Raw genomic sequence first — 144,179 nt, forward strand, 5'->3', positions numbered from 1 at the left:
TGTGGGACGCTGACTAGATTGATGGCCTCCATGCCCTTGACGTCCACCTGCTTGCCGACCACGCTCTACAGCCGGTTCACTTGTGTTGCCCACAGCACGTGCATCGTCCAAGGTTAACCGACTGAGCTCTTCAACAGATTGCAAGGCATTAATACAGTCAGTGTAGATCCTCAGACCCTGGTTCGCACTTCACCATAATCCTCAACTGTGATTCAACCTATCACAAGTATATAAGAGTATTGTTAGTAGGTTGAGCTAAACTATGCGAAGTGAGGTACATTTATAATAGAACAGTCTTTGTAAACTTACCAAAGTGTCCCAGTATGAGGTCTCTTTTGTAATATGGCAAAGAGTGCGGGGACGAAACCACACCATATACTCGTCATTGTAGCTCATCTCCCCATGAAAGGGCGGTGCATCGACAATTGTGGCGTGCATAGCCCATTTAGTAATATGTGTGGCATGTTCTTGAGCCCAGTTTTTATCCTGCTTGCCCTGGAGTGTTATCTTGTGAAGTTCAGTTGAAGTATCGACATCGACTGGTGTGCCTTGTTTCATCCCAAACTGTCGGAGAACACGTTCGGGGTGGTGGTCTTCAACCACCCAAAAATGTATGAATGACATGATAGACCTCCATATGTGTTGGCCTGCCGTACAATATGCAGGCAGGGAACCCAAATAATTTATGTATGGCTCCCAGATAATTTGCAATGATCCAACATATGCAAACAACCATATTAACAATATAATTAGAAAAAATGTGCAACGATTGTGAACAATACATGGCAACAATGTTTAACTCTAAAATAAAAAAATGTTTATTCATTCCAAAGCGAATTGTAAGTACAACAACTACATGCCAAAGTGGTTCCCACTTGTAAGGCACGATACCTGATTTGGCCGTAGCGAAGCAAGCGACACAAGATAGGCGCGTAGGACGTGCATTGGATGTTCAGTTGTTATCTTAGCCCCTTTCCATCTAGCAAACAACACAGACATAACCTTCATATTAGTTACTTACATAATTCCCATGCGAAAAAGTCAATGCGAAAATGTAAAACGGTAACTATCTAAGATCCTACATACCTGATAGCAAGTGGACCTGGGGGCAGTGCCTAGTGTGGATGCCTCATCATAGGACATATGTGTGGAAACCTCGCTTATGCCCACAATTGCACCAATAGCATGGCACTGCCAGTTTGCTTGGCTCTGATGCCTTACAGAGGTGTCTATATAGCCAACTTAGTGCTACACTACCCCAACTATAATTGTAACACCCCATAAATTTTGTTACCAATTAAATTATTATACGTAAATTTTTAAAGGAGGCCTATAATTAAATGAAATAAATTAGTATTGGGCCCAAGGTATTAAAAATATGATAAATACTAAGGGATCTGAAGCCCAAAGTGAGGTGGCATAAGTAAATATATGGGCCTTGAAAACCCTAGCCCTTTTTCCTCTTAGGTCTCACGTGTTTTTGCTGATGGGATTTCTTTTGCTTCAGCCGACTATTGAATGTTGATTCTCTTCACTGTGGCTGTGGGTGGAGACTTCAGGTACGATTCTTTGCTCCTCTAAACTTAGGATAGTTTATACTCATGGCTAGCTTTTGTTCCCACTTTTAGCATCTGTTATTGGCGTACCAAATAGAGAAAAAATAGGGGCTGCCGTTATGGATCTAAAGCTAGGATTATTTTATTAGAACAAGGGTGCTTTGTGGGTTATATAATAGTTTATATTCTCATTGTACTCACCGTTAATTTGACCTGCATCCACGCCCTTTTGTTTGGCTAAATCCTAGTCCAACGCATCAAGGGAATACTAGGCAATTGGATGGATAGATTAATGTATATTATAGGTTATCACATGTCCATCTTTCTGCCGCATTAAAGTCATGCATGGATTATATTAATGGAAAAGGGCTGCCTTAGGCTATTTGATACCTACCTTTGCATCTAGTGATACTAATTTATCATCTCTAAGCCACTGAGTATGCAGTAACTTTTTAAGCCCAAAAATCTGATTATGCAGCAATGATTTTAAGCCAAAATCTGATTAGGTAGAGCCAAAAGATACGATTATGCAGCGGTAATTGTAAGTCCAAAAATCTGATCAAAGCTGGAAGTGAATTGGATAGTTAAGTGATTAAATGGTGAATTTTGGATATATTAATATTGTTTAGGATAAAACCGTTTAAGTGAGAAAATAAATTTTGACGTGGGAAGTTGTGTATTGATGAACCTATTTTTGGTATTGCTAGGTTCTAATTCTACTGAATTGTTGTGATTCAAGGGAGGTTGATTTCCTTTATTTTTGCAACTAAGAGGTAAATGGTGTTTACTAATTTTGGGGGTTTTCCCAAAACAGTGTTAATTATTAAACTATTTTATATGAAAGAATATGTTGATATTCTATATATAAATGAATATTTTACAAATGTTTGATGTGCACATTGGCTATTCGTTTTATGAAAAACTTGTGGGACAACCTAATTTTATTTAAACTTGTATGTGTGAATATGTCTTTATATTTTGAGAAGTATGAATGGATTATTTTGTGAGCATATTGAATATGTTTTGAAAAACTATGGCAAGTCGTGATTAGAAGCTCAATATGATATTTAGTCCTTAGCAAGGGACAATCATGCTGCAGCTAGTCCTTAGCAAGGGACGGTCCCAAAAGGGGACAGTGCACATTTGATAGCTCCTTAGTAAGGGAGCATACTATTGAGGATCCAAAAGGAAGCTCCTTAGCAAGGGAGTGTACCTTTAGGTTCCAAAGGAGCCATCCTTGAGAAATAGGATGAAAGGAGGTTCCAGTCCCAAAAAGGGGACAGCACAACCCTGTCAACGGGGCGTAAACGTTGACCACGAGAAAAGCCTAGGGAATTATTTATGTGATGGTATCAATATATCTATATATTATGATGGCTCACAATATAAAGATATTATTTTCTTTTACATGAAATAGTTGATGACAAAATATTGGTGAGTTATAAGATGTGAATCTGTTGAAAGAACTATTTATTTGAAAGGTTTGTTCCCCACACCCCAATGTTAGTGAATTCCACTTATTGAGTTATCTCACCCCCCTTTATTTCCCATTACAGATACATTAGGTGGATTATTGGAGTAGAGATTCTTGGGAGACAGAAGTTACAAACTGTTTTTGTGGAACTGAGGATTTTATTATTATTTTATGGCATTAAACTTTGTATTGGAGAATTATTTTGTGGATGTTTTGTATTTGGTGAATTAGAGCTCTGACTTTTGTAATCAGATTCAAGGTTGATAGTTTCTTTTATTTAATATTTCTTATGGATTATTCAGATTAAATAGACTTTTATTGCTTATGATTTTGGGGCGTTACAATAATTCTTTCCGTTGCTGATTGGATTGAAAAATTGCAGATACATAATTGAGTGTCGTTCGCTAGACTTGTCCATAAACAACATACCACCCAACATCTCTAGTATGTAAAACTGAGCATACTACTACACAAGCACCTCAGTGGCGTCAGCCGGGAAAGGGTTGCTAGACCGCTCCTCGAGCCATTTGGCTTTTACCCTCGGCCCTTCCATCACTGTAGTGTTCTTACTAGCACCGACTTGTCTGTTCAGCAACTTACGCCCTAGCACTTCGGCGCAAAGGTCGCCCCAATCATCCATACTGGTAAATCCCACCACTGGCAAGCCATCTACAGATACTCCCATTATAACCTCCATGTCTTGTAGCGTGATGGTCATCTCACCGTGGGGCAAGTGGAATGAGTGCATCTTTGGCCGCCATCTCTCCACCAACATTGTGATCAATGCATGGTCAAGGTCTATATTTGGGACCCGAAGTAGCCCATCTAATCCCGCATCTGTGATATAAGCGGCAATCCGTGGATCTAACCCACCTTCAAGCAGACCTTTCTCTCGATGACGACAAGCCAGTACATTTTGCACTTCTTGCAAACAGAGTAACTTAGTATTAATAATAGCGTTCACTAAGCACGTAAAAATTACGCTTCAAACTTAAATGCCAAAAATCATTCTACTACATATATTGACTACAATTTTGGACAAGTGCATACCTTGCCCACCAAAGGAGCATCCCAAAGCGAACTTGAACGATTCACAGCCTGCCTCGTCAAGACATCCCCTATAGAGGGTCCCGCTCGATGTGGGTCCATATCTGGCATAAATTAAAGGTGATTAATGGCCCATTAAGTGACTATTGGCCCATTAGGTCAAATGCAAAGCATAAACATTCTAATTCTCTTTTTAAGGAGCATGACACATGAGGAAAACTCACATAATTGAGTTCCTACTTTTTCTTTAATAAATTTCTTTTATAAGCTTGAATTTCATTCAAGAGAGAGTGGCTATGTACCTTACAAGCAGATTCAATGAACTACTAGACAAAGAAAAAAGTGTTATTTGTGTTATAGTTTATTGGCAAATTTAAAAGAAAGAGAATTGCATTAGGGTAAAGTGAAGGCATTTGTTTTGGATGTGTTTATGCCTGGTAGTAAACAGAGTCATGGCATGACCAACATATACCCACAAATAAAACAACAACAACAAACAAAAAGGAAAGAAAAGAAGTCAATTCATGAACCTAAAAGAATATATATCTATGGTGATTGGAGCATATACACTTGAATCGAAATTAACATAATGAGTATTAAATTGTCAAAAAAGCTAACAAATAAAACATTGCATGGAGTAAAAGGACTCATTTCAAGAAAAGCATTAAACTCTCACATGACAAAGAGCTTCAAGCTAAGTTCTAGATTTTGAAATATAACACAAAAAACATTTTAAAATACTATATAAAATTTTGGTAAGTAAAATACCAAATTAATATTCACCAATCACATTCGTTATATAATTATCTATTATGCTATAGCTGATGCCTCAAATAGATAAGTTTCAAGCTTAATCAAGAATAAATCATCAAAAGATGCATTGGTGCACAAAAATCTAAAAATGAATAAAAAATTATTGGATTGGAAGCATGAAACTCCAAATGAAGTGCAAGAAGACAAAAAGATCCTACTATATTTTCTTCTAATGTTTGCAAGCTAGATAATGAAGCACTTGGTAGGAAAAGCAAATAAGGTATCCAAACAAGCACATTAAAAGCAACAAGAACCACATGATATTGGAAAAAAGCTATAACATGAGAAAAAAAAAAAAAGGAAAGATGTAACCAAAGGTAACCCAAATAAACCAGGAAGATTATGAGATAAAGAGTTAATCAACCAACAGTAAAAGGACTAACTACTACAAAACTGATGTAGGGGAAACGTAAGCCTAAAAGAATTTTTTTTTTTTTTTTTAAAGAAACCATTAGTCCCTTATCTTTTATTTCTCTATGTTATATTTTATTTATTATTATGTATATAGTATTACAAAATGTCATGTCACTAGCAAGTGACTCTTAATGAAGTTGGATGGTTAGAATCTAATTGTTATATGTAAGATAAAGGATTAGGATTCTATGGTTACTAAAGTTTATTATAAAAAAGCCTATGTTATCTTTAATTCTGTTATCTTTTTCTTTGATTTAATCTTGAATGTTACTAAAATTTCTTCTTAAACCCTTCTTCTACATTAGACCTAAGTTCTCCTCACCAAATAAACAATCATGAGACTTAACAGTCCACACTGGTAGTGCCACTAATTTGGAATCCAATTCACTAGTTATAGGTTCATTAAAAGAACTTATATAAGAAAACTAATCTTTATAAATATATATATAATGAAATTTATTGAACCAAAAAAATGATCACCCAAGTCTCTAGGGTGTATACAACTTGGCACCGAAAACAATCAAACACTCAAATAACAAACATCTATCCAATCACAAACCAAAAATTAAGAGTGAATTCTTATAGCTAACATCCAATCCAATAAAGTTCTAAAGAAAAATAATTTCAGTTCCGCTAAAGTCCTTTCTAAATCCTTAAAGCTTTGGTAAAGTCATTCCATAGATACCTTTAAACCCATTACATAGATACAACCCTTATTAGATGGTAAAAATACACCCCCTCCTTCCTATCATCTTAAATGTAAATATCCTAAGATTAAAAAAAAATAATAATAATAATTTAAAGACAGTTTCCATAGAAAGCTATAACCCCATTACATAGATATAACCATTATCTAGTTCATTTACTATAAAGAAGAAATTTAACACACTAAGATAGAAGAAATTTGACACACAAATACATGTTCGCAAACACACACAATGCAAGCATGGCAGACAGTTTAGCGCTTAATCATTTTTACAAATAAACTGAAACCAAACTACAAATCATCCAAAATGGCAGACAGTTTAGCGCTTAATCATTTCTTTCCTTTTTGTTTGTTGTTGTTTTTTTACCCCACCTAAACCCACAAATACCCCAAAATAACCCTAACCCCCAAATGCTCAAGCAAATATTCAGATAAGGAGACATACCTTGTGATTCCAAACTGAAGATGCTGACCGAGAGTGAGAGTACAGAGCATGAGCAAGAGGGAGAGTACAGAGCGAGAGCGAGACTGAGAGGGAGAGTGAGAGTGAGAGCGAGAGGGAGAGTGAGAGTGAGATTGAGAGCGTGTGGGAGAGTGAGAGTGAGATGATAGCGAGATTGAGAGAGTGAGAGGGAGAATCAAAAAGTGAGAGTGAAAATCTGTGATGAGAGAGTAAGACTAAGTGGGAGAGACGAAGATTCAGAGAGTTAAGTGTGTGGGTGTAAAAAACAGGGGCCATACCTGAGTTCACTGAACTCAAGTATGAGTCTAGATCACTGACCTAGCTGGCATGTTTTAATCCTAAATGCCATGTCAAATGGTGCCACGGTGGCAAGACTTCTAGGAACTTGAGTTTGTAGAGCTTGAGTACCAAAAAGTGGTAGATCACTAATAAGTTCTGAAACAGTGCTTTTTTGCTACAAATTTTGCAAAATGGTGGTATTAAGCCATTTTCACCCCAATAATATAGTTTCACCTTAAGAAAAATAGCAAGTTTCATAGTTAAATGAGCTTCTAAGTTTACAAATCTTCTAACCCAACAAAACTCCAAACAAAGACATTTTTTTCCCTTTGAAAACTCTTTCTTTTAAAATTCAATTGATGATGATTGTTATACAGATTTCAAAAACAAATAAGAGTTTTCCATGCAAAAAGAAGGTTAAATAAAAGAAATTGTGACAACTATATCATAGATGTCAAATTATGATAGTTGTACTACAAATATTAGATGATGATAGTGTTGTATATATAGGTATATACATGGATAGGTTGTAATAATGATGTTTGAGTTTGGAGAGTATTGCTTCATAAAGTGAAAATTCAAGTTCTGGAATTTTCCAAGTGAAATTCGAATTAAAGGATTTTTGATTGGTCAAAACTTTTGCTCAATCGATTAAAATGATGAAGAAAATAATCCTGGAGTCACCAGATGATTCAATTGCTATTCAATTGATCGAAAAGAACATTCAATTGATTGAAAGGAACTCTCGACCGATCGAAACTCATAAAACTGAGTTTTCTACAGGATCTTCTGGTAACTGTTCTAAATACTTGAAGAGGTTTCAAACCTCGTGAACAGTTTTATGAAACATTTTAACTCTCCATAACCCCTTATTGGTATAAATAGAGGCTTATGTTCATAATTGCTATCTGTAAAACCCAACAAAAAAGTAAGTTAGAGAGAAACACAAGAAATCCTATGGTTATTCTCTATAATTGCTATCTGTAAAACCCAACAACTTGGTTGTATCCTAGAGACAAGTTTGCGATAACCCTTTAGTAACAAAAGTGTGGGGGCAAATATTATCTAAGGATAACAGTTTTGTACTTCCAAGTTATCTATTTCTATTTCTCTTTTGTGTTATCCTTGTTTTTCCTTTATTACTTTGTGTATTATCCACAATAGATAGGTGTGAAACCATGCTTAGGCCTCACATTTGATTGTAGTAGGTAAATTTTAAGACCCGTTCTATGTTTGCAAGACTCCCCACCCCCAAGGAAAAAATTTCCCCTGCATGTCCATTTGAAGTTTGCTATCGCATTTTACATTTTTTTTTTCTTGGGTCAAAATTCGTAATTAATTTCATAAGAAAAGCACAGTAAAAACATCGAGGCCGTGCTTGGAATGTTGGACAGATATAAATTCGGTACCACTTTCTATACTTGCTTTTATTATTTTGGCTTTTACTATTGAAATGAAACTCCACTACACATTGGGCATTAATTTTTTGGTAAAATTTACCTATATTATTTTAGGTGTAGTAGATTATGTTCCTACAAAATATTAAATTTAAGCTCATAGTTGCATTGCATTTAATTATTTTTGAAAATAATCACTATTTGAGTTACATTAGGCCTCATGACGAGGGTAGAGCCATTGCAGATACACATGCTTGGAGTAGGTCAAATTCATTTGAAATTTGAATGGAGAAAAATTGGAACTTCTGAATATGGAGGGTCCCAGTGCTGATCGGCCCCCATCGTTTGCCGATCAATAGATGGGGAGGTGATCCTAGTTTAATTGCACAAAACATAACTACGTATATGATGTTCTTATGAAAACAAGTTAATGAAATGTAAGCTATTTAAATTGTGTAATGACCTTCTAGTTTAAAAACATAATTTGTCTTGCGTCATAGTTGATGAGAGTCTACACTTGAAGGACCTAAAACCTGGGGAAAAATTCTTGTGCCACACCAAAAAGCACAACATTGGCCACAACTCGCCCATGTGGCGAGTTGTGGTTGGTGGAGGAGTGATAGTAGGTCCATGTGGGGACACCCCTCCACCAACCACAACTCACCACATGGGCGAGTTGTGGCCAATGTTGTGCCTTTTGGTGTGACACAAGAATTACTCAAACCTGGGTACTTGTAACACTTAAACCAAATATTTAAGCTTATTACAATTGATGAATGATGTCTACTCAAAGAAAAAAGAAAAAGAAGAAGATATTTTGTCTTTATTCTTCTCATTATTAAGTCTTGATTGACTTCTTTCTCAAAAAAAGAAAAGTCTTGACTTAATATTTTTGGAAATATTTTATCTTATTAAAGACTTTCCATGTTAAACAAGTAGGTTCCAGTTATCTTAACTGGTAAAGTCTGTGATAGTACCACTGTACACTCTTGGTTTGATGGTCACTCTACAAGTATAAGTGCTTGTAGGGTGTGGGGGGTAAGGACTGGGGTTCAAGTCTCCAAGAGAGAGTTTCACACACATATACACTTAGATTAGGCTAAAGTAGAATTCTATCTTGTATAAAAAAAAAAAAAAAAAAAAAAAAAAAAAAAAAAAAAAAGAAGTCTCTGATAGTTGAATTAAAGATTTAGGGTTCAATCCTCGTCTACACTAAAAATCGATTGGTGTCTTGGTTTGATGATAAAGAACTATCAACAGAAATGGATGTCATAGGTTGAAACTCTAAAAAAAAATATGTTAAACAAATTAATTTGAATTTCAAATTCAAATCTTTGTGACTTTTCAGTTTTTAGGAAATTTCTTGTCATTTAATGCCTTGTTTTCTTCCTTAACTAGCCCTAGAATTAATGAAGAAACCTAATCTTAATTGAAAGAAAATTAATGCTTATTAAATAAGAATCTTAAATTTTTTTGGTGTTTTGCATTTGATTAATTTAAATAAAATAAAGCAAACAAAGGCAGATTATAACATGACTAACTTATAATATCGTGATTGCTGATGGTTATTTTGGCTGATTGATTTTTCAATAGGCTAGTTTCAACAATTCTTAATTAAAGTAGAGAAATTGTACAATATTTATTAAAAAATCAAGATGGAAATAATCAACATATAGGGTTCTACCCAAGGTGGCATATGCCATTAGGCTCGAACATATTTCCAGGAACTACAAGAATATATGAACATGTGAGAGGAAATGTGGGAATCTTGGCGCACTAGACTAGCGTATGGCTCCACATTATGGCATATGTTGGATTCAAAGTGGCATGCATTAGTAGCGTACATCACTTTAGGAAGAATCCTAAATTCATCAAAACGTTCAAGAAATTACTAATGAAATTGATGAAGCCGAAAATTGACCTCGTTAGTATGCTCCTCATCAATGTTGATGGACGAGCTCTGGTACCTGTTGCCAAGGAAAGAAAGGTAAAGGAAGTTTCACCGGCATGGCACCAATACTAAAGGTAGCTAAATAGCTCTCAAAGAATTCTCTTGCAAGTATATATTTTGTTTTTCATATCTCTTTTACCTGAGTTCTATTTCCTTTTTATAGTTTTCCTCGGGTTGGTGTAGTTATGTTTGTTAATGCTCCTCTAAGCGTTTTTCTCTTGAAAGAAACGCAGCATTAATTGACAATGAAGATTCTATTTAGAGTGAAACGAATGACCGTCGGGCCATCATTGCCTTTGTAACTGATCCGGCGCACTTATTCCTTGTCAGCTATCCTGATGGCCTTTATTTATGCCTTCAATGAATGCGGTCCTATCTCGTCAATACGAATGGGGTCTTGCCCCTACACTCGTTCTTGATTTAGATGCAGTTTTGGTCGTCATTAAGCTAGACGACCTCCACTTGATACTCGTTAGTTGCCCTCCCATTCCTTGGTTGTCAGGAACTTGGATGATCTTAGGAATGTGATCAGACGTGACAATTCATATCTTCTCGGTTCTTGAAATTTGGCTCTTCGTCTTAAATGCGAAATGACTACTCTTCAGGAAAATAACACATGTTGGTCTTTTATTCATGGCGTGTGTGAAACTTCCTTGATTTTGGCGCACCTTAATTCCAATTTTTCCTTTTAGAGAAAACCATTCCTCTTCCTCCACCCTATTTGGTCTAAACTTTAGAGTGCTAAGAAATCCTCATACTTCGAAATTTCCTGGTAAGGCCTCTTTTCCCTATGCTTTGATGGTTGGTTTTGAATTCCTCAATTAAGAGTGCCCTTTGGTTTCATTTTTCTTTGCTAGGTTGGGGTTTTTCTTATAATAATTCTTTTGGTCGGCGTCCCCAAGTGGGTTTATTTGTGTCTCGTTTTTTCTGTACTTAGGCCTGTTTTGCTTTCTCTCTACCCTTTAATCCGTCAATCTCTGATAAAGCACCATTCAGAGATGGCCAGCATTGAGTATAGGGTAAATGATGTTAGGTCTAGTAAGTTGGAGACTGGATTGTCTTCCAACGCGGAGTCTTTGAGTAAGGTAGTTGATACTGCTGCTTCAAAGTTGCCTTCGTCTTCAAATTCTCCCTCCTTGCATGCTTTCTCTAAGTCTTGTTCCTTGAAAGAGAAACATTTAAACGGATTTAGGAAAATTTTTCAATTTCCTAGGGGTACCTCTGTAACTTTTCCCATGGAGAGGTGTGCTTTTACGAGGCTAATTTTTTGTGTGGCCTTTGTTTCCCCATCCATCCGTTTATCATGCAACTTCTGAACGAATTTCAAATCACCCCAGGTCAACTCGTCCTTAATGTTTGGAGGACAATCATAAGTTGTATGTCTATCTAGATGTCTGCTTGTGATGGGGAAATGATAACTTTGAATGAATTCCTATTTTTGTACCGTTTGTGCACCCACTATGGGTATTTTGAACTTTTACCTTGGGATAGGAAATCTAGGATTGTTAGAGGTTTTCCTTCATCCTTTTGTGATTGGAAATCAAGATACTTTTTTATCTCTAGAACGGGTTGGGAAACCCTGTCTGACGATTTATGGGGGGAAGTCCCAAGATTACTATGAAAACAGGAAGTCCCAACACTTGGTGCATATTTTCATTCTCTTTTCTCGCTTTTCTTTCAAATCGTAATTGCCCATCTAATGATGTTTTCCTTTTGATTCTTAGCAGCTCTTGATCGTCCTGACTTAGAAGATAAACATTGCCATCGGGTTCATGTTGCTCTTGCCTACACTTGTGAAATTAAGGATTTTAACGACCTTGTCGATCATCGTCATCTGTTTGACTGTTGTTAAGGTCCCGAAAGTACGTATTAGAAAATATTTGTCAAGAGGAAAAGAGTAAGATCGTCTGTCCATAAGTTTCTAAAACTCCTTCATCTTTGTTAGCTTCGTTTGTACTCTGCCTGACTGCCTTTTTTTTTTTTTTTTTTTTTTTTTTTCTTTTTTTTTACCTAGCAAAAATAGCCACTAGATATAGTAAAGAGAAGTATGCCTGCATCAAGAATTTGAAGAATGTACCCTTATCCAACCTGACTGCTGATTCCAAGAAGAGGAAGTTGGGCGACGAGAAAAGTGAGGCTGCTGCTCTTCCTCCCGTTCATATTGCCTTTTCTTCTCCTAATCCATCCTTAGAAGTGACTAGCTTTTCCCCTCCAACTACCTGTGCTAAAGGATATAGTAAAGAGAAGTATGCCTGCATCAAGAATTTAAAGAATGAACCCTTATCCAATCTGACTGCTGATTCCAAGAAGAGGAAGTTGGGCAATGAGAAAAGTGAGGCTGTTGCTCTTCCTCCCGTTCATATTGCCTCTTCTTCTCCTACTCCATCCTTAGAAGTGACTAGCTTTTCCCCTCCAACTACCTGTGCTAAAGGGAAAGGCAAGGTTGGGAGGAGCATTTGGAACGATCCTGCTACTGCTATGGGCTATGCTCACAACATAATTACTGACGATGAACTCAAAGGTTTGTCCTTTCCCACGAGCTGGTCAGCCATCATATCCATAAATTAGTACAGGTATGTGGTTTTTCTCTTTCAACATCCCTTTGGTATTTTTCTGTGTGCATGGTCTCTCCTCTCATGTGCTTGTTTCTATTAGGTCCTTGGGGAGTCATTGCACATCACGACTAACTATTTGAACATGGAAGAGAAGGTTGTAGTGGCCAACTCAAAGGTGGAGTCCGTCGAGGTAGAATGCTCCAAGTTGAGGAAAGATCTAATTGTTGCTATGAATGAGAGGAACGACGCGAATGAGAAGATAAAGGAGCTTACTGAGGCCTTACATGTAGAGAAAGTGCTTGTCATCTAGAAGGATGAAGAGATTCAAGCTGCCCTTCTAAAGACTGATGCGGAGAGAGAGAAAATCATCCAAAAATTCAAGCAGTCAGATGAGTTCTCAGATCTTCAATTTATCCAGTACTTCAAAGGGTTCGAGCTTCTATGTCGGTGGACAATGAAGCATCATAGCTTGGCCTTGGACTTCTCCAATTTAGGCTTTGAGAAGATTGACACCGAGGTGCTTGTAGATGAAGCCAAGGAGCAAGAAGAAACAGAAACTGGTGCAGCGATGGAGAAAGATTTGATTGGGAAGGATCTTGCTGAAGGAAAGGATACCAAAGAGCCTGATGTCCCTCTTCCGTAGTATATTCATTCTCCCTTTTTTTTTTCTTTTTTTCTTTTTTTGGAGGGGAAAACAATGGTTGCCCCTTTGTTTTGGGGTTTCATCTTTGACGAACAATCGTTGCCTCCATGTTTTGGGGCCTTATTTTATTTATTTTATTTGCCTTATTGCCTCTTGGTTTTGAGGCTTTGGTTTTGGACAAACGTTTTGCTACTAACCTGTTGTTTTGCTCATGCTATAACATAAGCTTGACTATTTACAACATTCTAGGCTCTGCGAATTAAACTAGTAGTTTTTTATCGCTTAGATTGTGCTTTTTATCACTTAATTCATAAGTTGAACTCATCATATATATATTGGCTGAGTCTGTTATCTTTGTGATTTGAACTTAAAGTTTTTATCACTTAATTTGGATTTTTAACTTCGTCATTCATATTGACGAAGCTTTTATTCTCGTGATTTAAAACTTAAAGTTTTTATCACTTGATTTGGATTTTTAACTTCGTCATTCATATTGACGAAGCTTTTATTCTCGTGATTTAAACTTAAAGTTTTTATCACTTGATTTGGATTTTTAACTTCGTCATTCATATTGACGGAGCTTTTATCCTCATAATTTAAACTTAAAGTTTTTATCACTTAGTTATGATTTAAACTCATGTTTGATGTTGACGGAGTTTTTATCATAGTTGTCGTGCTTTGAACTTGTCTTTTCGATAAAAGAGATTTTCACCATGGAGTGTTTGACATCTAATCATTTGAAAAGAAATAGCTCTACAGACGTTTTGTCTATTTTATTCATCCTTGTTTATAAAAAGGGGATTACAAGGATAATACTTCACGAAAAAAAAAAGTACTGAAAATAAAACAAATGCATGAAAACAATGAAATCCTACTTATCTATTGATGAATAAATGAGGTGTTCCAAATTCTGGATTAATGTTGAAGGTTCGTTCCCTCACTGATAGTACTTTTTAAGATGCTCTGTATTCCAAGGACGAGGTAAAGGTTTCCCACTTGCATCCTCCAGGTGGTAGCTCCCTCTTCTTGAATAATGGACGACCTTGTATGGACCTTCCCAGTTAGGGCCTAGCTTCCCTTCGTTTGGATATTTGGTAGCTTGTGAAACCTTCTGCAGAACCATATCTCTAGTATTGAAACATTTCAGCTTTACCATTTGATTATAGTACCTCGTCATCCTCTCTTAATATAAAGCCATTCTCTGAGCTGCATCATCTCTGACCTCGGGTAAGCAATCTAGAGCTAACTTGAGGTCCTCGTGATTGCTGCATTCGTCATAACATGTTCTTCTGAGACTTGACACTTTAACTTCCACAGGAATTACTGCTTTAGTTCCAAACGCCAACTTGAAGAGTGTCTTGCCTGTTGGTGTCCTCACCATCGTTCTATAGGCCAATAACACTCCTGGAAGCTCTTTAGGCCATGCTCCTTTTGCCCCCTCAAGTTGGGTTTTGATTAGCTTAAGGAAATTCCGATTTGTAACTTTAGTCTGGTCGTTTGCTTGTGGGTGTCTAGGGGAGGAATAGTGATTCCTTATCCTCAGCTCCTTGCAAAAATCCTTGAACTTGTGGCTGTCAAACTGTCGTCCATTGTCAAAGATGATAACCTGTGGAATCCTGAACCAACAGACAAGTTTTTCCATAGAAAGTGTTGTATTTTGGCCTCTGTTATAACTGCTAAAGGCTTTGCTTCCACCCACTTCGTGAAATAGTCAATAGAGATGACTAGAAATTTTACCTGCTTCTTACTAGGAGGTAGGGGGCCTAGTATATCAATTCCCCATGTGGAGAATGGTTATGGTGATGTGATGTTGGTCAAGTGCTCTGCTGGGACATGCTGCACATTTTTAAACCGTTGGCACTTGTTGCATCTCTAAACGACTTGAGCTGCATCTTTTTGCAATGTTGGCCAGAAATATCCTGCACGGACAACTTGCCCAACGAGTGACCATGGTCCAGAATGATTTCCGTAGACTCCTTCGTGGATCTCTTTTAGTACATACGCAACATCATCTGGGTCGAGGCACTTTAAGTAGGGCTATGAAAATCCCCTCTTGTAGAGCTCGTCGTTCAGGATTGTGAACCTGGATGACCTTACTTTGACTTTTTTGGCTTCTGAGGGATCTACAGGGAGGTTGTCATCCTTGATGTACGTGATTATTGGGTCCATCCAGCTCCCTTTGAATTGGACGTAGCTCACGTCAAACCCTTCAATGCTTGGTAGGTGTTGCACTTCCATGTACAATCCAGGTCGTCCTTCATTGGTAGTTGACAATGCTAGCCTATCAACTTCATCAACTTCCAAGTTTTCCTCCCTTGGTACCTGAGTGATCTTGACATCATCAAAGTTAGAAATTAACTGATTAGTCAGCGTTAAGTACCTTTTCATTCTATCCTCTTTGGCCTTGTACTTGTTGGTTATCTGCCTTACCACAAGTTTTGAATCAGAATTCAGCTTCAAGTTTCTTACACTCAAGGCTTTTGCAATTCTCAAGCTCGTCAAGACAGCTTCATACTCCGCTTCATTATTCGTTGTTGGGAACTGAAGTTGGACTCTGTATCTGAGGATATCTTTCTTAGGGGATAAGAGGATCACTCCTACTCCTCTGATGCTTGCTGCTAATAGCCTATTTGTATAAACCATCCAATAATTTGACTTTGGATCTTGATCAGCAATAGTGAACTCAGTGACGAAGTTAGCCAATGCTTGGGCCTTGATTGCCATCCTAGGCCTATAATCGACGTCAAATTGACTCAATTCTACAGCCCATTGGACCATTCTTCTTGCCGCATCTGGCCTACCCATGGCCTTTTGTAGAGATTGGTTTGTCATGACTAGTATCGTGTGCGCCTGGAAATAGGGACGAAGTTTCCTTGATGCGACAATCAGTGCAAAGGCTAGCTTTTCTATCTTTGGTATTTTGCTTCTGCCCCCTGGAAAGCCTGACTTGTGTAATAGACTGGCTTCTGGATCCTCAGCTCTTCATGAATCAATGTCAAACTCATGGCCATTTGGGAGATAGCCAAATACAGGAATAGATCTTCTCCTTCAACAGACGGACTCAAAAGCGATGGCTTGGATAAGTAATTCTTGAGGGCTTGGAAAGCTTCTTCACACTCCTCTATCCACTGGAAGGCCTGTTTCAACTTTTTAATAAATGGGAGGCATTTATTCGTGACTCTAAAGACGAATCTGTTCAAAGCTGTTACTCGTCCCGTCAGCATTTGTACTTCCTTCACTTCTTGGGGAGGTCATGTCTAATATGGCTTTGACTTTCTTTGGGTTGGCCTTTATACCTCGTTGCGAAACCATGAACCCCAGGAACTTGCTTGACGAGATTCCAAACACGCACTTTGTGGGTTCAATCTCATTTGATACTTCCTTAACATGTCAAAAGTTTCTCTGAGGTCGTCCAGATGTAATTCTGCTTTTCTGCTTTTCATGAGCATGTTGTCCACATGCACTTCCATATTCCGTCCAATATAGTGGGACTCATGAATAGTATCAAAAAGTGCAGTAGGACCCATGAATAGTAGCAAAAATAACTGAATAGTAATATAAGTTGGCAAAAAATAAGCTATGCAAACGCAACCTTCCTAGGCTTTTTTCTATTTGCTTAGGCTGCGTTTGAATCGACTTCAAAGTGATTTCGGAAATGATTTTCCGGAAAATGCATGCGTTTGGCTGTCACGGAAAACATTATTTTCTGGAAAATGATTTCCGGTTGACCACGAATTTTCCCTTTGACCACGGAAATCCATTTCTGCCTTCATTTTCACTTCAATTCACTTCCGAAAAAAGAGAGAGAGAGAGAGAGAGAGAGAGAGAGAGAGAGAAGAGAGAGCCCAGATCAGAGAGAGAGAGGGACGATCGCGCGGACGAGCGGCGCGGTGCACGATCGCGATCATCGATCGAGCGGCGCGATCGACGAGCGCGCTCGTCTCTCGTCGATTGACGATCGCGATCGATGAGCGCGTTCGTCTCTCGTTGATCGACGAGCGCGATCGTCTCTCGTCGATCGACGAGCGCCGCTCGTCTGACGCTCGTCGGACGAGCGTTTCGCCGGATTTAATGCATTTTCTGGTAAAATGATTAAATGAACCAAACACCAAAATTAATTTTCCGTAAAATGAATTTTGTGACAGCCAAACACGTGAAAACGTTTTCCTTTCCGAAAAATAGCATTTCCGGAAAATAGAATATTTTCCGGAAATGATTTTACGCGAACCAAACACAGCCTTAGCTTCCTTTGTACAAATTGGATTGGGCCCCTTTTTTGGACCTACTCAATACTCTTTCACTCATGCAATGGTCTTGGGCCATCCATGGCCCCGCCTATTACCCCATCCACACGTATTCTATGGAAGGTCATTCTTAGCCTTTTTCATTACTTCTTTATCTTCTTTATTCAAATGGGCTGGGAAAACTTCCTACAGAGAAATCACATATTCAAAAAAATAGTAGCTAAACCCTTACTTAGCTTAGGTTTTAGATGTAATTGAGATAAAAAGACCTAAGAGGGAGCCAATGCTTTCCTAGCATGTCTTAGTGAGGTTGAAAGAAAAATGAGAATTGCATCCCCTTTGCCAGGCTGGTTGGCCTAGTGGAATTTGGTAGGTGGAACCCTTGGTCCTTATGTGTCCATGCGCCCCAATTGAATTGGTCATTTGGGAGATGTATGTGCTATGCCCTTCCCTTAATGTAAATTTACTACACTTACATGCTTCTATATACATTAGGCTATGCTTGTGCCCAGGTACAATTTTGCATTCTCTACTCTCAAGGTCCACATTCCCCTTGGGCTTGGGCTTTGTTCATAGTGCTAGAAAAACGTGCCCTCAAAAACAATATTATGCATTTTTTATTTGATAAAAAAATTTTACTTTCACATACATAATTTTTATGGGTATATTTCACTGTTTAAATGTGGCATGTTATGTCGCTTCTGTAGAAAAATCATGTTAATGGTTAAAAAACCAAAGATAGGGAGTAATAATTTTTCATAGATTATTAAATTGTTCTAGACCGTGGATATTAATTGAATATCAACATTGAAGCCTGCACTTGTTGTGCTGCTATATGATAAGGATGATTTACTCCATCATCGAGGTAGTGACTTTAAGTAGACAAGTGGGTGTAATGTAACAAATACATACATTGAATCGGATGCAATTAAGAACACCTTATAGAGTGATCACTGTTAATTAAAAGGTTGTTCTATCACAATTTTTCTATTGTCCTCAAACATGAGAGGTTTGTGTATATTTATTTATTATGCACATAACTTTGACAATATCAATTGGTGATGCTAATTTTAAAGGCTATATATAGACACATTGGGTTATGTGTGTAATGAATAAAATATGTAAATGCTCAACAATGAATCTACTAGTCTCTAAAGAAGATAGTATATTCAGTTGATTTTCATATTGAAGTTGGACTCAAAACAAAACCGGTCAGTGACATTTTTCAAAAATGTTTTTCATATATATAATATTGTACATATATATATTTAAAGAGTTTTTTCAAAGATATTTTGGAGTCCAATAGAAATTATGAAATCAAGAAATTAAGGGTTACATAAGCGAGGGACATGACAGTGATATTAATCCAATCTTAGTGGCTTGTGGGAATATAATGTGGTGGAAGGACATAGATATAAAATTGTAAGTAATGAGATCTCATTTGTAATTCTCTAATCTTCAGGGGTCAATTGCAATGTGTTGATGGACATTATTGCAATATGTAGAAGTTCAAATATTTTCTTGATATGGTTGAGAAAATTAAGGAAATTTTTTTGAAAGAGTTTCAAGATAAGTCAATAACATTCAAAAAGTTATTGATTAATCCTATAGCTGAAGATTAGGATCCCTAAGGATCCCACGTCCAATCTCTCTCTCTTGGGTTTTAGAAGTCTTAAATAAAAATAAGATTTAAAAAAAAATCATATCAATCGTTGGTCATTAGAACTACTGAGTGATACTGCAGTCTTCTAAAAACCCAAAAGAAACAGAGAGAGAGAGAGAGACGTGAATACCTTGGGAGGCAACACACTAGGATTGCTAAGAGAGAAATGTAATTTTGTTTTATTTAAAATCCATGGTTGTGTTGTACAATGATCTTTAAGTGAAAATATAAATTTTGTTTTATACTGCAAAAACTATCACATAGACCCATGTCTTTGCGTAAAAAATAGGTGGCAACATATATCAATATGCTATCTTTTATCATTTTGTATACAAATTCAAGAGACTTGTAACGTGTTGTGAGAGAATTGGTTCATGTTTCATGTTAATTTAACTTTTGTAATCAATCTATTGATGTGTAGTATTATTTTTTTTTTTGAGAAGAGACGTGTAGTCTTCAACTCAAATAGACTTAAAAATTCAACAAATTAGATTTTGAGGTTTCAAACTCTCAGAAAGAGACTTACAATGAATTGAGAGTGTTGCTGATTTAGTTTTAAAGCAAGAAAAAATAGTTTGTTTCTAAAAAAGAAAAAAGAAAAAAAAAAAGAAGAAAAACACAATTTTCTTTAGAAATTTGCTAGAGGCGCTTGCTAATGTGTTCTAAAATAAAAGTATTGAGATAAGATAAAGAAATTTAGAAAGAAGATAATAATATCTGTAAGGGGTCATCCACACAATAGTTTTGATTCATGAATAAATGTGTATTTGCATTTGTAGTTAGATCACATTTATTGGAGTTAAAGCTCGTATGGAGGGAATTCTTAATAATGCAACGCCATACATTTCGGGATGTAACTTCATTAATTTATAAATTTAACACAATCTATTTGTAACTTTATGCATTTACAGCACAAATTGTGCATTTTGATTACTTTAGTTTTCATTAAATATTTTTTAAAAAAAAATTAACATGTGACAGTCCATGTGAAGGCCAAGGTGGCAAAAAAGAAAAGTACATTTTATAGTTTCACTATTAGCCACATAAATTTTTTCCATTCACCACTTAATGAAAAAGATAGGCAAAAGGAACGAGGAATGCCAAAGCGGAAATATTTTGACATAGTATCAAAAGTTTAGGGTCTAAACAATACGGTTGCAACATTATGGACTATTTTGACAAAATGGTAATTATCCTTTTTATTATTATTAAAGTAATGTTAAACTTAAGATATTGGCCTTTTAATGGGTTGGCATATTTTAGACCCTAGATTTATTTAAATTAAATTCTGACCTTTAGATGGACACTTAATTTCAAAATGAAAATAGAGGACCCGAATCCTCAATCAAATGGCTCAAAGCTGATTGCTATTTTTGTGATTGAGTGACACTACGGATGCTTTAAATTTTACTCAATTGGAGCTTACAAACTCATTTGTCACTAAAATAAAAAATAAATCAAACATTTATATATTCAGTAGTTGAAATTCACCAATCACATTCATTGTCACCCAATTTTTCTTGTGAAGACGCTTAAAAAAGAGTACGATATTTTATGGTACAAAACATGTTACTGAACTACCATGCGGATACGGTGTTGAACATTATTCTGCAACTGCATTTGGGCTTTCTGACCTCATCTAGAAATGGTTTTCCTTCTATCATTTCCAGTATAAGAAAAAGGGTCTGCCAAAAATAGACACGGAGGACACAGAATTGGTGTTTATCTTCACAATAGTTTATGAGAAGTACCAAATGTAAAAATTAGAAGCACATTCCTAAGAATCCATGAGACTGGCATGAGAACCTACAAGCTTGGTAAAGTCTATGCCATGAATTAAACGTGAGTTCCATCAGATGATTTGTATGCAGTATCATCAGCCGTCATATTGCATCTGACTATAACAAGGTTACGGACTTACAGCTCTCTAATCTCTATACCACTCTTGATTGGAAATGAACTCTTGCCCAACCTGGTTAGAAATTGTCTCAATGCACTGATTACAGGAAGTGGGTTTTCCAGATGGACAGCATGGCCACAGTTGGGAATCTCAACTATCTCATGGATCTCATTCCATAGATTATCTCCACTCTTCAAACCATGGCAAACTTCACAAAACATTTCCTGAGCAATTGTCTTGTACTTCGTATCATTCTCCCCAACAATGAGCAAAAGGGGCGTTTTGCAATGCTTCAAGTCTTCCCACAATGGCCTACAATGCAAACAAAAGCACAAAGACACTGCTTAATGAAATTGACTTTCAAAAATAGGATATCAAACTCCTAAAACATTGGGAAACTACTTTACAAAAGAGATCAAATTTAAAGCTAGTATTACAGAACATACTGACAAATATTAAGGCAGCAGAAATTATGTGGTTTTGTTATTGTGGATAAGATAAGACTTTGTGAATTGAATTAGTTAGAATTTATAACCCAAAATTAGGATTTAGAAGTTGTAAGGCATGTGGAGCAAGGAGGGAATATGTCGGCAGTGGAAGCCTAGAATGAAATGTCGTTGTAGCATGCAAATATGGTAAAGGTGGTCCAATGGGAATGAAGGAGCACATGGGAAACTTCAGCTTTGCCACGTTCATCCATTTGAGAATTTTAGCTGTATATGATTCTCACTATCTTCAGTCGGGCTAAATGTATCCCAACTTGAAAATGGCAAGGTGCCTAGAGAAAAGGAGAAAGCACAAGTCTACTAAAATGTAGCACACAGATAATTTAATGATGTTGCATTCTTTTAGAAAAAGCCATTTACCAACATCCTCCCAATGACTCCATAAGAACTTATTATATGTTAAGTAATCACTGTAAAGTTTTCTAGCTGAAAACTCTACTTATGGAACCAACTAAAGCACAAAGTTTAACATTACATAACTTTGCATAATGTTAACAGTTGAAGAAAATTGTCATTACTTTAGGCAAAAACATACAAGTACACATCACATTTCTTCTTATAATTCCAGGTTATTTAGCTAAACTGGATGCTGTTTTTTTATTTATTATCTATTTTTTTTAAACAAGTACAAATTTTATTAAAAAAGGAAAGGAGTTGACACAAAGGACGTGAACAGCCCCAGATCAAAAAGTAAAAATCACAAAGAGAGGGAAATTGAAAAATCAACAAATTACGTCGAAGCAATGCCACCTTGAGCATGAATCTAATTGTACAAGGATCGCAAACAGCACTCTTTAATACCAAAGGTAGGATGCTCCACCCCCATTAAAGACCCCCTATTTCTTTCATAGCAGAAATTCCACATGACACAGAGGCATGGCTTTCCACACCATAGCTCTTCTTTGTCACTGAAATCGTCCTTGCCAACACTCCAAAAGGTGAAGCACTGATTTGGGCATCAACGTTACTAGTTCAAACAAAGCAAAAGACAAATGACCATATCACTGTTTTTTTTTTTGATAGGTAAATGACCATATCAATGTTGCCAACAAATGGTGAAGTAGCAGGTGATAAATAGATTCCCTGCTTCTCTTATACATAAAACTCCTATCAACTACCAACAGATACCATTTTCCAAGGTTGCCAATTGTCAAGATTTTTCTTAAAGCTGCAGTCCACATGAAGTATGAAACATTTCATGGGACCCTGGTCATCCAAATGCACTTCCAAGGAAGGGAACACCTGCAGAAGCCCTAAGGTCATTATTGATTGAACCTCAAACATGACTTTTGTACAGTTAGACACGGGCAAATTATCATAGAGAAACTCAAAAAAAGAATCTACCAATTCAAGTCCCAATCATGAACGAACTTGCGAAAAGAGGTTTCCAATGCTGGAACTCACCCTTATGGGTGCAAGCTAAATACAATGCAACTACAGCCTCCTTGTCTACTGCTAAGGCGAATAGGTCTGGGAACATATTGTGAAGAGGACGGTCACCACAGTCCACACCAAATGTGTATCTAAAATCTTACTCAATCATCTCATACCTCAAACCATAAGAATTTGGGAAAAAGCTCCTATCCCCCGCTGATGCTTTTTCAAAAGCTAACCCCCTAGGGGCCTCGATTCGTTATCCATCCTCCCCAACCTTCACCATATTTAGCATAGACTACACTCCTTCAGAGATGGTCCCTTTTCACTCCAAACCTCCAATGCCACTATCGTAAGAGTGCCTGGTTAAGCTAGCTCCCTAATCCCCAATCCTCCCCTATTTTAAGGGTGAGCACACCACTCACCAATCCACCAAGTGGAAGTTCTTGGTATCACTAGTGCTTCCCCATAGCAAATCCCTTTAGAGTTTTTTCAATTTGTTCGCCACATGATTAGGCATCATGAACAAAGACAAAAAGGTAGGAATAGAAGATAGCGTACTCTTATTCAAATTCACCCTTCCACCTTTTGACAAGTACAACTTCCACCCTGTCAACAATCTTTCCACCTTTTCCAAAATGGGATTCAAAATACCTCCAACTCTGAAAGAAGACCCCAAGTGTAATCCTAGATGGGTCATAGGTATGGGACCAACCTTGCACCCTAGGATATCAGCAAGGTCCATAATATTGGGAACATCACCCATTGGAGTCCAATTCATTTTTGCTTTACTTCACTTTGAGACCAGACACTATAGCGAAGTAGTTGGAAAATTGTTCAGGAGAGGCCTCATAGAACATGATAGTATCATCTGCAAATAGGCCAGAGATATTAAGAACCTCTCTACTGGCCAACCCAACTTTAAAGCCCTTAAGTAAACCACCATCCACAATTCTTTGGATCATCCTGCTCAAAATCACAATGATTAAGAGAAATAACAATGGGGACCTTAGACCTCTTGAACTGTTCAAAAAAACCCTTTTGGAGCTCCATTAATCATGATGGAGAAACAAACAGTTGACATACATAACAGAGTCCACTGACACCATTCTGCACCAAAACCATGCTTACCAAGTAAGAACAGCAAGCAGTCCCAATTGACATAGCCATAAGCCCTCTCAATATCAAGCTTACATATGATCCCCAAAGTACTCTCTCAATCTACTGTCAATGCTTTCATCTGTTATGAGCACCAAGTCTAGAATCTGACGCCTCCCAATAAAAACATTATGTGTATCTAAAAATATATCTACACTAACTGTATTCAAATGATTAGCTAAAAACTTAGCTGTGCTTACCGGGTGAAAATCCCTAATGTATGTAGATCCTGGCTTCTTTGGGATCAAAGTAACAAATGTGGCATTTAGGGATTTTTCAAACTTACAATGAGTAAAGAACTCTTGGAATACTTGCAACACACTCCCCTCCATCGTGTTCCAGCTATGTTTGAAGAAAGCTATAGTGAATCCATCTAGACTAGGTGCTTTTACTGCATCCACATCATGAAGGGCCACCAATATCTCCTCTTAGGTAAATTGTTTTTCCAGCCATCTTCTACTTGTCATACTGACAAAAGAGAACGAAAAAGGTTCTCCGTTCATGGTCTCCAACCTTCATATTCAGGGTATAGATTTTTATAAAAGCTAATGATCAATTCATGAACTTCTTGCTCTTTCAAGATTCATATGCTATCCAATTCAAAATTTTGATGCAGGGCAACCAAAACTGATGCCACACCAAAATTGAAGAGCAAAAGAGTAAAATAACCTAGGAATCAACACCAAGCAAGAAAAACAAAACCTAGGAATCAACACCTAGGGTTGGCTGGAATGACTAATGAGCACCATGTTGGAAAACATGGTTTTGCATCTCATACAAAACAAGCAGCGGAAGCAACACAACGATCTACTTCATTTATGAGAGATAACATACAACCTTGAATTTTAGAACAAAGAATAAAAAGTGTACCTTGATGTAGTGAAATTCAAAAACAAGAATTGAGAAGACCTTCAATCTTTATCCCAATTCCACATGGTACCCAAGAGGTGTGGTTTCTCAATCAGTTTTTACGTACATACTTTTTCTTTTGTTAAAAACTGTGTTCAAGAGAGATCAAAGAGAAAACTGTTTTCTCTTCTTTTTATCGAACGTACCCAAAGACAGTATTTTATTTAATAACTCTTACTAAATAAACAATTGATTATCTAATTGAGTTAACCTTTTGGCCAACCCAAATGGGCTTTAGTGTGTGGCTTGGGATGAGACCAAAGAGAAATAAAGCTCTAGCACTAATGGGCTTTGGGCTTCCATCAACTCTTGACAAGCCCAAAGTTACCATTAATTATATAATAAGTACCACAATGGAAATATAATTGCACTCTAGGCCTTATTAATAAACTATATCTCAAGACTCTAATATAATATCATTTGACCCTTCTATGAAACATCTATACTGAAGAAAGTCATAATAAACTGTCACTTTGTAAATCATTACTTTATTCCTTGAGTCCCCAATTTAATCTTTTAGTTATTTATATATTTTATGAAATCTAAAAAAGGCTAGGCCCAGCACCTTGAAGAACAAGTTCCTATTAAACTTGAGATAAATTTATCTTAAGGGGATATTTCATGTCTCTAAAGAAAGATATTATAAATTTCATCTTGAGAATATTTATTCCCTCAACACTACATGTGATTACCCAACATAATGGTGTTTTGACTGTTAAATTAGATCTCACTCTTGATATATCAAAGCAACTTACATTTCATGATCAGGTTCATAATCCTATCAGAATTGAGAGTTTATGAAAATAGAAGTTGTGAGATTTAGGGGCTATTTGGTTGGTGATTTTAAACAAACAATGCATTCCAATGGCAAGTTCGTAAATAATTGCAAATCACTGGGGCCCATGAGGATTAGACAACACACTCTCTCTCCCTCATGCTGACCAACACCTCACCTTTCCTTTTCTTATCTTTTTTTTTTTCTTTTTTCTTTTTCTCCCTTTATTCTTCACTTTCAGATTTCTTCTCATCTCTCTTCACCACATCTCATCTTTCTCTCTCCAAAAAAATCACAAACCCAAACAACAAACCCAGTTTTCTTCATCAAAGAAAATCCAACATCACCGATTAGAAAACAAAAATCCAGATTTCTTAATCTCTCTCTTCCTTTTGTGCACAGGATTCATTATTTTTTTAGAAGTGTAATGAGAATGGGTTCCTGGTTTTTTTTTTTTAACAAACGATTGTGGTTTTTTTTTCCTGGGTTTGGATGACAGCCTCACTAGCAATTTTTCTGAATTTGGGTTTGCACACAACGGCCAAAGGCCAGTTTATTTTATTTTATTTTTTGGATTTGGATGACAGCTTCAATATCAATTTTTCTGGGTTTTTTCTTTTGCTTCTTTCTTTTCTGGACAACTGGCTTGCCAACCCCAATTGTATAGCAATTAGATTTAATTTCTTGCGTTGATTTAAAGTCTTTATTTATTTTCCAATATGCAAGAGAGGGTGGATTTGATTTTGTGGATGATTGGTTTGGGTATTTGCATTCCTATTGCTGGGATTTCTTTGTGGAAGAGAGAAGGAGAGGCTCTGTCACAATAAAATGAGGGAGTTTCTCACTCTTCAAATAAAAAAAGATAAATTGTATTGTGCTAACAACTTTTCTTTAAAAAAAACATACACATACCAAACACACAACTATATTTTTTCACATTTAAATATGTTATATGAAACATGGTACCAAATACATTTTTTGCATTATGATTACTGTAAACACGTGGTTTCACAACACTTTTTAAACCATAGTTTTCATATCATTTTATTCAACAATACTAGAAATCTCCAACCAAACATGCCGTTATTATTCAGGTGATAGTTGTTAATTGACTAATTAATCTCACAGCGATCCAGTTTAATGTGTCTTACACACTTAAGACACATCAACACATCAACTAGAAGTCTTCACTTCCATGATCAAGACAAATCATTGTAGTTGATATGTTATAATCTTCGCAAATGAAATGCCCAATTCCATTATCGACTACGAACTACATTTTTGAATTTACAAGGAACTTGTGATTTATATCTTCTATAACTAAATCACATACAATGCATCTCAAAGACTATATGATAATGTCTAATTAGTTCATATACAAATAGTCTCATATAATTAAACAATTTAATTATTTATAATATGCCAATAAATTGGATTTTAGGACAAAAACTCTAAGGCTGTTGGGAAAATTTCAAAGCAAATTTTATTAATCAAGAAAATTGTAAATTGTCTCCACTATAGCACATTAGTGTGCTTATATAGACTTTTATGACTTAGCACTAATTCTAATTGATTTAGCAAATCCCATTTATTGAATTACAAAAAGATATTTAAAGATCCTTTGTGCTTCCCTAATCATATATAGTGGGAAAAAACGAAACCTAAGACACCAATATTTTAAACAAGGGAAATTTAAAATGCCAAAAAAAGCTTACTGCTGCCTCCCAACACTCAAGTCAGACAGAGATTTTGCAAGGCTCTGCACATCATCATGCTGTAAGCGGCTGGTGAATATTTGATTGAAATGGGGATGGCTTCTTAAGCTGTTCATAAGCAGAAATTTAATAGATGATCAATAACCAGGGAGTTGAGTATAGTAAAGGCAATCACAGAAGTCAGACCCTCTGAAAGAAAAGAACCCAGAAATTACCTTTTCCACAGATCTCCAGCATACCAGTTCTCCATAAAGAGTTGTAAGCCATGAGCAACAAGTGAGCATGCTTTGGAATCATCTTTGGCCCTACGAACCTCTCTTGCTACTTTATCTTTTAAACCAGGGCTTCCAGCTATTACGACAGCTCCTTTGATCTTCATGATCAATATTTATTTCTATTAACCATATAAAATAAATAAGACGCTCAAAACAATGGTCAAAACCGCAAACATTAACAATTTACCTTATTACTAAATCTCAGGGCCATGTGCAATGCGATCCTTGCTCCCATTGAGTATCCAACACAAATAACTTTTACAGGAGTAATTTGATCAATCATTTTATATATTATGTCTGCAACCACCTCAATTGAAAAAGTTGGGTCTTGTGCAGAATCATTGGCACCATGATATTGTATCTTCGATCCCCCATGAGAAGGAAGATCAATAGAAATGCATCTTGCTGAACCTGATATGGCCTTCATGGCAGTAATCCAGTCTTCACCAGTCCCAAGAAATCCATGAAGAAATAAAACTACATTATCCTGCATCAGCTTAATCATGGTGGAGTGAGGATGCAATATAGGAACATTACTCTGGAAAGAATATTTAACAAGTAAAATTATTGTCATGGAAATTGTCCAGCTACCATGCAAAATTATAACAGACAGACAAACAGTGAAGCAGTAATTTGACGTCAATGTCACAAGACTGAAGATAACCATGCAAACTTGTGATCAAGAGATCATCCCTTCATAGTCATGACGAGCATTTCACTTGAGCTTTTGAAATATAACTACAAGAGGCCAAATATCAACAACATATACCATTTACAATTTAAGGTATACCTATTCCTATTGTTGATACAATATTGCTAACAAACCACTATCATTCTTGGGAAGCACAGGTGCGGCTCCAGGGGTGCCGCACCCGCGTCCGACATGCACGGATGTGCCGTGCGGCCGTTGACGTGGCTGCATGCGCGTCCAAGGCGAATCTGTTTTTTTTTTTTTTTTTTTTTTTTTTTTTTTTTTTTTTTTTTGTTTTTTCCCAATTTCCGATTAGGGCCGATACAGTCCGAAATGGGCCAAAACAGCCACAAATCAGTCCGATTCAGGAAAAATAATAATAATAAATAAAAGTAAAAAAAAAAAGGCAAAATGCACCGTTTGACTCTAGTGTTTTCTTTCCCTTTTTGTTCCCTTTCCACGTCTTATTTGTTTATTTTTTTAAAAAGGTTCCCAAATAATTTGGTAATTGTATCAATATAAATAATTACTTATCATTAGAAAATAATATTATTTTGCAAAATTTACCCCCCTAAATATCGGCTATAAATATTAAATTGACCCCAAAGGTTCCTTATCTACTATTGCTCTTAAATTGGCATATGTTTACCATTATATAAAAAAATATGCTTAGAAAAATATAAAAAATATAAATAAAAATATATTTAATAATTTTTTAATAAACGTATCTCGCCGCACCCGCACCTTACTTTCTCAAAAATTGCCGACTCACTACACCGCACCCTTACCTGCACCTGCACCTGCACCCAAACCCGAATCCTCACCCGTGCTTCCTAGAGCAAGAATTAATAAACCAACCACTTTTCTTGACAGAGAAACTGATAGCCAAAACTACATTTCCATGGTACCATGAATAATGTGTCGAGTAATTACAGGGATTATGAGCCCCTAGAAAGTGAGAGTATCAGGGTAAGTTAAATGGGTGGTAAACCAACCACTTTTCACGGCAGAGAAATTGATAGCCAAAACTACATTTCCCTAGTACCATGAATAATGTGTCGAGTAATTACAGGGATTATGAGCCCCTAGAAAGTGAGAGTCTGGGTAAGTTAAATGGGTGGGAAAGATGAGTACATGAATCTTGTGAAAAATTCTACTTACATTGGTTCTTTCTCCAACCTCATAAACTTTGAGGAAACAAGAGAAACCCCTTGTATCTACAATCAACTGGTATCCATTAACTTGCTTCCCAGTAAGCTTGCTACAAATGGTATTGTGGTTAATTTGAAATTTCTGCAGAAACCGGTTAGCTTCAGAAACAGAAGCTTCTATGAAACCACTATACGGATCACGATCAATCCTGAGAGGATCAGTAGTAACATCTTCTTCAAGCCAACGGTATGTTCCCAGACCATGGGCTATAGATGGGACACGTTCACTTTTTATCACCTTGCATATGTCTGCATTCTGCAGCTCAAGATAACAAGAAAACTGAATATATGCTGACAAACCCAGGCCACTTTCATATGCAGCACTGACAACAGCCATCTTTCCCTGGTTTTGTGCCCAGCGTGCAACCAATGAAGCATTTTCAAATCCACCAATGACACTTGGTTTGATAACCTGAAACAATCAAAATAACAAACCTAAATCAGTATTTAAACACCCATTAAATAACAATGATGTTTATGGTGAATGGGAGATTTTTCAGCATTTCCTCTATTTTGTACATTTCTTCCTCCTGTTATGGTTTTTATTTCACACAACAATTTTCTTCCAAAAGATAAAAAAAAACAATGATGAGAATTAGCAAACAATGATGCTTGTATACACCACCAGTGCCATTTCCGGCAACAAGACCTTGGCCAATCTTAAACAGACTTCACTAATTTTTGGCCTACTAGGTGCAATTGTAACTTACCTATAAAATAAATAAATAAACTCCCTCTATCTCTCAATGTCTGCACTTCCAAAATGACATGATATTTTATGAAAAGGTAAAAATATGGTGATCTTTTTAAATTTTCCTTTACGTCATATCAAAAGTTACACGACTTCTTATATGAATCTTATTTTCTTTTAAAAAGCACACGAGATATTGGAAATTGAACTTCCACTTTTACAAAATTTAATATATAAAAAGGCGACTCAAAAAAAGGAAGGGTCATCAATTACTGAGAGACAACGGGAGTAAAAAAATAAATAATTGACCACATTGTTGGGATAAGACCAAGTTGAGTTGTGTTACTATTAATCCTTATAGAGTGGTAAGTATGTTGATGCTGATATTCATGAAGTAAATACAATGTATTTACAGCCTGAACAGCACCACCGGTGAAAAGTATAACACCACCAGCCAAAACAAGCTTATAAAAATGAAAATTCAGTGTCACTTACAACAGCAACGATCCCTGGGTGAGAATACTTCGCAAGCTTTTCAAGAGTATTTTCCTGAATGCTGCCAATAGTTTCATCCAGTGCAACGGGCAGGCCACTGTATTCACAGAACTTAATAATATCATTTTCATCCTGAACAGGTTCCTGAAATAAAGGATAGTTAACAATTACTTGAGAACAAATACCAAAAAGATCATATCCGCATCATCATATAAGACAACCATGAAGTTTCTTGACAATCATAGGAGATCTGAATACAATTAAATATAGCAAAGAACACCATGTGTGATCCATTTAGAACCAGCAAGAGGTAGAACAGTCATATTCACTGATTATCCAGATTATACCTCAATGTACTGCAGGTTACAATCCTTTACGAAAGAACCAAATTCTATAGCTTCTTCAAAAGTCCAGTTACGATTTGCATCTACACGGAGTTCTATCTGACATCCAACCATCTTCCTTACTTCTTGTATTACAGCAGCATCATGAATAGGACCTCCCCTACGTGCTACCTGTGTTAGGAGAATAATTGTGAAGCTAACAAACATCTCCAATAAATGCAAGTCTTTAGAAACGTCATCTGAGGCAAGAGTAGCAGCACATGAAACAAATGTTAAGCAGTGTAATTTTAGCAGAATATAATTGCAGTCAGATCAACTTACTTTAAGCTTTATTGCAGTAAATCCTTCTTCAACAAGACCTGTAGCAGCATAAGCCACTTCCAAAGGAGTTCCATTGGAGTCAAGAAGGGCACAAATCTTAACTTTTGATGACCTTCCAGATTTATCTCCCTCATCAATTTGGGGCTGTAGTGTGTTTAATAAACTGGAACCTTGTCTGGCTGCTATGGCATTAAGGATACCCATTTCTAAGCCACATCTGACACTTGGAAGGATTGAACATGGCTGTATAACCATGAAATCACTTTATCATTCAAATTATTACTCCATTAACTAAATTTTTTTTAAAGAATTTTATTCACGGACTCCAACAATCCATCAAGTGATGATTCATAAAAAAATCCAAGTGCATTATTTAAACAAGTCACATCACTCATTAAATAGGTCATAGGTCATGTGACTAAAAGTACACATGTTTATTTTATTTTTTTTATGAATCACCACATAGTGGGTGGAAAGAATTTCCTCCAAACTGGTTTGGAGGTAAATTCTCTCCTTTATTCACTGGCCGTATCGATATTGTATTTGCAGAATAAAGATACAAAGGACCTACTGGGACTCCCAAGTTGTTCCATATCCAAGAAGAAAATGAACCCTTTAGCAGAGGAAGGAAGCAACTAATTTTAGCTCCTTTTAAAACATGAAGAAGAAATATGAGTTGCTGTTCAATTTCAAGCAGGCTTTCTCTGTGGATTTCAAAAGGTGCAACCTGTTCAAGAAAAAAATGGCAAGATCAAATAACCTTTAAGATCTTGAGGTTTTTTTTTTTTTTTTTTTGGGGGGGGGGCTGTGGGGGGGGAGAGGGGTGCAACAAGGTTATCAAAAAGACATTCAAGAATTAGAGAGAAAGATGATGAGAATGATGAACAGGTAAACCTCAGCCAATGCCATTATGTGTGCTTGTTACATAAAAGGTTCACACTAAATATAAGTGGATGAAGAGGGAAAAAAAAACCTTCCAGAGCTTTACCTCACCAAGCCCGACACTCCCATCTTCAAGATATAAAGACAAAATATAACCTTCTCTATAAAACTTGGTACATTCATGGTCAACCAGATTCAAAGTGGGTGGAGTGCATAGTGGAATTCTGCTACGAACAAAAATTTGAAGAATTATGCCAAACTTCCTCAAAATTGCAAATCACTGATTCATATTTTATTACATAAATGATATACTCAAACCCACCTAAACCGTGAGCACTCCATTCTAGAAATCTTGCAAATAAAGCCTTCATGTGAAATGGAATCTTGAACTGAAAGTCTCGAGAGGATGCTAAAAGCATGATTTGATGCCTGGCTTGCAAATTTTCTTATATTACTGAGATGAGAAGCACAATATATCAGCAGACAGGTGACAAAAAAATGCAAGTAGGAAGACATAATAATTGAAGTAGCATTGGCGCCTAATAACCTGTGGAAGGTGGCATTGGCATCAATGGAGCTCTTTACTTCAATTACACAATCTATCTCATCGTATTGGGATGCCAATAATGCATCTTGAAGCTCCCTCTTTGTCTGCACTAGTGAATGCTTCACACTGCACATTCAATGAATTCCAAAGAATTTAAAGCAAGAATTTATTCACCAATATAGCTTCGACTGAGATAGGAGGGAAAGTTACATATCGTGACTATATATCTAGCATTTTACCCATGTGCCTTACACAGCCCGCAGATTGAAACATTGTGAGAGGTGTAAAAGTATTCGTTCAGAATACTTGGGTCAGTTCTCTCTGCAATTGGAAGAAGACTGAAGATTGCACCACCTTGATTATTTATCACAACTATCGTCATTGGTTTCCGTGATTTCCTTCAGAACATTCAATTTTTTTAAACATTAGAGCAACAAGTGTTAAACAGACAGATTAATGTACATCAACATGGGAAAGTTTAGAGCACAAAAATCATGTGGATGATTCCCTAAGGGTTTGTAATTACCAATACCATGTAACTGATATGAAACAGGATAATAGGAAATTAAAGGGAAAAAAATGCATGAATACAATGTGACACAAGCCTTCAAAACTACAAGATAAATTTCCCACCTTTGATATAAAATTGCCAACCCATTTGTATCATGGAGGAAAGAAACATCTCCAATCACACAAAGTACCTGAACATTAATATAGAAATATGAAAGAGTGTAAGTTTGTCTAAATTGGAAAGAAAAATAAAATAGAGAGAGAGAGAGAGAGAGAGTAAAGGATAAAAAAAAAAAAGCCAACATTCAAATGTCTCCTCCAACTTTGGGTTAGTGGCAAATTAATCCCTTGTGGTTTAAATTTGCAATATAAACTCCCTAAACTTAGCAAAACTGTAAAATTATGCATTCCATCAAACCTCCATTAAGTGAGTGGGTGGAATTCAATCCAAGTGCATACCCCATGACTACTTGGCTGTAAGGAGTTTTTTTTTATTAAAAAAATGTATGTATGTATGTATGTATGTATGTGTGTGTGTGTGTGTGTGTGTGTGTGTGTGTATATATATATATATATGTATATTAGTAAAAATGAATTTTATTAAGAAACAAGATAACCATGAGCACACAGGGAGTGTGCTGCTACAGGCCTAAGAAGTCAATGGAAAGAGCACAGATCCAAAAACTCAACTATTGAGGTAAAGGGAAAACCACTACTCACTGACATCCAATCAGACAAAGAACACCAAGTAAAACATTTCAAGTCCAGAATGGAAGGAGTAATTTTACCACGGTCTTAAGCTGGGGAGTTTATTTCTTAAATTGAAAATACGAGGAATCATTTTTCCACTGACCCAAAGTTGGAGGGAAGGCACTTGCTAACTTTTATCTCCAGCAGGGTGCCTCTTAGGAAATTTCTTTCTATACAATGTGTTTCTACATTGGGCTATTTCCCATGATCTTACCATTTCACATCAACACAAAATCAGAATCAGGATAACCATATGTGACATTAACTAAAACTCCTCGCTCTCTCCCAAAAAGAAAAAGAGCATCATCTAATACTCATGATCACCAGACCTTGACAACACCTTTCATGAGAAGTAATTACACCACCAATAGTCTACCTAACTAGGTGTTAGGAGCTTTACTTGTTGCTAATGATGGCATGAGAAATGAGGGTGTTTGGACAGCATTGGGCCAATCACTTGACTTCATGTTTTCTCAACACACTCATGGCTCCTCATGCCAGACTAGTGATGCTCCTAAGGGCTTTTTGAGGGGGACTTGCCCAGTCCCCCTACTTGAGTTGGATCGATGAGCAGGATGAGGGGGTAGCATGTGGAGGCGCCTTGCTCCACATGATGCCCCAAGGCCATGGCAGAAGAAGGCCATGGTGGGTAGAGATGGATTTTAATGATGGGCAACAGCAGGTGGTGTTGACCCTATGTGGCGCATGGCATTGGTGGCTAAGTTCTGGTTTCTTGTGTGTGGGTTGGGTGGCTTGAGTGCAAGGTAGGGCTGGGCTGTTGTGATAATCAAATGCTGTGTGCAAAGCATTGGACTAGTGGGGGCTGGCTGAATGCATGGACAAGTGCTAGTGGGCTGATGACATTTACTTTGTGTGCTGCATGGGGGCATGCTGTGTGGGCTATATGCTAATGGGGAGGCCTTAAGCAAGGGCCAAACCTCCCAAAACGTGTGAAAACATGTTGTGTGGGTTGCTAGAGGATGGGCAGAGGCCCCATGGTCTACTGAGACATGGGTTGTGCATATGCAACATGTGCAGTGGAAGTTACCAAGCAATTCCTAGCTTTCTTGATGATCAGACCTGCTGTGTAAAGGTTGGAAACGTGGAAAGCTTGGAAACGTGGAAAGCAAACCAAGACAGCATCAGTTAAAGGTGTCCTAAGTCAGAACACAAGTGGCAGATTGTCTAAGACCTAGGCAGTAACTGCCATCTAGGTTGCACCGACACGGCATTTTTGGCGTCGTGTCGGTGACCTCTACCCGCTACTGCTGCCCTTTGTCCCTCGCCAAAGCTAGATTGGGCCGATCAGCGAGCTCCATAGACGTCAGCGTCGTGCCCTGTCCACTCCGATCTCTCTCTCTCTCTTGGCATGGACAACAGGTCAGGTCCGACCTCTTTAAGCTTCTCTCTGTGTTTTTTTTGTTTTTTTTTTTGGCCATTTGGTTTGGGTGAATGGGTTACTTAAATACTCACTTATTATAACGCTTTTTTTTTTCTTTTTTAATCCCACTCTCACTGTCACTGTGTGAGAGTGGGATATAATATAATGTTGTTACTGCCATATAAGTTATACCTTATAACTTATATATATATATTTTTTTCTGTTTCTTTACTCAGCCTTTTGTTTTGCCATATAGCTTTATTTATTTATTTAAGTTAAATATTGTAGGTGATTTTACTAAAATGAATACTGAAAGTGAAAAATCAACTGAGTCAGCTGCTCCTCTATGGAAATATGTTACTAAGTTAGAAAAAGCAGCTGTTGGTGGTGGGAATGTTACTTTCAGATGTAACTATTGTGAAATTTTTTTTAAGGGGTCTTATTCAAGGGTGAAGGCACACTTGTTAAAACTGTCTAATTTTGGAATACAACCATGTGTTAAGGTTGGAGATGAGTATCAGAATGAAATGCAGAAATTAGAAGATGCGTATGAGGAATCTTCGCGTAAATTGAAGAAGCCTAGGTTAGTGTCTTTACCATCTGATTCTCCTACTAGTCCTAATTTGGGTCCTATTGAGAGTAGTACAGCTACAAGTAATCCATTTTCTCAGAAAAAAGGGGTTGGGAATTCTCCTTTGGAGAAGGCTTTTAACAATCAATGTCAAGAGCAATTAGATTCTCTTATTGCTAGGACATTTTATTCTACTGGTTTACCCTTTCACTTTGCTAAGAACCCATATTGGATTGAGATGATCAAATTTGCATCTAATAATAATTTAGTGGGCTATGTTCCTCCGGGTTACAATAAATTAAGAACAACTTTGTTGCATAAAGGGTCTGTTTAGATACAACTTATTTTTGCTAAAACTGAAAATTAAAAACTAAAAACACTGTAGCAAAATAATTTTTAAATGTGTGAATAGTGCTATGGGACCCATTTTTAATATTTTTTTCCTGAATAAAGTGGTTGTGGGTCCCATGAATAGTGTTGCTACAATGCGTGAACAGTGATAATTGTCCCCTAAAGCAAAACGCGTGAAAAAAAAGAAAAAAAGAAAAACAGAAAACGCAAAACGCAAACGTAGGAATAATCCTATCCATACACTCACAAAGAGAGGGTACATATTGAGAAGTTGTTTGAAGTCAATTAAAGACACTTGGAAAGAAAGGGGTTTAAGCATAGTAAGTGATAAGTGGACAGATGCACAAAAAAGGTCATTTATCAATTTTATGGCTACATCAAAGAAAGGGAAACTTTTTATCAAATCCATTGATTGTACCAAAGAGTACAAAAACAAGCACTTCATTTCTGACTTGTTTCTAAAGGTCATTGGTGAGGTTGGGCATACTCATGTTATCCAAATTATTACTGATAATGCATCTGTTATGAAGGCTCCAGGATCTCTTGTTGAAGCTGAATATCCTCATATATTTTGGTCACCTTGTGTTGTGCATACCCTCAATTTGGCCTTGAGGAATATATGTGCACCTAAGAACTCTTTGCAGAATGAGGTTCCATATAATGAATGTAACTGGATTGCAGAAGTTTCAGATGAGGCAACTTTCATTCGTATTTTCATCACAAATCATTCTATGAGATTAGCAATTTTTAATTCATTTTCCCCTTTAAAGTTACTTGCTGTTGCTGAAACACGATTTGTTTCAATAATCATCATGCTTAAAAGATTGTTTCAAGTAAAATAGCATTTTCAAAATATGGTCATTAGTGAGGAATGAATGTCATATAGAGAAGATGTAGGAAAAGCTCAACCTGTGAGGGATTATGTTTTGAATGATTTGTGGTGGGACAAGGTTGCATATATTTTGAGATTCACAGGACCTATTTATGAGATGCTTCGAGTGGCTGACACGGATGCACCTATTCTCCATAAGGTGTATGAAATGTGGGATTCCATGATAGAAAATGTGAAGAAAGAAATATACCGGCATGAAGGCAAGGAAGAATATGAGGAGTCTCCATTCTATGATGTGGTACACACTATACTCATTGAACGGTGGACTAAAAATTGCACACCACTTCATTGCCTAGCCCACTCCTTGACTACGAAGTAATTTTCTATCTCTTTAATCTTTTCTTATATTCTTTAGGCCTAGCCCACTCATTAGTTGTACTTATTTATTTGCTTTTAACTAGGTATTATACTAATCAATGGATTGAGGAAGTCAAAGGCCGTGTTGCGCCACATAAGGATGCTGAACTTTCTGCGGAGAGAAACAAGTGTCTCAAAAGATTCTTTCCTGATCTTGATGATAGGAAGAATGTTACTATGGAGTTTGGTTTGTTTTCAGGAATTGGGGCTTATGATGATGATAACATGGATGATAGGTGGATCTTCGATCCAATGCTTTGGTGGTCAAATTATGGGTCCAGGTTACCAATGCTTCAAACTTTAGCTCTTAAGCTTCTTGGATAGCCTTGCTCATCATCATGTGCTGAGAGGAATTGGAGTACATATGGCTTCATCCATTGTATGAGGAGGAATAGAATTACTCCTAAACGTGCTGAAGATTTAGTGTTTGTTCATTCTAATCTTCGACTTCTCTCAAGGAGGAGGGAAGAGTACACTAAAGGAAACTCTAAGAAGTGGGACATTGGTGGAGACACTTGGAATGAACCATTTGGAGGACCTAGGTTGCTTGAGATTGCTTATCTCACACTAGAGGAGCCAGAGATGGAGATAAGTCTTGTTGAGAATGATGACTATGTTGATGACGATGATGTTGTTGTTCTATGATAATCTTGAAAGTTTAAAACTTGTTATCCTTTTATGTTTTTAGTTTGATGTTGAACTTGTTGTTCTATGGTAATCTTGAAAGCTTAAAGCTTGGTTTCCTTTTATGTTTTTAGTTTGATGTTGAATGTAGCCTATTTAAACTTTTGGTTTGTACTCCAAACATTTTATGTGTATTATTGCACTACTTTGAGTGTGTGTTTACTTATTTGTAGTTCTTACATAATTTAAATTTTAGACATAAATGTATTTTATGTCTAAAAAAATATGCCTAAATATAAAAATTTAATTAATTATTTAATTGCCGTGTCCATGCTGTGTCATGTCCTTGTTTTTTAAAAATTGTTGTATCACCGTGTCCGTGTCGGTGCATCCTAGACTGCCATAGCAGTTAATTATGTGTATTTAACCCTAAGGGTGTTGGAGGTGCCAATAGCAAAGTGTATTTGGCCTTGAAAAAATTCTATGTAATTCTCTAGGCTTGTAAAAGGGTTTCCTTTGTACTTGAGATTAAGTAATAAAGGTTGGGAGTGGGTTCCCTGTAAATATTGTGTGTGCTGTGTGTATATACGTCCCTATATAATCTGTTCTAAGTGTTATTACAGTGTGTGTGTGGTGTTGGCTAAGACTAAGTTAGGGACTTAGAGCCATCGCAGGCAGAAAATTTGAGTGAAAAATTTGACCCCATGACACTAAGTCACCTAAAGAATCTAATCAAACAACACTAAACTAACTTAGAATTTATATTGGAGCTATTTACACAAACTCCAGTAAAACGAAAATACATTCGGAATCATATCCAAAGTCACAAGCCTAAGGAATACCAATTATGGCCAAATTTTAAATCATGTCCTCGAGATATCTTCAACAATCCAATCCAATTCTATGGACGATATAACTAGGAAGCATGGACACTTCATTTAGGGTGCTGTACCCTGTCATATCCATGTCGTAACAGTGTCCTATCTACCATATCATGTTATAATTTTTCAAAAATTGCTTGTGTCGCCCTATCGTACCCGTACCCACACCCATGTTCATGTCAGTGTCCGTGCATCCTATAGCCCCTTTAAGAATATTACATTGCCATGGGTCATATACTTCCCTTTATTTTCTGTTACACTTAGCAGAAAAAAATAACCTAATTAAGAGATGAATTCCACCATGGGAATCTAATCTCTCTCTCTCTCTCTCTCTCTCTCTCTCTCTCTCTCTCTCTCTCTCTATATATATATATATATATATATATATACTCACACACAAGTGGTTTTTGTTCGTCAAAAGTGGTTTTTCTTAAGACAGACAAGTGGCAAAAAGAGGAAAGATAGAAATGGGAATGTGGATGTTAGTTTTAAGGTTGGATTGGTACCAGTTTGAGGATTTGATGAGGGCAAGCTGCCTCAAGTGGTTTTGTCATGGCAACCAATACATAGGAATGCCCAGGTATGAACAAGTGACCTTATCAAAATTGGACGAACAAAAATTGCAAAAAAAAGAGGTCGTAAATGATGTGGATGAAAGTATTAAGGAAAAACATTATAATTAAAATGGGGTAGTTACATAATAAATCCTAGCGTTTGACCCTGTTTCAAATTTAATCCAAGAGTTTTCAATTGCATCAATGTCCAAACTATAGCTTTTAAAAATCGTTACAGTCTGGACCTTGAGTGATTTTCTGTTAACTAAAAATAACAGAAACCCTAATCCTCCACATGAATGCCAAACGATACTTTAGTGCAAACAAAACTCACAACACAATGATGTCATAGTTAGGCCGCCAGTCGTACAGGAAGCGGTGTTTCCAGTGGCGAACTGGTGAGCAACGCGTAAGAACCTGCCCTTGGTCCTTTGGAAATGGTAAGATCTTTGGCACAAGAAGAAGGGGTTGATCCATATCATATTGACTTAGTTATGATTTCTCTATTTTTTTAAGAATACTGATAAATGTTTGGATTTCTGCGATTATTTAACCGGAGTTACTGAATATCAAAAACTTATTACAAGAAATCCTATTTTCTTAGATTGATGGGATCTTCGTAGAAGCTAAGTCTTGAGGGAAATTATGAACATTACGTTCATGCATAACTTCCATACCAAGGTTAGCATGGTTAAAAATATCAGCCAAGGTAAATATGGATTATTGAAAAGAATAAAACATGTATTTGGATCTTTTCCTTCAACCATGCAAAATTGTATGAATAATTACATACTGAATAATATAGAGGTATAAAGAGAGGGCTCTTTTTCAAGCCTTACTCTTTTTGTGTAATATAATCTAGTAATTATCATTTTTCAATTGGGGGAGATGGCTGAGTGGACTAAAGCGTCGGATTGCTAATTCATTGTACAGGTTTTTCGTACCTTAAGTTCTTTTTACACGAGTAAGCCATTTTGCAATATTTTTCTATGTCAAAAAATTAACTACAATTCGAAAGATTTTTAGTGTCTAGATAGGTTCCATGTATGGCTTACTCGGGTTTTTGTTACTTTTGGTCAACTATACCAAGAACATGATCCTCTCTATTTGCTATAAAACAAAGAGTGTCCATTTCATGATGAAGATTTAATTTTCATGCATTTAAAGGTGCACATGATGACACATCAATTAAACTCTCATTCCAGCAAATAAGGAATGATGATTTTTTTTTTAAATGACGTGGCCTAATATTCTGCCTTAGATTTGTGAACTACTAAATCTTCACCATACAATGGATCCTCTCCATTTCAAAAGCAAATGGATAGGATCCTTTTTCAACTAACAAAGGGTCAAATTACAACATTGTTAAAACTATAAGATGGAAATTTATGTAAATTATAATTCAAGGTTAACTTTGAACTAAGGACAAACTTTGCAGTTTATTATGTAGTTACCCTTTAAAGATGTAACTAGATAATCCAACTAAATGATTTTTTTTTTTGGATAGATGGCAAATTTTTTATTAAGAAACAAAATAGCCAACCCAAGTACATTGGGGATGTACTTTGGGAGCAAAAATCAAGAACCAAAATTACAACGATCAAGTAAAAGAGGAAGAGAAAAACAAGAATAATGCGACAGGGCCACACTCCAAACAAGGAGAGCGTGTAAGAAAAAAGACATAATCTCTAGCAAGGACCGTCCACATCCCTCAAAATAGTGAGCATTTCTTTCCCTCCAAATACACCACATCAAGCAGTGCGGCACAGTCTCCAAAAATATATATTGCGATGCAGCCCAAATTTACCTTGCCATGATTCAAACAACTCAATAACCTTAAGTGGCATAACCCAATGCAGCCCAAACAAACAAAACAACAATGACCACATGATGGAGGAAAACATGGTGAAAAAGAAAGATGTTTTAGAAAACTAAGTTGCTTAGAGAAAAGAAAGAATTAACTAGCTCTTCAAGAGTCACACTCTTGGAATAATACCTCATACGTAGATTTCATGGATTCAAATTCAACTAATTACAATGAAGGCAGCCTTGCTTATTTATAATTACATGAGCAAGCTGCTGAGTTAGTTACAAGAACCCACCATGTGGCTGCCATGTGATTTGGCCAAAGCCTAACTAACTTCTCTAACTAACTAATAGGCTATTGCACTTATCACTAACAACCTATCAACTAACTAACTTTTTGTTACAAGTGATAAAGGCTATTAAAAGTAAAACCAGAAATTACTTATTATACAACAGAAGCTAGTAACAAATAAATTTAAAAATGAATTGCATCACCACAACTCCCAAGCTAAGGGACAATAAAGCAGAAGATGATCCACCGACTCTCCACACCTCTTACACATGTAACACCAATCAAGAATAACAATACGTCTTTTGCAGAGGTTATCTGTTGTAAGAATCTTACCTAAAGAGGCTGACCATGAAAAGAAAGCCACTCTTGGGGGAACATTCGAGTGCCACACCAACCTCCAAGGGAAAGAAAGGGAAGGAGGGTAGAAGGAAAGATAAAAACTACTAACCTCAAACCCTCTACTCCTAACTAGCTTCCAACAAACCTTATCAGGGCCAACCCCTCGCACTTTCGAAGAGTAAACAATATCCATGAACCAATCAAAAGATTCTTCCTCCCAATCTTGCGGTGAACAATGAAAAAAAAATTCCAATGCAGCTGCCCACCAGACCAGCTCATAACCTCCACCACTGAAGAATCCCTTGCTCTACTAAGACCATAAAGTTCTTGAAAAGCCTCTTTGAGGGAACAATCCTCACACCACACATGCTTCCAAAACTTCACTCTAGTACAATCACCCACATCATACCGTAACAGTTTAGAGAAGTTCAACTAGCCACTTCTAATAAACCTCTAGAGGCTAACACCATACGGACTAGTCACCTTTTTCGTCAACCAACCACCCCAAACATTCCCATATTTCGCCTCTATGACCCTCCTCCATAGCGCATCTGTCTCTAAACCATTCCTCCACAACCACTTGCCCAACAAAGTAGTGTTAAAACTTCTCAACCGTCTGATACCCAGCCCCCTAACCCGCATTGGCTTGCAAACCTTACCCCATTTCACCAAGTGAAATTTAGAATCACCATTAATACCATTCCAAAGAAAATCTCTTTGTGGTTTCTCCATACGATTAGCAACCTTCCTAGGTATAGGAAGAATAGAAAGGAAATAAGTAGATAAGGAGGATAATGCACTTTTAATAAGAGTGACCCTACCTCCCTTAGATAAATAAAGCCTCTTCCAACTTGCTAGCCTTCGTTCCATCTTCTCTAAAATAGGATTCCATATTGATATCTCCTTGAATTTGGCGCCCAAAGGAAGTCCCAAATATTTCAAAGGAAGGGAAGAATGCCTACAACCCAATAACCCCACCAGCACATCCAAATTATGTACCTCTCCAACTGGAACCAACTCTGATTTCCCCAAATTAATTTTTAACCTAGAAACCTTCTCAAATCTATTCAAAATCTCCCTCAAAGTAACTAACTGATTAGGATCAGTATCACAAAAAATAAGAATGTCATCCGCAAGTAGGAGATGAGACACCATAATCGAAGCACTAGTTGTAGAGCCTACAGAGAAGCCCGAAAACTATCCAAGAGCTACAGCCACATCCAACATACGACTCAAAGCCTCCATAACAACATCAAAAAGCAATAAAGATAGAGGATCCCCTCGCCTAATCCCCTTAGAGCTTCCACAAAAATCCAAAGGGCTCCCATTAATTAGTATAGAAAATTTAACAGTAGAAATGCAACACAAAATCCATTTTCTCCACTTATCTGAAAACCCACAACGCTGCAACATATACATAAGAAAACCCCAATTCACATGATCATACGTCTTCTCCACATCCAACTAAATGATAAAAAACCATCCATGTAGCAAGCCCTATTAAGATTATGGTCTAATTGTTGAGTTGTTGAAATACAGTGATATGGAACTTGGATGTTGTGAACAATCAAGTTGCTGCTATATGAATTTCTCATTCTACTTCAAAACAAAATTTCTGTATACTAATTGAACATCAATATCTTGGGTAAAGAACTGTAACTTGGCAGTCTTCACAAGCATGATGAAGAACAGAAAGGGCATTTATAAGTTATATCTATGGTAATTATGAACATTTGGAAGATAACAACTGATGTACAAACAAAAAGGCACTTCAAGTGTTAATGCAAAAATAAAACACCATTCACATTTTGCATCAACTAGTTAAACTCGTACCTTGCTCCTTCAAGGAATTAATAATAATAATAATAATTATTATTATTATTATTATTATTATTATTAAAAAAAAAAAAAAAAAAAACACCTTATAAGAAATCCACCAACAAGAAGAAATATAAACGACAGAACATCCAATTTCTGTCTACGAGCCATCTATAGCTTACATGCAGCATCAAAAACTCCTCCAACTAAAGACTGATAGTAGTAACCAGAAGTTAATGCTCATAAAATAGTTCACTCCAAAAAGAAAAAATCTTATGAACTTACTTGTTTGTTGCAACCCACAGCAAAGCCAACAGCAGTGCTGAGCAACCCATCAATACCACTAGCTCCCCTATTCCCAGCCACCCGCAACCAGTGGAATGGTAGTTCTGAGTCCAACATTGAGGCTGAAAAACTATGAATACATTCTGACCAATTGTGTCCATACATATCTACATCACGTATTGCCATGCTATTCCCTACGAAAAGAGCAGACTTGGATGATAGTACTTCTGAAATCGTGCGTGCAGCTTGAGGTTCAGTCAATGAGTAGTGGGTGCTAATTTGAAATGATATCTCCCATGCAACCTACAAAATAGGTAAATGAAACTCAACGAGACACAGAGAAAGAGGGAGAAAAGACTGACAAAAACACTACTTTTTTTAATACTGAGTATTAATCAATATATACAACAAAAGAATTTTAAACCCCTGGAAGTGCAGGGAATCAAGGCATGATATATCACACTAAACAAAATCATTTACTTCACTCCAACAATGTGCGTCTCTAAGGTCAACCTAAGGAAAAAAAGGATCTGTTTAGTTCTCTCCAAAGAGGAGAAAACTGCAAAACAAGCGAGCTACTAAGGAGTTTTCCCTTTAGGGAAAATAAAACCTATAATTTAAATCTCAAAATGATGTCTTAAACTGGCACCACTGATTCAAACTCCTATAGGAACCATAAAATTCGTCATTCCAAGGGGAATGCTCCTCATAAACTTGGCCGTAAATAGGAAGGCTGGAGATTTTCTTCAGGTCCCACAAGTTTTTTTTTTTTTTTTGGCCTTCACATGTGGGGTAATATTCAAGATTACTAATGATATCCAAAATTGAATTCAAAAAGTGATTTAGTCCGGTGGCATTTTAATGTTTAGTAGGGCTTAAAGTTGACACTGATCAACCTGGATCAAACCATATCCAGCTTATTGCCAGATGTTGCCATAGAAAAATATCAAAATGGGACAAAAGCACATAATAAATACAGCATCATTGCCTGGGATCAATTACCATCATATTCAATATTTGTAGAAATGAGCTCCACTTGCTATTCTTATTTGGAGATGTAGCTTTAAGTAAACAACTGGCAAATTCAACAACAGTACTCTCAATCCTGTGAGTTACAATATGTGAAGGATCATGACGACATTGATGGCTGTCAACCATAATATATGAGCATGGAGAGCACTTCTCTAGCATCTGAGAAATACGCTTGCTTGTTATCCTACTCCCAACCTGTTTATAGTTCAAAATTAAGGCAATCAACAAACTTCACAATTGGCACTGATAGCATAATCATAAGAATGTATCCATTACAACAAACATATCCCATGTTCAGTCATTCTAAACATGATACCAAATAGAAATTTTTTTTTTTTGGCAAGTGCCTCAAGTGAAAGCAAGACAACATCAAAGGGCCTTTATATCCTCACAACAGATCTCAGTCCCAATAGTGATTAAGTGGCATGGTAGCGATGACAACGAGTGAAACAACTTTACAATAGAGTTATGGCAGCAGCACAGCATGTCTTTGGTGGCATTGAGGAAAGTTTTCTAGAGCAGGGTGACGTCGAATGGAATGAAGGGCAAGTCGACTCTTTTTTTTTTTAATGAGTTTTGAAAGGCAACGGGTCCGGACAGTTATATGGTCAATGAGGAATCGTGTTTAATGGATTTGAGGCTATCAAGGTGGAGAAAGGGCTTGGGTGCTGGCAAGTGGTGGTCAGGGATTTGTAGCGTGGGTGGCCGAATGGGCCATAGGGTGGCCGTTCAAGGTTAGGTTTCCTAGTAGAGAGGTCGAGGCTTTGGATGGTGGCTGGGTGTCCACAATGTGGGAGGTTTGAAACTCTAGTGAGTTTGGTTTGGTGATAAGGAAAAGAATTATGTTTTAATAGGCTAATCTTGGTAAGTAGTCATGTAGGCATACTTATTTAACTCTCACAGTTTAAATGAAGAGTAGCATAAATTAATCAGAATGACCTTGAATTATAAACTGAAGTAGAAGGCATGGATTTTGAGTTAAAGAAGAAAGAAATTGACCTTGTAATCTATTTCCCCTTTTAACATCCTATGACTAATTATATTTCTCCTTTGATTTAACCCAATGCTTAATTCTTCCCTTGATTAAAAAAGAAAGATATTTAAAAAAAAAGAAAAAAAAAGTATTGTATTCATACTATTATGAGTTTGTATTGAGTCAGCAATAAAATAGTAATATCAATGTAACAATTGTTAGTATATAGCTTAGTCTAGCCTAATCCATCAGGCTTAGTCAATATAATGTACTTGTACACTCATATTACTTATACTTCACACATACTTAGCCTATATAAGGCTCTCTATTGAATAGTGTTATTTATACAAAATATACATCAATATACAGATTATTCAGTCTTTCTCTCTCTCACTTTATACTCTTAACATGGTATCAAAGCCATTGCTTTGACTTTCTGGTACCTACGGTCATCTCCGACGTTCTTCCGCTGCCCTTGCCTTCATCTAGTAACAGAAGCAAGTTACCGCCTTCAAGCCACAGCCACAGCCACTGCAACCCTCAAATCTAGTATGTTCTCCCATCAAAACGTTGAACCACGGCCACGAATTGATTGATCAAACTATCCTGAGCAAAACCCAGCCTCTCGAGCCGGCTTCTCATGCACACACACATGCTGCTAAAGGTTCTCTGCGAGTTAAACATGCACCTCACGTGCCTCCATGCTCCACCAAAACCTGCCATGCATCGGAAATGTGCCGCTAGGCGCTCCACACAGTCCACGCACCAAATCCAGTCTGTGTGACACCATGTTAGCCCTAAGGTGATGTCATCAGTGTGCGTTAGCATTCCGCATCAACAATAACGTCATCTTGCCACGTCATCAGTCTGCGTCAGCGTCCTGCATCAGCACACGTCATCCGTTGACCAGCTGCCGTTTGAACGTTGACTTAGACTGTTGACCGTTGACTTTGATTGTTGACCCAGCATTGACTTTTACCAAAAAGTCAAATTTTCAATAGGGCCTATCTTGCTCAGTTTTTTGTGTAGATTTCAATTTTGGATTCCATTTCTTCATTTGAGGTCTCTAAATCCCTCTTTTTTGTCATTTTCTTCATTATGGCTTAACAAAACGAACGAGACATTATACGTCCTATCACCATTATCTTGGATAGTCCTACTAGCTACATGCATAGTCTCAAAATATGACTGTTTTTCTTAAAAGCCGCAAACTATGGAGATATGTAATTGGTTTGATTCCCAAGCCAGTGCCAATACCTAAGTCCAAAGCCACGACTGATGCTGATTCCTCCAAGACTACTATTGTAACAAAGGATGATTATGAAGCATGCCTAGAAGAATGAGAGAGTATTCAGAGTAAGATCTTGTCTTGTTTTATCAATACCTCTGTACCTTCCATTCATAGCCTTCTTCCTCGTCTTGGTACTACTGAGACTGCTTGGATATTTTTGTCAAATCGCTACAATTGCATTAATGATTCAAGCCTAGAGTTCAACATTGAATCAAAGCTTTATCAAATGGGCCAAGAGATAGGTCAGTCTATTTCTGATTATTATTCTCAAACATCTTCTATATATGGGAACAACTCTCTGCTACAGATCCTCAACTATTGTATCCTGAGGACATTGAGCTCTCTGCCAAATATCGGGATCGCAATCAATTTATGCATTTCATGATGGGTTTACGTAAGGATTTTGAGCTTACTAAGGCTTCTTTACTTTAGCCAATCTCCTACTCCTCTTGATGCTGCAGTCAAGAAGCTCATCTCCGAGGAGAACCATTGGCCTACTTATCACATGTCATCATCTGATCATGTGTTGGCTACACCTTCTCCTCCTCCACAGCTTCCCATTACTGCATTCACTACTCCTCCACAAATGAACTCTGGACATCCTACCTCTCAGTTTTCCAAAGGTACTCACTGCGAGTTTTGCCATGCCAAAGGCTATGATATCTCTGTTTGTCGCAAACTACAAAAATTCATGCAAGAGCAAAACAAAGCTCCTCTTCCTCGGGCAGCTGTTGTGTGTCCCTTAGATCTATCGATTCCTATAGGTCTTTGGCTTCCTCACTTACTACAGCTGATATTGAGGTAATAGTTTAATAGGTTTTATCCCAAACTTCCACTGTCCTTTCGACATCTCAGGTAAACATTCTTGCCTTTTTGATATTGCATGTTGTAACTATATGAACCCTGATGAATCACAATTCTCTGATAAGGCACCCTTAGCACATCCCATTTCTATTTACACTGTTGATGGAACTCCTATGCCTGTTAGTCATAAAGGAACACTCTCTTCTCCTAGTTTATCCCTTAGTGACACTTTTCATATTTCAAAATTGTTCTTCAATTTTCTTTCTATTGGTCAACTTCGTGAATTAGAAGTAGATATTCTATTTACTAATCATGGTGTGGATGTGCAGGATCCTCGGACGGGTCTAGTACCTGGAACAGGCCGTAAGGTTAGACATATGTTTAAAGTTCACGACTTGAAAATTCCTTCACAAGTTGTTTCTGCTACTACTGCTACTACTGCCACCCTCTCGCCTGATTTATGGCATGCTCGTCTGGGTCATACTTCATTATCTCGTCTTCAGTTGTTAGCTTCTCAAGGTCATTTAGGTTTAGTTCAATTTCCAAAATTTGATTGTACTTCCTGTCATTTTGGCAAACAAACAAAATTGCCCATTAATAATAGTGACTTTTTTTCTACGCCTTTTGATCTTATACATTCTGATATTTGGAGTCCTGCACCAGTTCCCACTGAGGGGGGATCTCGATATTGTCATATTTGTGGATGATTTTTTTCGATATACCTGGATTTATCTATTTCACCATAGGTCTGAACTTGTATCCATTTACCAAACATTTCATAAAATGATTGAAACACAGTTCAATCGCATTGTTAAGATCTTTTAGGTTGTTAGCTTCTCAAGGTCATTTAGGTTTAGTTCAATTTCCAAAATTTGATTGTACTTCCTGTCATTTTAGCAAACAAACAAAATTGCCCATTAATAATAGTGACTTTTTTTCTACGCCTTTTGATCTTATACATTCTGATATTTGGGGTCCTGCACCAGTTCCCACTGAGGGGGGATCTCGATATTGTCATATTTGTGGATGATTTTTTTCTATATACCTGGATTTATCTACTTCACCATAGGTCTGAACTTGTGTCCATTTACCAAACATTTCATAAAATGATTGAAACACAGTTCAATCACATTGTTAAGATCTTTTAGTCAGATAATGCTCAAGAATATAATGATAAATTTTTCCTATCCTTTTTAGATAGCAATGGTACCCTCCCTCACCGGTTTTGTCCTTACAACTCTCAACAAAATGGTCGTGCAAAACGAAAACATAGTCACATTCTTGATTCTTGATGTTGTCCACACCCTTCTCATTTCTGCCTCTATTCTTGAGCACTTTTGAGGTGAGGCAACACTCACTGCTGTTTACACTATTAATCGTATTCCTTCACCGACCACACACAACAAATCACCCTTTGAGCTCCTCTTTGGTCAAACTCTTGACTATTCCTCTCTTCGGGTTTTTGGTTGTGCTTATTTTGTTTCTCTTCCTCCTCATGGACGGACAAAGCTCCAACCTTGTGCTCGTCTTTGTTGCTTCCTTGGCTTTGGTGTATTCCAAAAGGGATTTCGTTGCTATGATCCCATAACTCATCGCCTTTGTGTCTCCCGTCATATTGAGTTTAGGGAACATCGTCCCTTCACAGGTCTTCAGTTTCCTATGTCCTCCCTCTTTATCACTGCTCTTTTGCTCTTGCCACCCTCTATAAGCCTCACACCTATCGTGAAGCCCATACTAACCATCTTTGGCAACAAGTTATGTTGGAAAAAATAGATGCCTTTCACAAAAATCAAACTTGGGATATGGTTGATTTGCCTCCTGGTAAGTCTGTAGTAGGTTGTAGGTGGGTTTACAAAATCAAGACCAAGGTCAATGGATCTATTGAACGATACAAGGCTTGCCTAGTTGCCTAAGGGCCTTTACTCAAGAATATGGCATTGACTATGAGGAAACATTTGTTCCTGTTACTTGCCTTACATCTGTCAGATGTCTCATTACTGTGGCCGCTGTTCGCCGTTGGCCTCTTTATTAGATAGATGTGAAGAATATTTTCCTCAATAGAGACCTCCAAGAAGTGTACATGCAACCACCCCTAGCTATACTCACTCAGGTCATCAAGTTTGTCGCCATTGTCATGCTTTTCATGGCCTCAAGCAGGCTCCTTGGGCTTGGTTTGAAAAGTTTAGCTTAGTTGTTGCTCAACAGGGTTTCACTTCGAGTCCTCATGACCCTGCTCTCTTCGTCTGAAGATCCTCTGATGGTATCACTTTTATTCTTCTTTACATTGATGACATGATTATTACAAAAGATGATTCTACAGGTATCCGCTCTCTTCAGAACTTCCTTAGTCAGCATTTTGAGATGAAAGTTCTGGGCACTCTCAACTATTTTCTTGGGTTTGAGGTTACCTTATCCTCTTATGGATACTATCTTTCCCAAGTTAAATATGTTTCTGATCTTCACTCCAAAGCCAGTATCACAGACAACAAGACTGTTTCCACTCCCTTGGAATACAATGCCAAACTCACACCCTTGAATGGTGAACTTATATTAGATGCTACTTGTTATCGTCAGTTGCTCGGTAGTCTGATCTATCTCACTATCACTTGCCCTGATATTTCACATGTCATGAGTATGGTTAATAAGTTCATGGACACCCTAAATCCACTATGCTGCCGTTCTTCGGATTCTTCGATATGTTAAAGGCACACTTTATCATGGTTAACACTACTCTCGGTCTTCTCTCAAGCTCCATGCTTATTCAAATACGGTTTGGGCAAGTGATTTGACTAATCGATGCTCCATCACAGATTGTTGTTTCTTGTTGGGTACTTCTTTTGTGTCATGGCGTAGCAAGAAGCAGGATGTGGTTTCCCGTTCCAGTACCGAGGCTGAGTATCATGCCCTTACTAACACCACCTACGAGCTTGTCTAGTTTCGATGGCTCTTTGCTGACATGGATGCTACACAACCCACTACCACTCCTCTTTATTGTGATAATCGTAGTGCTATCTACATTGCTCATAACAATGTCTTCCATGAATGCACCAAGCACATTGAGATCGACTGTTACATCACTCGTCAACATCTCAAGAAAGGCAATCTCCAGTTGTTCTCCATCTCCTCTACCAACCAACCTGTTGATATCTTAACCAAAACTCACCCGCTTGGTCGTCTTTGAGATCTTATATCCAAACTCCAGTTGGCTTCCTCCTTGCCACCTCGAGTTTGAGGGGAGATGTTAGTATATAGCTTAGTCTAGCCTAGCCCATCGAGCTTAGCCACTTGTAGTATACTCATATTACTTGTACTTTACACATACTTAGCCTACATAAGGCTCTCTATTGTACAGTGTTATTTACACAGAATATACATCAATATACAGACTATTTAGTCTCTCTCTCTCACTTTATATTCTTAACAATACCAACATATATATATATATATATAATATTTTGTGTTCTAGGATAATTACTTTGTCTACCCTAAACACACTTTATGAAATAACATATACAATCTTGTACAAACATTAATAGGAACATATTTCTAATCGTAGTTTCTACTATCAATCATACGTGTCACATAATAATTACTTTTCTTATTTTTCTAATACCAACTGAGAGTGTGAATTCAAATGCATATTGAGGAACATCTTACTATTCACTATTTGACCTTGACTATGTAGTTAAATAGTTTTTAGTAAATCTTAAAATTTCCTATTACCATTTTGACAAATTCAATAAGAATTCCTTGTCCAAAGGAAGAAGCAGACCTTGTTAGCATTTTAGTGCTCCACACTATTCCAAGGAAAAGATGGTTGAGCTGTTGAGTGTAACACTTTATAATACGATTTGAATTCAAAAGAATTATCTGCCACAATCTTATCATGGTAATTTTTTGGGGTTCAATGAGACAACATGAGGCAAAGGAACAAATGGACAATTGCATGACCCGAAAACAAGAGGAATGCTCATACAATTTCTCCTCCTCAGCTTACTCCTTAACAATTTACCTTTTGTCAAGACTTAGAAAAAGTAAAGAAAGTCTTTGAAGACCAAGCTGTCTTAATTTATTGAACGCCTTATTGCTGACGGTTCACAATGAGATTACTGCTTACCACGTAGAAGACAATGTTGGTAATGAGATCTTGTTAGTAAAGAATGACGCAGTCAAGTTTTCTAACTGGCTTTTTTGTATTCATTTGATAAAATAGAGGTCAAGTTTTCTCCTTTCATCAACACTTAGAAAAACTAAAGAAAGCTGTTCAGGAGTGAGTTGTCAAGATTAGTAAGGATTGTGATGAAATTAGTAAACGCCTTAATGCATTATTTTTTACAGTTCGAAATAAGATGACTACTTCCCACTTAGAAGACGACATTGATAATGAGATCTTGGTAATAAAGGATGATGTGGACGAGATTTCTAGCTAACTTTTTTTGTATTCATTTGATAAAATAGGGCCCGAGTTTTCTCCACTAGAGGAAGGAGGATGCAAGATGCACAAGGAGGATATCTCCAATGGAAACACCTAGAGGTGCTAACTAGTTGATCTACAAGGCTCTTGGCATAGTGAATTTTAGAGTCAGTTGTAGTTTTTGGTCAAATTCTATTTTAGGTATTACTCTCTCCATCCCAAATTTTTAGTTCTCTGTTCCATTTTGGAAAGTCCCAAAATGAAGCCATCTTTGAAAAGTCAAAAAACAATTTTCTCATGCCTTTCACTCAATAACCTTCTTTCACTAATGCTTCATTTGTTTCGTTGGAAAATGATTTTAGTTGAAAACGTTTTAATAATCAAGTGTTTAGGTGTTCATGAAAATGCTTCGAAAATCATTTTTAGTGTTTGTTTTGTCCTAAAATGAAAAAATATCCTAATAGTTTAAGCTTTTAGAATTGTGTGATTAAATGATTAAATTTACCATATCCTAATACTTTAATCTTTTAGGACAATCGGTAATTTAACAGCTTCAATCAATATTTGTCACATTTCTACAAAGATACTAAGAACTAACACAAAAGGCACTAAATATTAGCCAGGAAAGAAAAGGGTGAAGGTATACCTGAATAATCACATCAGCCTGCAACCAATCTCTGACAGAATCTGAAAGCAGAGCATGATCAAGATGATCAACAAAAATAAATTCCTGTTCAAGTTCAGAAAAAGCCAAAAGCTTTCTCAGTCTTAATCCTGACAAGATGTCAGGAATAGTAGGCCATGAAAGGTGTTTGGACAAGAGAATAGCTGCCCATATGTCATCCTCTGTATGCATCGCACCAATAAGTAGAAGCCCATTCTTAGCCCTTCGAACAACATTTAAAACCTCTGCCATTCGGCCATGAGTATCATTACACACATGAGAATGCCGCACTTGAATATATTTAGTAAATGGTTCAGCACTAGACATCCAAAAGCCTAATCCCTTCAAACAGCTTGGCATCCATATACTTGGACTATTTTCCAGGGGCTCCCTGAAAGGGCAGTTAATATGAACAGGACCACGAGGTGAAGAGGTTGCCCAATGTACAGCAGAGTCAATGGTGGTAAGTAACACCCGTGCAGGAACCTGATCAGTGGCTGCAGGAAGACTGAAGAAAAACCTCACAAAAGAACCAAAATGGTTTACCTAATCCAAATTCAAAAATTTTCATTCATGAGTATGGTAATAATAATTTTGGAGCAAACTAAATATCCATAGTCTCATTCCAATAACTAATCCACTCCCCCATGCAACTATGCCCTAATAGAAATCAGAATTTCGAATTGCTTCATTAAGTTAGACTTATAAAATAAATAAAGCAACGAGAAAAGGATAAGAATTATACACGATGTTACGATAACAAAGAGCTAGCATAATCATAGTGAACCAACCCAAAATCTAGCATCACCAGCCAAATTACAATCATCTTTCAAGTAATGACATACTTATGAATTATCACAGAGAAATAGGTCCATAGATACATATTCCATCACACAAGACTGAAGCATACAGGTACATGCAGTTTTAGCCATTATCAATTGATGATGCAAGAACCGGAATGACTCTCATGAAATACATTTGGGGACACAAAATGGAAGAAAACTTTATTTACTTTGCAGATCTCTTCTGTTTTTAAGCTTGAAATGCAAGAGAACAAGAGGGAGACCAAATAGGCTCATCATTTATATGTTAGTGTAGATATGCAAAACACATTTTTGAGTAATACATTTTATACCAAGACAGCATCAAATCCTACGCCATTTTTTGTAAAAGCAAGCATTGATAGTAATTGACAAAGAAAAGAAAATCACCAACTCCCCATTGTCAAAATCAGATACTAAAAAGAGGTTGTTAAACACCACAAAATACAATTGTTCATTATATTTATAATATTGAAAAATAGTTAGTTTTATGAGGCATATACTATGCTGCAATAAGTTAAAATTTGAGAATACTATAATGGACTGAATTTAATGTCCCATACCTGATTAATTGACTGGTTTGCTCCAGCATCCTGCAACTCAGGAGGGCGATCTGCAGTGAGCAACAGAAGTGGTACAAAATCTTGACTAGCCTCCACAACCTGTACATTGTCTCTTATATTGTATTATAATTAATCTAAACTAAGCTACGTGTGTTATAAGCAATGTTATGTGCAAAATCCAAGTTTCAGGACAAAACATAAATGAGGAATATCTTCTTCTTCTTTTTTTTAATTATAAAATGAGGAATGAAAACTAAAGTAAATACTTATGATAAGAAGAACTGTGATAGCGGACAATGGTCAAAGTATGTCACTAGAAGGGGGAAAAAAAAGATGTTATGGTTGAAGTTCTGTACCATAATCATGAATTGACAAGATCAAGCCCACCTAAATGATGACAGTAAATTGAATGTATTTCATACTTGCTATATTTTCATTTACAGCTAAAAGATGGTATACATAATAGTAATTTAACCCATAAATATTCAATGAAACTCACAGCAGGAAGAAGATTTGAAACTGCAGTGCCAGATGATGTTATGACTACTGCTGGGTTGTGAGATCCTCTTGCATAACCAACAGCATGAAATGCAAGCGAGCGCTCATCAAAACATGCAATGCATGTTATTAGGGGATGAGTGGAAGCAGCAACAGCAAGGGGAGATGATCTTGATCCTGGAGCTACACAAAAATACTACAACAAAGAATAAATCAGACATGTACCTCAATAGAGTTAGACCAGATTTAAAACACTTAATCTCACCGTTAAACCAAGTCGAGAGCATTCTTCAATTATAAGTGATGCCCAAACAGTGTTGATATTGGCACAGTCTCGTGCTGAGTAACACATTTCACTTGTATGATCCAACTGATAGTACAAAGAGACATACAACCTGAACAATCTTCAACAAAAATTTGTTCCTTCTAAAATTATTAAGTTAAAACCTCAATATAATTAACAATAGAAGTATAAAAGGCTTGATACCATCAGCCAGCCAAAACACAGAAACAACTAGACCAAATGTGTAAAATGAAATATAGAATTGAGGTAGAGCAAGCACTTGCTTCACATGCCAATGGCACAGGGTTTGACTCCCCGTGTCTCAACCTTAATTATATAAGATAAAAAAAAATTCAAAAAAAGAAAAGAAAGTGTAGTGTAATATAAAACTGACAAGGTGAAGTAGCAAGCTTCTTAATAGAGAAAATTAGTTATTCTGAACGCAATATTAAATCCCCCCAGGGGAAAAAAAAGTCATTGGTTCCCCACCTAAAGGGATTGGTTATGTAAATGAATGCATTTCAAAACTAATCAAATTGGCATTGAGTCAAAGAAGAAGAAATAAAAGTAAACAAATTGCATGAAAGTTTATCAGCCAAATAGATTTTGAACAAGTAATAGGATCATGTGACTTGTCGATTTAACTTGACTATCCACAGGATCTTAACCAGTTAATTGAACACAACATACCATTCTTGATAAGCAGTTTCAGCACCTAACATACCATCCTTTCATTTTGGGCAGTCCTCCCCCAAATTAGAACTTCAACAAACTAATCTCATACACAATGCTAAATTGTTTTTTTTTTCCTTTTCTTTTTTCTTTTTTTTCCTTTTCTTGATTTGAACAAATTAAATAAGTTACAAAAACATATTGCTTTGCTTTGACAATCTTCAACAATCTCAATCAATGCTCCACTACTTACTACTATTATGACCACTAGCAGGCAGTGTCAATCAATCCTTCATTTCTTACCACTATTGTGTACACGAGTCTTTTATCTAAACATCCACATCTTCACTTGTGAAAATTTCATTACTTGACAGCCAACAATTTTTTACCCTACTTATCCAGAAAAGAAAACAATTTCTTCTCTAATGCATGATAGTTGCAAACACAAACAGGGACAACAAAGCGGGAAGCCGGGAAACCAATCAATTCATGCTTGGATAGATTAAAGATGGTTCAAGGAGGAACTACACCCCATGTTTGTGTTGACTTTGTCAAAGATTCACTAGTGTTGAGTTGTTTATTCAAGAAACTAGGCATTTTGCTTGACCCTATTTTTATTTTTTATAATTCAATAGTTGGGGGTGGGGGAATTTGAACCCTAGATTTCTCCATTGGAAACACCAGGAGGTGCCAATTGAGCTACAAGGCTCTTGGCGGCCCAACTTAACCCTAATAGTAATACTCTCTCCCTCTTAAAAAAGAAAACCTAAAAAACCACTAAAATGTCTCGACCACATCATGCAAACTTGATATAAAATTATGTTGAGGGCCTACAGGCTCTTTTTGTTAATATTTCAATTCATATTACTTTTACAGTTTATAAGCCAGGGATACAATGCAGCCATAACCCAGCTTAGCAACTCAACATGAAATACAACCATTTAAGCCAAATAAATAATCCAAACTAAAGGTCAGCAAGCTTAGTTGACAAAGAAATCATCAATCAATTCAATATATATATATATAAGCTGAAACCTCGTGTAAAAGCATGTAGTGCTATCATGTGGTGCATTCTTAAAGAAGTCTTTAATTTAGCCTTCCATCTCATCACCGTCTAATTAACGTCATGTGTCATTCTTTAGCCTTCCACCTAAACAAAGCTTTAAATGAATGTATTCATTTAACCTTCCATCTAAGTTTAGCCATCCACCTAAGCAAAGATTTTAATGGTTTATTTAATTTTTTATTATTTATTTGCATTCAACAATAAATAAATTTTTTTCTTATAATATATATACACACACATTTGGAGATTAATATAAGTAGGAACCTCATTTGGTGGTTCAAAGGAGTATCAATATGTACTTTTTGTATAATCTCTACGCTTATTGGAAGTAGCGGATAGCCAACAAGAAATATAGTGAACCTGATTCTTACTATTATATGTGTGTGTGCACGTGTGTGACACACTGTAAATCTTAAACCCATAACCTTAGTCTCATACCAAATGACCTGACTAGAACTCAATATTTTACTCTTCCCATGACTCTTCCATCTCCATATGAGGTTCTCTTAAAGGGTTATATGTACTGACAGAAGACTGTTTATTAGAGAATTTTCATACGGGTTATTTGCCTAGTTGATTTTAATAAACCAATCTGAATTATTTCTGATTTACAATTTTTACCACTAATAAATTACTGATTTTCCTAAAATCTTAAATTGTTAAGAAATAGTGAGTTAATGAATTAACTATAATTCTAACACTCCTCTTCACGTGTGGGCCTAGACTCCCCTTAGTAAGTGTGGTGTGGACACAACGTACAAGCCCCCAATTATACGCATGTATGGGAGGAAGAGTAAAAAGAAAACGGCCCAACTTGTGGCCTTATGGATGAAGCCTATTAGTTATTGGGCTTGAGATTAAGCAAGCCCGAGCATTTAATAATTAGGGTTTCTTTATGCATTTTATTGTTAGCTATTTAAACACTTTTCTGATTATTGTAAAACAGCTTTTAAGAATTATTAAAAACATGTGTTTCTTTTACACTAGTGCCGACTTCAGTTTTGCTTGGTGCTGACTCCAAGTAACCCTTAAGTGCTGACTCCTAGAGTTTATCTTTCGTTCTATTGTTGTTTAATTGCTCCATTGAAATAGTGTGGTTGTCCTACATCAGTTTTGGTATCAGAGCAGACTTCCGGTCCATACAATACAATCGTAGACAACCACTTGAAGCAAAACCATCAAAAGAGCAAGCCAGCCAAATATGACAGTACCTTTCAAGTTTTTGCCCTATGAGATATTGAACAAGCCCAAACCAGCCCCTGCAATCCGTATATACCCCCAAACCCCACATGAGTTTTTCACCCCCAAGTCAAAAGAGAAGCCAGCGACGCCTTCCAAGCCAGTGACCACCATCCGTGCCTGCCTCTAATCACAGAACCCACAACCCACAAACCACAAAAAAAAAAAAAAAAAAAAAAAAAAAAAAAAAAGAGGTGACCCATGCAAGCCCATCAGCCACCAACCGCCGAAACCCACAAATCAGCATTCAGCCGCCACAGACCCATCAGCCACCGATGCCATCATCACCCTCGCCCGCCACCGCTGAGGACGTTGAACCACTGCCAATGCCAAGACCCGAGACAGGTAGCCGCTACTCATCCATGCTTCATGATGCCACTATCTTCCCCACCTTCGCGCCGCCACCAGTCGTCGATCCTTAGCGCCTGTCAAAGTCCATCGCAGAGACAACCTTTTTTTTTTCTTTTTAGTTTTGTTAGTTTTGAGTTTCTGTTGTCTCTTAGTTTATTGTGTTTGACTTTTGTATTTTGTTGCTTTCATTAAAAAAATTTAAAAAAAAAAAAGGGAAAGAAATAAAGTGTTGTTGCTGTGACAGCCCATTGCACGTATTGGGCCCTTAAGTTGCTTTTCCACAGATCCATTTTGTCCAAATAGACCCATTCACTTAAGGAGCCAAGCTCGTGATTGTAGTGCAGTAAGTTGGCCACTGACAAGGGTACAATTTCTTACTCTCTTTTTGGTGGGTTCAATTTTGTCTTATTGAAAAATATTATCTATATATTTTTTATGTGCATATCCCACCATACCCCACTGGCCTACCCATTTTGTGCTCAAATTAGCTATTTTATTCTTTATACTTTTTTTCAGTACCCATTCTAAGATTCAAAAAAAAAAAAAAAAAAAAAAAAAAAAAAAAAAAAAAACCCAATTTCTTTGAAATATCTGATTCTATTTATTAATTGTGGAGCTTATTGGAAATTGACTTTTATTTGGGCTATCTCTCAATATTGTGAACACTGTCATTACTTGATTGCAATTTATTCCTTTGATTCATTGATCTAGTCTCTACATGCACTCTTGCTTGACCTTAATTTTACATTGAGAATTGGTTACTTGAATTTTTGGGAATCTCAACTGCATTCATAAATATAGGTTGCATGCATCTACGTAATGGTCGCATCATGTCAAACCCTGAACATCAATCCACCTCCAAGTCTAGGTCCTTCTTAGAGCAAACCATAGAAGACCTAGCAAAAAGTGTCCATAATTTACTAGATAGGGCAAAGCAAATTGAAGCATCTCAAAGAAAGACCATTAACCATGAAGGAGATAACATGCTTAGGCAAAATAACCACGGTTACTTTAATAGGGCTCCAAACTTTGAACATGATCACTATAATCACAATGGTCCTAGGAATTATAATGATAGGATGTCCAAGGAAAAGATAGAAGCACCCACCTTTGATGGCTGCCTAGACCCATGGGTTTTCACTGATTGATCAAGTCAGATGGAGAAATTCTTTATCTATTACCATTGGGCTAAGAATAAAAAAGTGAGGTATGCCAAGATGAAGTTAATTGGAAGAGCTGACCTTTTTTGGGAGGACCTTGAGGATACCCTTAGGCAACGACGTGAGCCCCTCATTACTGATTGGCTTGAGATGAAGGATGCACTCTCGAGGAATTATCTTCCTCCAACTTATAGGAGCTCCCTCCTTGAGGAATGGGATCGCCTAAAGCAAGGCACTGCTCCTATGGCTAAATATATAGAGAAATTCAAGGAGTTCAAGAGGCGAATTCAAATAGTCGAGGAAGAGATTGTCACACTCAATAAGTTCAAGAAAGGTTTAAATGCTAACCTACTAAGGGAAATTATCACCCAAAGAGTCACTACCTTAGGAGAAGCATATAACCTTGCTAGGAATTGTGAATTAGCATCCAAATATATCTTTTGGCGAAGTTCTGAGCTCCGGAGTGTTCCCACCAACCCTCAACCTTTTGGTAGCAAATCTAGATTGGCCTTACCCCCTAAGGTCAACCCCAATAGCACCCCAATGGAAAAAGAGGACAAGGGAAAAGGTGTGGTCAATGAGCCTTCAAGATTAGGCTCTCGCCTCCAATGCTTCAAATGCAATGGGGTTGGACGCATCGCAGCTAGATATCCCTCTAAAACCCTTGTCATTCAAGAGGATAATGAAAAGGTAGAAGAAGTTGAGGAGCTGGTGTATAATCCAAATGTTGAAGAAATCCAAGATGTTAAGGCAGAATGGGAAGGTGATCCTAGCTACCTCACATGCATTAGAGCCATCTCTCCCCAAGTTGATGACTTCAAGGACTTTGGTGTCCCTAAAGTGAATGTGGTAAGGTGTGCTTTGGCAGAGCAGAGAGACACTGATAATTGGCAAAGGAGTGTCATCTTCCAAATTTACACCAAGTGTGGGTGGGGACAAAACTTGCAAGGTTATTATAGATAGTGGGAGTTGCATTAATGCAGTGTCCTTTAACGTTGTTTCCTGCCTAGGTTTGAAATTGATCCCACACCCTTTTTTTTTTATAAATAACGTAAGAATATTATTAATAATAGAAAGATTGCCAAACCGAGTACATTGGAGATGTACCATGGGGGCACAAATCAGGAAACAAAAAAACAACGGTCAAGAAACAAAGAAAATGAAGAACAAGAAAGATGAGAAAAAACCACACTCCATTCAAAGAGAGTGTGTAAGAAGAAAGACTTAATCTCCAGTAAAGAGCGTTCACAACCCTCAAAACTTCTAGCATTCCTTTCATGCCAAATGCACCAAATCAAGCAATGAGGCACTAGTTTCCAAACATCTATATGACGATGTCGCAAAAACTTTCTTTGCCAAGCCTCAAACAACTCAAGAACAGTATGAGGCATATAACCCATTGAATACCAAACAAGCAGAAGACCAAGGACCACAACTTCCAAGTTATGGAGCAATGAAGTAGAAGATGATCCACCGACTCCCCACACCTCTTACACATATAAAACCAGTCAAGCACCATCACTCGTCTTTTACAAAGGTTGTCTGTTGTTAAGATCTTACCTAAGGAAGCAGACCAAGAAAAGAAAGCCACCCCTGGAGGAACCTTCGATTGCCATATCATTCTCCATGGAAAGAAACAAGAGTAGGAGGGTAGAAGGAGCTATAATAACCTCTAACCTCAAAACCTCCATTCCTTGCAGGTTTCCAACAAACCTTATTAGGGCCAAACCCCTGCACTGTCGAAGAATAGACCAACCCCATAAACCGGTCGAAGGCTTCTTCTTCCCAATCTTGTGGTGGACGACGAAATTGCACATTCCAGTGAAACCTTCCAGCAGACCAACCCATAACTTCAACCACTGAGGAATCCTTTGACCTACTAAGACGATAAAGCTCTGGAAAGGCCTCTTAGAGAGTACAATCCCCACACCACACATGCTTCCAAAATTTCACTCTAGTACCATCCCCCACATCATAAACAAGGAGTTTAGAGAAGATCAATCAGCCACTTCTAATGTATCTTCACAAGCTGACCCCATAAGAACTTGTCACCTTTTTCATACACCAACCACCCCAAATGTTCCCATGCCATACCTCCACAACCATTTACCTAGCAAGGCATAATTAAAGTTCCCCAACCTTCTTATACCCAACCCCCCCACTTACAAAGGCCTACAAACCTTGGCCCAATTAACTAAATGTATTTTGGGTTCACCACCAATCCCATTCCACAGAAAGTTCTCTGTAATTTCTCCATACGCTTTGCCACCTTCCCTGGTAAAGGAAGAAGGGAAAGAAAGTATGTAGGTAAAGACGAGAGTGCGCTTTTAATGAGTGTCACCTTACCCCCTTTAGATAAATACATTCTCTTCCAACCTGCTAATCTCCTCTCCATTCTCTCTAGAATAGGATTCCAAACAGATAAATCCTTAAATTTTCACCTAATGGAAGGCCCAAATATTTCAAGGGCAAAGAAGACTGCCCACACCGCAACAAACCCACCAAAGCCTCTAAATTGTGTACCCCACCAACAGGAACCAGCTCAGACTTCCCAAAATTAATATGAAGTCCTGCACCTTCTTAAATCTAGCAAGAATCGCCCTCAAATTAGCAATCTAAGAAGGTTTAGCATCACAAAAAATCAGTGTCATCTGCAAATAAAAGATGAGACACCATCACTAATGAACCAGCCGTACTACCCACAAAAAAACCTGAAAATTGCCCGTCGGAGGCAACCACATCCAACATACGGCTTAATGCCTCCATCACAATATCAAACAACAACGAAGATAAAGGATCCCCTTGCTGAAGCCCCCTAGAACTTCCAAAGAAATTAGAGGGGCTACCATTGATTAGAATGGAAAACTTTACAGTTGAAATGCAATACCTTATCCATTTTCTCCATTTCTCTAACATAAAAAACTCTAGATTTTTGCCTCCAACTTATTTCTTCCAATAGAGTAGTTCTAACTCATCACGAATTCTTCCCATTTCTACCCTTTCCTCCGTTGATAAACCCCGACTCTCCTCCATATTCTCTAAAGCACTTAGGTCATTCCACAATTTTTTAATCCGAACTTCAACATGACCAAACACCTCCACATTCCATCTTTTGAAATCATTTTTTAAGAGCTTCAATTTATTGGCCAGAATGAAACTCGGTGCACCATAAACCTGATAGGAATCCCACCAAGACCAAACCCTATCCACAAAACCTTCATCCTTAAGCCACATATTCTCAAATCTAAACAGCATACTCCCTCTCTGAAAAGATCCACCCTTAAGGACAATTGGAAAATGATCCGAGCACAACCTAGACATTCGTCTTTGAGAAACTGTTGGAAACTTATCCTCCCAATCTACAGAAAACAAAAATCTATCTAGCCTAGCCTTCGAGACAACTTCTCTAGAATTTGACCAAGTAAAAGAACCCCCTTGCAATGGCAGATCAATGAGACCCTATTCTGAAATAAAACTGGAGAACTCTCGCATAGCAGTAGTGAAGGAATTAGGCCCCAATCGTTCGGAAGGAAACCTAACCACATTAAAGTCCCCACCCACACACCATGGGGCACTCCACCAGCTTTTCAAGTCACAGAGTTCCTCTCATAAAAACCTCCCGTCTCTGTGTAAATTAGGACCGTAAACACTAGTAAACGCCCAAACAAACTGATCTGACACAGTTGTAAACTTACAAGAAACCGAAAATCTCCCCACTGCTTCCTCCATTTTATTCACTACCCAAGTGTCCCATATCACGAACACCCCACCAGAAGCTCCACAAGAACCTAAGTAAGACCAGTCAACATGTTGTCCACCCCACAAGCTACGAATTACCGCTCTATTAATCAGCCCCATTTTGTTTTCTTGAAGACAAACCACATCTAGCCCCCACTTTCTAATCAAGTTTCTAACCCTGAGCCTTTTATCCTGCTTGTTCAACCCTCTTACGTTCCAAAAAATAATCTTCACACTCATTGATAAGACACTACAGCCCGCTCAGAACTTGCACTCCTTGCTTTATTTGGATCATACTCACCATTCAAAGATGTCAACAAATTCTTCAACTCTCGTTGACCTTTCTGGCCTAACTTGACCAACTTCGTCTGATCACCCACCACACGTTTCTTTTTATCTTTCTTTCTAGCCTCAATGGCTAATAACAATCCTGTAATCTGCTCCTCAAAACCTTCCAATGAAGTGCCCATAGATTTTTTGAAAGCCTTTATCCTATTGGTTACCCAATGTGATAGTTGGCAACTATCCACACTCTCCTTACACCCAATCTCCTTCACATGACTAGACTCCAACTCCGTCGGACCTTCCAAGGCCAAAGGTACCACAACTAATGGCTCATCACCACCCTCACACGACCTCAACCTTTCACCAACTTCCCATAACTCACTCTCTGACCCAGGAAAATACTCTACTAGCCCCTCACACTCATCTACTCAACTAACCCTTTGCCCTTCATAAGTACTAGAATCATTACCTGGTACACAGTCTCCGTCCAAACTTAAGCTGACTGACATACTATCTGGAGAATGATACAAAGACAATGGGATCACTAATTGCCTACCAACACATAATTGTAATATCCAGTCTTTGGAATTACCTCAAGACTTATCCAAGTCTCCTACCAATTCCCTTATAGTTGGGCCAGGTATTTGAGCTCCCTCAAAATCAAAAGTACCCAGTCCTTCCAAACCCACAAAATCCTCCTCCCCAACCTCCGATGCCACTAAAGAATCCAAAGATACTAGCGCCGATACTATCAGGTTCATTACCGGTTCCGATATCATGGCCTATGACACCACCGACACCAACTTCGACCCACTCAGCTCACTGATCGGCGATATTTGATCATGGGAGGCTTGGGCCACCACCACTGGTCCAGTCGACGCATTGGGTGGCTGAGCTAATGTGATACTTCCTCCATAGCCATAAAAGAAAAATGTGTTGTCCCACTTCAATTCCTCACTTACAAGGCTGAAATACGGTGTTACGTAATTCTCATGGATGTAGGGCATATTATCTTAGATAGACCTTGGCTTTATGATTTGGATGTCACCCTTCATGGGCGATCCAACTCTTGCTCATTTGTGTTTGAAGGTAAGAAAATTGTGCTCAATCCTTTGAAACCCAAGCCAATTGACATGAGCAAGAAGACAGAGGCCCCAAAGGCGAAAGGCCTGAACATCATAAACCCAAAGGCATTTGAACGGATAGCAGTTCAAGAATCCGTTGTGTTTGTCTTAGTTGCCAAGGAACTTCAAGGAGAAACCCGTGAGGAGCAACCTGAAGAAGTTCAGTTAGTGCTCCAGGAATTTAAGGATGTTTTCCCTGAGGACCTCCCCGATCATTTACTGCCCATGCGTGACATACAACACGCCATAGATTTTGTGCCCAGAGCGACCCTACCAAACTTGCCTCACTATAGGATGAGCCTTACAGAGCATGCCGAGTTGCAAAGGCAAGTAGAAGAACTACTTAGGAAGGGTTTTGTTCACGTAAGTATGAGTCCTTGTGCAGTCCCTGCACTCTTAACTCCAAAGAAAGATGGAACTTGGAGGATGTGCGTTGATAGTCGTGCCATCAAAAATATCACTGTGAAATATCGTTTTCCCATCCCTCGGTTGGATGACATGTTGGATATGATGGCTGAAGCAACGATCTTCTCAAAAATAGACTTGAAAAGCAGCTATCATCAAATTAGGGTTCGTCCTGGTGATGGGTGGAAAACTGCCTTCAAGACAAAAGATGGTTTATATGAGTGGATGGTCATACCTTTTGGATTGTCCAATGCCCCTAGTACCTTTATGAGAGTGATGACTCAAGTGCTCAAGCCTTTTATGGGGAAATTCTTGGTTGTGTACTTTGATGACATCCTCATCTATAGCAATTCTAAGAAGCAACACCTAGACCACCTAACTCAAGTTTGTACTACCCTTAGGAAGGAGAGTTTATATGGCAACCTCAAGAAGTGCTCTTTCTTTACCAATAAAGTCGTCTTCCTAGGTTTCATAGTATCCTCTGAAGGAATTTTTGCCGACCCCCAAAAGGTTCAAGCGATTGTGGATTGGCCCGAGCCCAAAAATATCCATGAAATTCGAAGCTTTCACGGGCTTGCTTCCTTTTATTGCCGATTCATCAAAGGGTTTAGTACCATTATGTCCCCCATCACTGATTGTTGCATGAAACAAGGGGAGTTTATTTGGACAAAAGCTGCTACGAAGGCTTTCAATGAGGTCAAGCAAAAGATAGGCATCTGTCATGCATCTCCCTGATTTTACCAAGCTTTTTGAAGTGGAATGTGATGCCTCAGGTATTGGTATAGGGGGAGTACTTAGTCAAAAGCACCACCCAATTGCTTATTTTAGTGAGAAATTGAATGATGCTAAGCAAAAGTACTCCACTTATGACAAAGAATGCCATTATTCGAGCTCTTTGGCATTGGCGCCATTACCTGTTGTCTCAAGAATTTGTTATCCACTCTAATCATGAAGCTTTGCACTATCTCCAGTCCCAAAGTAGCTGAATTTTAGGCATGGTAGCTGGCTTGAATTTTTGCAACGCTACCACTTTGTGGTGAAACATAGGGCGGTAGTTGAGAATAAGACTGCTAATGCACTAAGTCAAAAGGTGTCTTTGCTGTCAATCATGAGTGTTAAGGTTACTGGGTTTGAACGACTCAAGGATGACTATGAGTCCTGCCCAGATTTTGGGGAGCTCTACACTAGCCTGCGTAATGCCTCACGACCAGTTCTGGATGATTATATCCTTCAGGATGGTTACTTGTTCAAAGCCAACAAGTTATGTATCTCTCGGTCTTCAGTGAGAGATTTCCCAGTTTGGGAGATACATGCGGGAGGCCTTGCAGGTCATTTTGGCCAAGACAAAACAATTAAGGAAGTCGTCAATTCTATTGGCCTGGTCTTAAGAGGGGCGTTGCCAAGATAGTTGGTAAATGTTGTACATGTCAACTAGCCAAACATCACAAGCAAAACACTAGCTTGTACACGCCTCTACTTGTGCCAGATCGCACATGGCAGGATGTGAGTATGGACTTTGTGTTAAGATTGCCCCGCACCTTTAGGAAGCGTGATTATATTCTATTAGTTGTTGATCACTTCTCTAAGATGGCTCATTTCCTACCATGTTCTAAGACCTCTGATGCTTCTAAGATTGCAAAGCTCTACTTTGATGAGATTGTCAAACTTTATGGACTTACCAAAACCATAATATTTGATAGGGATGTTCGCTTCATGAGTTATTTTTGGAAGACCTTGTGGCATTTAGTAAGCACCAAATTGAAATTTTCCACAGCATTTCATCCTTAAACTGATGGTCAAACTAAAGTGGTTAATCGTAGTCTAGGCAACCTCCTTCGGTGTCTAGTGGGTGAAGCCAATCGGAATTGGGACTCAATTCTTCCTATAGCCCAACTTGCATATAATAGCTTTGTCAATAGGTTTATAGGCACTAGTCCTTTTGAGGTTGTGCATGGATATACACCTAGGAAGCCCTTAGATCTTTTGCCCATATCCCCACGTTAGGATTTCTGAATCTGCTGAGGCATTTGTATGATATATTCATGATTTGCATAATGAGATTCGCAAAAAAATTCAAGTAATTCTCAATATAAAATTCATGCTAACATTCATCAGCGTCATGCAGAGTTTCAGGTAGGGGATTATGTCATGATTCGGATTCGACCTAAATGGTTTCCTTTTAGGACCGTTAAGAAATTGCAGACTCGTAGTGTCGGTCCATTCAAGGTATTGAAATGAATGGGCCCAAATGCATATGTCATTGACCTTCCTCATGATTATGGTATTAGCTCCTCCTTTAATATTGAGGATCTAGTTGCTTATAAAAGTCCCACAGCTATTTCTAATACCCCTTTTGATGAGCCTTTGCTTGATCTTATTGATGCCCCTATTACCCTTAAATCTATCCTATGTACATAAAGAATCTATTGATGCTATTTTAGATGAGTAGATTGTTTCTACCCGGGATGGAGGAGTTCACCGTTTCCTAGTTCGATGGCGAGGGCGACCAGATTTTGATTGCACATGGATTACTCGAGATGAGTTACAGTGACTGGATCCTAACTTGCTGGAGTACCATCAGAGCTCTTCAGATTTCCACTCAACAGGGTTAAGTTCTTCTCACCCAGGGGGAGTTAGTGCGGACACAAGGTACAAGCCCCCAATTATACGCATGTATGGGAGGAAGAGTAAAAAGAAGACAGTCCAATCTGTAACCTTAAGAATGGAGCTTATTAGTTATTGGGTTTGAGATTAAACAAGCTCGAGCATTTAATAATTAGGGTTTTTTTATGCATTTTATTGTTAGCTACTTAAGCACTTTTTCTGATTATTGTAAGACAGCTTTTGAGAATTATTAAAAACGTGTTTCTTTTACACTGGTGCCGACTCCAGTTTTGCTTGGTACTAACTCCAAGCAACCCTTAGGTGTTGACTCCTAGGGTTTATCCTTTGTTCTATTGTTGTTTAATTGCTCCATTGAAATAGTGTGGTTGTCCTACGTCAAAGTGGGTCCCAACATATGAGATTTTTAACATTTTAAATAGGAGATAAGGCATAGACAACGATCAAACTCAAAATCTCCTGCTTTGATACTATAATAAATTACCGAATGTCCCAAAAACTTAAGCTATTAGGAAATGGTGAATTGAATCATTTAACCACAATTCTAACAACTACTATCCTCCAAATTATTTGAATGAAGGGAAAGAATCATATAATAACATTAGCTTGATGAATTAAATATAATGTAGTAATAATCTCACTCTGTTTTTTACTGATCCTTCTTTCTAAAAAAATATTCTCTTTCTTATCAAAAAATAATCACACTCCATTTCTCATCTATAAGGAATCATGGGTCAAAGCATGAATCTAATGTCTTTCCTTTGCTTCCTTTATTCTTCTTCTTGTTTTTTGGTAACTGAAACCATTCCAATATCAGCATCAGTTCAATATTGAACAGGTCCCAACTCACGCGTATAAGACTTTGTATTTCAAATGTTCACAAATGTGTGAAAATCTAACTTCATAATGGGCATACCACCATCATCAGTATCATAATAGCAATGATAATGATGATTTTAAATTACAGCCAAACACACCCCCAGAACCTCACATGTCCCATCTAAGTTTTCATCAATTTTTAGTGATGGCTCATGTCTTGTATTTCCAGTGACATACATAATATACATTAGGCAGCACAAGTCTGAAGACTATTGATGAAATGAGATATTTTAAATCTTTTAGTTTCCTAAAACAAAAGATTGTGTACTTAATTTATACTGCATATGCACAATGCAAAAGCAACCAATGCTTTATTACTTTACTTCTGACTCCAAGTATGTGGCATTTGACCAAGCCCACTTGTGTATCTGTGAGTGGATGAACAAAATATTTAAAAAGATATGTTTTCTATAACATAAAAGCACCATACCATGTTCCTGGCAATAGTAATGGTTGGTGAAAGCCTGATACAGAATTGATAGGAAGATGGACCCTCTTTCTGCAATATTACAGCAGGAACTTAGAAACAAACAGCTTACAAATGGCTCTAATCAACGATACTTATAGAATAATAACAATGTTCACAACGGCGCAGTAATTATGAGCCAAAACTCACTATTGAAAATTGAGAGATAAATATAAAGGATGAAAATTACCAGGAAAAAGAGGATACCAGTTCCATAATGCCATCCATGACTTCTCTGCCATCTTTTGAAAGAAGGTTCATGTATACCTACACAATCATCTTGATCAATGATAGAACAATTAAACAAATCAACTCAACCAGACGTCTCCCCTTATAAAAGCTAGGTTGAGGGTAAGGTCATGGATTCAAGACCCATCGGGTGCTTGTGTAACTCAATTCTTGTAGGACACAATGATACCAGATATGCATACAATATGATACAGACATGATGATACAAATCAATTCAGAAGGATACAATACAACATATACTTCACATAATTAATATATAAATAACTATATTTAAATAAATTATAGACTCAAAAAAAAAAGAGTCAACTATAAAACTTAATAAGAAGATACTCCCTCCTTCCTAAAAATGTCCTGTTTTTCATTTTTGGGACATCCTAAAATAAATGTCCACTTTCTAGAATTGGAATCACATTTTTCTTAACTATCCACATCTTTTTCAAAAAAATAATAATAATTGTTATTATTAAAAGTCATTCTAAACTATCCAAATCTTTTTCTTTTTCTTTTTTTTTTTTTTTTTTTTTTGATAGGTAAGAAAAAATATTATTAAAAATGTAGTAGTAGGAAAAATACACAAGGTTCACGATAGTGAACAAAGAAAGAGCAGAAAGTAAAAAAGAAACAAACAGAAGCAAATAGACACTAAGCTATTCTAAGAGACAAAAAATATCCAAATCTAAATCTTTTTTTTTCATTCTAAACTATCCAGATCTTTTTCAAAATAATAATAATAATAATTAAAAGTCATGCATATATATTATATAGATTGCATAACATTTTAATAAGATTAATTTTGGAAGTCAATTGTATTTTTATTCATCCATTGAATTCTATTGTAGGTCTAATTACTTAATTCCCTTATTAGTATTTTATTTAATTTCTTAAAGTCAAGGGTATTTTTGTAATTCAATAACTAAGCTTTTCCAAGTCTATTAGAATTAGGTTTAGCTCAAAATAGGCAATATAAGCACACTATTGTATTCCAATGGAGACAAGCTGCTTGAGTAATAAAATTTATTGTTGGAATCTTTCCTTCAATGGCTTGGTGTTGATTCCAAGCAACCCTATGTGCACATTCCTAGGTTTTGTTTCTCTTGTTTTGTGTCAATTCCAAGCAAGCCTTGCTGCTAAATCGCTGATTCCTAGGTGACGCAAAAAGTACAAATAATTTTTTATTTTAATTTAGTTCTATTTATATTTGGAAGTAGATAGTGTTTCTATTAGACACTTGGATTTTATTTTAGGTCTTATTACTTAATTAGGTTAATTAGTATCTTATTTAATTTCCTAGAGTTAAGGGTATTTTTGTAATTCAATAATTGAGATTTCCCAAGTCAATTAAAATTAGGGTTTCCTAAGTCAACTAGAATTTAGGATAAGTTATAAATCATAATCTATATAAGTATAGCATTGTAAACCTATGGAGAAAGTTCAATTGATTAATAAAATTTCTCTTAGAATTTTCCAATGGTCTAGTACCAACTCCAGCCAACCCTAGGTGCTAACTCCTAGAATTTTTTCTCCCTTGCTTAGTGTTGACTTCAAGCATGCCATCAATCTTGTAAAGTTCTAACTAAATTGAAATTTATATTCTTAAAGTTTTGGGTAATTTTGATTCTAGAAAGTCTCGCCAAATTTCTAACTTGGCATTAACTCCACTTTTAGTTTCATCCACTAAAACTATATCATCTACAAAAGAACTATTGACTACAATTGGAAAAAAAAAATTATAAATCTAAATGTGTAATATCCAATTGACTAATGTATTCATGTGCCAATTAATGTTGGCATTTCAAACAACAATGAATCACCAATGACAAAATTTATCTAAAAACTTAAAATCCATACCATTGTAACAGTTTTATCCTCCACAACTTTGAGCTTTCTAAGAGTAGACCTTATGCTTTCAGAGTGACATTTATCTGTAGTCAACCAAGAATGACAACTGGCCTGAAGAGAAAAGATTATAATAAAGATGTTATACACATGTAGATAGAAATTACGTTTGAAGACCACTTCTTGTAATAGAAGTCTATAACTTATGCTCCATTTGTCTCAAAATAAAATATTTTCCAAAAATTATTTTTCACATTTTACCATGTTTGTTTAGGTGAAAAATATGGGCAACTGTAAAATATTTTCTAGTCAAACTGTAAGACTCAGACTCTCACAAGTAAAATGTCTTACGCTTAAATCAAACATAAAACATTTTACGCTTTTTTTTTTTTTTGGATAGGTAAGAAAGATGTGTATTCGAAAAACTGCTAAATGCAAAGTAGCACTAGCATATCAAAAGTACAAAAAAAGATGGAAAAGCAAAAACATAAAAAAGCACAAATTATAAAGAGAAGAGAGCTAAGGAATAAAGGAAGAGAATCACTAGATTTGAGTCCCCAAGCTAAAAAAAAACATTTTACGCTTTCTTTCTCTCACACAACTCTCCCTCTCTCCCCTCTCTCACTCTTTGCTCTTCCCACAAACCAGACCACTAAGCCACTACCGAACCACCCATCACTGGCCACCAATCCATTCGTTAGCGCCAGCTCCACCTCTACCATAGTTTGCTTCACCCACCGAACCTCAATTCGACCTTCAAAAGTTTTCTTCTTTTTTTGGATGGTTTTTGAGTTGTGGCTGGTAGCTGGGTTTGTGGATTGTGGTGGGTGGCTAGGTCATTTGTGGGTTGTGGTGGGTGGCTGGTTCGTGGCTGGGTTCACAGTTGTGGCTGGGTTCGTGTGTGGGTTGTGGTGAGTAGCTGGGTTGCGGTGGGTGTTGGGTTTGTGGGTGGGTCACAATGGTGGCTGGGTTCGTGGTTTCGTGTGTGCTAATCTGGTGGTGGTTTGGGTAGTTGGTGGAGTGGCACTGGGTTGGTTTTCGCTGGATCTAGTGGTGGTTGCTTGGATTTGATCGGTTGTGAAATTAGGAAAATTTTTTCATTTTGCTATGAAACAAACACTTGAAAATGATTTCTTTACATTTTCAAAAATGCAACCAAACATGGTAAAATGAAAAAAAAAAAAAAAATTAGTAAAATATTTTACTTCGAAACAAACAAAGCCTTAGCCCCCTGGTCCACCCCACCTTAAGAAGGAAATATTTAAATCTTCTTGTAGCTTAAAATTAGGTTTTAACATTCACATGCACAAGAACGGTACAAACCACAATTCACATAGAATATTGTGTGAGAAATCAAGCAAGCCCAAGAAATTCCAAAATAGCAGTTAAAAAATAATCACAGTATACAGAGATCATCAAAAATTGCTAATGTGAATATTAGCAATAAAATAACTTGAGAAGGTAAATATTGCACTCAGAATAAAATCCCTTGACCAATAAAAATATAATAAATCAATCAAATATGAAAAACACGGACTTATAGAAACAAAAGCACAATGGGATATGACATCCTAGAATACCTGTTTGAGAGAGATCTCATAAGAACGAACAGCTTCTTCAAATGAACAAGGGGAAGAATTATTCCAAGCAAGTGTTGCTGCTAAAAAAGAAACTCCCTCGTACTCATCTAACTCAATCTGTTACAATCATATTGTTATTTTCAGCTTGCAACTTTGAACTAACATGTTGTGCTCTAAACCTAGAGAATGAAATAATAAGCACGACGTGGGGAGGCATTATCCAAAAAAAAAAAGGGCAAAAAAATAGAAGTTTACCTGAGGAATGAAAAGGTAAGAACCAGCCTCATTCATCTTGGAAGATGCAATGTTGAAATTAATATCCATAAAACCATAAATCATTATAAATGTTGAATCAGTTGAAAGATATCTGCAGAGAAATTAAACAAAAATGCTTTAATTTATTTGAAGGAAGTCACAATTCATCTTAAAGTGAGTACTTTCATAGAAGGGGAGGAGAATGCATTGGGGGGGGGGGGGGGGTGGGTTTGTGTAGGGCGTGTTGGAAATAAAAAGATAAAAAAGGGAAAAGTAGAAATGGAATTGTATCGAAAGAGTCACGCTAATTTTGAACAATGAAGCATCAGTTTGACAAAGGTGAAACAAATCCACACCAACAACCATGTTGTTGGTCTTGAACCTCATTCAAAAAACTAGCTCAAATATGTAAAGAGGACATCCTCTAACCCAACTTCATAAGGTTTAAGGCTTATAGCATACATTAGAGTCTCTCATTGTAATTACCCACTCTAGTTTTAATCAATACCAAGACAATTAACTTCTAAAGAGCCCGATGAACCTAGATTTTGGCCAATAAATGCCACATGGGGTGATAGCCTTGCCAGGCTGGTAAGTTGTAACAGCTAATAATGCTAAGTATTAGTACTTTCGTACTGTTTGTGCAATGCAGTAACCTCTAATAAACATTAGATATGAGATAGTTGTTAATCCTAGAAAGACATCTATATTTCAAAGCAAATGAACACATTAAAAATTTTCCAAGGGCCAGGTTCAAGTGAGATAATTGTTCATCCTACAAAGAGACTATGCACAACTCTAGTTGAATCTATATTTCAATTCAAATCACACATGTAACAATTTTCCAACGGTCAAAGTTAAGTTACATATGATTTAACTCTTTGTCATTTGATACACTAAAGTTTTCAGGTCTTATTCAGTGAGCAAATTTACTTTTAGGAAAGGCATAAATGGAAGAAATGAGATCCACCTTTTGGTCAAATTCTGCTCTCCTGAAGTACAGGAAGAAGAATTTGTAAAGTAAATTGCAGCACCAATTCCGAAAACACCACGGCTTCCATTCAAATACAATGACTTATATGTTGGATTGCCTGTATTCTTGGAGAGAAAAAACAAAGGATACACTGACAACTCCGGTTGACAGCAAAACCAATTCAAAGCTTTTGGACCAGGAGGCACAGCCACCTGCAGATACACAGTCACATTGCATGATCCATAGGACATCCTATTAGTATTAGAAACTTGTACAACTTGGCACATTCGAGTTCTTCATATCCAGATTTTAAATACTTATTTTTCAAACATGTTACTTCCTTTGTCCCAGTTTGTTTGTCCTCTATTCTATTTTGAAATGTCCTAAAATATTGTTCTGTTTCTAAAAGTAAAAGTTATTAATTTACTAATATTCATATTATACCCCTACTTTATTTTCAAAACTATTTGAAAAGAAAACTAATAAATATTTAAAAAATCAATCTAATTGGGACACATTTTTAGTTGCCTCATTAACTCTTTAAAAAAAAAAAAAAAAAAAAAAAAAAAAAAAGCTAATAAATTTATTTAAGGGTAGTTTTGTAAACTTATACATTTTTATAGGATAAACAAGACAATAAATGATATTCTCTTAAAAAATTTGACTTTTCAAAACAAGATAAACAAATTGGGACGGAGGGAGTACTATTCAACACCTCATAATCATGTTGTATTCCAAAACTGAACCAAAAAATAACATAGAATTGGAGAAGTTGCTTAGAAATCACATCACAAATGGGCCATAGTTTTATTTATTTATTTATATATTTTTTTTTATTACTCCATAATGATTACCATGAGACCAAGACACCGATAAGTCTATTTTGTGTCCAGCTTATTTGGCTAGCTTTTAGATGTTATTTACCTCACTTTTTCAAAGAAAAGTATAATTTTATCACATTTTCAGCAAAAAGCTAAATAAACTAATGTTAGTCAAATGCACACTTCACACATTGAATTTTGACATAAATACAATGTCCACTTATTTTAATATACCCAATCAACTAAAGAACGAGAATTCACTCAATTAAACCATCAAGATTCCATAAAATAAATATCACATATAGAAATAATGACACAAAGTCAGCAAAAAAAAAAAAAAAAGATTCAAAATGCCTCAGCTTTTGTTACCTGAAACCTGAGAACTCCACTAGCAGAAGAAGGAGGGTCCAATTTCAACTTCTCAACAGCCTCTTTGATACTCTGGAGACCATGCTCAAGCGTCAACGCCGGAGGCAGTGTACGCGTAATGCAGGTCTCAAACGCTAAATCCCCGTCCACAACTTCCGACGATTCTCCGATTTCAACCACCGGGCCGTCGAATTTCACCGCTTCAACAGCCTAACAAAACCACAAAATGAAAAACCATTCAATTGTGAGAATTGCGAAATGCGAAAGAGGAAATTAATTGAGGAGATTGGGAGTGAGACTGACCACTGGATTTGGGTTTTGAGGAGAGAGACGGAGAAAGGAATTGTGGGTGAGAAATGTGAGAGTTTGCAGTGGAAGGAGAGAGCGTTTGGTGCGGAAATGGAGGTTTGAGAGTGAAGGAGAAAGCGTGTGAGGGTGAGGGTGTGAGAGTTGGGATTTCATTGACAGTAAGGAAGAAGAGAGTGTGTTTGTGTTTGTGTTTGTGTTTGTGTTTGTGTGCTCGCGCGCTGTGCATGGATGGAAAGAAAATTTAAACTTTCGAGGCGAAAGGATAAGAAAATCCAGAGGAATGGTGGTGGTGGTACTGCCAGTTAACGTACGATATGGGCCATTATCTATTGTGGGAAAAGCATATATCATTTCTCTTCTTTTTAATGGTTTGGACACGGAAGTTGCAGCCTGGCCCATTGTGATCCAGCTTAAGTTTGAGATCAATTACTCATTTTGTGCGGGAAAATTGGTGATTTTTTTTTTTTATGCGAATTTTTTGAAGAAGAATAATTTTATTATATGTTTATTTAATTATATTTCTACCCAATTAATTAAAAATAAACTAATCACTTCATAATTCACGTGTTTAGAGACTTTTTTTCATCATATAAGTGTTAAGTTATAGGTTATTTATCACATTTTCCCATTCGATTTAAACTTATGAGCTCAACTTTTAACTTTTATGTACAATTTTTTTTATAGGTTATACACAAAATTTTAAAACTTCACTATTTTTATTTAAAAAAAAATAGAAGTACACTTTAACACATGTTCGACAAAAAACTAAATAAATTGTTTCTAACACAGACACATATATGATGTATCCTCCATCTAATATGCATGTAGTTTTTTTTTTTTTTTGACCATTCTTCTAATGCAATAGGTGAGAAATGTGTGGTTGTTTACGGTGGCAACTCCATGAATTTTGTTTAAGGTGTTCCTTAGGAAGCATAAATTACACAATTTTATTTCTTTTTAGCATTTAGGTAATTAGGTTTGATTCAATATTATTAATTTCATTCCATAACGGCCGGAAAATACCGTGCCGGTAAACAAACCAAAACAGTAACCCACCCTCACTTTGGAAAAAATTTCGAATCATTCTGATCTATTTCGGGTGTTTCGGGGTGTTTCGGTAAATACCGGCCGAAATTCAAGATTCGGCCGACATGAAGTTTGTGCTTTAAAAAAAAAATTTGTTAAAACCAAAACAAATTTGCATTCTATAAACCAAAAAACCTCAAAAGGAAAAAAAAATTGTATTGAGAAATTTGATATTCAAAACTTGAGAAGAGGCACTACCACACTAGTACTGGTAAAAGACACGGAAGTTATGAATAAGGAGGAAGGCAAAATGTAGATGTAAAAGTGTTGATGAAGATGTGATAAAATTTAAAAGTATGAAGTGTAAAAATCGAGGAGACAGAAAACATGTGTGGTTAAGAATAAACAGGAAAAAATAATTAAAAATAAGAAGTAAGTAACATATGTCTGATGAGGAAAAAGAATATTGTAATAAAAAATAATAAAATGTTGAAAATTGTGTTGTATTGGGCAGTGTGTTTAGTCGAAAGAATCAAGCCACTGCCTAGCATGTAGTAGTTTTATTATAATTTTTTTTTTTAAGATTTTAGTTCAATTTTTTTTTGAGTTTTTTCTTTTTGCTTGAAAGACCCCAATATATTGTTAAGTTGCTCAAATTATGGATCAAAATTTAATTTTATTGGCATAAAAAAAGTTCAGGGTGGTCCCAAAAATTTTTTAAAGGTAAATAAATATAAAATTTTAAATTATTATATATATATATATATATATATAGTTTAGTTTGTATAGTGTTTTAAAATTATTGGGATTAATGTGTGGTAATATTTGGAACCATTTGAAAAATGGACGCCAATTTATAGCATAGACTTCCTTTCTATCAAAATTTTAATTTTCATTGAAATCTGGATTTATCTACTTGTTCAATCAATTCTTGAAACTAAAAGAAAATATTATTTATTAAAAGCCAGAGTAGGTTGTCTTTGCGAAACCATTACTCTCTACAAGAAGCACAATCAGAGGCATCTAATTATTCATCCCTCATCATACAATCATCTAATAATTAATCTTGACCAATTGGGAGAGCACCTTGAGTCCCTGATTACTTGTGAGGTCTTTGAATAAAATAATCTAGTAAGAAATTTCTCACATTTTATTTGTTGATTTTTGTTACATATGCACATGATATAATTGTTAATTGATAGTTGTATTATATTTGTCTCTCCTGAATTACTCTTTAAGTAAATTTATAACAATAATAACAATGAAACTTATATAATAATAATAACAACAAAATGGCAAGATGCTTGGTTTGTTTGGTAACGTTGTTCTAGTAACGTTATTTGTATTTTTTAGAAATATGTATAAGTGAAAAAGTATGTGAAAATACGTGTAATGTTGTTTAAAAACTAAAAAGTGTTGCTTAAAATGCCATACTAAATGGCCCCTTAAAGTCCCATGAAATAGTCAGTAAATTTGTAGAGAAAATAAAAGCAAAATGGCAGTAAAAGTAAAATAATATGATAAGAGGATGAAAAAGGTACAAAAGAAGAAAGGTGAACGAAATTGAAAGAACGAAGATCTACAAGAGGCAAACAATGAAGGAGACAAGATCAACGATGTGAGGATGATTGCAGAAATGTGACAACAACGACTATCTGGGCTTTGGTAGTGGTATTTGCTTTGCTCTTTTTTTCTTTTTCTTATATTATTTCTTTTTTTTTTTTTTTTTGGAAAAAATCCAAAACTAACCCTCTAACTTTCAGCCTTTTTCATTTCAATCCTCTAACTTTCAATTTTGTCATTTCAGTCTTCTAACTTTCAATTGTTGTCAATTTGGTATTCTATTAACCATCTGTTAACTGTCTCCGTTAAATGAGCAAAATGACGTCGTTTTGGCTTTTTTTCTTTTCTTTTTTAATTTTCGTAATTAAAAGAAATTAAAAAAATATTATTTAAAAAAAAAAAAGTTAGGGGAACGACGTCGTTCCCCTAACCTAAAATCAAAACACAATTCCTACCTAATCATCCACCACCACTTCTCCTCTACAAATTGATATCCAACCATTACCTCTATACAAGCATATATCCACCTCAAGTCATTACACCTCAGTGTCTCCTCCATACAAACACTACACTAGAAGCTTTTTTTGACTAGGAAAATGGCTAGAGTCTTATCTTTGTTCACTTTTCTTGGTTGGGTTCTTCTCAAAGATCTCATTAATAGCAAGCACTTGCCCATTGCTCTTCTTGACCTTCTTCAGCTTCCTCATAAAATACCAGAACTTGGACTTGGCGCGAACCTCGTTCGTGGCCCAAAGCTTCATGCGGTAAATCTTAGGGTGCTCATCAGATTCAGTGGGCAAAGCACGCTCAACAACTTGGTACTGGTTGAACCTGAAAGTAACCATTTCCGATAACAAGTTGAGATCTTTGAACTCTCTCTCGGTGTGTATGAAGAAGTCTCTGTTCACTTTTCTTTTCCTTGGATTTCTTGGCTTAATTTCTTTTCCAGCTGAAGCTGTCATAAAGGAGTACCAATTTGATGTGAGAAACTTTAGGGATGTGAGAAACTTTACACGATTTGTGTTTGATTAGGCAGGAATTGTGTTTTGATTTCATGGTCAGGGGAACCACGTTGTTCCCCTAAATGTTTTTATTTATTTATTTATTTAATAACAGTTTTTTTTAATTGCTTTTAATTACCAAAAAAAAAAATTAAAAAAAAAGAGACAAAACGACATCGTTTTGCTTATTGAACGAAGACAATTAATAGATGGTTAACTAAATACCAAATTGACAACAATTAAAAGTTAGAGGACTGAAATGACAAAACTGAAAGTTAAAAGACTGAAATGAAAAATGCTAAAAGTTAGAGGGTCAGTTTTGGATTTTTGCCCTTTTTTTTTTATACCAGCCAATTTTCATATTTCAATCGAAACCCCGAAATCCAACAGTATGGTCGATATTGTCCAATAATAACCAGTATTTCTAGCAATTAAGATAAACACATTTTCTGTACTTGTTTACGACATATTTTGGCTAAATCGGTCAGTACGATACGATATTAACTCGATTGATGCAAACTCTTATGATCATTGAATAATTTTTCTAACATTTTCTCATACCATAGAAATGTCCACACAATGATGAAAAATACATCCATGCTTCTCACTAAGTAAAAGGAAAAAATTTCCTCAAAAAAAAAAGGGAAGATATATATATATATATATATGTGTGTGTGTGTAAATTGAATTACACACGAGTTAGTAAGATAATCAAATGAAAGTAAGATAATTTTATATTGCTTAAGGATTTTTTGCTTAAATAATATAGGGTAAGGAAATTGCAAAACGTGTTGATACAACAACAAAGAAAAATCGCAATTCTCAAATATTATCACTTACAAATTTACAATAAAATTAAGGCTAAAATTTAATGTACACCTTCTAAGTTTGATGGATATTCATTTCAATTATTTAACTTTACTTTCATTCAATTGAGTCCTCTAAATTTCAAAGTTGTTCAATTTTGTTGAAAAATTGGCATTAAGTATGCAATTATCTAATGAAAAAAATATTTTTTTGAAAATATTGTCTTACATATATAAATAGTAAATTTTTTATTTAAAATTGGCAAATTATAAGTATGCATACACTTAGGGCAAATTACAACTTACCCGCATGTAGTTTGACCAAAATTTAAATTGTTTACCTGTAGTTTGAAATTTGACACTTTACCCACCGAAGGTTAACTCAGTTAGAGTTCTGTAATATACCTCTATTAAAAACATGACTAAATATATAATTTTGTTCCACTTTTATGCCTCTCTCTCCTTCAAAAACACAAAAAACGTAAAGATATAAGATCAAAAAGGATCCAACAAACACTTTTATTATAAGATTTCAAATCACAAGTAGACAATTTAAATTTCGGTTAAACTACATATGAGTAAGTTGTAATTTGCCCCATTTTATTATTATCAAGTTACTGGAAATGACATGATAGATTTATTATGGCCAACCATAACATGCATGAATCTAATTATAGAAGGACTGCAGAGATTATTATGCAGTAATGAATGGATATGGTAGTGTCAAGGACTACAATAAATGCATAATTTTAGTCTCCCACTTGGCCTAACATGACCTTATTCTCAATACACATGTTTTAAATAATACAAAAGACAAGCCTTTAGCAAAAGGGATGGCCAAATTTTGCTTTGCTAATAGTTTAAAAAAAAAAAAAAGCACTAAGATTATGATAGGCAACCCTCCCACCTAAACAATCAACCATATGATATTTTTCTTGGGAGAAACTAAAATTTTTATTCATCTAATCTCATTTAATTTTAATGCCCAAAATATATGATACTTCATTAAGATCCTTCATTTCAAAAATTGAATAGTCATTGTTTGACAACAACAAGCATCTCAATATCAATTACTGTCAAAAGAATATCATCTACTTTGTTGTACGAATATCAACAATATTATAAACATTTCTTGACCAAAAATTAACAGCTTTTGGTTCGGTATTATCTCCCTTGATTTGCATCTCCATTAAAAAATGAAGCATATGAACATAATTTATATATTGTTGGATTTAAACGCAGTAAGATTTTAGGAATATGTTCACCCTTATATTGAATTGCACTTACTCAACTTTCTTAGTCTCAGCCATAGATGACATAAAGATAGAGCCACCACATGAAATTCTTGACATTTTCTCTCATACTATAAACAAATAAGTTTTTAAAATATTGACTGTAGGTACTAGGAAATTGATGGCCCAAGCCCACTAAATATAGTGATGCCTTGTCCCTCAACTCAAGCCCACACAAAAGAATTTTTAAAGAGAGTGAGAAAAAAGTTCAAGCGTAATTCTGGGACTAAATTCTAGTCTAATCCGAGGAATTAAAAGCTCTAGAGATAGACAATTCAAATAATAATTAAAGATTTTACTATCCTTGGGAGAATCCGAGGACTTGTTCTTATAGATGAATGATACAAAGTCTACACCAAACCTTCACTGTTTATCTTGTCGTTCATTTTTACACTTAGAGAAAAATCATCTTCTTTAACTGGGAAGTTCCCATCTCTTATGGGTCTGTTTGGATAGAACTTATTTTGCTGAAACTGAAAACTGAAAACTAAAAACACTGTAGCAAAGTAATTTTTAAATGTGTGAATAGTACCGTAGGACCCATTTTTAATGAAAAAGTTGCTGAAAAGTGTAATTTGTGGGTCCATGAACAGTGCACAAATACACTGCTCACTGTGGAAAAGTCAACAAGTGCGGCTACCAATAAAAAAAAAAAAAAAAAAAAAAAAGCCTGAAACGCGTTGAAGGCAAACGTGGACGCAAGATAAGCTGAATCCAAACTCCTCCTATATATCCTTCTTCTTAGTAGCCCTCCACCTGTATGTCTCATGGCTTTCCTTAGGTCACTTGTCCCATCAGAGCTCTGATGAAGGTGGTAGAAGGGGTTGCTAGTTGTGAAACTACTATTCAAGTGTCATTTCCTCATTAATGCAGTTGATAAGATTGTTACAATGCATTCAATGTGGTGGGGGAAGGTATACCCTTTACAGGAAGCTTCCTCCCACCGTCTTGGCCCTCTTTCCCTGACCCTTTCTCTTCCAAATAGGTCCCCCCGTAATGCTATCTTGCATCCTTTTCCCTTCTAAGATTGGTGAAGTCTTCGGGTTGGATATATTTTTGCAGGTGGAACCACTCGATACTTCATTTTACATTCTCTTCGGTCCTTGGATGCCCTACATTAGCCCTTTAAAACCATGCTATTAAGGAGCCCTCTAAGAGGAAGGTTTTAGTAACAACGAGTGAAGCGGTATGTGCCAGACACGTTCCCACATATATACATTGCTTCATCTGTCTCCTGCACGTTCCTGATACTTCAGTATCCACAACTTTGTAGTTAATGCACTAGGCAGTTGTTTGTCCCCCTATGTTCTACGGTACGATAGTGATCCTACGGTCCTTATTTTCCATAATTTATGAGCGAGAACATTTACTGCTCATTTTTTCATTCCAATATAATGAGGAAATAGGAACAACATTGTCCCATTTACTTGCTTTCTACTACCTTTCACTGAAGCAGCAGTCCGAGGAAAACACCTTTTAGTGCTTATAGGTGCGTTTGGCTCTTCATCCCATTCTATACATAAGAAAACTTTCTTCCTTGTTTAATTTTTAACCCTATAGGAACATATGGGTAGATTCGCTAGACTAGTTGATACCCCCAAATGTATGGCTGCCTTTAGGGCGAAGTATATGATTCTTAACAATGTTGAACTCCAACATTGCGAATTAGGAGAGTGGTTGGTCCTTAATAAACCACTTGGGGCAGTAGTTATTCCTATGATCGCCTTTATAGAAGGTGGGGTGGAAATTCCCATGGGCAAGGTAACTAGGGATTTCCTTATTAATTTTAGGTTATCCCCAACTCAATGCTCTCCTAAACTCTTTAGGGTCCTCGATAGTGTGGATATGATAAACTGAAAAAAGGGGACCAACCTTACTTGGCATGACGTAAACTGGGTATACAATAGTCAAAGGGGAAAAGACACAGGTTATTACTTTAAGTGTAGAATTCCCTCGGTTAGGTTGATTTCTAGTATACCCAAGTCGAATAAGGGCATGGACGAAGATTTCCTTTTTGTCTCAGGTGGATGGCATGATGGTTTGCACTGCCCTACCCAAGTGGGGAACTAGGTGGGGTTCTCGAGGTCTTTAGACTAATTTAGGGCATCCATCTTCACATAATCTATTGTTTTTAACTTCCAATAAATAATTCTGTGACTTATAGTTTCTTTATTTTTTGTAGACGAAATCCACACTACTCCGAACAAAAGTTTGGTGAACTTTTCAGACCTCAACCGAATTCTCAAGTCAAAAATTTTTCTCCACCGAGACAGGTAACTTCGGGTGGTGCACGATGCACGTGATCCTCAGATTCACACCTATCTCCAATCATTCCCAAAGTCCTAAAAACGTGATTAGAGCGAAGGACCTAAGGCTAGTTATAATCGATGTGGTTGTTCCTGGATTTTTGACTAAGTCTCCTCCTTTCAGTACTTAGGATGCCTAACTGCCAGCTCCGCTTGTAGCCAAACTGCTTTATTCCCAAAAGCAAGCTATTCCTGACAACAAGCCAGAGGAGCACACACCTGAACCTACCTAAGATGATATGGACAAAGACTTTAAAGTCTTTTATCGTGAAGACCCCGAAGACTCCCTTACCCTTACTCGCCATCATCTTGCCACCGCTTAAGTTAGCATCAGTCAAGAAGCAACCAACATCTTAGAAGCCATGGTCCTGGAGGAAAAGACTCCTGACCTACTGGAACTACTCATTGCCCATGTTGAGGGTAACTCTTCCGTGGTACCTGTAGTTCCTTGGCCAACAACCTCTGCCCCAACTTAGGCCGCCGCTGCCGAGGCTATCAAAAAGAAAAAGGAAAAGGGGAAAAGCAACTAAAGGCTCCAAAGAGGGAGAAATTCCTCAGCCTGTGCAACAAGCCCCTACTAAAGAGCCCAGAACCACAAGGGCTCATTAAAAGAAAGGTGTCGTTGTTAGAACTGGCAAAGGCACTGAAGGAAAGCAATGTCCAAAACCCACTAACGAGTATCATATTTAGGTCATTTAGAAGATAGATGAGATTAACTACATCCAAGACAAAGACGAATGCAGGGGCAAGACCCAGTCAATATGTACGAAGACAGGTCTGTGTACATTAAAAGCATAAATAAATGCCATAAAGACAGCTGACAAGCAATGACTGCGTCGGAACAGTTACAAAAACAATAATGGCACAACGGTCATCTATTATACCTTGAATGTAGTCATCATTGTCAATTAATGCCACGTTCCTCTCAGAAGAAAAATGCTCAAAACAGCATTAACAGACATAACTGCACCAACATGAAGCAAACTATAAAAAGGGAAAGAGAATTGAGGTAAGGACATAGAAAACATTCGGAAAGAATCATGAGAAACTTCTTTTGAGAACTTATAATCTAACTTTAGCATCGAAGTATTTTCAGCTAGCCTCACGCTGACAGAATCCTCCCTTGCCTTTTCTTTCTTGATATCAGGTACTGGAGATCGTCCATTGGCATTGACTAGGAGCATATTGATGAGGTCAAGTTTCGGCTTCATTAGTTTGGCACCGTTTGTGGGGAATGAAGAGTTGATCCTTTCTCAAACCATCGTGCTCCTACCGATAAAGCTCCAATCACTTTATGGATTCCTCACCGGCACCCACTCCCGATCCTGTGGTGATGGCTCAACAAATCCAAGCTCTAACATCAAATGTACAAGAGTTGATGAAGCAAAATGAAGAGTTGAAATGCCAAGCTTGCCTAGAGGGCAGCAATGCCTCGCATTATCGACGCAACCGTAGTCGACATGATGAGGAGGCCAGCAGCCCTGAAAACAGTAAGGGAAAAGATGCAACCGAATACACTGGGCAGTCTATGCATGACAATGACCATCTGATGAAAAGCTTAAGGAGGGAACTCGGCGAAGTGAAGAATGCCATGAAAAGGAAGACGATGGTGAACCTTGATGGCATGCTTAAACAAACAGATTCACCCTTCACAGCCAGTGTTTTGGAGTGCTCTTTGCCTTCAAAGTTTCGCCTACCGCAGTTGGAGTTTTATGATGGTACAAAGGACCTTCTTGACCATATAGGGGCCTTTAAAACTATAAGGTTGAATTTAATCAACCATTTTGTTGGTTTTATTCCGTGTCAAATTTGCTTGTAATTCAGCATTTAGAAACCCTGTATTTAGGTGAAAATCATGTAAGGGTAGTGTGTGAAACAGTGTAAAGAAAAGCTTAAAAGTGTGCATTCTGCAGGGACTTGTGACTGGAACTCGCGACTGGCAAGTCGCCAAAAGAGGCACACGTGTGAAGCATGTAGAGGAGCTGAAGAGTCACGCCAGCTGTTGCACTACATAACAAAAGTCTCAGGCTAGCCAGACAGTTAGCTTGCGACTTGAACTTGCGACTCAGTCCAGTCGTGAGGCCAAGTTACCAGACCACTTTGTTTGGGAAAAACTGACCTTTCGCATTCCAAACACACTCAAGTATAAATACCCTTTATACCCATGAAATGTAGAGAGCTTCCAGAGAGAATTTTAAGAGAGAAACCCTAGAGAAAAACAAGATTGACTCATCCACAATCTTCAACCTTTGATTCTCCAAATTCCTTTACTCTCATCCTCTCCATTGTTACGTCCTTGAGAGGTACATTAGCCAAAACCTTTTTTCACCATACCCATATCTGTGAAGGGGCTGTTTGGTGCTTGAGAAGTAGTTAGGAAGGGACCAATTGATATTGGTTGATGCTATGGGCTATAGCGGAATCCGGTAAGCTAGAGAAGACAAAGGTTCGACGTAACCTCGTTGGAGCAAGAAGCTTGGAGGGCTTAGGAACACTGGGTAGATTAGGCTTAGAGGGTTTTTTGCTGTTCGTGTATCTTAACTTCATTCTCTAGTGGATTATTGACCGCTTGGAGGGCGGCGGAGAGGTTTTACGCTGAGGATTTCGGTTTCCTCTTCGATAACACATTGCTATGTTGTCTTTGTGTTTGCATCTCTCTTCCCTTAATCTTTTCCATTTAATTTCTATTGTAGTTGTGATTTTATTTGGTTTAGATTATTTTATCAATTCTATTTTAAGCTTATGTTCATATTTCGTACATACATTGTTTAATAATAAGCTTGAATTAGTAATTTGTAATTTGGGGGTCTAAATGTTCAAGGTGTTTTACACACTATTTGAACATTCAATTGGTATCAGAGCAGGTGCACTTACTGTGGTTTAATTACCTTAGTGCGATCCTTGACCCCATTTGAGATGGACCAGTCTCAATCTCTAAATGCTCCACTATATTTTGATGGTAGCAACTATACATTTTGGAAAGTCAGGATGAGGGCATTTTTGCGTTCAATGGATGAAACCATTTGGGATGCGATGGATGTTGGATGGACTAGGCTGGAGGCTGCCAAATCCACGTGGGATAAGGCAACCTTCGCGGCGTCTAATGCAAATAGCAAGGCACTTAACGTTATTTTTTGTGGTATATCTCTATATGAGTTCCACAGGATATCTCACATTTCTATTACCAAGGAGGCGTGGCAGATATTGGAGACAATGTATGAAGGAACAAAGAAAGTGAAAGACATTAAGTTGCAAATGCTGACCACTCTGTTTGAGGAGCTGAAAATGAGTGAGGACGAGTCATTTGACTTTTTCTATAGCAAGCTGAATAAGGTGGTCATTGGCAAGTTCAACTTGGGTGAGAAAACAGAGGACTCAAAGATAGTGAGGAAAATCCTTCGATCATTGTCGGAGAGCTTCCGTGCAAAGGTTACAGTAATTGAAGAGAGCAAGGACCTAGATGATATCAAAGTTCAAGAACTGATTGGCTCACTTCAAACATATGAGCTGTCATTGCCATCCCAAAGGAAGAGCAAATCCCTTACTCTTAAGACACTTAATGAAAGGGTAGAAGCTCACGACTCATCAAATGAGGATGTTGTCGAGAAAGATGTTGCTTACCTTGTAAAAAATTTCAGAAAATTTTTAAAGTTCAAGAACAATGGAAAATTTGGTGATAAAGGGAAATTTCCAAGTTCTGGAAAGGAGAAAAAGGACTTCAAAAGGAAAGATGGAAAAGAGTCTCAATCTACTCAAAGAGTCACTTGTTTCGAATGCAATGGACATGGCCATCTCAAGAAGGAATGTCCTAATTATTTGAGAATGAAGGACAAGGTGTATGCCACCACTCTTAGTGACTCTGACTCTTCCAATTCTGATTCGGAGGAAAGCTGTGATGGAGAAGGAAATTACTCCACTTTTATGACTATTGCTCATGTTGAGTCTTCGGAGGACTTGAGTTTGGCTATAGAAGAGCTTGGGGAGCATAGTGATGAGGAATCAATGAGAATTGTAGAAGAATTGGATGTTGAAGAAGATGAAAGTACAGCAGGTCTTCAAGAGAACTATAATTCCCTCCTTGAGAAGTCAAGAGAATATGCAAGGGTGGCCAAGGCAGCCGTTAAAATGATGAAGAAGGTAGAGGAGGACTATAGAAGTCTCCTAGTGCGATATAAGGAGGCCAAATGTGAAATAGAGACATTGAATGGAAAGCTAACTAAAACTTACTCAAAGACAAAATTTCTTGAGCTTGAGGTGGTTCAAGCCAACGCTAAAGATAGCGAGTTTCCTCCAAGAAGTTTGATGAAGTACTTTCTCATCAAAAACCTTTCTTCGACAGAACCAGATTGGGATATACTAGAGAAATTAGTTCGACTGTCAATATCTCCAAGGAAGTAATGTTTGTGAAAGCCAAAGAACCAATGGTATCTACCACAAAGGCTAAGAAAGTGAAGCCGGAGAAGAAGAGGAATGTGACTGACCAACGGGTGTTGAATAAGCCTCATAACCAATTAGCGATCAAGTCTGAAGCTAAAGGGAAATCACTTCCAAAATCACAAAGAGGTCTGAGAACAAACCATTTCTGCCATCATTGTGGAGTTCAAGGACACACTAGACCAAATTGTCATAATCTTAGTGCATTGAAGAATGCAAGGGATCAAAGGTTAAGAGGACCAAGAGATGACAAAAGGAATTAGGCTGTTGGGCAACCAAAAGGTCGAGATGGTGATTCTGGAGTGATGGATGTGATGAAGATGATTGATGTATTCACCACCTGTTTGGCAAGCTTCACCAGAAGGTTTGAAAGCCCTAACACTCATACCCAATCCTATGGGGATATCTCCCCAAACGCACGTGATGTGTAGGTGAAGAAGGATACTCATGCATAAGCATTACAACATGTCCATGGATCAATACTTCCTATGTTTTGTGACTATGCTTGGTAGTGTGCTTTTTGCTAGCTTGAGTTGAAAATTGTTTGGTTGTTTGTTTTTGTTTTAAATGTTTGTACATTGTTGCTTTTGATCAAAAATCCAAAAGCACATAAAAAGTAGAAAATCCAAAAAAGTTTGATCGATATTATTGTGTTTTGTCACAAGCATATTTTGTCTTGTACTTTTGTACTAATGGCTTTGTGCATTTACGAGCATAGCTTGTTCCCTATGAACTCATATCATTGTGGGAGAAATCTTGACATCTATGTGATTGTTGTAAATAGATCTTCAAACTTGTCATGAATGATTAGTCAATGGTTTTGTTGATCTTGAGACATGCACAGACTTGTGCCTATATATCTTCCCACTCTTTTATTTTATTGTTTTTGCTTAAAGAGCTCAACAAATATATATCTCCAAATGAAAAGAGATAATGAGCTGCAAAAACCGTCGCACATAGTAGTATTTGAGAAAAAGAGAAAGCAACTTTTATAAAATGTATGATGCCCAAAAAGCCAAAGGCTTGCTCATCAAATTGAAATATTAAAAATTTCATGCATCAATCTCAAAATGAGATGTAATGATTCAAAAAGATCAAATGATATGATGTATATGGAGCCAAATGAAAAGCTTCAAATTATGTAATCAAGTTTATGTGGGAGGTCATATATGCATATTTCTATTATTGAGATTGGTCACTTTTCCTAGTGCTAATTGTGTATGCCTTGGTTGAATTGATAATTGAAACTTCACATTAGATTAAGGATTATCTCATCATTGGTATCCACACACATCACACATGTTTATGCTCAATGAATGCTTTATTCATTTGTATGATTGTACTTGATTAAATGTTTTTCACATACTCAATTTTTGTTGATCAAACCCAAAAAGATTTTTGAGTGTTTTAGTTTTTTTTTTGGAAAGTTTTTTTTTTTTTTTTTTGCAAAAATATCAAAAATTTCAAAAAAAAAATTATAGTGTTACCTTGTTTTGGTGACTTGGTCGCGAGTCAAGCTAGTCGCAAGCTTACATAGCGGATTTTCGCGACTCACTGGCGGGTTAATGTCCCAGTCGCGAAAAATACATAGTAATTTTTTCAAAAATCTGGGTTTTGGAAATTCTCACGACTTGGTTTGGCAACTTGTTCGCAAGTGGAAGCTCTAGTCGCGAGGTTATACAAAAGTTTTCGCGGCTCCCTTCGCGACTTCCTCACAGGTGGACCTTCCAGTCGCGAAAAACACTTAGACAAATTTTTCAAAATTTTGGCTTTAAGGTGTTTGGCGACTTGTCCTGGCGACTTGCACGCGACTTGCTTCAGTCACGAAAAACGTGTGTTTTGCGCTTTAAGGACAATTTTTAAAACTTTCAGTTTTCTCTCGAACTTTTGTGACTGTTCAGTGTCTTCCCCGTTTATACCTCTCTCAAACTCATCGTGTCACTCTCGAAAAACCACCATTGTTGTTCATCATTTCTACTTCAATCTTCAAGAAAAAGGTATGGGTTTTCTTATTCTCACTAAATATTTCATGTTTATAGCCTTGTTTTCTTGGATTTGTGAGTTGTTATGGAGATTTGTGATCTATGATGTTTCGGATATGGGTTGGGTTCTTGTTTGTTGAGTTTGGGTGTTTGGGTTTTGTTGATTTTGTTTTTAGGATGCTAGATATTCTTGTTATCATGATTGATTTTCATCCTTGAGTATATCTACTAATCGGTCTTGTGTTGAGCATATCATACCCATTGAGACATGTCTTATAGACGTGCTTAAATTTTAGGGTTTTTGAGATTCACACTGTTTATGAGTGTCTTTGGTTCACAATGTTTGCTTAGTGCATATTAGTTTATGTGTTTGGTTGTGTACCCTAGGTTGTTTATGTTGTGTTTCTATGCACACTGTCACACTATGTTATGCTTTAGAGTTGGTGATAAAACTGTACTGTGTTCTTCTGCTTTAGGTTATCTCATGTCATGTTCATTCTAAACTGAATATAGACTGATTGTTTGGTATTATTCTCTCTTCTTTTCAATGCTACTAACCTATTACTAACTTTTGAGTTTCCATCTATTGTGCTCTGTTTTTGTGGGATTTGCTGTTGTGGTTTTGCAAATGACTCTTGCAAAGAAAAAGACTACTGCTAAAAAGGGTGACAAAAGGTTGATGATGGACAATATAAAGTTCAGGTCTCCTCAACATTTTGAGAGATACATTCAGTTCTACTTGAAGGCACCTATTTTCCAAGAACGTTTTGTGGATTTGGTTGATTTGAGGGACACATTCATTCCCAGGTGTTTTCAGGACAGAGGATGGGATAAGCTATTGAGTGATCCTCTGATTAGAGAATTCTATATGCTAATGCTGTTTTAAGAGAGGATGAGATCAACTGTTGGATAGGAGGACATGAATTCAACATAGATATAAATGATATTGATGAGGTGCTGGGGTTTGAGGACTTGGAGCATGATTTCACACACTACAAGGACAGGATGCTATCTATAGAAACTGTCCAAACTCATATTGGTGGAGTTAGAGAGGGGAGACGCCTCAACACCACTGCCTTTGCAGTTGATATGAGATGCCTTACTATGATCATGATGTTCAACTTGTACCCAGTGAAGAAAATGACCACAATCAACAATGCTAGAGCCATTTTCCTCATGGAGCTCAAGGAGAACACCTACATTGATATAAGTGCTCATATCTTTTTCATTATTGCTAATGAGACCAGAACAACTTCAAGGGCAAAACTGATCTTCCCTAGTCTACTTATGAGGCTTTTTAGAGCAAAGGTGTGGAAATCGCTCAAGACATCAGTCTCATGACTACTCCCTCTGTCATTAATACTCTAACCATTACAAGGATAAGAGTTCGTCTTCCGGGTGATGAAGAAGAAGGTGATCAAGAAGAATGTGCACAAATGGAGACTGAGACAAAGGCTGAAGGACAACCCTCAAGCTCAAGAGGTTATGGCAAAAGTAGCAGAGCTTCATCTTTATATGCTGTACCTTCAGATGCATTCCAGATCATCCTTGAGAGAATTGATGGGCTTAGAGATGTCCAGAATGAGCAATCTGACAGACTGACTGCTCTCCAAGATTAGATGAACTTATTTTCAGCAAAGTTTGATAGTTTCACCACCTAGCAGTAGCCTTTTGGCCATTCTAGTCAAAAAAGGGGAGAATTTTAGATGGTAGCTCTTGAGGGGGAGTGCCATTTTGAGGGGGAGCATACCAAAAACTTAATTTCAACAGTGTTTACTTCATGTTATTTATGGGTTTTGGTGTTATGTTTTGAAGTGGTGTTATGTTTTGGATAATTGTTATTATGGGTTTGCTAAATACACTTGGTTTAAACTCATGGATATGGTTTTAATACTTTTTTTAAAGCTGTTGGTACTATGGTATATATATAAGATGATATATTCAGTATATTATGTTTGTACCCTTACTTTGTAGAGTAGTACTTGTTGTTAAATGTTATGCATTTTTCTTTAAGTACATCACTCCTGTGCCCTTTGTTGGATTTTATATCCTTAATGCAATTACCTTGAGTTATTGCATTGGTTGAGTGTTGGACATGTAAATGATACTTTGTATTGAGCTTATTAGCTTGCATGTCTGGATGTTCATTCCTTGTGTGAATGAGCATTATGGTCACTATTTATAGTGATTGTTCGTTTTTGGTCAAGCCATGGTTTATTGCTTAATTTCATTTTGCTTGATCGTATTGTGCTTGCTCCATATGCATTACAAGTTTTCTGCATACAATGATCATATTGTGTTATTGTTTTTCAAAAGATACTTGTGCTTATGGTTCAATAGCTACACAGATTCTAGAGTTAGGTGTGAGTGATTTTTGTTCAATTGTTCCCAACTCACATGTTAAGTCTAGAGTTTGTTTTAGGGTTTTGTCATGGAATAGCCAAAGGGGGAGATTATAAGGTTGAATTTAATCAACCATTTTGTCGACTTTATTCCGTGTCAAATTTGCTTGTAATTCAGCATTTAGAAACCATGTATTTAGGTGGGAATCATGTAAAGGTAGTGTGTGAGAGAGTGTGAAGAAAAGCTTAGAAGTGTGCATTTTGTAGGGACTCGAGACTAGATCTCGCGAGTGGCTCGCGGCGGGCAAGTCGCCAAAAGAGGCACATGTGTGAAGCATGCAGAGGAGCTGAAGAGTCACGCCAGCTGTTGCACTACAGGACAAAAGTCCCAGGCTGGCCAGGCAGTTAGCTCATGACTTGAACTCGCGACTCAGTCCAGTCGCAAGGCCAAGTGGCCAGATCTCTCTGTTTAGGAAAAACTGACCTTTCGCATTCCAAACACACTCCAGTATAAATACCCCTTATACCCACGAAATGTAGAGAGCTTCCAGAGAGAATTTTGAGAAAGAAACCTTAAAGAAAAATAAGATTGACTCATCCACAATCTTCATCGTTTGATTCTCCAAATTCCTTTACTCTCACCCTCTTCATTGTTACATCATTGAGAGGTATATTAGCCAAAACCTTTTCTCACCATATCTATATCTGTAAGGAGGTTGTTTGGTGCTTGGGAAGTAGTTAGGAAGGGACCAATTGATATTGGTTGATGCTATGGGCTATAGCGGAATCCGATAAGCTAGAGAAGACAAAGGTTCGGTGTAACCTCATTGGAGCAAGAAGCTTGGAGAGCTTAGGTACACTGAGTAGATTAGGCTTGGAGGGTTTTCTGCTATTCATGTATCCCAACTTCATTCTCTAGTAGATTATTGACCGCTTAGAGGGCGGTGGAGAGGTTTTACACTGAGGACTTCTGTTTCCTCTTCGATAACACATCGCTGTGTTGTCTTTGTGTTTGCATCTCTCTTCCCTTAAGTTTTGCCATTTAATTTTTGCTGTGGTTGTGATTTTATTTGGTTTAGATTGTTTTATCAATTCTGTTTTAAGCTTATGTTCATATTCCGCACATACATTGTTTGATAATAAGCTTGAATTGGTAATTTGTAATTTGGGAGTCTAAACGTTCAAGGTGTTTTACACACTATTTGAACATTCAAAGACCATTCTAAACCTTCAACAGACACCCGATGAAGTTATTTGCCGATCTTTCCTTACCACACTTAGGTGGGCAACCAGAGTTTGGTTTAGTAAGTTGCCAGCATTTTCCATAGCAAATTTCGAACAGCTCAGTGACTCATTTGTTCGCCATTTCATTAGAGGACAGCATCATAAGAGGCCAACCTCTTACTTAATAACAGTGAGGCAGCAAGAAGGGGAAAGCCTAAGAGATTATGTGAAGCATTTCAACAAGGCAGTGTTGGAGATTGATGAGGCTGACAACCAGGTGATAATGATGACCTTCTAGGCTAGGCTTAACAACCTCGACTTCATTTTTTTGTTGGGAAGGACGCCTCCCACCTCTATGATGGATCTCTTGTTCAAAGCCCAGAAATATATGAATGGTGAAGACATCCTAACTGTGAAAGGGTTGATAAGGAAATGGAAGAAAGACGAGCCTGGTGATTCTCATGGTAAGAAGAAGGATTGTTAGGATTCGTATTCAGAGACCAAGACCAGCAAGACCAGTTTTGACACTCCAAAGAGGAAGATGAATTTCACCCTATTAGTGATGCCTGCCATTAAGGATGAACCAGGACTAAAATGGCCTAAGCCATTAAGCACGTCCTCTAGAAAACGCGATCCGAAGAAGTACTACTGTTTTCATAAGGATCACGGCCACTACACTGAAGAATGTCATGATCTGAAAGAACATATAGAAGAATTGATCCAACAGGGGAAGCTCCAGAAGTTCATCAAGAAGGACAACCACCCCAGAGCCAAGACTGAGGACAAAGCTCACAATGATGCCAAGGATGACAGACGAGATCATCCAAAGCAAGCCGTGGGTGAGATACGAACGATAATAGGGGGGGCCCGTTATTGGAAGGTCATACAGGTCTTTAAAGAAGACTTATTATAGGCAGGTCAACAATGTTCACATGAAGCATCCGCCCCTAAAGTATCGATGATCAGAAAGTGATGACATTACATTCTCTGAATGAGATGCCATTAGGATTAAGCAACCTTATAATGACCCCCTCGTCATTATGTTGGAAATTGAAGGTTTCAACACAAGGAGAGTGTTAGTTGACAACGGGAGCTCCACGGATATAATGTACATGATGGCCTACAGTAGTTGAGGTTAGATCCAAAAAGGCTTAGACCTTTCAAGTCCCCATTGGTTAGCTTTAATGGGGATCAGATTTATCCCAAAGACATCATCACATTGTCAGTCATAACAGGCGCATATCTGGCTCAGATAACAAAGCAGGTGGATTTTTTAATCACCGATTGCCCATCATCTTATAATGTCATCTTGGGATGACCTACATTAAATCGGCTCAAAGGTGTAACTAAGATTTACTGCTTGAAAGTGAAGTTCCCTACCCTAATTGGGATAGGGCAAATATGCGGAGATTAGCTATTGGCTAGAGAATGCTACCAAGCAGTATTAGCCTCAAAAGAAAACCATGCATGGATGGTGGAGGAAGAATCAAAGAAGCCTACTCAAGAGCTAGAGGATGTAAGCCTAGTAGAAGGAGATGTTACCAAGGTAACAAAAGTGGGAGCAGGAGTTAACGCAAATTTGAAGACCAAGATTATGGAGTTCTTGAAGCATAATCTAGATATCTTCACCTGGACTCATGAAGATATGCTGGGTATAGACAATAAAGTGATAGAGCACAGGTTGAATGTTGACCTTACCTGAAAACCCGTCTAGCAGAAACGACTAGTTTTTGATCCTGAGAAACCGAGCTATTGTGGAAGAGGTAGAGAAGCTTTTAATTGCCAGGTTCATCAGAGAAGTCTATTACCTTGAATGGATGGCAAATATCGTTATGGTAAAGAAGTCAAACGAGAAATGGCGTATGTGCGTAGACTTCACAGATCTTAATTGCGCTTGCCCAAAGGACAGCTTTCCACTTCCTAGGATTTACCAACTTGTGGATTCAACAGCCGACCATGAGTTATTGACTTTCATGGATGCATTTTTAGGTTACAATCAGATCCGCATGAATGAAGAAGACCAAGAAAAGACAACGTTTGTTACCAACCAGGGGTTGTACTACTATAGAATTATGCTGTTTGGCTTGAAGAATGCAAGGGCTACTTATCAGAGATTAGTAAACTAGATGTTTAGCAGGTAGATCGGGTGGAATATGGAAGTTTATGTAGACGACATGCTTGTGAAGAGCAGGAAAGCAGATCTGCACTTGGATGACCTTAGAGAAACTTTCGACACATTAAGGAAGTATCAAATGAGGTTGAACCTAGCAAAGTGTGTGTTTGGAGTTTCATCGGCAAGTTTTTAGGGTTCATGGTCTCACAGTGAGGTATAGAGGCCAACCTTGAGAAAGTTAAAGCCATACTAGATGTGACGTCCCCAAGGAGTGTGAAGGAAGTTCAGAAACTAACGGGGCGCATAGTAGCCTTGAACAGGTTTGTGTCCAGAGCTACAGACAAATGCCTCCCATTCTTTAAAACATTGAAGCAGGCTTTCCAGTGGACAGATGAGTGCGAAGTAGCTTTCCAAGCACTTAAAGATTACTTGTCTAATCCCCCACTATTAAGTCCATCCGTTGAAGGAGAAGATTTGTTTCTATACTTAGCCGTCTCTCAGATAGCTATAAGTTCGGCATTGATCCGAGAAGAGCTCTAGATTCAAAAACCGGTCTACTACACAAGCCAGGCTTTCCAAGGCGAGGAAGCAAGGTACCCAAGGATAGAAAAGTTGGCTTTTGCCTTGATCGTTGCATCAAGAAAGCTCTGTCCCTACTTCCAAGCACACACGATACTAGTTATGATGGACCAACCATTATGAAAGGCTATGGGTAGGCTAGACGCAATGGGGAGGATGATCTAATGGGCAGTGGAACTAAGTCAGTTCGACGTTGACTACAAGCCTAGAATAGCAATCAAGGCCTAGGCATTGGTAGATTTTGTCACTGAATTCATTGCAGCTAATCAAGATTCGGAATTAGATTACTGGACGATCTACACAGACGACTTAGTGGCATCAAGCATAGGCAGAGTAGGAGTTATTCTCTTCTCCCTTGAGAAGGGCGTCCTCAAGTATGGAGTTCAGCTTCAACTCCCAGCAACGAATAATGAAGCAGAATATGAAGCCATCCTAACAGGCTTGAGGGTTGTAAAGGCCCTAAGTGTGAGAAACCTGAAGTTGAACTCTGATTCAAAACTCATGACTGGGAAGATGAACAATGAGTACGAGGCTAAGGAGGATAGGATGAAGAGGTACTTAGCATTGACTAATCAGTTAATTTCTAACTTTGATGATGTCAAGATTGCTCAGGTACCTTGGGAAGAAAATTCTTAAGCGGACGAGGTTGCTAAACTAGCATCGTCAGAGACTAGTGAACGACAACCTAGATTGCTCATGGAGGTGCAGTATCTTCCAAGCATTAAAGGGATTGATGTAAATTATGTACAATCAGAAGAAAGCTGGATGGATCCAATAATCACTTACATCAAAAGTGGTGATCTCTCATCCGATCCAACAGAAGCAAGGAAAGTCAAGGTTAGGTCATCCAGATTTACAATCTTGAATGACAAGCTTTACAAGAGGAGAAGAAGCTGAATATGTTCTAAGGGAGATTCACAAAGGTGTATGTGGAAATCATTCTGGACCACGCTTATTTGTCGGACAAGTTGTTCGTGCAAGATATTTCTAGCTAACAATGCAGAAGGATGCAACTCAGGTCGTCCAAAAGTGCGACAAGTGCTAATGATTTGGGAACATGCAACATGTCCCAACGAAGCACTTGACGAGCATAGCTTCACCCTGGCCATTCTCCACATGGGGAATTGACATAATGGGCCCCCTACCCCCTAGTAAGAAGCAGGTAATATTCCTAGTCATAGCCATTGACTATTTTACAAAGTGGGTGAAAGCAGAACCTTTGGTAGTCATAATGGAGGCCAGGACACAGCACTTTGTGTGGGAGAATCTTGTTTGCCGATTTAGGATTCCATGAGTCATTATCTCTGACAATGGACGACAGTTTGACAACCATAAGTTTAGGGATTTCTGCAAGGAGCTGGGGATAAGGAACCATTATTCTTCACCTGGTCACCCACAAGCCAATAGCCAAATAGAAGTCACAAATTAGACTTTGCTTAAGTTGATCAAAACCTGACTTGAGGGGGTAAAAAGGTCATGGTCTGAGGAGCTCCCAGGAGTGCTGTGGGCTTATAGAACGACGGTGATAACCCCAACAGGTGAAACACCCTTCAAAATGACGTTTGGGATAGAAGTATTAGTTCTTGTGGAAGTTGGCGTGTTGGGCATTAGGAGGGCATAGTATGACAAGCAGAGTAATGACGAGAGCCTCAAGCTAGCCTTGGATTGTTTACTCGAAGTCAGGGACGATGTAGCCCAGAGAATGGCCTTGTACCAGGAGAGGATGACGAGGTATTACAATTAAAGGGTCAAATTGAAACGTTTTAATCCTGGAGATATGGTTCTACGGAAGGTCTCACAAGCCACCAAAGATCCTAACGAAGGGAAACTGGGCCCCAATTGGGAAGGCCCATATAGGGTTGTCTGTTATTCAAGGAGGGGAAGCTACTACCTAGAAGACATGAAGGGGAAACCTTTGCCTCATCCGTGGAATGCCGAACACTTGAAGAAGTATTATCAGTAAGGGAGAAAAGCCTCAACCCTAATAAGTTCCAGGGTTTGGAACATCTCGTTTATCTACTCACAAATAAGTAGGACATCAATTTTCATTATGTATTTGTTTTATTTCCATTTTAATACTTTATTTTAATCACCTTTTTGTGTTTCCATAAGTTTATACCCTTGTAATCCCTCTTTATAAGTAAGGACGAATAAAACAAGCCAAGCGTCTACAGAGCCATTCTTTTTCAAATGATTAAAGCAACAAACGTTCCACGGTGAAAAAGCTTCTTTAAATTAAAATAGGATAAAAATCTCGTCAATATGAATGACGAGGTAAAAGTCCAAAATAAGTGATAAAAACTACAAGTTTAAATCACAAGGATAAAAATCTCGTCAATATGAATGACGAGATCAATGTCCAAAATAAGCAATGAAAATGCTAAGTCTAAACCGCAAGGGCAAAGACCTCGTCAATGTAAGTGACGAGACCAAAAACCAAAGAAGGGAGAATGACAAGGTCAAACCCAACTTATGAACGGCCTCAAAGCCTCTTCAACAAAAGTCAACAAAGACAGAATCACAAGGACAAAATATTCTGCAACAAAGTTATAGCATAAAGTAACCAAGTTCTAGCATGAAAAGAGCAAGGAATTATTCAAGATAATAGCCTTAAAACAAGGAGGCAACTATTGTTTATCAAAATAAAAGCCTCAAAACAAGGAGGCAACCATTGTTTGTTAAGAAACCCCAAAAACACAAGGAGGAACCCATTGTTCTCAAAAAAAAAAAAAAAAAAAAGATGAAATCATGAGGTAGGAACGGCAGACTCGTCAATGTCTTTCTCAGCAACCTTGTCTTTCTCCATGGTGCCAAGTCCAGCCTCTTCATGCTCCTTTGCTTCATCTTCAAGAATCTCCATATCAATCTTCTCAAAATCCAGGCTAGAAAAGCCTACAGCTAGGCTGTGGGGCTTCATCGTCCACCGGCGTAGGAGCTCGAAACCCTTAAAATACTACATGAACTGGAGATTTGAGAATTCCTCTGATTGCTTGAATTTTTGGATGACCTTATCCCTCTCGTCGTTAGTCTTTAGAAGAGCAGTTTGAATTTCCTCATCCTTCTAAGCAATAAGAGCCTTCTCCACACACAGGGCTTTAGTGAGCTCCTTTATCTTTTGGTTTGCCTCATTTCTCTCGTTCATTGCAACGATCAGATCTTTTTTCAACTAAGAGCATTCAACTTCAACGGATTCTACTTTCGACGTGGCCATCACGACCTTCTCCTCCACGTTCAAGTAATCAGTCGTGATGCGCAAAGATTCCCCAAGGACCTAATCGGAACAAGCAAATAAAAAGGAAAATTATGCATGCCCACAAGTACAAGCAAGCTTAAAAAGAAACACTGGAGGAGTAGAATTACATACCTACACCAATTTATGGATGTGTCAACTGACGAGTTCATGGGAGGGGACAGACAACAAGCTCTTTAGTTCATCGTTGGTAATGACATTGTGTGCAAGACCCATAGCAATAGTAGGGTCGTCCCATACACTCATCCCCACTTTACCCTTACCTTTTGCACGAGTAAGTGGAGGTGTAACAACTGTCACTTCTAGAGACGGAGTTGGAGAAGGGGGAGCAGTATGGATAGGTGGAAGAACATTGGTATCAACCTTTTCATCACTTCACTTTCTCTTTTTCGAATCAGAAGTCAGGTTAGCTAAGGGCTTGTTCTTTAAGTTTTTAATACGGGTATAGTTGTCTTTGCTGTATTTGGTGGCCATTTCTGCTAAAATAAAAGGAGGAAGAGAAAGAGAGAGAAGCAACTCCCAATTAAAAAAAAAAAAAAAGGAGAGGAGGGATAGACGAGCTTCCTTTTCTCTTCTAGTCGTATTTTCTCCAAAACGTACTTCGAAGGTTTAGGACCTAAGCAACAATCATACAAGTGATGCGGATCAACTAGGTCATTGAAATCCTCTATTTCACGAGCATAAGCAAGGGTTGCTAACCCGGTGGTGATATTGATCTTTGAGGTTTGGACGATCAAGAGCTACTAAGAATCAAAGTAAGAACTTCGTCAGACAAGTAATCAAGGTATGGAAAAAGAACAAAAGAGGATCATGGAAATATGCACCAAGCGCTGAAACTTCCCATTTCCGTAGTAATCTTGGGACTTCCCCCCAAAAATCATCGAACAAGGTTTCCCAACCCATTCCAAAAATGAAGAAATATTGTGATTTCCAATCACGAAAGGAAGAAGGAAAACCTTTAACCACCCTAGATTTCCTATCCCAAGGTAAAAGTTTGAAATAACCGTAATGGGTAGAAGCTTTCAAACGGTACAAAAATAGGAATTCATTCAAAGTTATCATTTCCTCGTCGCAAGCAGACACCCAAATGGACATACAACTAATGATCGTTCTCTAGGCATTGGGGACGAGTTGACCAAGAGCAATTTGAAACTCATTCAACAAATGCATAATAAATGGATGGACGGGAAAATGAAGCGAGGTAATCTAACAAAGGTACCCTTAGGAAATTGAAACCTCTTCCTAAAACCTTTCAGGTGACTCTCTTTTAAAGAACATGACTCAGAAAGAGCATGTAAGGGGCGAGAAGATGAAGATGAAGGCAACTAAGAAACCGTAGTGTCAACTATTTTACTCAAAGTTTCTGCACTAGAAGACAATCCTGTTTCCAATTCACTGGACCTAGCATCATCTGCTTTATACTCAATACTATCCATTTCAGAATGATACTTTATCAAAGATTGCCAAATCAAAGGATAGAGAAAAAGCAAAATGGGCTTAAGAGTAGAAGAACGAGGCATAAATAGATCCACTTGGGGACAACGACCGGAAGAATACTCTAAGAAAACCCCTAACTGAGAAAAGAAGAATGAAATCGAGGGGCACTCTTGGCTAACGAATTCAAAACCAACTATCAAAACATATGGAAAAGAGGCCTTACTAGAAAAAATCGAAGTATGAGGATTCCTCAGCACACCAGAGTCCAAAACAAATAGGGTGGAGGAAGAAGAACGATTTTTTCTAAAAAGGAAAAATGAAATTAAGGTGCGCAAAAATCTAGGAAATTACACACATGCCATGAACAAAAGACTTATATGTGTTCGTTTCTTGGATGCCGGTCGTTCCGCATTTAAAATGAGAATCGAAATTTCAGGAACCAAGAAGATATGAATCGTCAAGTCCAATCACATTCCTAAGATCGTCCAAGTTCATGACGACCACGGAATGGAGGGGCAACTGATAAGTATCATATTTAGGTTGTCTAAGAGATAGACGAGATTAACTACGTCCAAGACAGAGACGGGCGTAGGGGCAAGACCCCGTTAGTATGTATGAAGACAGGTCTGCATACATTGAAAGTGCAAATAAATACCATCAGGACAACTGACAAGCAATGACTGCATCAGAACAGTTACAAAAACAATAATGGCACAACGGTCATCCGTTATGCCTTGAATGCAGTCATCATTGTCAATTAATGCCACGTTCCTCTCAGGAGAAAAATGCTCAAAACAGCATTAACAGACATAATTGCACCAACTTGAAGCAAACTATAAAAAGGGAAAGAGAATTGAGGTAAGGACACAGAAAACATTCGGAAAGAATCATGAGAAACTTCTTTTGAGAACTTATAATCTAACTTTAGCATCGAAGTATTTTCAGCTGGCCTCACACCAGCAGAATCCTCCCTTACCTTTTCTTTCTTGATATCAAGTACTGGAGATCATCCATTGGCATTAACAAGGAGCATACTGACGAGGTCAAGTTTCAGCTTCATCACCCACCATTTAGAACCCCACATCTGTCCTTAGCTCGGGAGATCCCGTGACTTCTAAGGCTTCTTTGAGGGATTCCTAAAAAGGAAGACCTGGGTTGGTCTTGGAGTGCTTGGAGAAGGCTCTCCTGCTCCCCGAGGACATGCAAGAGCTTCAGGGGTTAAGGAAACATGAAGTATTCCTTTCACTGAAAAGGGACTTTACCAAGGTTAGATTCTATCCTCTTTTTTAAATAGGCTATGCAAGCATCTTTTGTTGCTAAGGAGTGGGTAGATCACGCCCTATCCAAATCTTGAGAGGCAGAGGGCAAGCTCACCCAATCGAAAAAAGCCCTAGCTGATGTTGAGAAGAGGCTCAAAGACACTCATTTTCACTTAGTTGAAGTTGAAAAAGGGCGCAAAAATGTTGAAGCTACCCTAGCAAGGTTTGAAAAGTAGGCCGAAGAGTTATGAGTCTCCTTGAAAAAAATTGAAACGCAACTAGCCTTGGCCATGGAGAAGACAAAGTAGTAGCAAAAACAGCTTGAGGATAAAGATGCTGAGAGGGCAAAGGCTGAGCAAGCCGCCTATGATGCTGGGATGACCAAAACTACCCAGAGTTTGATTGCTTAGCTTAGGGATGTAGCTCGGGCTTTTTGTACAAAAGTTTAGAGTAAAGCCCTTAACATTACAGAAGTAATGGTAGATTCTGACTTAAGGGGGGCTGACAAGGTGTACTATCCCCCTACTCTTCACCTTGCTCCAAGCATTGCTTATCCTTCTCCACACCCGAGCCCTACCTCTTCAGTGCCCCAATCAACTATCACTTCAGCCACTAAGCCTGCCTTTGGGAAAGACATAAAACAGTCAGCTTCCACTCCCGTAGTGGAGTTAGAATCTGAGGAGGTTGTTAAAGTTGAGCAATTGAAGTGGAAAAAGAAAGACAAAGAGAAAGAGGTCGCTGCTTGAGTTCTTCATACATAAAATATAGAGTAGTCTTGATAAGGGTTAGGTTTAGGTGATGCCATCTTTTGTAATCTGTACCTGAGCTTGAATGAATATATTCCATTTTTGTTTCCCTCCCATTTGCATTTACTTTCTTATATTATTAAGTATTTCCTCGTACTCTTTTGATATAAGCATGTGACTTGAAATATATTAAATTTCTTTAAACTCAATTTCAACTTTTAAACATATCCCTTATCTTGTATAAAACTTAAAACGCTTGGGATTTAACCTCATTCGCCCTAAGATTAAGTTTGCTCAACCGTTGAGTCTATCTCGAACTTTCAAACCAAGGGGTCCAATAAGACTAAGAATCATTTGGCTCTTAGTCTTTGTTTCTCCACAAAGTTAATTTACTTAAGGCCTGTGATCCGAAGAGTCAAACAAGACTAAGGCCTCGTTCAACACTTAGCCAATTTTCATAAAAGAGTTAATTTACCCAAGGCATGTGACTTGAGGAGTCGAACAATACCGAGGTTTTGTTTAACACTTAACCAATTTTCATACAAGAGTTAATTTACCTAAGGCATGTGATTTGAGGAGTCGAACAAAACTGAGGTTCTGTTTAACACTTAACCAATTTTCATACAAGAGTTAATTTACCCAAGGCATGTGACTCGAGGAGTCAAACAAGACCGAGGTTCTGTTTAACACTTAATCAATTTTCATACGAGAGTTAATTTATCCAAGGCATGTGACCCGAGGAATTACATTCTCATCCAAGTCCTCTACATAATATGCCCCAATGCCTGCCACCAAGGTTATCCTATACAAGCCTTCCTAATTAGGCCTAGCTTTCCCTATGACGAGTTCTTCACCATCCCCACTATTTTCCGTAAGACTAATCTCTTGGTGCCAATGGCCTTGCCTTAATTTTTTTATCGTACCCTTGCCTAAGTTTTTGCTGATAATGTGCCATCTTCACCATAGCCACTTCTCATCTTTCGTTGATTAATTCTAGGCTCGCTGAAAGTAGATGGTCATTCTCCTTTACATTAAACTGGTTAGTTCTCAAGGTCGGGAAGCCTGTTTCAAGGGGTACAACCGCTTCGGATCCATAAGTCATTGAAAATGGGGTTTCCCTTGTTGATTTTCGGGGTGTGGTGTGATATGTCCACAACACACGAGGTAATTCATCTACCCATCTTCCTTTCGCATCATCTAACCTTTTCTTCAACCCAGATACTATGGCTTTATTAATTGCTTCTGCCTATCCATTTCCCTATGGGTAGGCTAGAGTAGAATATCTATTCCGGATACCTAACTCCCCACAATACCTTCTAAAAGCATTACTATCTAATTGGAGCCCATTGTCCGAGATCAGCGTATGAGGAATCCCGAATCTGGTAACAATGCTCCTCCAAAAGAACCTCTTCGCATCTTCGTCCCTAATATTGGAAAGAGGCTCAGCTTCCACCTACTTTGTGAAGTAATCAGTACCGACAAGGAGCCATCTTCTATTACCCACAGCTTTTCGAAAAGGCCTCACTATGTCCAAGCCCCACTAGGCAAATGGCCAAGGACTAGTGAGTGGATTCAAAACCCCTCCCAATTGATGGATATTTGGAGCATACCTCTGGCACTAATCACACTTCTGAACTTACTCTTGTGCAGCTTTCTGCATACTTGGCCACTAATATCCCTTGGTGAGGGCTCTGTGAGATAAAGATCTCTCTCCAGTATGACTTCTACAAATTCCCTCGTGTAACTCCTCTAACAAGGGATCCATAGCTTTTGGGTGAACATAGAGAAGATACGGTCCTGAATACGAGTGTTTATACAACTTTTGCTCCCTAGACAGTCAATATCGTGTGGCCTTCCTACGTATCTTTTCTGCCTCACCTTTATCTTCGAGCAAATAACCTTGCTTTAAGAATGAAACCAAAGGGTCCATCCAACTTGGCCTAACTATTATGCTATGCACCCTAACTGGAAACTGATCATCATGACTAAGAGTTGCCATATCTTCCACAATTATGACCCTAGGTAAGCTTGTTCCCGAAGAGGTAGCTAGCATAGCCAACGAATTTGCATGGGAGTTCTGCCCTCTCGGGATTTGCCTTAAAACAAAACTATTAAAACAAGACCGAGCGTGCTTGACTTTAATGAGATATCCTTGCATTCGTTGATCTCTGGCCTCAAATTCTTTGTTGACCTGCCTAACCACTAAGCGTGAATTCAAATATATCTCTATAGCTTCTCCTCCAAGTATGCTAACCATTGTCATCCCACCCAAGAAAGCTTCATACTTGGCTTTATTGTTTGTAGCTAGGAAGCCTAAAAGCAAGGATTTCTCCACTATCAGCTTCTTGGGAGTTACCAACACAATCCCCACTCCATAGTCTTTTTGGTTTGTTGCTTCGTCCGTGTATACCTCCTAGATTGCAGTGGAAGAGGCCGAGGCCACCAAAACTCTCGGCCCTAGCCTCTTGTCTCCCCCAACATCCTCGTTAAACTTTACAACGAAGTTCGCTAGGACTTGCCCCTTCACAACAGTCTGAGGCAAATACTAAATATCAAAAGACCTAAGCACTACCATAGTATGCACTTGGAAATAATGAGGAAGCTTTCTCGTAGCATGTATAATAGCCAACGCCGCTTTCTCCAAAGGTAAGTAACGGGCCTCTGCCTCCTGCAAGGACTTACTAACATAATAGACAAGCTTCTGTACTCCGTTCTCCGTCCTAACTAGTACTAAACTTACTACATGACCTGTGACTGCTATGTAAGCATATAATACTTCCTTCTTCTCGGGTCGCAAGAGAACATGAGGATGTGACAAGTATCGCTTTAACTCTTCAAAGGCCGCTACACACTCCTCTGTCCACTCAAAGTTCTTTCATTTATGAAGGAGCTGGAAGACCACTCGACACTAATCTACTAACGAGAAATGAACCTATTCAATGTAGCTATCATCCTTGTCAAGTTTTGTACTTCCTTAGGGTTCTGAGGAGGATGCAAGTCGTTAATGGCACTAATCCAGTTGGGATTAACTTCTATTCCTCGGTGCGTAATCATGTAACCAAGAATTTTCTCAAGCTGACTCAAAAAGAACACTTAGATGCATTTAAACGTAGTTTATGTTTCCTCAATATTGAGAATACGTCCTCTAGGTCTCTCAAGTGCTCCGAGACTTGCTTGCTTTTTACCAGCATATCATCAATGTATACCTCCACATTCTACCCAATCTACACTTCAAACATTCGAGTCACCATTCTTTGATATGTAGCCCCAGCATTCTTCAGACCAAAGGGCATCACCCAATAATGATAATTACCTGTGGGAGCTCGAAAGGTGGTCTTTTTTTGGTCGGACAATGCCAGAGGTATTTGGTAATATCCCTGAAAAGCATCCAAGAAGCCCATCCGAGGATGTCCAATGGTTGCACCCACTAATTGGTCAACAAGGAATCAATCTTTTGGGCAAACTTTATTCAGATCTGTAAAATCTACACACACATGCGACTTCTCGTTTTTCTTCTTCACCACCACAGTGTTAACCAACCATTCAGGATAAAAACCATCCTTAATTGCCCCAGTCTACTTAAGCTTATTCACTTCTTCCTTTACTGCCTCAACATGCTCTTTCGAATAATGTCGTGGTGGTTGTCTCCTCGGCCTGGCACCGGGGCTTACATTCAGCCGATGGCATATAAACTCAGGGTTAATTCCTAGGGCATCATAAGTACTCCATGCAAATACATCTATATTATTCCTAAAAAACACCAACAATTCTGTTTTCTCCATAGGGGGTAACTGAGCCCCAACCTAAAAGTATCTTTCTTCATCTTGATTGATCATAACCCTTTCCAACTCATCACATAGTAACCCCTGCGACTCGGTCCCAAGTTCAGACCTGTTAATTGCTATGGGACCTGCTCTATCCACATTGGAGCTTAATCCAGGAAGTGCTGCTCAACGGCAGCCACTAAACATTGTCTAGCCACTACCTGGCTCTCGACTAGCTCGCCAACTCGTCCTTGTGTGGGATACTTAACCTTCAAATGCAAGGTAGATGACACTGCCCCTATAGCATGAAGTCATGGCCTCGCTAAAATAGTAGTATACAGGGAATAAGCTTCCACCACAACAAAGCTAACTTCCACCTCCTCATCCCAGCTTGCATAGGTAGTTTGATCATTTCGTGGGGGATTACCATTCTTCCATCAAATCCGACTAAAGGCGACTCATATTCCTCCAGATCCTCAAGTTTGAGATTCAATCCTATTGAACCATATTTTGTCTGCCCTCGATTTTTGTGTCGAACCCCAAAAATATCATTTTCTCTCCATGGGGTCACGAGAACATATATAATGACGTGGCATAACCCGTTTAAACACCGGAGTGCTCAAAATGCATTTTTTAGCCAAAATGATCGAAATACCCCTAGTCAACCCTAGGTTGACCAAAGTTCAAACAAGGTTAAAATCCTCACAAAACAACATTTTTCATGGTTTTATATCAAACCCGAGCACTTCAGAGATTTTTAGCAACTTTGACTAAGTTTGGCCCGAAGTGGACTCTTGGTAGGCCTCAAAAACCCTAATTTTGATCCGTCTGTCAGAACTGGTTGAAACCAATGTCATTGCAAAGATTACAAAATTGTCATTCCAACGAATACTCATGGGTTGAAATTGGAGTTAGGACGGCCGAGATATTATGAAAACCGGGTTAACGCACCGATTGATGCACCATTAACTTCTTGGAGCCATAACTTTTGATCTAATTGTTGGATTTTTTAGTTCCATACCTTTCTAGAAACTAAAAATCAAGATCTTTCTAGAGGTGTCAGGATCAACCCAATCCAAGGCCTTTTGAAGGTGGCGGCCCTTGAAGGGCTATTGCCTTGAAAAATGTGCCGGGGCTCTAAAAGGCCCCAAGCACCTTTAGAACAGGGGAGGAGACCACTTTTTTGTATTTTTGCTCTCTACCTAGACGATTTCTGATCTTTTTTCCTCTCTTCCAAACACAAAAACACATAAAAAACACATCAAAACCTCTTGATTTTTCTCTCTTCACCAAAAATACAAGGTATTGTTCTTATACCCGATATTCTTCTCATTGGTTCTACATCTTGGATTTGGGGTTTAGGGGTTTGGATAGTAGCTAGAAAGCTACATCCACACCCTTAAACCTTCTAAATCTTTTTCTAGTATTTATCTTACTCTTTTTTGCTTAAATAACATGATTTATTGCTTTCCTAGCATGCTGCTTGCTTTATTTGTGTTTCTACCCTAAATCTCCATGCTTTTTATGCTTTTTGCCATGTTTCATGGTTAGATCTACATCCTTACATGCTTATATGTTTAGATGTATATGCTTTTGGCTCTATGCCATGTTTTCCTATATTTTGTTCCTTTTTTTGTTCTATGTTGATGTTAGGATTACATGCTCACATGCTTGTGTGATGTTGTTGGGCTATGCCTTACTTGGATCTATGTGTCTATGTGTTTATTTCCATGCTATATGGTTAGATCCGAGTCTTCACATGCTTATATGCTTGGATTTATGTTCTTCCATGTCTATGTGCAAAGTTCCTACGTGTTTACATGTATGTTTCTATGCCTATATGTCTAGATCTATGTTTTCACATGCCTATGTGCTTGGATCTATGTTCTCTACATGCTTTATGCCATCTTTCATGTGCTTGTGCGCTCCATGCCATGTTTGTGTACCTAGACCTAGGCTATGTTTGTCAAGTCATGTGCTATTGTAGCCCTTTTGTCGCTTTGTCTTTCTTTCTTGTGTTTTGGCTTATTTGTTCGAACTTGATCTAGACTCTATGGTCTTTGTCATTGTCCATACACCTTGGCCCACATCAAAGGGTTTGGATCATTCTTATTTGTTTGTCTATGCTTGCTTGCCTCTATGATTTATGCTTGTGTGAGCCTTTCTTGTTCTAGGCTTTGCCACGCTTGACGCCTTTAGCGGGTTATGGTTGTGTGGAAACGTCTGATGCCCATGAGGCCTTGTTTGGATGTAACCATTTGGGATGCATCACCACGATGCCAATTGCTTCGTGCACACCTTTCCCCCTTTCTGCTCCATGCGATGATATGCTTACCATGCTTGTTTGTGCCACCCGTTGGCTTTCTATGCATCTTTACATGCTTGCTCACATGTCCATGCATGAGTCTTGCTTGCTAGTGTGTCGTCCATACTTCAATACAATGAAGCTATGGTCATTCGATCCAAACCTACATTTTTCCCTCGTGGACACCAACTTCTGTTTGCTTTCTTGTTTGTTTGCCTTCTCGCTTGTTTTCTTGCTTTCTTGTTTCTTTGCTTGCCATGTCTATCATGCTTATCTGCTTTATGCCTTTTTCATATGCTCTATGCATCTCTTTCTTTCCATTGTTTGTCTACTAGTTTCTTCTTCTTGCCTTTGCATGTACACACATGGAGCGAGGGCGCAGGGAGCTAAGGCACGATCTCCCAAGTGAAAGCAAAAAGGCAAGGATGCGAGCATGTGGATATAAGCTAAGAGGCATGTTCAGTAGTTTTAGGGGGTCTAACCTCTTGTTTTTGGTTATGTACTCTTTTAAACCCCCTTCCTTCCTCTTTCATTTCTCTCTTAGATGGGTTGTATTAGGTATATCATGCCATGTACCATTCGTCCTCATCTCTAGAGTATGTCGACTCCTGTTTACTTTCTTGAAACCTATATTTTGGGCCATGCTCTAGGGATGTAGGCATTTACTTTCTTGCTCTGTTTGTTTGCATTGTGCATGATGTATGTATATATATACCTGCTCACCTCCTTTCGGTGTGATTGTCACAGTCCATGTCACCTAAGGCAAAGTGATGCCTAATTTTCACTGCGAAAGTAAGGTAACATGTCACCGGATTTTCGCCGTGGAAAATTGGTACTTTGTTCGAATGCCTTAGGAAAGTATAGATTAGGACCACACCCATTCAAAAGCCCAAACCTCAAAGCCCCAAAAGCCAATGCCAAAATCATGTTTTTATTGCCAATCTCCGAAAACTAAGGTTTTATATAAAAAAAGGATTGTCCCTGGACAGGTGTTGTGGGGTGCCTAACACCTTCCCCACATGAAATCAAACTTCCAAGCTCAAGAATCAAGATTTTTTGCCATCCACGTTGGATTAGGAAAAATGCCATTTTTCTTAGCATAGGATTGGTAATAAAATTAACTCGAAACAAGTGACCAATCACACCTAGAAAAACCTAATGATTGGTGGTGACTTCACTTATTTTTGGTAATCCCTTAAAATTTGGCCCAGTTTCTTGCCATAATGCCAAAGGTAGACCTACCTTCCTCCACCGAGAGAGAGCACTCAAAACTCTGTGTGAACCATGCATACACCAATCAATCAAGAGGGGCCTCCAATGGGCCCCGCATGCGCGGGATCGTTGCCACTACAGGTGGTCGAATAAAGGTCCACAACGACGGCAGTTTTTCGCTCTGATCGAGGTAGGATGTCGACACCAAACCTATATTTGTCCCTCGCGGACACCACCTTTTGTTTGCTTTCTTGCTTGTTTGCCTTCTCGCTTGTTTGCTTGCTTTCTTGTTTCTTTGCTTGCTATGTCTATCACGTTCATATGTTTTATGCCTCTTTCGTATACTCTTTGCATCTTTTCCTTCCATTACTTGTTTGTTGGTTTCTTGTCTTCGCCTTTGCATGCACACACATGGAGTGAGGACGCATGGAGCTAGGGTACGGTCTCCCAGGCGTAAGCAAAAAGGGTGCAGATGCAAGCATATAGATAAGCCAAGCGGTTGTGTTCAGTAGGTGTAGGAGATTAGCCTTTCCCTTTGATTATGTACTCTTTTAAACCCCTTCCTTCCTCATCTCTTTCTCTCTTAGATGGTTTGTATTAGGTATATCATGCCTTGTACCATTCGTCCTCATCTCTAGAGTATGGCGATCCCTATTTACGTTCCTGCACCTATATTTTGGGTCATGCTCTAAGGATGTAGGCATTTACTTTCCTACTCTATGCACTTGCATTGTGCATAATGTATGTATATATACTTGCTCGCCCCTTCAGGTGTGATCGACACAGTCCATGTTACCTAAGGCAAAGCGATGCCTAATTTCTGCCGTGAAAGTAAGATGACACGTCATTGGATTTTCGTCGTGAAAATCTTGTACTCGGCTTGAATGCCATAGGAAAGCATAGATTGGGACTATGCCCTTTCAAAAGCCAAATCTTAAAGCCCCCATGTATGCAAAGCCCCGAAAGCCAATGCTAAAATCATGTGTTTACTGCCAATTTTTTAAAATTAAGGTTTTATCAAAACAAAAGACTATTCTTGGACAGACGTTGTGGGATACCTAATGCCTTCCCTACACGTAACCAAATTTCCAGACCTAAGAATCAAGATTTTTTGCCATCCACATTAGATTAGGAAAAATGCCCTTTTTCTTAACCTAGGATCGGTAATAAAATCAACTAAAAACAGGTGACCAATCACACCTTAGAAAAACCCAATGACTGGTGGCGACTCCACTTACCTTTGGTAACCCTTTAAAATTTGGCCTAAATTCCTGTCATAAAACCAAAGGTTGACAAATACCCTCATTTACCAAGAGAGAGAGCACACAAAGCCCCGCGTGAACCACACCATCATATTGAGAGGGGCCCTCCAACGGGGCCCCGTGCATGCAGGATTTGTTGCCACAGCAGGTGGTCGAACGAGGGCTCGCGATGATGGCAGTGGTTTTTCTCCCCCGTTCTGATCAAGGTTGGGTGTCGACAAACCCCTTATACAAATTTGCATACATGATCTCAGCCCCACTTCCTAGGTCCATAAGGACTCTCTTCACATCATATCCTCTGATCCGAAGGGTCACCACTGAGGCATTATCATGGGGTTGGAATGTTCCTTTCTTATCCTCCTCTATGAAACCCAATGTTGGTACTACCATCACCTTGGCACTTTTAGACATTTAAGATAGATCCCTCAATTTTGAATTTGAAGCTATAGACATAACTCCCAAACATGAACCAGCATCACCCCTAGGTAAAGCAAAAATTACATTAATCGTACCTAAGGCTGGCCAAGGAACCCCGTCTCTTTGATATCCCACCTTAGGTCGTCCTACTTGCCCCCTTGGCTGATGCAGGAATTGCTTCAACTTCCCAGCCTCACCAATTGACCCAAGTGGTCACGTAAGGTTCTACAATCCTTAGTTGTATGTCTTCTCTCCTAATAATAGTGGCAGTAAAGACTCTGATTTCACTTGGACAAGTCTCCACCCATCTTATTGGCCATTTAAAGTATGGTTCATTCTTTATCTTTTTGAGGATTTGATAAGCTGGCTCCTTAAACACCGAGTTGACCATTTGCTTGCCTATTCCTGATGATTGATTGGAAAATCCCTCCTAGATCGATTATGATTGTATCCTCCTGCCCGAAGATCCCTCTTTTTTGGGAAGACTTTGGCCTTTCCCTTTCCTTGGGTCTGATCTTCCTCGCCCTGTTTGTGCTTACCAAAGCGATCCATAAGTTGGCGCTTACTATGGGCAGGTTTCTTGGTCAACAACTTCCTCAAATCATGCTCTGCAGGAAGCCCTACCTTGAAAGTCCTTATAGCTACATCTTCAAAATCATCATCTATCTTATTGAACATTTCCCAGTACCTATCTGAATAAGTCTTCAAAGTCTCCCCTTCCCTCATGACCATGGACAATAAGAATCCAAGGGCTTTGGGACTCTGTTGCACGTCACAAATCTTGCTCCAAATGCTCTTTGTAAGTTCCTTAAAAGATCTTATAAAGCCTTCCTCCAGCCCATCAAACCATCTTATGGCAACAGTCTTGAGGCTAGAGGGTGATAGGCCACAAACTGAACGACCCCTTGTGATAGAAATTAATTAATTAATTAGCCAAGTTATTAACTAATCAATTTATCATGCAAACGCGTGGTAGTATAAACAAATCACCAATAAACTAAATATGCAGCGGAAAATAAATAACACGGTGATTTGTTTACGAATGGGGAAAACTTAACGGCAAAAACCCCACCGGGTGATTTTCAGGTCACCACTCCCGAAACTCTACTATTATCACAACAAGCGGTTACAAGTAAAGGAATCCAGGTATCTTACCAACCTACAGTTGAGCTCTTACCCTAATACCCAATTGGACTTGTTCTGTAGTGACAGTTCCCCTTTCGATGCACTGCTCCCAAGTACGTGACTAACCAATTGTGCGGATCCCAGTACGCGACTTACTCCTTTGCACGAATCCCAGTACTTGACTAACTCCACAGCAACCCTTTGATTGTTGTAGTTGATTTGCAGCAACTTCACATAGAAACACCAATAAGATCTTCAATGTTGGTGTAAGAGACTTTGCTTGGTTACAGAACCCAAAGGCGTACAAGAAACGCAGTAAGAACTCTTTCTTCTGTAAGAGGAGGTGAAGGTTTCAAAAAGAAAACTTTATGAAGCTCTCTAGGGTTAAGTTTTTCTTTTTCCCACCTCCTTTAAATAGGAGCTTAATGGGCTCTCCTATTCCAAATAGGTTTACACAAACCTTGGGTTTTCCTAGTCCAATAAGGATTATACAAACCCATAAACAAATAGCCTTTTAGAATAAAAACATTGCTAGCTATAATCTGAAAACCCGTAAGCTCGATCGATCGAGGCATCTGTCGAGCTTTAATGAATCTCGACAAATAGAGCTTCTATCAAGTAGGTATCGAGACTTGCAGATTGCACTTTTCTTGAATAGTTCTTGAGTAGCCTTCGTGTCTTCAATTTAACCACTTGCAATGATAATCTTGAACCTACTTAGATTTACCCAAATACAAGTAAAGTGCGTTTTGTCAAAGGAAATGCCAATTACATAAAAATATGTCCCCAACAGAGGGGAAGACCTTGCACATAAGAGCCTCATTCCTTGAGTGGATAGCCATATTTTGATTGAAATGGCTTACATGTTCCACGGGGTCGGTTCTCCCATTATAAATAGTAAACATAGGCTGTGCAAAACAATGAGGAAGTTTTGCTTTGTCAATTCTCCTTGTAAAAGGTGACTTTGAAATTTGGCGAAGAGCCTTACTCATTGCATCATTCCCTGTATTCCTAAAGGGTGATCTCTCTCCTCAATTTCTCCTTTATTTCTCTAGCCAATCAAGGTGTGATGATGTGGAGAAAGGTTCGCTAGGCAGTGTCCTTGATCTTCGTCTATAGGGTCGGTCCCTTTCCTCATCAGATCCTTCACTTGATGGAGGTGTTGGATCCTTTCTGTCGCGTTCCTGACGATGCAATTTTCTGCGTAAGAGGTCAATCTCTAATTTCAGATTTCGTGTTTCTTGCTCATGCGAAGCATGGCCTCAGTTCTGGAATGGCTCCTATCAGATTGCCCTGTATACAGAGTTTCCTCCCTAACACTTAGGGTGGGATTATACTCTCTATCTCTCCTTCATTCCAAGTTAATAAAGTGGTCATTTTGTTAAGAACCCACTAACTCCTCCCTTTCATGCTCCGAGTTGGCCTTAACTTAGGAAGAATGAACTACATATGAACTCCCCACAGACGGGCACCAATTGTAAGAATGAACTACATATGAACTCCCCACAAACGGGCACCAATTGTAGGTACTAGGAAATTGACGGCCCAAGCCCATTAAAAACAGTAATGCCTTGTCCCTCAATGCCATACAAACTTTTTCACATTGATGTCCTTAATATTCGCCAAAGCTTCGGCTTCCTTCCACTTCGTAAAGTAATTGGTGGCGACTAATACAAAGTGTTTGTTTCCCGTTGCCTGGGGGAATGGCCCAATTATGTCTAGACCCCATTGCACAAAAGACCAAGGGCTAGTGATCAGGTTCAAGTTTCCACTCGGTTGATGAATGATTGGGGCGTGTTTTTGGCATTGATAAGACTTTTTGACGTAGTCGGTTGCATCCCATTGCATGTTTGGCCACCAGAATCACTAAGTCATAGCTCGGTGGGACAAAGACCTTCCCCCCAAGTGTCCACCAAAAATCCCTTCGTGCAACTCGGCCAAGAGTCCAGCAACATCATTCAAATGGAGACATAATAGATAAGGACCTCCAAATGATCGCCGATACAACTTTTTATCCTTGGATAACCAAACGAGCTAACGTTCTTCGTACCTTCTATGCCTCTTTCGGATCAGTTGGTAAAGTTCTATCAGTCAGGAAAGACACATAGGGGTCCATCTAACTTGATTCAGACACCAAGGCCAAGGTTACGATTAGGCAATGTTCTATGCTCGGTTGCTCCAATAACTCTACAAAAATCATGCATGGAACACGCTCATCAGACGACGAAGCCAAAGTGGCTAATGAATCAGCATGGCTATTCTAACTTCTCGATACTCTGACTATGCTTACTCTTTGGAAGCCTGCTCATGGTGCCCCAAACAACTTCAAATGCTATGACATACTGGAATCCTTTGATTTGAAGCTTCCTTCTATTTGGCTTGCTACCCAATTTTGAGTCCGAGAATACATCCACTTCCTCAGCACCAAGCTTCTGAACTGCCCTAAGACTAGCAATAAGTGCCCCATATTCAGCTTCATTGTTGGAAGCGCGAAAACCCAATCTTAATGATTTTTCCAATCGAAGCCCCTCAGGAGTTATCATGAAAATCTTGACCCTAGATCCCCTTGCGTTGGATGCGCCATCTACATACACTTACCATGGTCTAACCAGAACTTGGCATACCCCTACTGGGACCCTTGGCATAGGTGTAGATTCGACTACAAAGTCTGCTAATAGCTAACCCTTAATGGAATTCCTCAGTTTGTACCATATGTCAAATGTCCCAAGTCTCATTCCCCATTTGGCTATCCTCTCGATGAAGTCTAATATTCTCAAAAGTGATTGCAGGGGATACTCAGTTAGCACCCAAACCGTATGGGCTTGGAAGTAATGTGGTAGCTTCCTTGTCGCATACACCAGTGCTAGTGCCGTCTTCTAGCACTCACTACATGGTCGGAGACCACCATGTACATATATAGATCTTCATCAAGCTCGGGTTGGGATAAAATAGGTGGGCTAGCCAAGTAGCACTTCAAATCTCTGAACATCGAGTAACACTCTTTTGTCCATTGGAAACACCTCCACTCTTTTAATAGTTGAAAGAACAGTCTACAACAATCTGCTGATCTTAAAACAAACCAATTCAAGGCGGCAATCATCCCAGTGAGTTTTTGCACTTCTTTGGGGTTACTGGGCGGGTTAAGCTGCTAAATCGCTATAATTTGATAGGGGTTGACCTCTATCTCTCGAGTGGTTACCATGTAGCCCAAAAACTTACCCGACCTTACACCAAAGGTGCATTTACTTGCATTAAGGTGCAACTTATGATGTCTCAATATTTCAAAAACCTTGACTAGGTTCGGTACATGCTCTTCACTCCTTTTAATCTTAACCACCATGTCGTCAATATAAACTTCCACTATGTCCCCGATCTGATCTTTAAACATTCGAGTAACCATTTGTTGATACGTAGCTCCCACATTCTTCAACCCATAAGGCATCATTGTATAATAATAATTACCCTTGAGCGATATGAAAGAGGTTTTCTCCTGATCCTCGGGTGCTAGAACAATCTGATGATAACCCTGAAAGACATTTAAGAAACTCATTCTCAGGTGTTCGTAAGTGGCATCCACCAATCGATCTATCTTTAGGACGGGGAATGGGTCCTTTGGGTATGCTTGGTTAAGGTCAATAAAATCGACACAAACTCTCCATTTTCCATTTTTCTTCTTCACCACAATCGTATTTAATGGCCATTCGGGAAAGAACACCTCCTTCAACCTCTTCACCTCTTCACAGCTTCCACATGTGGCTTCGCTGATCTTCTTAGCTTCTGCTTTTTTGGCAAGACCAAGGGATCCACATTTAACTTATGTGTAATAAAGGTTGGATTCACCCCGGGCACCTCGTATGGACTCCATGCAAACACTTCAAAATTCTACACTAATGACAAGAGAATTTCCACTCGATCTTCTATTTGCAAACTCTTTCCTATCTAGAAATATCTGTTGGTGTGCGGTAAAATTTGTATTCGAACCAACTCTTCTACATTATTTACCCTTGCTAGGCCCTCGGGGCCCTGTAATTGCAATAACTGCATTGTTTCAAATTGTTGCTTCTGCTTAATCTCATGATTTATCGCGGCCACCAAGCACTGCCTTGCCACCTTTTGATTAGCTCGAACCACAACCATTCCATTTTCAATAGGGAATTTCACCTTCTAATGCAATGTAGAAGGTATTGCCCCCATGACCTGAATCCTAGGTCGCCTCTAAATCGCCATGTATGGTGAAAATGCATTCACCCTGACCTCCTTTCCCTCAGTCACCACCGAGAGCTTTATCTGCCCTTCGGGCACCACCACCTTTCCATCGAATCCCACCAATGATGTATCATATTTGCTTAGATCTTCAGGCTTTAACCCCAACCCCTTATACAAGTCAGGATACATGATCTCATGACTCTCTTCACCAAGAATCCTCTAATTCGTGAAGTTACAACCAAAACATCATCATGCAGCTGAGATGTTCCTTCCAAGTTTGCTTCATTGAAAGTGATTGGATCTCTACTTACCCTAAGCGTCTTCTCAGGTCTATTTACTACCTCTGCTTCAAACGAGGTTGCCACATTCAGTATGCCTTTCCAACGGCTCATACTCACACCAATGGAAGCTGCATGAATAACCTCAATAATTCCTAAGGGAGGGGGAAGTAACCTTGGCTTCCCAACCCCTGACTTGCATTTGCTCCTCCTTTTCCAACCACGAATTCCTTCAAATGCCCCGCCTTTACAAGTTGCTCCAGGTGGTCCTTCAACATGCATCATTGCTTAGTGGTGTGACCTTTCTCTCTATGGTAAGTGCAATGTAGACTTTGATTCCTTTTGGCTGGGTCCCCACCCATCTTCCCTGGCCATTGAAAGTATGACTTATTTTTAATACGCTCAAGAATCTTATAAACAGGCTCTTTGAAAGTCACATTTACACCGTTGGACCGTGGTGCCAAGTTTAGACTCGATACCTTGCGCTCCCTTTTAGCTTTTTGCTGGTATCTCTCGGGTCGAGAGTTTCTATTGTACTGGGAAGACGCCAGGGCTTTGCCCTTGCCTTACAGCCTATCATCCTCTAATCTCTTATGTTCCTCAATTCTTCTCATTAGTTGATGCATATTCTCAAGAGGATGTATGGTCAAAGAGTCCCTCAATTCTGACTTATATAGCAACCCGAGCCTAAATGTACTTATGCCAACCTGTTCATTCCCTTCTCCTATTTCGTTGTACAACTCCCAGTACCTATTTGCATATGATTGAAGAGTTTCCTTGCTTCCCATCCTCATGGACAATAGTGCATTGATCGATTGAGGAACCCTACTGCAGGATATAAATCGCGCCCCGAATGCTTGAATTAATTCCTCGAAATTGTGAATAGAACCTTTCCTCAAACCATTGAACCATCTCATTGTTGTGGGCCCGAGACTGGACGGAAACACTTTGCACATCAACCCGTCATTCTGGGAATAAAGAGACATCATCTGAATATAATGGCTAACATGCTCCACTAAGTCAGTTTTGCCATCATAAGAGGTGAATGGTGGGCGACTAAAGTTCCTTGGCATTTCAGTACTGAATGCTCGAAAATGTGTGGAAACACAAGAGCTTGTTTAGACCCCCAAATAAAAGATTACGGCTAGATTGCTTTTACTCTAACTTATCTAAGTGCGGAACAAGAGTAAATGAAGCGCAATAAATCGATAAAACTACTCTAGTGCATAAGCATGAACAACAAGCATTAAAAGTAAAGCACAAGAGTAAGGGAAGAGAGAATGCAAACACAAGATAACATGCTGATGTGTTATCGAAGAGGAAATCGAAGAACTCGGCGAATCTCTCTATCACCCTCCAAGCGGTAATCGATCCACTAGACAATCAGTTGGGATACATGGGTTAGCAAGAGACCCTCTAAGCCTAATCTACTCGCTGTACCTAAACCCTCCAAACTCCTACTCCAACAAGACTTCTCGGAACCGAGTCTTGTCTAGCTTTCTGGATCCGGCAATAAGCTCCATGTTGCATCCACTAATCTTGGCATCTTCCAATGCTTCCCAGCAACACCAAAAGCACTTACTACACTCTGAAAATGTGTGGATTATGTTTGGATACAAATCTCCTCTCAAGGTATGATAATGGGAGAGGAATGGAGAAGAGGCTACAATGATTTCTCACTAAGGATGAGTAGCTCTCTCTCTAAAAGATGGGTGTGTGTTGTAGAGAACCTATCTAGGGTTTTTCTCTCTAAATGGCCTCCTCTACATTTATGGGTAATGAAGGTATATATAGTATGGGTGAAGGGTAAGAAAGTCACACATAAAAATCCTCTAGGCAGAATGTTTTGCGACTACCTCGTAGGAAGGCCATACCCGCGAGACATTCGCGAAAATGATAGCCTAGCACGACTCTTTAGTTTCCAGTCATGTGCTCCTCATATGCCCTTTTCGCAAGAACCCTTCTCGCGAACTTCTTGTAAGCTAGTCGCGAAATGCACTGATCTTCATTTAAACTTGAATCTTCACCAACTTAATACTAAACCCAATACAATAAAATCCCACAAAATACAAGGAACAAAATTAAAGCAATTCCATGTTTTGTCATGGAATAAAGCCAACATAAAATATAGTTGTAAATCACAACTTTACAATCTCCCCCTTTGGCTATTCTGTGACAAAACACCCTATAACAGACTTTAGACTTAAACGTGAGTTTGGGAACAATGGCAAAACTCACTCACACCTAAATCTAGAAGCTGTGATGAACTTGGAACATGTATACCTATAACCTGAAATACTTGCAAAAAACACATTAGACTCTCAAGGTAAATCAAGTGATAAAAAGACAAGTATAATGTAACAAGTAAATTGCAATCAAGTAAACATGATGTGAAACATGTAAGCAACTTGATCATACACCAAATAGTCATATGTAAATGACTACAATGATCATATAGCAAAGCAAATGATCATCCTTACATGCAACCAATAAAGCACAATAGCATAAAGATAAATGCATGTCCAACACATAAGCATGATGCGATGAGAGCTGTTAGGTTCTAAAGACTTAGGATCTTATGTATTTAGAACTCTAATGTGTATTGTTGGTAAACCATGATCAAAACAAGATGTTTAGTTGTGTTTAGACTTGCTTAAAGTTGGCTTATTTATATAAAGTTGGATTTAAGTTGATGCAGATTTAATAAAGCATTTCGGCTTGGTTCGATCGATCGAAGCTTAGGCTCGATCAATCGAAATTCCGACAGAATGCATTTTCTGTAGAATTTCAACTCAGCCCTAGTTCATTTAAACGTTTAGGGTTTTGTATGTTTGCCCTAGGTATATAAGGCAAACCCTAGCCACATTTTAGTATTGCTCATATTATTGTTTGTGTGTATCTCTTATGAGATCTGTGAGGAGCTTTCCGTTACAAAAGCTTAGGATTATCAAGAGGAGATTCTTTCAAGAACTTGATGATCATTCAGTTGCTGCCATAAGAACTTAAAGAAACACAAGCGGGTGTGCTTGTACTTGCTGGAGAATCCAAGAAAGAAGGAGTCCGTCGTCTCAGAGCTTGCACGTGGTCGTGTCAGTAAGTTTCTACTGGTGGGTAACAGTAGGATGTTAGCGGTCTAAGTCCTATTGTAAAACTTCGATTCTTTCATAGTGGATTCAGGTTTACCTTGAGAATAGCTAGGTTAAATCCTCCCCAGGTTTTTAACGGTTTGGTTTCCTGGGTGATCATATCATTGTGTTATTTATCTTTCCGCTACTTTGCATGATATGATTGTTTTATTGTGATAACTTAGATTTGGAATTTGGAATAAGTAATAACTTGACTAATTACCTAGGTTAATACAATTGTGTTTTTCAAGGGGTCTAAAAACCATCAAGTGGTATCAGAGCGGGTTGCTCTCTTGTTGTTAATCTTTTGATCTCTGTGCTGATCCTTGACCCCTGTTGTCATGGAACATGAACACTCTCTTGTTATGCCTCCTCACTTTGATGGGAATAATTATGCTTATTGGAAAGTAATGATGAAAGCATTCCTGAAATCAATTGATAAGAGAGTCTAGAGCTCCATCGAATACGGATGGGAGAAGCCCACTACTCCTGTTAGTGAGTGGCAGACTTCTCAAAAAGAAGCAGCCGCGTTCAATAGCAAAGCTATGAATGCTATTTTCAATGCTGTTTCTATGGAGGAATATAAGAGAATCTCTAATGTTGAGGTTACTCATAGTGCTTGGAATATCCTTCAGACTGTGTATAAAGGCACAAAAGCTATCAAAATCAATAAATTGCAGTAGTTAATTTTTAAATTTGAAAGCATTAGGATGTCTAATGATGAATCTTTTGATAAATTCTATGCTAAACTTAATGATATTGTTAATTCTGCATATAACTTGGGTGAAATCTATGATCAACCTAAAATTGTTAGGAAGATTCTTAGATCTTTTACTGAAGATTTTAGACCCATGGTGACTGCCATCACTAAGAGCAAAGATATGGACTCCATCCCTGTTGATGAACTTGTAGGATCTCTTCAATCCTATGAGTTGGACCTACCTAAGACTAGCAAATCCAAATCAATGGCTCTTAAGTCAGTTGATGATGTTGATGTTGGTGGATTTGATGATGAGCTCTCTGCTACTGAGATTGCTTACCTTGCCAAGAATTTTAAGAATTTCCTTAGAAACAACAACAGAAGGGCAAGAGATAAGAACACTGCTGAACCTAGAAACTTTAGGAAGAATGATCCCACTAAGGTTAGCAACACTGATAAACTTAGAGAAAAAGTAGGTCAATCTTCAAATAATTCTATGGGTCCTCAGTGTTTTGGATGTCAAGGGTATGGTCACATGAAATCTGAATGTCCTACTTACTTGAAGTCTAAGGGTAAGGCTATGGCTGTAACCCTTAGTGATGGTGAAGTTTCTGATGATGAGTCTGGTTGTGACGAGGATGGAAACTTTATTGCTTTCACTGCTACTGCTATAGTCAATGAAAGTGTATCTGTTGAAGAGAACCCTTCTGATGGGGAACTTTCTGAGGACGCAGATCTTCAAGAAGCCTACAATAAACTTTGCAAAGTTGCTGCAAAGGATGCTATGAATGTTGAATTAGGTTTGAAGAAAATTGCATCTCTTGAGCTTGATAAGAAAAATTTGCTTGTTAAATTGTTTGATGCTACTGAACTGTTGAATAATGTGAAGTTTGAGAACATACTTTTGCTTGATAAAGTTAAGAATTTGGAACATAAGCTTTCTGTTGCTAGAGAACAATCTAATAGGTTTGCTAGTTCCAAACTTGATCATATGCTTAGTGTTCAAAAGTCTCCTTCTGACAAAACTGGGTTAGGTTTTGTAGAAAGTATCAATGTGTCTGCACCAAATTCCACTATCTTTGTTCCTTCATCATCTTCTGAACCCCCTATGAGTGAGGTTGTCAAACCTTAGAAGTTACACCTCCTAGGAAGATTAGGGTTGATCTGAAAGAATCTAAACCTAAGCAGCCTACCCTTTCTAAGGACAAGTCACATGATAAGTCTGCATGGGTTTGTCATTTTTGTGGAAAGACTAGACACATTCGTCCAAACTGTTACAAGTTGCAAGCTGATAAGAGAGCAAATAAACCAAAAGTACCTATGCTTCAAGCACAAGATCCTATGGTACTCATTGGTAAATTGGTAAAGGCTCTAAACCTTTATTCCAATCCTGGAGTTGGAAATCATTCCCATGTGAATAAGAACTCCAATACTTGTGATGCATCTAAAAAATTTTGGATGCAAAAGGCTCAATCTAATTGAGTCCTTCTGACCTGGTCCTTGTGCTTCACTGCTATTCTTTGTGACCATTGTTCTTTGGTTTTTTGTTTTCTCTGTTTCTAGGATTTGCATTGCATAACATTCATGCATTTCATTCTAAGTTGTTTTTGTTTTTTTTTTTTTTAAATAAAATAATAAAAATAAAAGGAAGTAAATTGTGTTTTGCACTATTTTCTTGGTTTTGAAAACAAGGTTGATCAATTTATTTTCACATAACATGTCTTTTGTACCTTGTTTAGCTTTGATGAACTTACTTATTGCACTTTACTAGTTGAAGCTTTGTAGTGCATGTTGTGTGGGAAAGATGTTTATGATTTTGATCACTTTGTCTTGATCTTGAAGTCACATGTCGTTGACTGTCGGACTTGAACCTTTAGAGAAAGACATAAATAACCATCTCACCACTATTCACTAGCCAATCATGAACACCTTAGTGCATATTGTAAGATTTTGTATTCGAGAAAGTGTAGCACATGCACAAAAAGATCATAAGATGTAGCCTCGGATTAAATGCTAAAATTAGTGTGTACATTATTGGACTTAAAGCTAAATCAAATAATTGCTAAAATTGGTGTGTACATTATTCCGGCTATTTTAATAAGTTTTTGAATAATTTAAAATTTATGTGTACAATATGAGGCAAAATCAAGAAACTTACATGATTTCAAGCTTATGATCTAGGAGATGTGAGAGTTATATGATGTAACTCTTTTGGTAATAGTCTCTTTCAAATTCTATGTGATGAATTTTGTAGACTTTGTGTTTAATTGCTATACACATATCACCTCACATGTATCTCAAACTTTTACTAGTTGCACACACTACACAAGTTACTCTTTGCTAAACATTATACATGTTATTGTGTGTGTCTTTGGTCTGACCAACCAAGTTTGCAAATACTTTGAGTTTTTGTGCAAAACAATTTTGATGCTTGAAAACCTTAATTTTGGGAAACTGGGTTTAAAACAGTTATTTTTGAAATACATTTCATCACATACTCATGCATTTTGTTCACCTATTTTAATGCTTTGAGGTGTTTCTAAAATGTGTCTTTGCTATTTTCAAAAATTGTGTTTTCTCAAAAATTTTGTGAGCCTCTGTCCCTTTCGATTGATCCAATCTATTTTTCCGATCAATCGAAAGTGTTTTAAAATGTTTAAAGAAGCTTTTTTCTTCTTTGATTGATCCAACTGTTTTTAGATCAATCGAAATTGTTTGGAAATTGTTTTAAAATTTTTAAAGAAGCGTCTGTCTGTTTCGATCAATCGAAACTCGTGAATCAGGTTTAAAAAGCAAAGTTTGACTTGTTCAACCTTACTTTTCAAAAGTTCTTTTCAATCTTTTTCTCTCTCTCCGAATTGGACAAGGCTTGCCCACAATTTTTTGTCGTTTTCCTCCGGATTTTTTGCAAGGTTTTCCTTCCTATAAGTTGGTAAGTCCTTTTTGCCCTTCCTTTTGCATTTTATTTGATGTTTTCATGCATTTCATTGGGTATTTTCGGCACTTTTCAAAATTGGGATTTTTGTTGATTCAAGCCTCTTTTTCTGAAATTGATCATTGGGTTTTATTCCTATAATGTTATATTCATGATCTATGATGATTAATTTGGTGTTTTGTGAGAAATTGAAATTTCTAGGGCTTGTATTTATCCGAATTTGAGGATTTTGTTCAAATTGATTTCAATTGGCTTGTTGAATTGATGTAATTGATCATTATTTTATATAATCTATCTTGTGTGATGATCAATTGCTCAATTTTTTAAAAATTGAACAAGTGGTTTTTCAAATTTTTGGGGTTTTTGTTAGAAACTCTATGCTCAAGCCAATTTTGTGAACTTGTATTTAATTTGAACTTAATTGCACTGCATTAGAGCATGCATCATGACATTTAAACTGTTCATGCATCACATAGATTTTTGTTCTATATTTTTTTTGTGCTAACTTGCAGTCTGCCATTGGTTTTTTGTTTTTTTTTTTTTTTTTTTTTTTTTTTTTGCTTTATGTCTTTGTCCTTATCCTAGCACCATGCCTAGGAAGACTAGAGCCCATAGGACCCCTTCCACTTCCTCTGAGTCTCCCTCTAGGAGTGAGTTGTTTAGGAATAACAAAAGCAGAAAGGTCTATGAGAAACTGAACTGTAAAAGAAAGATGGGATAAAACCCTTTTTCGTCCCTACATTTTCACGTGATTCCCACTTTGGTCCCTAACTTTTTTTTTCACCGCTTTTAGTCCCTATCCTGAAAAACGCGTCTCGTTTTTGTCCCTGCCGTTACATCAGAGACAGAAATTGCACAAGTGGCAAATAGCAAAGTTAAGATCATTAAAATAATAATAAAAATTTTTATTTTAACATTAAAAAATGCCACCTCAGCATTTAAATAAAAAAAAATTAATTTATCAATTTTAACTATATAAAAAAATTAAAAACAAAAATAAAAACAAAAAATTACATTAATTGAGATCTGAGGGTAGCTTGAACAAGAACAATAAGAACATAAACCTAGATCTAAGAATACAAAATTAAAATCCAAAAATCACAAACCCAAAAACACAAAAAAAAAAAAAAAAAAAAAAACAGATCTTCCTGTTAAATCAAACATAAAAGCAACAAACACAAAACACAAACCCAGCCTGGTTCGGCACAAAACACAAACATAAACACAAAACACTCCAAACATCAACTAAGCGAAGATTGTTCCGGCAGCACCGGCACCACCAACAACACCCACAGCAGCACTGGCACCACCAACAAAGATTGTTCCGGCGGCGAAGAGGAAACCACTAGCTGACATAGTTGCTGCCACAGCCGATTCTAACAACAATAACAGCATCGTTGTCTACGGCGTTGATAGCAGCAACCAAAATGGCAACGGTAGTGGCGAATCAGGCGGTGGGCTGCGGAAGAGGAAGTCGCGATGGGCCGACAATGAGCCCAAGCCCCTGCCGACTTCACTGATGATTCAACTCCCTGATTTCATGAAAGAACTCACTGATGTGAGGGATTACTTAGTGCCTCAGAGCTTGGCCCCTATCCTAGAAAGCTTGTTTGACGAATATGGGGATGTGGGTGCTGAGACCAATTTATTTTCTAGGGTAAAGATGAATCGGCGGGATTGCTGGGTTTGTGTTTGTATTCTTAGTGATTTTTGGGTTTGTGTTTGTTGTTTTTGTGTTTGGTTGACATGAAAAATCCGTTGCTGGGTTTGTGTTTTGTGTTTGTTGCTTTTATGTTTGGTTGACAAGGAAGATCTGTTAATTTTGTTTTTGTTTTTGTTTTTTTGTTTCTAGGTTTGTGATTTTTGGATTTTAATTTTGTGTTCTTAGATCTGGGTTTATGTTCTTATTGTTCTTGTCCAAGCCACTCTCAGATCTCAATTAATGTAATTTTTTGTTTTTATTTATGTTTTCAATTTTTTTTATTTAGTTAAAATTAATAAATTAATTTTTTTTATTTAAATGCTAACGTGGTATTTTTTAATGTTAAAATAAAAAAATTTTATTATTATTTTAATGATCTTAACTTTGCCGGTTACCACCTGTGCAATTTTTGTCTTTGATGTAACGGCAGGGACAAAAACGAGACACGTTTTTCAGGATAGGAACTAAAAGCGGTGAAAAAAAAAGTTAGGGACCAAAATGAGAATTACGTGAAAATATAGGGACGAAAAAGGCTTTTATCCCAAGAAAGATTTGGGCTGAGCGTTCTTATGTGTTAGATGAGGTAGATCCTGCCATTAGGGCAAACCTTGAGAGTAGAGGTTGGCTGTCCTTGTTAGAGGTAGATCATCCACCCCCAACCACCCTGATTAGAGAGTTCTTCTCGAATCTCTCTTGCCACGTCTATGATTCCAACACCCTTGTTAGGAGTTGGATATGAGGTGTTGGATACGAGGTGTTGAGTTCACCATTACCCCTCGGATAGTGGCTGATGCTCTTGGGGTTCCGGTCGTTAGGGAGCCTGTCTATCCCTGTAAGGAGTCTCCACCCTTAGATGACGTTATGTCATACATCACTGGATCTTCTATCCAGTGGGGTTCTGATGCTTGGATCACGTCTGCTGAGCTTACTGAGACTGCCTATCTTTTCTTTAGGGTAGCATGTCATTCTTTGTAGCCTATTTCTCATCTCCACACCATCTTTCTTGAGCGATGTGTGTTTTGTATGCTTTTGTTTCTGGTGCGTTTATCAGCTTTCCTCATCTGTTTCTTCATTCTTTGAACGAAGTTCATAGGAGTTCTACCATTGCTCATGCTCTTATCCATCCTATTTTCATTCATAGGATTTTGTTGTTTCTTGGTCTAGTTGATTTCCCTGTCGATGAGCCGGTTCATGTCATAGCTCCCATAGGTGCCACCTTCCTTAGGCAGAGGGCTGCTCACTTGAGAGTTGGTCCTACGCATCCTCGAGATGCGTCATCTGGTGTTGTTCCCCCTCCTCCCTCTTCTATAGGTGTTGATACGGCTGAGGCATCTGGTGGTGGTGCTGCTGATGCTGATGTTCCTCCATCGACTACTTCGAATGATTCAAACATTCGACGTACGTTGGATCATGTCTTGACCATTCAGGCGGCTCATGGACAGATTTTGGTGGATGCGCTCGATGAGATCCGTGCTTTGCATGCGGAGTTGGCACAGTTTCGACGATCCTCACCGCCACCTCCTTTTAATGATGGATTTTGATTGCCCTTTGGCATTCCGTCACAAAAAGGGGGAGTACATATTTGAGCACTTGTAGAGTTTTTGTTTTCAGGGGGAGAGCATTTTTTTTTTATTGGAGTTTGTGGAGATTAGATTGTATCTAGGTGCTTCATTTTGTATTTACCTTTTTAGCTCGTTTTTGTTTTGTTTGGGCTATTCATGTTAGGAGGAGACACATTTATTGTTTTATATGTTTCTTGTTTCAACTGCTTATTGATTTATATTTATGAGTTATTCATTGATATATGTCTTTATTGTGTGTTGGTTGAAATCAAGAATTTATTTTATTTACTTGTATTTTCCACACATGCGGTTATGCATTTTGTTTAGTGTTTCAAGAAATATACAGGTTGATTCAATTGAGCTGCTGTCTACACTTGCAATTAATGGATAATAGTTATGATTGGATTTGTTTTTATGAGCATTTTTATGTAAATGGCTTTTCTTTGTAAACTTTGAGCTTTTAGTTGTGTTTTGTCACGGATTGCCAAATGGGGAGTTTGTTAGGTTCTAAAGACTTAGGATCTTATGTATTTAGAACTCTAATGTGTATTGTTAGCAAACCATGATCAAAACAAGATATTTAGTCGTGTTTAGACTTGCTCAAAGTTGGTTCATTTATGTAAAGTTGGATTTAAGTTGATGCAGATTTAATAAAGCATTTTGGCCTGGTTCGATCGATTGAAGCTTAGGCTCGGTGAATCGAAATTTGGGCAGAATGTGTTTTCTGTAGAATTCCAACTCAGCCCTAGTTCATTTAAAATGTTTAGAGTTTTGTATATTTGCCCTAGGTATATAAGGCAAACCCAAGCCACGTTTTAGTGTTGCTCATATTTCTGTTTGTGTAAATCTCTTGTGAGATTTGTGAGGAGCTTTCCTTTACACAAGCTTAGGATTATCAAGAGGAGATTCATTCAAGAACTTGATGATCATTCAGTTGCTACCATAAGAACTTAAGGAAACACAAGCCGGTGTGCTTGTACTTGTTGGAGAATCCAAGAAAGAAGGAGTCCATGGCCTCAGAGCTTGCACGTGGTCGTGTCAGTAAGTTTCTACTGGTGGGTAGCAATAGGATGTTAGCGGTCTAAGTCCTATTGTAAAACTTCGATTCTTTCATAGTGAATTTAGATTTACCTTAAGGATAGCTAGGTTAAATCCTCCTCAGGTTTTTACCGGTTTGGTTTCCTGGGTGATCATATCATTGTGTTATTTATCTTTCCGCTGCTTTGCATGATATGATTGTTTGATTGTGATAACTTAGATTTGGAATTTGGAATAAATAATAACTTGGCTAATTACCTAGGTTAATACAATTGTGTTTTTCAAGGGGTCTAAAAACCATCAAGAGCAACAAAGCATAGATACAAAATGTAATATAAAGCACCATAAAGCAAGGAGAAAACAAGCATAATATAAAACAAAACAAGATTTACTCATAAAAAAAAATCTTCTCCCCCTTGGTATATGTATCTCCCCTATGGCTTTTTTCCCCTACGAATGTGCATGAGGTAGAATTTCTCCCCCTAAGAATGTGCACAAGAGTCATATAGAAATGACAAAACACACTGGTATACTCTCCAATATATTCTCCCCCTTTTTGTCATGAATAGACAAATGAATCAAGAGGAAGGAGGGAAAGAAAAGAAGATATGAACAAGGATAAAGATGATGCATGAAGGGTGCAAGATGAATGAGAAAATGAAACTCAAACAAAAGACAAAACAAACAAAAAAAATGCTACAAAGCATAGAGTAAACATGACATGCTAAGGATGATGGAACATGATGTAAACCTAGGCATGACATAGACACAAGAACATGTTATAAGAGCTAAAAGGTCTAAAAAGACTTAACTAGCATGAGTGAAGTGCAAAACATGTCAAGTGTTAGAATGTGTGCAACAAAGGTGCATCTAGTGTGCATGTGAGATGCATGACCAATGCATGAATAAGCACTCACGGGGCAAAGTGTATAAAATACACCACCAATTATCAAAACATGATAAACATGAATAATTATGGTGATCCCCAAAATTTGGTACTCATTAGAGTTCAAAACAACGAGAAAATGCCATTTGGGCATTTTATCAAACACTTAGAGTGCGCACATTACACATATATGTTAAACAATGCATGACCATATGAAAATCTTGCCTAAATACATGTTATTTTTGCCACATGGGGCCAACATCCAAAGCAAATCATCATTTAAAACAAAACCCAATCAAAAAAATTGACAAAAATTAAGTTTTCTAGCTCCCATTTGAAAAAATCCCAATTATGAACATAAAACCCCCAAAAACATAATCTAAGGATCAAAATCAATGAAAAGAGTTAAAGATTACCTTAGAGATGTTAATGGAATGAAAAAAATTTGAATTTAGTTGGGTTTTGATGTAGAAACATTAAAACAGGGTTTTGGGAGAGGATGAGAGACGTTTAAAATAAATGACCCATGAAATGCCCTTTAAAAAGCTGATTTGGAAATTTTTGCGGGAAGCTTACTTATGAAATTACTCATGAAAATTTTTGTGGGTAAGCCTTACTCGCGAAACAATCGCGAAACTCTTTGTCCAAAGTTGAAAAACTTGAGATTTGGACCATTTAACTCCTAGTTGAGTTTACACATGAAATAGGTCACAAAAACACCCAGAAAACATGTTTTTCACACAAAAACAACTTGAAAAACTTTGAAAAACATGGGTGATACAAATCACTTCCAAAAGCAAACAAAAAGAACAAAAATCCTTTTTGGTTTGATCCACATATGGTTGAGCACACACACATCACATTTGAACATGTACAATCACATAAATGAAATAGATATTCATTGAACATTTAACTTGTGTGTTGTGTGTGTGAGGATCAAGTGTGGAATAGTCCTTAGACTAGAGTGAAACTTAAATGATCAATTCAATCAAGTCATATACAATTAGTACTAAGTCAAGTGGTCTATCTCAATTATAGAAGTGAACATATATGATCTCCCACAAGAAAATGATTACAAATACTAGAAACTTTTCATTTGGCTTCTTTACAAAACATAACAATTGATCCTTTTTGGACAATACATCTCTTTTTAAGATCGGTGTTTGAAATTTTTGATATTTCAATATTGAGAGTTAGCCTTTGGCTTTTTGAGCACCATACATTTCAATACAAGTCACTTTCCCTTTTTCCTAGTCAAATACTAGTATGTGCGACGGCTTTTGCAGCTCATTATCTCTTTTTATTTTGAGATTTACATTTGTTGAGCTCTTTAAGCAAAAACGTAAAAAAATGTGGAAAGATATATAGGCACAAGTCTATGCAAGTATGAAGACCATCAAGACTATTAACCAGTCATTCATGACAAGCTTGAAGATCTATTTACAATAATCACACATAGTTTTCAAGATTTCTCTCACAAAGATATATGTGCATACATAACAAGCTAAGCTCGTAAATGCATTACGCTATTAGTACGAAAGTACTAGGCAAAACTCACATGTGAAATGTGCTTAAACATATACGATCAAACTTTTTTAATTTTTCACTTTTTAAGTGGTTTTGGATTTTTACTCACACTAAACAAATGCAATAAAGTAAGATCAAAAACAAAAAACAAAACAATGCATATAAAGAGATGCATGATGCACAAATGCATGACAATGAAGCATCTAATGCATGAAGGGTCCTACAAAGATTGAAAGAATTAGATTAAGGACCAAAGAGCAAAAAGCTTAACCATAGGAACCCTTTCTCATCCAAACACAACGATTGTTTGGAATGAGTGTCTCATGATAAGTGAGATGAAGGTTGGAAGAATGAGAACTGGAGATAAACATAGACAAGGAGTTAAGAGCATTAAATACTTTCTTTAACAACATGCTATTATCACTCAAATCCGGTTTATCCTTTTTAGCACAACTTCCAAAAAACTCAAGTTTCTGTTTTCCTTTTATTCTTTTAAGAGATTGAAATTTAGAGCAATGAGGTCTTAGATGACCAAAGGCACCACAATGGTGATAAACAATGTGTTTAGGTCCACTAGACTTTTTAGGAAGGGATCTAGCAACATGGTTTTGTTCTCTCTTCAACTTGGAGCATTGAGGTCTTATATGACCGATCACACCGCAATGGTTTCAAGTTAGAACAAACTTAGATTCATCCAAAACCTTAGGTTGAGACCTAAATGGAGGCTTTGGCTTAAGAGCCTTTCTCTCCACCTTTTGATTTCTTTTATGTGGAGGAATGTATACCGATTGTCCTTTAAGGTAGAACACACAATAGGCATAAAATCGGGTACTACAACATGATTGTAACAAATATTTTCATCTTTTTTAACTATAGGTTTAGCAATCAAAAACTTGGCATGCATCTTAAGAGATTCATTTTCACATTTAAGATCATCAACAAGTTTGTTAGACAAAATAAGTTTAGCATCCAAATCCATATTCAAACATTCAAACTCTTTCAGCTTTTCAAGAGAAATTTCAACAAGCTTCTTATACTTTTCAACCAAGTTATTGGATTCATTGAGCTTAACAATCAAATCATCCTTTTTACAACGAAACTTGCTTAAATTCTCATGAAACTTCTTAAACTTTTTTTTCAAGAGTTTGACATTTGGAATATCAACAACAACTATAGATTCATGTAACATGTCATCACAATTTTGAGGATTAACACTCATAAAGGCATTTTCACAAACACATGGCATGTTACACTCGACAACATCCATAGAAACATACAAAACACTATCCATGGCAAAACACACATGGGGTTAATGATCACACTTAGGTAATAAATCTAATACAAGTGTACTCGTTCTGATACCAATTGAATGCTAAAAAATGTGTGAAAACACAAGAGCTTGTTTAGACCCCCAAATAAAAGATTACGGCTAGATTGCTTTTACTCTAACTTATCTAAGTGCGGAACAAGAGTAAATGAAGTGCAATAAACTGATAAAACTACTCTAGTGCATAAGCATGAACAACAAGCATTAAAAGTAAAGCACAAGAGTAAGGGAAGAGAGAATGCAAACACAAGATAACATGCCGATGTGTTATCAAAGAGGAAACCAAAGAACTCGGCGAAAAACCTCTCCTTCGCCTTCCAAGCGGTAATCAATCCACTAGACAATCAGTTGGGATATATGGGTTAGCAAGAAACTCTCCAAGCCTAATCTACCTATTGTACCTAAGCCTTCCAAGTTCCTACTTCAACAAGGCTTCTCGGAACTGTGTCTTGTCTAGCTTTCTAGATCCCGCAACAAGCTCCATGTTGCATCTACCAACCTTGGCATCTTCCAATTCTTCCCAGCAACACCAAAAATACTCACTACACTCTAAAAAGGTGTGGATTATGTTTGGGTACAAATCTCCTCTCAAGGTATGATAATGGGAGAGGGATGGAGAAGAGGTTACAATGATTTTTTACTAAGGATGAGTAGCTCTCTCTCTAAAAGATGGGTGTGTGTTGTAGAGAACCTATCTAGGGTTTTTCTCTCTAAATGGTCTCCTTTACATTTGTGGGTAATGAGGGTATATATAATATGGGTGAAATGTAAGAAAGTCACACATAAAAATCCTCCAGGCAGATTGTTTCACAACTACCTCGCATGAAGGCCTTACTCGCGAGACACTTGCGAAAACGACAACCTGGCACGACTCTTCAGCTTCCAATCATGTGCTTTTCACATGCCCTTTTCGCGGGAACCGTTCTCGCGAACTTCTCATGAGCTAGTCGCGAAATGCACTGATCTTCATTTAAGCTTGAGTCTTCACCAACTTAATACTAAACCCAATACAATAAAATCCCACAAAATACAAGGAACAAAATTAAAGCAATTACAACACTTTTTGTCATGGAATAAAGCCAACATAAAATATAGTTGTAAATCACAACTTTACAAGTACGTTCTATTTCATTAGAAAAAAGGTGATCGGGCAGCTTTCCTCAGCGCACGGCTCATGGCATCGAAAGTTACATTATGATGCCCACACCTATCTCGATGGGGAGAGTCATGGTGAAGTCCCATGGTTTCATGAGACCTATCCTTCAACTGATGTGAACCACTACAGTGGGACGATTCTCTAATATTGCCCCCAGTATAGTCGGGGTCATCATATGACCCCTCCTAGTCCCTCCTATGGTGTCGACCTCTGAGCTCAATCTCTAACTCTGTGACCTGCTTTTGCAAATTCTCCAACTCCTATTCCTACTCATTACAATACGACTGTTCGAGGACATAAGATACAATTCGCTCTCCTTGCGAGGATCCTCATCAGAATCAAGTCGAGTCTGATGACCTTTTTGCATGCATTGCTGCTCTCTTTTATGCTCCCTTTCCATCCTCCGTTGGCCTTGTGATAAGGACTTTGAATGATTTCTGCCATTTGACCCTCCTTCATCGTGCAGGCCTTCCATGTGTGGCCGATATCAGGTTAGCTCGAAGCTTCCTATTGAGTAGGATCCCTACAAACAGCGCCAATTGTAGTGCCCAAACTCGAGAGTAATGCTTTCTAGGACAAAGGACTTGGGCTCCCAATTTACTTGTTAGTGGGTTTCCTTGTACTCCTACGGAGAGTCACTTCAAAGGCTGCCTTAACAACCCAACTTCTTTTGCTTTCGTGGTTCTGAACCCAGTTCTCACCCACCCTTTGGTTTTTCTTCTCCCTTTTTTTCTACATGCCCTTACCTTCCCTTTTTCTCCATCTTTTTTTCTTTTTTAGAACCCCCTTCTATTTGTCCGTCCTCCCCTTTTATAGTCTCTCCTTAGTAGGGGTTCAAATTATTACTTTTTCATCATTTCCCACATAATCCCACTTCTACCTGGAATCCCAGGAAAAAAATCATTCCTTTTGAGGATTCTCTTGAAACTTGTTCCAGACACCAAACAGTGTTTGGTAGCGAACTTCCCAAAGGCACTGACAGTACTCAAGGACCGACCTAAAATTGATCGTCCCCTTATCAGCCTTCCCTTAGGTCATTAGTTGGTATTGGGCCTAACTTGGCCCAGACATAATAAGATTTTCCAGAGCATCAATTTTTGAACCCTTGTGCATTTGCTATTGGGCTGGGCCTATCCTTTCAGTGTTAGGCTAGTTTCTGTTCCCTACAATAGCCCTTGTTACCCGAGCCAGCCTTGGGCCTTTGTTACATGGGCCGTTCTCGGTCACCTGGGCCCAAGCCCTTACAGTAAGCATCAAGCAAACTAACATCATGGAGTTGTGTTTTCACAAACGGTTGCATCCAAACAAACCATAGGAGGGACAGATGCAACCAAATAGGCAAGTGGTCCCAAAGATCAACAAGCACAAACCCATGGAAGGCATAAAGCAATGAAAGCATGGCAAAAAACTAGATCTAGGCAGACAAACATGTATCTAAAGCATAAAAGCAAACAAGCATACACATGCATAAAGGAAATGATCCAAACCCTTTATTATAGGCCTAGATGTATGGATATAGGCCTAGACCACAAGATCTAGATTTACATCATACCTAAGAGCCAAAGCACAATAAAAAGGCATAACAAGAGACATAAAGATATAGCATCCAACATATAGATCTAAACACATAAACATGACAAGGAGCACATAAACATGTAGATCTAAGCATAAGATGGCAAAAAGCATGGAAACATATACACCTAAGCACAAGCATGTCAAAAAGCATGGAAACATATATATCTAAACACAAACAAGGTATTTAGACATATCCTAGCCAAAGAAGGCTAGGCTAACAACATCAAAGCAATAAAAACATGTTAGAAAACAAGTAGACATGCAAGGAAAGCAATACAATATGCTAGAAAGCAAATAGACATGCTAGGAAAGCAATAAAACAGCTAGAAAGCAAGATAGAGCAAAAAATTAAATGAGTGTAGATAGTAGCTAAAAAGCTACATCTATACCCCCAAACCTCAAATCCAAGGTTCTAAAACCAAGGAGAGGAATATGAGAGGAAGAACACCTCTTGATTGTTGGAGAAAAGAAAGAAATCAAAGGTTTTTGTTTGTGTTTTTTGTGTGTGTGAGAGAGAGAGAGAGAGAGAAACTACCCAGAAAATGTTCCAAAATGCCTAAAAATCATTTTTTTTTTAATAAAAAATTTGGGGGGTCTAGGGGTTAAATAAGCGCTCAACACACTTCCTGAGGCCCGACTCACCTTAAAGGGTCCTTGTGTCGGGTCGGCGGCCCTTTAGGGTGTGCCAGGTCCGTACGCTGACATCAGCAGTTTTGTCCTTTTTCTCTAGTTTTTTGGTTCTAACTTCAATCATATATTTGAAAGCCTTCTCGGACTCCAATTAAGCTTATATTGGTGTCCTTGGAAATGTACAAATTTCTAGTTTCTAGAACACTAAAAGCATCCATAATGGTGGTGCTAAAAAGCTAAATTGTTATATTTAGCACCACAAACTACAAATATTAGGCTGCATTGGTGAAGCCATGTCTAAAATTTTTAGCTCTTGAGCTACAATGCACAGCCTTCTATAGCTATGCACTATAGCTTAAGTGCTAAACCCAAATAATATTTTTTATTCTCCCTTTGCTTTAAAATATTCTTTTATTCATCCATAATGTTTTTCCCTCTCTGTCTTTCTTCATTAAGCTTCTCAGATGCTTCTCTCTTCTCATTCTCCCTCAATTCGTTCTTTACCTTCTCTCTCTCTCTCTCTCTCTCTCTCTCTCTCTCGCTCGTGCCTCTCTGAGTAGATTGTCGCCGTCTTGTCACTGATGGGTCGCTGTCTTGCCACTGATGGGTTATCGTCACACCACTAATGGATCACTATTGTGCCACTGGATGGATCGCCGTCTTGCTGCTGATGGGTCACTGTCACGCTGTTGATGGATCGCGTCATGCCTTTAGATGGATCGCCACCGTGCCGCTAGGTCCCCTCTTTGGGTGGATCGTGGTCATGTGTTGCTAGATTTTGTGGTGGGTTCGGGTGTTGATGAGTTTGCAGTTGGCTTGTGTTGGCTTTTGATGGTTTGGATTGATGGTTAGTGGTAGTATGCCGATTGGTGAAGAACATGGGTTTTATAGGTTTGTGGTGGTGGATCATGGCTGGTGGCAGATTGATGGTGGGTTTTGCCATGGATTGGTTGTGAAATGGTGGCTGGGTTGGTTTGACACAATAGTGAATGGTGGTCAAGTGGTGGTGCCATGAGGGGCTGTGGGTTGAAGAGAGGGAAGAGAGGGAGAAGATTGAGAGATAAAGATGAATAGTGAGAAAAAATAACAAATAGGTCTTTGTGGATATATATATATATATATATTATTTTATTATGTTAAAAGCTAAAATAAAACCATTGATGTTGGGTGTTTGTAAAATGAGAAGATAAAATAGATAAAGTAGCTTTTGGTGGAGCCAAATTGCTAAAATTGTAGCTCCACCAATGTGAATGCTCTAAAGAAATTGAAATTCCAACAGTCGGATCAAAAGTTATGGCCTTGGGAAGCGAGCTAACGTGCTTGGCACTATTTCGCTGATATCTCAACCGTTTTAATTTCGATTTCGACCTATGAGCAGTCGTTGGAAAGGGAATTCAATAATCTCCACAATGACATTAGTTCCAACCCATTCCAATGATTGGATCAAAATTAGGTTTTTGGGTCGCTCCCAAGAGTCAACCTCTAGTCAAACTTGGTCAAAGTTAACAAAAATTTCCAATAACCTCGGGTTTGATGTAAAAACATGGAAAATGTTTTTTTTTGGGGTGGTTTTAACCAATTTTGACCTTTGGTCAACCTTGGCTGACCAAGGACATTTCGGGTTTGATGTAAAAACATGGAAAGTTTTTTTTTGGGGTGGTTTTAACCAATTTTGACCTTTGGGGCTGACCAAGGACATTTTTTGATGTAAAAACATGGAAAGTGTTTTTTTGGGGTGGTTTTAACCAATTTTGACCTTTGGTCAGCCCTGGGCTGACCAAGGGCATTTTGGTTATTTTGACGTAAAATGGCACTTTGAGTGCTCTGATACCCAAATGGGTTGTACCATGTCAATCTAGATATTCCCACGATCCCCTGGTGAAAAGTTGACATTTTTGGAATTTTAGGGGTTCGGCATGCAAATCAAGGGCAGACAAAATACAGTATTTACATCTTGAAGTAGATATTTTTTTAATATAAAGTAGAAGATTAATCTTAGAAAACCTTCAATTTTCACCCAAATTCCACTTGGTGTCTAAAATCTGTGGCCTCTTAATAATTCTCAGTACATTGTTTTTTATTTTTTATTTATCTTGATGAAAGTTGTCTCACTTGAAAAACAGTTTTTCTTTTATTTTAATTATGCATATGTTTAACTGCTAAATATAGTTATTTTATTTAATAACTCTTATTAAATAAACAACCGATTATTTAATTGGGTTAGCTTTTTGCATCAGTCCAATGGAGCTTGAGTGTGTGACTTGGGATGAAACCAAAGGAACAAATAAAGCTACTCTACCTCGAAGGTTTATCCATCAACTCTTGGAAAACCTAAAATTGTCATTAATTATATTTAATACTACTATATAAATATAATTTCAATTTAGGCTTTATTAATATAATTATATCGCAAGACTTTATTATCATATCAATTAAAACCTCCGTGAAAATATTCATACTAACACAAAGTCATAATATATAATCATCACCTTGTAAGTCACTATCTTTAAATCCTAAGTTCTTGGTTTAATCTTTTAAGTTATTTATATATCTATGAAATCAAATTTCATAAAATATAAATTTTAGTTACTCTTTAATAAAGTGGTTAGGTCTAACACTTTGAATAACTAAATCCATTAAACTTATCTCAAAAGAATATTTTATATCTCTGGAAAGATACTATAAATTCCATTTAGAGAATATGTGTTCTCTCATCATTACGTGTGATTTTCCGACAAAGATCTCACTCCTAATACATAAAAGAAAACAATGTTTCATGTTCAAGTTCACGATTTCCTTAAGATTGAAAGTCGTGGGATTTATTATTTAGTTGACAGTAATAAATAGAATAATTAATCTAACATGGTCCAATTTTATGTATCTTACACACTTAAGATACACCAATATATTAACTAAAAGTTTCCACTTCCATAATCAAGACAAATCATCTTTATTGACATGTTACATTCTTTGCATGCCCTATTTCATCACCAACTATGAAATCTAAATATTGAGTTTACAAAGAACTTATGATTTATATCTTTTGTAACTAAATCAAATATAATGCATCTTAAGAATTATATTACAATATATTACAATGTCCAAATATTTATGTTACCATTATTTTAGATAATAAAAAAAACTTATTATTTTAATACATGATGTTTTACATAATGTTATACGTAACATAATATAATAGGATTTTAGGACACTAACCCTAACATATACAACCCAAAGCTTCCACAAATACAATGAATTGAAGAGGATCCTCCTATCTTAAACCTCTCAAACTTTTTCGAAAAAGTTGTTAAGATTGCTATATATCAAAATGGAAAAGCCAACGATATGCAAAAACTATCCATTTCCCCTATATCATAAGAGGTGTCTCTTGCAACAAGAAATCCTTTTCAATTAATTATTTTCAAAACACAAATCAAAAAGTTATTTTCAAAACAAAGTTTCAATGCATTCTAGTTTAGGAATTCAAATTCTCTTATATGCATTCCACCTAAAAGTATATAGAATAATCCATATTTGTTTCATGATTCTAGTTTAGGAATTCGAATTCTCTTTTATGCATTCCACCTAAAAGTATATAGAATAACCCATGGGCACGTTGATTGAGTAGAAATTACATTTCTATCTTCATTTATTTAAAACAAAAATAAATATAAGGGAAAATTTATACCATGTCTCATATTAGGTCACAAAATTTTTATTTTGTCAATTAAAGTCTCAAACTTATGAAATTGTTTCAATTTGAAGTCCTTGTCCATATTTGTTATTCATTTGTATATTATGAACAGAAATAAAGTAAAGAAAAATGGGAAGCTATCAACAAACTTTGCTTTATCTAGATAATTAATAATTTAATATCAATTTTATAATAACCACTTTCTCACAAAAAAACTTTCTCACTCAAAGCAAGCTCTCTCTCAAAACATATTTTTCTCTCCCTACCCTCTATGTTCAATAACTACCGATTTGATTTATGAATAAGTCCTAAGTGAAAAGTAGAGTGTAATCAATAGTTTCTAGTTTTTCTCTAACCAATTACTATTCAGACACTCCTTTTTTTTTTTTTGTTCCTCCTTTAGTAAACTCTCAAACACACTAGAAAAAGAATACCTCATTCCATTCCATTCATTTATAATTTTTTTTTTCTATAAAAAAATTCCATTATTGAAAATAGCCTTAAGATCTTTTGGGGGAGGAAAGGAATGTAAATTATGTAATGAAACGATTGAAATTGATTTTTAAGGGTGTTGGGGGTTTTTTTAGTGCGTAGGCATGTGTCAGGTACTAGATGGTTGGGTTTACTAGACTCGAATTTGTTTTGCTATTCAAGCTCGACAATTAACACCAACCTAAAGAAGACATATGGATATTAGTGCACCTACATGGCCCGTATAAAGAACCAAGCCCAAAATCTAAGTAACAAAGTGCAGATTATTACTGAAGCTTAATATGGGTCCAATGTAAAATGTGTCCAAGTTGAAAACAACATGAGAATTTTGGGAAAAAGGCTCAAGTGATGTTTTTGTATAAACTTTGGATCTTTTTTGAGCTTTAAACAAATTTAACACAATACCCATTATTATTTTTTGCTTAACATAATGTTGATTTGGCACACATTACCCAAATAACATGTTGCCATGTGGCCAAAGCAAAAAAAGTGAGCCCTAAAAAAGGATTATTCTATTTGTCATTTTCATTCTCTTTTATGTTTCTCTCCTTTGTTCTCTCTTTTCAGTTTAATCCCTCTTCACTTGTTTTTGTTTTTTGTTTTGTTTTGTTTTTTTGTTTTTGTTTTTGTTTTTGTTTTGTTTTTGTTTTTGTTTTTTTTTGTTTTTTTGTTTTTTTGTTTTTTGTTTTTATTTTTTATTTTTATTTTTTTTTCACATGCAAAACCCTTACCAAATTCTAAGTAAATCAATTCAGTCATCCAAACATTTTCCGAATTCAGTCATCCAAACATTTTCCGATTAAGGCATTCTTCTTTCTTCAAACAATATATTGATTTAACATTATGCATTTGAATTTGAACGTTATGCATTAGAATTCTCTATTCCACATTGGCCTGCCAAACATGGTCACACATTTGGTGTTGTGCCAGCTTTCTATATAATCTCCTTTCATACTTTCACCTACAGGAAAAATTATTGAATACTCTGAGAGTATCATAAATACGCACTCTCCTATTTCACATGAATTGTGAGTCCTACCATAAATTTAATTAGTGGGACCCACAATTATGTGAGAAGGGGAAGTACGTATTTATGGCACTCTGAGAGTACTCAATAATTACCCCCACTTTCAGAGACCACCCAACAACAAATCCAAAGGATTGTTGAAACCCACCATGCTCATGGCAATAGAACCAAAACCTCTTGGTTCCAGTTGCTAATTTAGAAAAGGGGATTTGTAACTGGAAGTGGAGCGACAGAGTTTGTGGATTTTCAAGGTAGAGGTGGAGCAAGCACGAGTGGTCACATATGGATTTCGGTGTCACGATCCTTGTCTTTTGGGTATGACTGAGTGAACAGATTTAAAGGAGGAGCCATAAATCTGATTGGACTGAGGTTTTTTTTTTTTTTTTTTTTTTTTTTTTTTTTTTTTTATATTGGAATAAATAATTTTATATCTAAATAAAATAATAATTAATGTCTATTAACAACATTAATTATATCATATTTCATATTTAGAAAGAAAAAAAAAATCTTATTTTGTTAAACTTTATGTGCATTACTCGAATTAATGGCTAGTAGTCTCTTATTTATGATTTTTATAGGGAAAAATAAGTTAATTAAAGTCCACAACTCATAGTTAATTACTTCAGCAAATTATGAAGAAAATTGTGGCAAAAGTGATGTGCCTAGACTTATTGTATCCGAGTTCCCTCATTGATATATCAAGTCAAAACTATTTTTTCCTACTATTTCTTTTAAAAACTATAAATATAATGGATATAATGTGAACATTACACATTTATTTTCTAGGCTTTTCTTCTTTTATAATCTCACAAACAAGTTAAAAGAAAAAAGAAAAAAAGTATTTCATTTATATTCCTATATAATTTTTTTTCTTTTTATAAACTTCAAACAAACTTAAAAAGAAATAGGTTATTCATTCTTTTATAATTTCTTCTCTCTTCCATTACCCCATGAACTCTTGCATAGTACAGGAGGAAGGCCCTCTTCCAGATTTGAAAAAGTTTCGTTCTGTTAGCTGGCCTGGGTGGCGGGTACAAAGAAGTAAATAATCGAAATTGACAAATTGCAAAAAAGAATCAATGAATATGCAAATAATTCAGCTTTACAAGAACCAAAAACCTCAAAAGCTTACCAACCAAAATAATGCTGGAGTGAGAATTGTTGGAAGCTGCATCAGATGCAGATTTCCTTAAGAGCTCAGGCTTGTTCTTGTACTTGAAACTACCGTACAGGGGTCACAGACAACTTTTGCAAGAATGAGTGAATGACAATTTTGAAAAGCTTGATTATGGCGAACAAGCACATCCCATAATCAGCTCATTGGATTTTTTAGTAGAGTTCAAATTGGATCCATACGTTTGTGTACTTGTCCAAGAAAGGACATCCACCATAATTATTACACGTATTACTCGGCTTTCCTTTCACTTAGGGTTTACTTTACTGGTTCTGCTTTGCTTTCCACCCCAAGAAAATTTCCACTACCTCAATCTGCCATATGGTTCATCTAATTTGTTGTCATATAATTGTGGCTCTGACAATCATGTTTATTAACTAACCTTTCACATGAACCAATAACTAGTTTGGGTTCTTTAATTATTTTTTAATTTTTATTTCCTTTTTTTGAAGCAACACAATATTTTAGTTGGTCAATCATAAGATAAGAGGCCACTCATATTTACAATTGACAATTACCTAAAATCTCTATGTAAATAATCATCAGTGTCTCAAAAAGAGGCTAAAGAAATATGTGCTACTCCCACGGGCAGATCAATGGACTGAGGACAGCTTGATACTAGTGTTCTCAATGGTGTGAATATTAAAGAGAGCATCACATGATCTCACACTCAATTCTAACTAAGTTTATAATATCCAGTATGTAATAAGATTTTTCATATTAACAATATTTTTCTGATTCTCAAAAGTTTTTTTTGACACGCATATCACAATTCAATTGCCTCTCTCTCCTCCTTTAAGAAAGTTGTGGGTGGGCCATGTCATTAACACTACTTACTGACCACACATCACAAGACTACAAAGTTCAAAAAAATTTAAAAAGAAAAACCGGGTAGAATTAATAGACAGGCCTCATAATGTGGTGAGACTTTGTTCAATGCGTCAGAGAGGAAAAAGAGTTGTCCAATTCAAAAATGAGGACAGTAGGCCTCGGGTGTCTCTATAAGCTATCAAAAGGTCACTCAATGAGACTCAAGACCTTAAAATGCTTTGGCTTTAATGAGTGGCTTTGGTTTGCCGTGTGATTTAGCACTTTGCTTTCTTATGATATTTTTCCAAGAGGGTATTGTGACTAAAATTCAGTCCCTATTTTTTGGATCAAACGGCCCAAAGCACTTGTCAATCAATCAATACATCAACTACTAAAACAATAATCAAGGCTTAGTTTTAAAATTTTTAGTGTAGATTATGAATATTCAACAAACTAATTAGGAAATAAGTTGTAGAAAATCATTCAGCGTAATATGATGGGATCTAGTGTATTAGTGTTGGTATAAGCACTGTTAATATTGTAAAAAAGTATGGTGAACCAACAAACACATTATCTCAGAGAGAGAGAGAGAAAAAAAAAAAGTCTCATATTGCTCAAGCAAGGGCTTAAATGGCATTTTTATTTTCCATTCAATGCATGGGATGCGGATCATAGTTGTATGAAGTGGTGTATAATAGAATTTACAACCATGGTTTAATTAACCCAAATCCCAATATA

The 144,179-nt window shown here is 37.5% G+C and overlaps 1 protein-coding gene across 6 annotated transcripts; it reads right to left on the minus strand.

Moving 5' to 3' along the window:
* Positions 1-20,646: 20,646 nt before the first annotated feature.
* LOC115981974 (protein PHYLLO, chloroplastic) lies at positions 20,647-76,465 on the minus strand. Of its 6 annotated transcripts, none has more exons than XM_031104429.1 (28): positions 76,147-76,464; positions 75,844-76,053; positions 74,651-74,865; positions 73,681-73,792; positions 73,426-73,542; positions 71,858-71,959; positions 69,968-70,027; positions 69,725-69,793; positions 55,736-55,840; positions 55,472-55,666; positions 54,973-55,071; positions 53,571-54,134; positions 45,413-45,637; positions 44,411-44,713; positions 33,633-33,700; positions 33,239-33,397; positions 33,000-33,125; positions 32,775-32,906; positions 32,544-32,676; positions 32,142-32,297; positions 31,571-31,813; positions 31,253-31,420; positions 30,906-31,049; positions 29,670-30,131; positions 28,005-28,304; positions 27,758-27,915; positions 27,543-27,650; positions 20,647-21,417 (listed from the first exon to the last, which is right to left on the minus strand). In XM_031104429.1, the coding sequence occupies exons 1-28, from the start codon at positions 76,303-76,305 to the stop codon at positions 21,123-21,125; spliced, it is 5,187 nt and encodes a 1,728-aa protein (XP_030960289.1). In that variant the 5' UTR covers positions 76,306-76,464; the 3' UTR covers positions 20,647-21,122. The 6 variants fall into 6 exon arrangements, with proteins under 6 accessions (XP_030960289.1, XP_030960291.1, XP_030960295.1 ...); XM_031104430.1 differs by having other exon boundaries at positions 20,795-21,417; positions 32,559-32,676; XM_031104431.1 differs by lacking the exon at positions 33,239-33,397.
* Between the last annotated feature and the right edge of the window lie 67,714 nt (positions 76,466-144,179).

Source organism: Quercus lobata, chromosome 3 (genome assembly GCF_001633185.2).
Source record: "Quercus lobata isolate SW786 chromosome 3, ValleyOak3.0 Primary Assembly, whole genome shotgun sequence".
Taxonomy (NCBI): domain Eukaryota; kingdom Viridiplantae; phylum Streptophyta; class Magnoliopsida; order Fagales; family Fagaceae; genus Quercus; species Quercus lobata.

Excerpts from the sequence above, each read along its gene's own strand:
- LOC115981974 (XM_031104429.1), bottom strand. The coding sequence starts at position 76,305 with ATGAAATCCCAACTCTCACACCCTCACCCTCACACGCTTTCTCCTTCA. Across the intron at positions 73,543-73,680 it reads CTTACCTTTTCATTCCTCAG|ATTGAGTTAGATGAGTACGA; the intron begins GTAAACTTCTAT and ends TGATTGTAACAG. Across the intron at positions 31,814-32,141 it reads GGAACAACTTGGGAGTCCCA|CCATGTTCAATCCTTCCAAG; the intron begins GTAGGTCCTTTG and ends ATGGTTATACAG.